The sequence below is a fragment of the Charadrius vociferus genome, unplaced genomic scaffold (genome assembly GCF_000708025.1).
Source record: "Charadrius vociferus isolate BGI_N301 unplaced genomic scaffold, ASM70802v2 scaffold161, whole genome shotgun sequence".
NCBI classification, from domain to species: domain Eukaryota; kingdom Metazoa; phylum Chordata; class Aves; order Charadriiformes; family Charadriidae; genus Charadrius; species Charadrius vociferus.
Genome location: NW_009646928.1, coordinates 6,133,788 through 6,277,966, shown reverse-complemented (window position 1 = coordinate 6,277,966; position 144,179 = coordinate 6,133,788).

Below are 144,179 nucleotides of genomic sequence, written 5' to 3'. Positions count from 1 at the left end.
TTGGGGTCTACTTGTTGAAGCAAAGAGGGATCTCAGCCATTCACTGGACGATTTTTATCATTGTTATTGTGGCTCTCAAGCCACACACATTGTGGAAGCCTTCAAACTTTAAAGATACGTTACTGTCAATATACTAAGATAATTTTTAAAAACTTCAGCTTTGCAACAGAGTCAGACTACTCGTTACCATTGATTGAGTAACAATGTTGAGTCCAGTTCCTCAAGCACTGCTGAATATCGTCTAAACTGCCACTGAAATCACTTTCTGCAAAAGTGTGAAACAACCTGTCATTACCTTGTGGATTTGAGAGGCAAATCTATATAGGAAATATTAATCGCAAAGGATCATAAGTATGTGTCAGACTTCCTTCTTACAGAAGATCAGTGAATCTGGCCAAATGTGTAGGTCACGCCTTTGTAATACTAAGCTCAAAGGACTGAGCATTGTAAGGAGTCCCCATGGCATATGCTTGAGTATATGTGGATACCAATGTATATCAAGGGTGTGTGGCAGGTGAGTACCTCTAAAGAGAAACCCATGTTTGTGCAGATAAAAGCATATTGGGGGAGAGCACCTGGAACAGGACTAAGAAGGGTCAGCTAGATCACAGAAACTCCCTTACGAAGCCTAAAGGACTAGAGAAGGAATTTGGATTCAGTGATCTGTTCTTGCGGTTTCCCTGGTGATTTCCCCCAAAGCACTGGCTTCATGTGACCCCTGTGCCAGAAATAATATATCAGGATGTGAGAGAACTCCTCTCCTGACAGTCCTCAGGATAAACTCTTTGAGAGAAGAGGGGGACAAACCCTCTTGTAACCGACAGCCCAAGCAAACAGTAGTGGATGACTTAGAAGAATCTAGCAAAAGAGCGACACCGGGCCCAGAGGCTGTCTAGTCCAGCAGATAAGCCTAGAAGCTAAAATTGCAGTACAGAATTGGTTAAGTGAGAGTAATCTGCTATCAACAAATAGTAGAAAGAAAACTTGTTTCAGCTAATTGCAATTTCTGCCAATCTTCCTTGTCCATTAGCAGCATACATAGTACACAGACTGATAGGAGCCATCATAAATATATATTCTCTCCCACTGGGAGGTTTAATAAATATTGGTAGCTCCTAAAAATGGCTATAATGTTTATTGATTTAAGCCTCTGAGATTCTACTAAGGAATAATTTGTGGGTTTCATAATGTAAATCATATGGATGTCTATACAGAGTTTAAAAACAAAAAGTCACTGCTGTAAATCCAGAAGCGTAATTTGTATGTATATCTATTTGAGGCAGAGATTGTTGCCTGCAGTTAGGACTGTGTGTTTTTTATGTAGTTCTTCTGTGGGGTGAAAATTCTGTTCACTTCTATGTTTAATTTCATCCAAGTTTGTTTATAATCCACTAGTTGCATTTAAAAAAATTAAGGAATCCCATGTTTGAAATTTAAGGTTATCTTTATAATATGACCTTTAACTGTTCAAAGTGGTGGTGTTGGTGGTTGTTTTTTGGTGTGGGTTTGGAAAATAAGCTTAGAAATGTGATTATTTGTTTTTGTCAGATTTCAACTCTTTTCTGAGGACTAAGGTCCCTGTGGAAATCTAGGAGAAACTCCTAAATTCTGCAGCCTAACTGGTATTTGAATAGTATACACTGAGTAACACACAGAACCAATGGTGGAACTAAAAAAAATGGTGAATAGCCATGAGTTGATTGGAGTACTTCCTACTGTAAAAACAGCAATCAGTTATAGAGTGTATCATAAAGAATAGTGCAAGAAGCCTGAATTAAGGTTACATTGGCAACAGTGGGTTTACCAATCTCTTCTTTGGGGGACTGAGCCTCACTACTTTTCAGTCTCAATATTCTTTACACATAGTGTTTGAATAAATTAATATCTGTGTAGTCATAAATCCACTGGTATTTTATATGTAAATCTATGGCAAGGTAAATATATAGTACAAATGTAACTATTATTACAATAAAATTGTTGGGATTTTTTAGTATTTAAAAGGGTGACACTTGAAAAATTTAGTTACAGTACCCATAGCTGCCAGGGAAAATTCAGTTCCAGCCTGAACAAATGAACCATGCTACTGTGTCACCTGATGCAGTGACACATACTGGGGAGCTGGTGAGAAGAGTGGTGGAGAGCTCTGCCCTCTGAGCTCTGTGCTCTCATGCCTCAGCAAATCCATACGAGGTAATCTTAGTCCTTTTCTGTTGTTCACATGACCTGCTTTTATCTTCAGCTACATCCAGGCAGCCCTTGCTAAAATCCATTATAGCTTGGCAGGTCTGTCTGAGAGCAGACTGTATGGGTTAAGAGCCCTAATTAGTCACCCAAGGTTGCGTTCTGTTTGTTACTCTACAAAACTGAAATCAATGGGGCACATATGTAGCCTCAAAATAGGAATAACATCAGTTTTTAGAATGAAGTAATGGTAATCCTAAAAGAGGGGAAAATAGAAGATGCAACAGGTTGCACAAAACCCCCTAAATTACCAGAATGGGAGAAATTCCTACAAGAGCTGCATCTGTGTGCGTGTGGCAACTCTAACCCAGGGGGTGGTGGCGTCTGTCCCTACTAGAACATTATAAACCTTTCAAATCCTTCTGTGCTTTTCTGTCTTACCAGTGTCATGCGGTGGCAGACAGCCAAGCCGTTCACCTCTGCTGTGCCACGTGTACCTCTGCTGAACTACAAACCTCCTACAAACTTGTGACGAGGAGAGTAAGTTTCTATAGATTTGGGCTGGTTTTTTTCTTTCTTTTCCTCATGAATGTTTAAATTATTTACAGAGTCCTTGTGCATCTATGCCCCTGTGCTGTAGCCCTGAGCAGGGATTTGGTTTTCTCTCTAAACTTGACAGAAAAGGGCAAATGGCAGCTCAGGCTGGCTGTGAGGGGGTAGACGCATAAAAGAACATTAAAGGTTATGAGGCAATGGCCGTTTTTGCTCTTCTCATGAACAGAATATGATATTACAACTAAATACTCTGGTCGGGTGAGAGTGATGCTAGAGTGGATTAAATGCCTATTTGAAGTAGAAATAGTTTGAGCTTTACTACTTCTTGACCTCTTCTCAATTGTGTTTCTCGTGCAAATGTTTGCTGTGCTTTGTTATAACTCTCTTCTCGGGACACTCACCCTTTCAAACAGAGAATTCTGGCCCTATTCTTACTTACAGATAATCAAGTGCCTGCCATTATACTGGGACTAGTTAGTGCTTAGACAAAATTAAATTAGTTTCACTTCCTGAGTTGATAAAACTTGCTATGCACTGTGTTTTAAAATGTTTAACCAGCACAACAAACTTGTTTCATCTTAATACTGCAATGATTGCAAAGATTGTATAGAATGTCTTGACAAATGAAACAGTAAATAGCAGAAACACTGTTGAATCTTAATCACCAGTAACTAATTGAAGTGTGTGTCTGATTATAGAACAATTGAATAATCACACCTCTTAGCCTTACCAAGAAGTTGCCATCTGGGGTAGGAATAGTGATGTGCTGGCAAGACCAGATGGTCTTCACATGCAGAAAGAACCTGCTTTTCATCAATAGCATGACTGCACTGTTAATTAGAGAAGAATGAACAAGGCGTAAGTCAAGGAGGAATTTCCAAATCTAGATTAGGTTTAAGAGCTCCATTAAAATCATTTCAGGGGCAGGGTTTGAAATCGTATTTGTTAATGCTGAAAACATGTGAGTACTTTTTTATGACTTGATAGTCTGAAAAGGACATAGGCCCTTAAAACAAGATACAAATGGACTTTAGGTGCCGAATTAAAAATTATTATGAGAAAACTTTTGACTCTTATTGTCTTTCTCCTCTGGAAAATCCCCAGATTCATGATGTTCATGTTCCTACACGTGTCTTGTATCCCCCCCACCCCCATTTCTGCCTAAACTCCATAGCTCACAAATCTAGAGATGGTGCCTGAAAAGGTAGTGAGTACCTCTCTGCAAGACAAACGTTAATACTCCCAGTGCACAATGAAGTGGATGCCTGCAGAGAGAGCGGGGTATGGATCACAAAATACAACCCTGTCTCACTTCCATTTCCTTCTGCCTCAAAGGGGACGCACGGAAAGAAACCCAACACCAAAACCCCCAAACAAGCAAACAAAAAAACACTATAGGAGAAAGATGAGATGAATTTACTTGGTAAATAGATATTAATGCCTAGTTCTACAAGTTTCCTACTGAGTGAAGGTATTTTGGTGGATTGTCTTCCTGGTGGATTGTCAGTCTCATTGGGTCCTCTTTCCAACAGAAGTTTTCTCCAGACAGAAAATAGAGGACTTGATCCATTTATTTGGTACTTCCAGAAATTTGGAGCACAAGGGCAAATAGCTGCTTCTATGTGTGGCCTTTGTTCGTGGCTTGTGCTCTGCATGGTCTGGATTTACTGTGATTGTATGTGTGTACCGTGTAGACTTGCCCTAGTAATGCAGGTGATTATGTCTCATAAGTCTTGAACAGAAACACGTAACTTCCTCCACTAACTCTAGATTTTGGGTTCTACTCTAGAAGGCAAGAAGTTGAAAGCAAAGATTTCGATACCTGATGAGCATATCTCTCTCCCTCCTCTGTTTTTCTCTTTTCTTTAAAAAAACCCCTTTATTATATGGTATTCAAGCCCTTCAAGATATTAGATAAGATCAAGAAAAAATAGCTATTTCCCAGGTTCTTTCTGTAATGTGCCTAAACTCATTGTCCTTAAAGTATTGACAATTCAGACAAGGCTATGAATCATGTAAGTTCTGCAAGAGATTGGATTTCTCAAAATGGAGACTTGTCATCCAGCTTAACTAATGTTCTTCAGATATATGTATCTTATCTTTTTACAGATATCTAGAAAAAAATGAAATAGCACTTTTTTAACTCTCTAAAACTGGCAGTTACTAGATAACACCAGTTAAACTTTCTCAGAAGGAAGTTATAATGTAGTTTGGTGCCAGTCACTGCCACAGGGTTAACTAGAAGCAACTCCTTTTTTTTTTTTTTCTTCCTGATATCAGGAACCAGTCTGTACTTTCAAAAAACAAGAGTTGTTGTCCTTTATGAGTCTTCCATTTTTCTAAGAATTGTTAACAATTCTTTACTTATTCCAGCACCTATCCATTCCTTGATTCTATAACTCCATAGCTTATGTGATTCCTTCGGAAATTAATTTCATGTATTGGTTTTTAAATAACATAGGTAATGTTCTAAATTTTATATGTACCAATATTCTACAACTTTAACAGCAATGTAAGTATTTAACAAAAGAAATCTAAGCCTCAGTGCCTTATTCTGTTATTCTTTAATGCAAATGTTATTGCTATTTAAAGTGTACTTTTCCTAAGCAGAATTGCAATGGTCAAACCTCATAAGCTCCAGAACACATTTACTGAGTCTCACTCTTACCCTTCTGGCCCTGGAATAGAAAGTAGACAGAGGAACAACCAAGGATAAAATACTAGAAGTGAAAGGTGGTCACAGCTAAGAAATGAGAAGCGAAATGTTGGCAAAAACTAGGGGTTTTCTTTTTATTCACTTTGTGTTATACAGAAGCTAATAGAATACAGATCCCTCTCAGATACTGGCAAATAGTTTGACTTGCAGAACTGACGCAGTACAGATGATCTGCACAGACCCTATAAAAGGAGCCTCTGATTTATTTAAAATTGTCAGTCTTATTCATATGCTTTGACACTAAGGTCTGATAGTGTAATGTATGATGGGCTAAGGATAATACTGACTAATGCTCCTAGAAATAAATTGTCTGTCTTTCAGTTTGTTGTGTCAGAGAGAAGATTGAGATGGGGAAATTATAATAAAATAAAAATTTACAATAAGTTTCTCTTTCCTTTTGCCATATTTCACTCAATAATGGAACAGCTTTGAAACTGGAGATGCTTTTAACCCATTGTCAAAGCTAATAGTAACGTTATTTATCAGCAGTATTTACTCAGCTGCTGTAAAGCTAGGGACTATATAGCCTGCTACACTGAGACATGAATTGATGTCTTTCTGCCTCCATCGTATTCTTGACCATACATCAAAAGAGGTAGCACAGGAAAGTAATCTCAGATGTTTTCCATCTTTATATTTTGCAAAGTGAGTGGCACAAATTTAATGGACTGTGAAGGGTTCTTGAATCAGAAACATGTATGGAAAGCTTCATCAGAGCTTAATTGGGTATATTTTTGGTTTCTGATGTTTCAAGTGGGGTTTCAAGGATGTTTGGCAGGGGGAGGGGGAAACTCCCACCTTTTAATCAGAAAGCTTAAAAATGATGGGGTTTGTTCTACTCCTTTTGAAGAAAAGAAAAAAATATTCTTAAGTGTGTGTGTACTTAATAGCATACGTGCATGGTCACTCACGTAAGTTTTATTCATAAGAATGCAAAGCTGATCTCTGGAAAAATCCTGTGCCATTCTGATGTGACCTCTTATTCCACGGGTTTCCTACGTCAGCCGGGCCACAGGCAGGACTGTACCTGTGAAGGCAGCTGCCAGGTGGCATTTTGTTTTCTGCCCCACTGTCCACCATGTGCTGACATTCTTTATGAATTCAAACCCTGCTCTGACCATTGGGTTATTCGGTACTTTTTAAATACTAGCTCCTAATCCCAGCCCCTTTCTTTTGGCTTATGTTTCATCCATGTGTTGTCTTCACCCAGTCTCACTCCTTGCTCAGACGTGCTTTTCAACCTTTTTTCTCTTTGCTGGCTCCTCAGTTAAATTCCCCTGGCAAACCTCCTGAGGCCTCAGGGACTCTGGTCCTTTCTCTGGTGCCATTTTTTTGCCCCAGTAACCCTCACTTCTTCCTTTGCACGCTAGTGTCTTATCAGATATATCACTTCTCATGCCTCCTGGTTTTTGCATTCTTGGTCTTTTTCTCCCTTTTTCCCAGGGCTAGACCCAGTCTGTGTGCTGCACATCAATCCCTGTTTTCCTTTTAATGGATTCTAATCCCATTTCCCTGTAGTCTCATCTTCTTTCCCCTTTCTCTTGTCTTTTCTGTATTTGAATATGGCAATGGCTTGCCAAGATCCATGGAGACACAGGGCAAGTGCTCTTAAATTCCTACATCTGGCCTTAGTGTTGCAGGAGACATCTTCCTTCAGCAACTTCTACTGAAACCTAAAAAATCTCTACTGAATAGAAGCAGAATTTATCAAGCCCTTTCCTTATGAAATTGCAAGTCATTGTTAAAAATGTTGGAGACACTAACATATTTCTGGGACAAGTACATCATGTTGGGGGATGGTAAGTTCACATTTTAAACAGACAAAAGAGTGTACCTCACTTTTTGAGGCAGTCAAATGGTTATGATATTTCTGCAGAATACCTTGGATGGAAAATTCCAGTCAAGACTACAAATAAGTTTTCAAAGTTATGAGCAACTAAAAAATTAAAAACGGGGTCTTAAAATAGGAACTGTTAAGCAATCTTACTAATAGCTGGTATTACCAGCCCCACCTATATAAAATATAAGCATTGCTGTTCTAATAGCCTAAATGCACTAAATACCACTAATGTAATCTTAGTAATTGCTACCAGAAAGATGTGGCTGCTGTTTTCTTGATTTTATTGATCTGCCAAAATTATAAAGTGGCAGTACTTTATGTGAGCTTTATTTAAAAGCATAACTGGAGAGTGATGACAGAACAATTTTATATACTAATGTGGTAAATATAGCTAGAACTCTGTTCAATATGCCAAGGAAGGAACAAGCCACTAAAAATGGTATTTATTCCTTACAATTAAAGGGAAGGCTGAGGATTTGGGTGGGATTTTGTTTTGGTTTTAACTTTTAAATGGTGTTCCTAAAAGAAGAAATCTATATATTATGTATAGAATCATGAACAAACTACTTTATTGACTGATTCAGATTAGCCTGTGGTGCAGCAAAAGTGGGCCAAGGACTAAGATTGCCTTTCATTTTCTGAGGGCTACAAGGATGTACTTAAACATCATCTAACTTTTAATAATTTGTTAACTCTTAGTAATTTCCTTTGTCTAAGCTTTGGTTAGCACCAAGACTCAAACGACTGTGTTAAAGCACTCAGACATAAGGCCGCAAAAGAAACATATTTGCTAGAGCAATTACCAGCTCAGTTGATCCTATTGTGTTGGTGAATTTCTTTGCAATAAAATTAATAACCTTGTCAAGGTGTATATTCATACTGTACCTCAGAGTTCATCTTTATATGAGAATCTCCTCCCCCCTCTCCATGTAGCACAGAGGTCTCGCTGCTATTATTAAATGAACAATGGAAAAAGAAAATTAGGTCACTGTTCTGTTGAAGTTCAACGCTTTGTGCCATTTAGTTGTTGCATTTGGTTTGTAGACAATGTTGTTCATAGTAGAGCAGATGCTTCATAGTAGCTGCATTTTTGCTCTCCTTTGCTTTGTAAATGATGTGTATTCTCTAAGCTTTTAAAAAATTACCACTGAATAGAGAAAGCTGTAAGACTTGAACCTGTGAGATATCATAGATAGTCTTAAACATGATGCTCTGTTCCTTGCTACCTAAATAAAAAATTAGAGTCTGCAAAAAGAGAGAATTTCAGTGGTGAGGATTTGATATAGGGCAAAACATTCTGGAGATGTTGGGGAACATCTGGAAAAAACGTTTTCTGGAACATCTGGCAAAACATTCTGGAGATGTTGCAAATGTGAATATGTTAAGCAACACCTTACTTTGTCACTTAAGGGCTAGCTTATGTCCATTTTCATTCTCCTGGAGTAAAAACGTGGCTCAGAGACTTGCAGGGTATTGGAGGCCCAGTGAAAGAAAACTGTATCGATTAGTGCAGTGAACACTTAATTTAATTAGCTATGGAGGGCAGTAAAGCTCCATTTACACTTGCACTGTTCGTTGACACCGATGGTTGGGCCAATGGGTGCAGAGCTGAGCTGTGTGCATTTTCATGCACAGCGCAGACATGCCAAGATGTTTTCTAGATATTGCCCACAAGCGTTTGACTCCTAGCCCGTACGTAATGAGTCTATAAAGAAGGTGTTAAGGACCATGATTCAAAGCACCAATGCCTTTTTTTTCCCCCCCCATTACAGTTATCTGTGTGGCTGCTACTGACTCCAGCAAGCCTGCTTTAGTTCTCCTGCTAGCACAACATTAATGAAGAATTTGCGTTTCAGAACGGAATCAGTATAACTTCTTGTGATTTAATTAAGGATTTTTTGTGTGAAATCAGCTCCTGTTAATGTCTTAATCAGTTGCCTTGTGGGTCTTCTGGTCAAAGTGGCACATGCAGATTTGACAAAACCAGGCTTTTCAGCCAATTAAACTGTCATGGGATAAGAAGGACGATCCTTTTGTGGATTAATTCCCAGTTAAAAGCTAGAAGATAGAGGGTGGGAATAAATGGTCTTTTTTTGCACAAAAGAGAGATTACGTATGTGATCCCATTGAGATTTGTGTTGCCTATTCAATGTTTTCATACACTTCTTTTTAAATATGAAAAAATAGGCAGAAGTCTAATAGGAGAGCCTAATACTTACTGTAAAGAATTGCAGAAAGTTCCTATAATTGGATGATAAGCTGGCGGGTGGAGATCAATTTTGATAAATGCAAAATAATACATTTGGAAAATAACATTTAGAAATGCATATAAATGAGGAGCTCTAACTTAATGTTACAGAAAAGATTTTTGTGTCATTGCGGATATTTCTTGGTAAACATTAGATCATTGCTCACAGCAGAAAAAAAAAAAAGACAAATTGAATGCTAAGAATTATTAGCAAAGGGATTGATAACAAAATAGAAAAGCACCATTATGCAACAGAATAAATCTATGGTGCTCCCAAATCTTGATAACTACAAACGATTCTGATCATTTTATCTGAAAAGGCTGCAGTAGAGCTGGATTTTAAAAAAAAAAAAAAACCAAAACAAGGTTGATAAAAGATGTGGAATGAAGCCTGTGTAAGGAGAGGCTTAATAAGCATTTCAGCTTTGAAAAGAGGTGATTGAAGGAGGATAGTGGTGTATAAAACTGTGAATGTCTTAGAGAAGATGAAGGGGTGTGTGTGGGGGAATGTTCACTTTTTCTTGTGAAGAAACAGAATAAAAATGCCAGGCAGCAACCTTACAATAAAATAAAGTACTTTTCATGTGAAATAGAATTAAATTGGAATACTGTTTGACAGGAGGTTGTGATAGCCAAAAATGTAAATGGGTTCAAAAAGAATTTGGGCAAACTAATGAAGGATAAATCTGTCAGTGGCTGTTAAAATTATGGTTTAAATGCGGTCCTTATGTTCAATGGACCAAAACCCTAATTTACTGTTTTTACACCCCTCCTTGGACATCTGCTACTGGCCAGGAGAAGCAATTAAATTTAGAGCTAGATGGACCTTAAGTCTGATATAGCTTGATCACTGTCATGAAGCTTACGGTCTTCCTCCAGGGATGGCAAATCTTGGGGGACACACTCCTTTGATGAAGACAGTTTGTAAAGACTTTGTGCATCGCTTTACTTTTGCTGTCCTTTGATAATTAAAGAGATAAAACAATATGCAAATCATTAGTTAATAAATAATTACTGTACATAATAACATAGAACAGAGTGAGAACAAAAGCAATTTTGAGATGTTTCCACTGTAGTTGAATGCGGATCTGTTTAATTAGTTTTTCATTCTAACAAGTACAGAAACATGCCATCCTCCCATTTCAATATTTGCTTCTAAAGAGAAAAGTACTGTGTCTGCATGGGAAGTGATCGCTCTTTTAGGTACAACCACTGTCTTTAGTTTGTTTATTTGCCTGGCATGACAGTCAAGAATCCTTAGGAGGCTATTTCAGGGTAGCACTCTGACAGCCTTATATTCTTGTTTCAATCTGCAGTGAGGAGAAATAGATATTTACTTTTCTTGTGTTCATGTATTATAGTGATAAATCTAGTCTTCTCCCCAAGGACCATCCACTGTGTGACACGTCTCTGAAGGTGCACCTAGCCATTGAGCAGGTGCTGGAAACACTTCAGCAGCTGTACGTTTTGAGGGAGGGGAGAGGAAACATTTGCACTAAGGAGTCCCTTGTGCTTGTCAAGAAGAGAAATATTTTCAGGCTTTATATTCCTATAATCTGTGATGTCTGGAATGTCTTTGAGCAGGTGTAGAGACAGTGCTATTGTAAATGTTAATGGTATGTTGGGCTTTTTGGCCCTCCTAAGTCCATACTCCAGTTGGAGGTAAGATATGTAATGTATGATCCTTCTCCTTCTGTTTGCTTGTGCTTTTTACTCAGCTGGAGAAAGTAATCCATGACTAATTAGACACTGAATTTCAACTTAGTAATTTATTTACATAACTGTGTAATTCATTGGTGTGAGCATTTCCATGACAAAATGTTGGTCAGGAAACATTTATGGAAAAACTCTTTAACCTTGTAGGAAGAGACATTATGAAGTATTTAAACACATAAGATACATACTGTAGCAGGCTTCACACAGTATGTGGGGAGAATCAGGATACGACAGTATAGTCTGGCCCAGACAGAACTCCCCTGCTGTGCTTGGTTTAGGAGAGGGCACTACCCTGTGCCTGAGCTATTGCCATATTGCTGCTGACAGATTACATTACCTCAAGCATAGCCCAAAACAGCTGCCTTGCAGTTAGCAAGGACAGGGAATTTCAGGTAACCTTCTGCCTATATGAAGGTATAGCCCATACCTAGAAGTGAAGCCTGAAAATCCTCACCATGGGAGGCAGCAAGTAGTAGTCAGTGCCAGCCAGTATAAAGCTTTGGCCATATGTAAAATATCTCAAATCCTCTGCTGCTCTCCAGCTGAGATATACCTTACCTCTACCAGGGCCAGAAGTATGAAGTATGATCTTTACCTACATTTCTGAAAAAAGCCCCTTAAAACTGCCTACCCAGGATACAATGTGAGAGTAGGGGCAGCACCAGCTTCTCTCAGTCCTTGAAGGCCCCAAAGGGGCACGGTTGCTCCTAGCCTATGCAGGAGCGCGTGGCTGAGCTCAGCGCAGCATTAACACTCATGAGCTGCACTCATGATGCCAAAGGGTAGGTCAAGCTTGTTAGGATGCTTAACTGAGTCTGAACAGCTTAATTGAAAAGCATAAATGCAGCAAATCTGACGCATCTGAATGCAATCTGAATGTTATGTAAAGCAGCCATGGGGATCCCACCTCTGGGGTTTGCAGATGGATATGGTCGATGTGGCAGCTCACAAGGGGTGGACTGAAGTTCTCATAGATTCAGGAAATCCCATGGCTGGATCTTTCTAAGACACTTTTCAGATGAAGAAGTGCCAATAACCTCAAGTATAAAATTAGAAGATTTTAATTCCTAGGCATTTAGAAAATTAATGCTTTATCAACAACACTTAAAATGTGGTTAACTTAGTAGAAGAGAAGCCTTTGGGATATCTATATTAAACACATTAACTCCCTTAATGAAGACCTCTGTCTAAGCCATTAAATGTAGCAACCCTTCCATCTGGGAAGCACTGGCCTCTGTTGGTTCATATTGAAAGAATACTCCTTGTATTTACACAAACCTTTTCATTGCAGGATCTTAATGCACTTTTATAAACTGCACCTATGCACTAGGAGGCAACTACTTTGCTACAGATAACTGCAGAGAATAATATAACAGCTACTTTGTGTAGTCCCTGTAGACATGAATGGAGACTACTTCAGAGCATCTTAGATCAGGATTCTACAGCTATGTCTGACTTTGACCACTGGGACCATGGTGCTCCTCAACTAGCACGAGCCACTGCTGTTGCATCAACTGAACTTGCAATTCCAGAGCTTAGGAGAAGATTTGGAGAGTTTTGGGATTGTGTAACTCGGGGGTCGGGCAAGGTTTAGGCTCCTAAGTTACAGGAAGGACTGTAGCTGAGCCCCAAAATCAGCATCGCCTTCCATTTTGGCACTTAAGGTTTGTTAAGTGCCTGTACGTGCTTACAAATGAGAGAGAGAGTAGCTAGGCCCTTTTCCAAATAGGGGTGAAACAGATGCTTCTAAGTGCTAAAAGCATCAGCCAAATTCCCCATGTATGCATGTGCCTACTAGTGTATTCAGCAGTAATCATGGGAGAGCGGAAGAGAATTTGCTTCCACCTTCTGGATGCATTCCTGTCCAACCTGCTCCAGGTGAACCTGTTTTGGCAGCGGGGGGCGGACTAGATGCTCTCCGAAGGTCTCTTCCAACCCCTACCATTCTGTGATTCTGTACCATAGTCCATTGTTCAGAGCTTGTGCTCAGAAAGCAGAAAGCCTGCCTTAAATTGCCTTGACCTCTAGACAATTAAGAATGAGGGAATCTGTATGTGGAAAAATAGTCCAAGTGTACCAGCGAGGAGAAAGAGAGGGAGTGAAATGAAGTGTATGCACACATGGCCTTAGAGCCTATTGCTTAAAGCATTCTTATTCATAGGCACAAAACTCTCTTTTCCAAAATCATTTTCTGTGTTTTATCTGATCAACGTTTAGTGCAAAATACATGTAAAATTTAATGTTTTCCAAGGACTGCAGATGTTCCTAGGATCAGAAATAATCACTTATCTGTGTGGGATGCAGCCCATCTGAAAGGCAGAAGAGGGAAAATAGGGACCTGCTGCCTTGGAACCAAAGCACAATCAAATCTGTAGGATTCATTGCACCAGAAGTTGAACTTTAAGAAAACGAATATCATTTATGTATTCTAGGCTAGAAGTTGGTTTACGGAAGACCCTAGAAGAAAGAGAGGACAAGTAAATTGCGCTCTGTAAATCACAAAAGAGATCTGTAGATTTCAACAAGAGTTGGTAGCAGACTTTCTGGCTAGCTCTAACCGATGCACATATTGTATGTGGGATCTGGGATAAACTGGGAAAAATGAGCATGTATTAACTAGGTTTATGACCCACACTGTATATGACTTTGGATGTGTTTAGAAAGGATTTGGAGCAGACAGAGAAGTACAGCCCAACGTGCAGTCTGGTGCCAACTCCACCCAGGCTGGAAAGGTATCTGTCATTCCTGCGTATTGTAGCCAATAATTTGCACCAAGTAGTCTGCTCAAATCACTGCAATGCAGTGGGATGGTTTCCAAGCTGAGCTGTGGCAGGCCTGTTTCAACTGGCTGCATTGCTAGGGGAATATCAAGTTTTGTGACACCTCTCGTGTAGATGCATTTTGTTTGCTCTGTTCTTCAAAAGATATGTGCCAGTAATTTTGAAAATGAAAACTGTGTATTTATGTGCCTCCTTATGTGGAAGTGCACTCAGCTCTAAGGACTGCCTGAGTCAGATTGCCAGGGCTTTCCACTTGACCGTAGCTTTAAGCATTTTCTTTCTTATGTACAACAAATTCTTGGAAAGCTGCTTCTGGGACCAGAGGTTTCTGGTTAGGTTGCAGCCAGAGCGTATGCTGAAGAACACCTTTCTACTGATCCTCGGGCTCCCCTATATCGGCATGTAAACTGTCATTACCATTGTCATCAGAATAATATTAGAGAATGGCTTAAAGCGTCTAAGCCAAAAATTCTGACTTGCAGTGGGTAAAAGGAGAGAAACATAACTAGTTATGAATGTTGGTATGTAAAAGAATATAGCTTGCATCCCAAACCAATAACTTCTTTAGAATATTTAACTGTCAGTTCCATGAGGCTCTGGTATTTGTTGTTGGTTTGTTGGTTGATATGGGGACTACTGTTCCCACTTGTAGTCTGTTATTTATTTGCTGATAAATCAAAAGAAATGGAACTGCACTCGTAATACATTAAAACTGAGTGGGAGTCATTTGCGTTTTGTTCTTAGATGGTAGCATCTGCATTCAAGAAAAAAGTCAACTTCCAGTGAAATCAAAGATATCAGTAAGGTCTATGCATAGGACAGTTTCAGTGGCAAAGATTTTCTTATTTTCCCCCAAATACAGAGTTAACTAATGATGACTCTTTAGCTATACATGTATTCATGCAAGCACAGTAAAAGCTGTGCTCTGGGAGAACTTGTGGGTTTTCTGAAAACCTAACTCTAGGATTAACTTCAAAGAAATATTGGCTAGTGTTCCCTTTCTACCTGCAGAATGACTGCTACACTATTCTTGCGGTCTTGGTATCTGCTACATACGAAACAGTCTATACAGATGAGAGAGATTCAGTTTTCCACAGCAATTCTGGGGGTGACCTGGGCAGCTTGGTGACACAAGGCAGTGTACCTGGCTCCCCTGCGATGCTGTTTCCCTGTATGCAGCTTTTGGTTATACCCACTTGCTGGTTTCCCAAATATTGCTTCCAACATAGTTCCACTTCTGAGGAGCGGAAGTAAAGCAAGAACAAACGCTAGAGCTGCTGTCTGAGGGTGGCTGTTTGTGTCTGGCTGCGTTTGCCCAAGGCTCCCCTCCGCTGGTGAGCAGCCAGCACGTTGTGCACATCACAGAGGGGGATCCCACTTGAGGGGCCTGAGCTTGTCCCCAGTTCTGCAGTGCACAAAACTGGAGTAGCAGGGGCTTGATGCTCAGCACACAGAGGGAAGCAGTCCCAGGACACCACGTGGAAATAAGAAACTGATAAATCGTCTTCAAGCTTTTCTGTTTACCCTGCTCACCCTGAAGGACTGAGATAACCTATGCCAATATTTTCAGCAAGGATACTTCTTAGAAGTCTTGGCAGTGACTGGGCTCAGTTTGAGTGGGGATTCACAGATCTCTTAATGGTTGGTTTAGAGGTAATCAAGAGTGAAAGCAGAGTGGGTTCCTGAAGAGGCAAGAGAAAGGATGTTGAGTGAAGAGGCAAACCCCAAGGGCTGAAGGAAAGAGGTCCCTCACAGAAAATACACAAATGGGGCAAGTAAAAAGGCATGAGAGCAGGTACCAGGAGAGAAGTGCTCAGCCACACCATGGAGTTCAGTGTTAACCCTATATTGGGCATAAATTACTAAGTGTGTAAAAGTACAAATAACCAGCTGGTAATTTGCTTCAGTAAATCTGTAGAAATAAAGTGGAAAAGCATGTAACTTTAGAGATCAGAGCAGAGAAGCCTTGAATTAGTTTTTCCCTCCTCAGGGCAACGTAGAGACCATATACTGCTGCCTGGAGTAGGTTAAAGCTTCCTTGAAAGGACAGACCTGCCTTCTGCCTTTTGGGATAAAATTCTGCCTTTAGTCTCTCCCTACCTCTATCAAACTTATGTAAAGAGGAAATCCTTTTCTATGAAAACCGGGAATTATTCTGGCCTAAAATGTGAAATTTCAGACTCCTCTTTTACACACGGTAAATAGCATCAATTATACATAATATTTAGTGATGATTATTATAAATTACTGCAGCTGAGAGCTGTGGATCCCATTACAAATGAAGTTTTGGAAAGAGCGGGCTGTCATGCAATGTGTATTAAATTTATAGCATGGCTGCTCAGTTCAATAAGGTACAGATTATGAATTAAATGTCAATAATGGGATTATAAGCATTCAGTTACAGGCTTCTTTTTCTAATTATCTGCAATCTGTCATCCAGAAAGTCTATGATAACTCACCTGAGCATAACAGTGATATATCTGCTGCTCAGCACAGAAAGCAAGCTGACCCTCCCCTTTCATTTTAATGTGTTATGACTTATGTGTTCCTGTCTCTTTTCCACTGACTGAAGGGGAAGCAAAAATCTCTTGAGATATATAGACCTGGTTTTACCTTTGGTATGAAAATAGCTCTCTTGGAGATACTGTACCTGAAAGGAGGCTGAAATAGGCTGTCCCTATTGCTTAGTTCAACTTCTTAGCCAAGGGGAAGGGAAATGAGATCTCCGTTATTTTCCCAGGTTTTCTGCCGACTATTTCTGTCTGACTCTTATTCTGTCTTTATGCATCTATAAAATGGGCACACTACTAGCTGGAAGGAACTGAACAATTTTAGTTATGGCTTTGAGAAACACCATGCTATTCAGTACTTCTGCTTAGTTCATCATGTGGAGTGACCATCTCTGGGGATCAAAGAAGAAGAAAAAGGCAAGGCCTGGAGATGGAAAAAAGGATGGTGGTCGTCTTACCTCCAGGGACATATTTTGGAGGTCTCAAGGAGCACTGAGGGATGAAGGCAAACAGCTGATAAAAATCATTTGTCAAAATAAACTCTCAGATAAAGCAGAAATGTCAGAGAGAGGATGAGAAGGGAAAGTTGAGTGTCAGTAATAATTTTTGTCACTGCATGTTGTGGTCTTACATGTTAGACATGGGCCAATTGCTAACCTTTTGGTTGGTAGTGGAAGAACCCAACTATTTTCCCAAGCTTTTTCTTAGGAAACAGACTGAGTGATGGTGACTGGGTTCAAAAGGTGGGATTCTTTTCTGGGAAGGGTTAGGGTCAGGGTTCTGGGAAGGTTTTTTATTGTGACCATTGGATTAGCTGGAATTTTGTGTGTAATTTTAAGTGATCTGTATATTTTCCCTAGATCTTTGGAGAGGCACATTTTAAAATCTAAAGGAAAAAAAAAAAAGAATAAATAATAGAATATATGTTAAGTTCTTCAACTGGAGGTTTTTTGAAAAGCCACCTAACCTATTTTGGTCTGGAAACAGTGATTAAAGGTTAAACTCTCTTATAATATTACTCCTGGGTTCGGTTGTATATTTTTAAGATACTCATTCCCATGGGATCTGTCTTATATCTCTCTTGTGGTGCCTATGTGGTCTGTGACTGAAATTTTTGGGTGATAGTTAATTTCTTATTGGCATTCCTATTTGTCCTGCCACTATTGGCTATTTACATACAGCTATTTGTCCACTTCAAAACATGTCATTTTGATCCCATTGATCCACTCCTTTGTGTTTATTTGTCCCCTGTGTCACCTCTGTGATATGGGCACATCCATCAGTTTCGTGTCATGTGGAACCCGTGACGTTGCTTCCTCATAGATAAGATTTTCCATGTTAGACTCCTGAATGTGATATCTAGGTACTCGGATGCCAAGGCTGCTTTCACAGCATCAGGGCTCAAATAGAACAAAGTAAACCTGTTTTTTGTGACAGTTACAAATGCTCATGAATTTTGTCTTTGATTTATTTTCCCCGCTGCTTCTCAAAGACTTTCAGGTGCTGTCAGTGGTATATTTTGCCCAGTTAAACACACATTTTATCTGAGTTCTGCCTAATTAACTTATGACAGTGTCATTGCCATGCTTCAGCACTGCTGCTGCAAACGCAAGCAGGCATCACGCCGAGCTTCACAAAATGAGGTTTTAACCAGAATACTGAGTATGAGCATCCTTAGTTGGGTGTCTGAGGTACCCTTGCTTAAGTTACCATGATATTGTGAATCTGCCTCTGAGAGAGAGTCATTTGGGTCAACAGTTTTAATGGTTGCCTGTGAGGACTTTGGGACAAATCTGAATCATTCATCTGGCTGAGACAGGGGTGGGTTGGGTGCTGTTCATTGCTGTCCATGCTGCATGTGTCTGTGTTTAAGCCTGTTACTAGGGAGGGAGAGCTGCAAACCCCACGTAAGCTTTTCCTGAATAAGCTGGCTCAGAAAGCTTTTGTGGGTTGTTGGGGTTTTTTTCTGTGTGTTTCATTGTGTTGTTTTTTTGGGTTTGTTTTTTTTTTTTTTCCCAAAGACTAATGCACATTTCCCCTTGTCTAAATCTGTCACATTACAAAATTTCAAGGGCAAACAACTGTATGTGCTTTCCTTCTATTTCTCTGTTCACTTTTGACAAACCAGTGTAATGTTTGTCATCTCAGTACTTATTTTTCTCTTCTCTTCTCTAAAGATTACCCTGTTTTCTAGAGACTCAGTGAAGACTAGCATAGCAACATTTGAGAGAGATGAAAGTTAGGAAGTAACATAACATCATCTGCCAACTAAGTAAAATCCACAAAAAAATCACAAATAGGCCCATTATGAAAGTTTGCTAAAAAGGTCAGATTTTTTAAAACATGGTCCTTTTTTTGCACCTGTAACTTACTGGCACAGCTGATGTCATTTAGGCTCCGATTCAGCAAAGCACTTAACCATGCTACTTAGTCCCGTTGACTTTAATGGGAAGTAATTACATGTTCCAACAAAGCACATGCAGAAGTGCTTGGCTGAATCAAGGTTTTAGACGACATAATGAGAACCTGATTGGGAGGGAGGGGGGGAAGCTGAATTGATGCCGTGCTCAAAATCAAGCCCATACTCTCCGAAAATATACAGTAGGAAGTCATTTGTGGCAGCACTCTCCCTGTGTTGTGGCACACATTAATCTCATTGCTATACAAAAATCAAGAAAATAAAATTCTAATGACTGTATCCATGCTATTGCACATAGAGTCCACATAGAGGTTGTCACACACTGTAACCCCTGCACAGTGATTTGACTCCGAATGATATTGGCTCTTTCTTCCTTTAGCATTGTTCCTCCATTTCAATATTCCACATCTTTTGCTTTATTTTTCATTTTCAAGTGAGGAGGGTATTTCTATCTTGTACTTGAATGGACTGCCATTTTGATTATGTTTGTCAGTGCTGCTGTTGATGTGAGCTGTATTAAAATAGCAATTTGAAGTAACACTGGCACCAGACAGTCACCACTCATTAACATCATCTCCAGCAAAATCTTACAACAGAGCTGTAAGACTACCTGCTCTATAGTCCTCGAACTGTATTATGGTACAGACTGTCCACATAGTGTCGCTGAGTCTAAAAATCACTCCTGGTACATTACACTGAGTCCGATTTCATCTCCTTGGGAGGGTTTTATTACTGAGCATGGAGCAAATCCTCCTCACTTTATATCCCTACTGACATTAATGGTCCTACTCACATAACATATTTGGCTCAAGGGATGTATTGGTAACAGTATTATTCTTTAAATTCTTATGGAAAGATGCTGCTCGAGATGTTGTGGCTGAATTTGCACAGCTTTTTTTTTTTTTTTTTTAATGCAACAGAATCTATTGGTGATAAATCCACAAGGAAAAATAATTTCTTTCTTTGGTGTGTGTCTGTGTGTGTAGATGATGCAGCATGCTGTGAGCTAATTCCAAGCGGACTAATTCTTCCATACTGGATTTAAACAGGCTATTGGGGTTAATGGGATTACTAAGGGTCTTGATTTCTGAGAATAACTGCCAAAAATCAATGGAAGAGTTCAGTCCAATCCCCATCCATCTGTTTATTGGCGAGGACCTGAGTGGGCAGATAAGTAGGGGTTGGTGCCTGCACTTACTTATGTGGTTTTGGAATTCCAAAATATTATTGAGGGGGTCAATCAGTGATCCTTTCTGGTAGACCATCCTTCAGAGATAGCCACAGTCTTCCTACAAGCCCTGCAAAAAAAAAATATCTGGGCTGCCTAAAGAGAAAACCAGGTCACAGCCTGTTCCCTGCCTTCCCAGCACTTCGGCGCAGAAACAATTTGTGTTGCCCGCCCCTGGCCGGCACCCAGCGAGAGCAGCCCTGCCCATCGCCGGTGGCTGCTGGCCCCGTGTCCCCACTGTCCCCGGGGGGGGAGCGGCGCGGGGGCTGCTCCCGCTGGCACTGCTGCTGGTGCACAGATGACGGGTACAACGCGGGAGCGGGAGGTGTGTGAAGCTGTCGTGCTCTCCTCAAAGGTGTGTTAGTTCAGACGGAGCCTGGCCCAGTAAAGGGACCTGCTTGCGCAGCGAGGCACCCCCAGCCCTGCGGCAGAGTCCGGCCCTTCCTTTGCCTCTCCTGTCAATCCACTGATGTTCTAACACTTTGCATCAAAAGATGCTAACTTGCATCTTTTGAAGCCTTCCAGTACTATTTTGTGGGGGGACTTATGGACCCATTTGCTATTTTTCACTTAAAAGAAAGCTTAAGGAGGGTCCTGACAGGTCTGGTAGCCCACATTATTTTTTTTTTCCAAAAGCTTGGGTGGGGGGACCCACCAACAATGCCTCTTCTGTCAGTGCAGCAAGGACATCTTCATCTTGCTGTGACCAGGATGATTACAATGCTGTGCTCATTTTTCTGAGGAAAAGTCCTTCTGGCTCAGGCACAGCAGGCCGCAGTGTCCTCATCTACTGAGCACTGAGGTGGAGCTCGACAGGTGCTTTCCTTGAGGAAAAAGTAGAGGAAAGTAAGACTGAAAATGTGGGATTCATTAATTTAATTGGTGGAATGGAAAAAACCCCAACCCACTCTACTTTTTATTTTTTTTTTTTTTTTAAGAATAAAACACCTTGGGAGAAAGTAATAAGTAATTTCAAAATGATGGTGTTAACAGTTCTCCACTGGTTTCCAGGGGATCTGGGGTTTGGCTGCCTTCCTTACACAGCCTCCAGGGCAGAGCTGTGTCCTGCTCTGCTCAGCCAGGCTGGAGACTGCCTGAAGATGGGGGAATCTCAGGAGAGATAAAGTGACAAAGAGATGTAATGGAGAAAGATAAATCCCAGTGACATTGAGAGAATGACTCTATCAGCATATTCAGACAATCACATAAGGCCATCTGTGCTGGGCTATACATCCTTAGGCAACGCATGCATGATGGGGAAACACAGGGAATGGGCACAGGGTGTTTGTGCCCTTGTGCAGTTATGGTCTGTTCGTTTTTATTCACTCTTCAACTTAAAGTTACTGAGCTCTTGTACCACTGCCAACAAGACAGTGAACTAACAGCTATGCAAGTTTCTTACTTCGTTCAACCAGAAAATATTTCCTTTAATGAAGGGTCCTGCATGCAGCTTCTGCGTGATGCTCAAGATAATGCCGATGCTGCTCGTTTGCTAAATGGGCAACGGTGTGTGTTGCCTCTTCTTCCCTAGCAGCTATGGCTGTGTGTACACTAACAGCATTGAGGGCTTACTGTAGACATAAGCTTCTAGAAACATGTTAGTCAAGGATGGTGACTCTTCATCATATTTTTAAAGCTGTTGAACTCGGTATATTCAGTTTAATTCAGTATATCCTAGATATTAAGTGTCACATGAAAATAAATGAAGTGACATGTTAGCAAGCATATGCAAAACATCATTCTTTTCCTGATTTCATCAAAGTCATGTTTACGACATTACTGTTGCTTTTTTATAATTGGTGTAAAGCTTGAATCCTAATCTTGATGGGCGTCTGCTGTGGTGTGTGAGCGCTTTGGGTTTTTCCTTTCTATCAGAGACTATTGCCTCTCTGCTGCAATAGATCAAAATGAGAGGACAGGCAGCTGGTGCCCTTCCCTGACTGCTCTGGCTGACATTCCTGAAAGTTGAATTAGGGACAGTGTTATTTACTCTGTCTTTTGCTGCACTGAGAATAAATTCCAGCATCCCTACCATGTGTGTCGTCTTCACACTTTGGAAAAAGAGGCTGTGTTCCTTCTGAGGCAGATTCTTTACCATTGATGGGAAATTAATGATGGCAAGTAAAATATTGCTTATCAGGATTAACTAAAATGATCAAAGCCTGAATGTTGTTTACTCCCATACTTCTAGTCTGCTGTGAGCCCTTGGATGGTCATAAGCAAGTAATTTCTTTTTACTTCAAGAGACCAGTTTGCAAGGGGAAACAGATATCAAACTCCTCTGCAATCTATTGATATAAAGTACCATTTCAGGACCAATTTTTTTCCTTACAAGTTTGTATTTGTAGAACCAATTAAGCTCCATGACTTGAAGAAATGAAAAGCAAGCTCTATCCTTGTACACCATTATTTTTCCAGTAATTTAGAACCAAAATCCTTTAAGGCCAAATGACAAAATCTGGCCCTTACTCTATTGTATCCTGTAGTGACACACAAAATTGCCAGTTAGTTAAAAGAATTAACGGAGCATATGAGGTATGATGTTGTTTAAAATGCTCATATAAGAACTGAGTCTGCTGCAGTACCCACCAGCAGGAACATGAACACAGCTACTAACAAGGCAAAAAACAAGCCACAGCTTAATATGTTGCAAAAAGGCTTTGGTCTCTACGCTCTCTTAAGCAGTCTATTTTAGAATGGCTGTTGGCATCGTCAGGAGGGTACAGCACCGGAGACTTATATGGTTAAATTTTATAGTAGTCTAATAATGAGAAAAGCATGTGTAAGGCCTCTTGGCAAACAGCCCGTAGTCGTGGCAGTATTCCTACGAGTAAAGCTGCAAGAGGGGGGAGAGAGAGAAAGAAATAATTAATGGGGACCTGCTTTATTTGCCAGGAGAGATTATTCTTCTGCTGGGAGCAAAGGGTATGTGCCTGAGAAAAATGTAGAGAAAAGAGAGTTGTTTTGTGGTGCCCTAAAATACAGTTTAATGAAAATGAGAAAATAATAGGAGGAAAGTCAGTTCTATAGTCTCTGGCCAGCTGCCCAAATATGAGTTGAGATGCACTGGCCCTGGGCTGTGCTTCCAACATAACTCACAGAAAGCTAATTGTTCTTACACACATTTGCTCTATTTTCAGACACATGCTATTTGAAACCGCGTTTTCTCTTTTGCTCTTTGCTCCCTCCTTGCTCCCAGCTGGTGAAGAATTTTCACCTCAGAATGTTATTCCTTGAAATATTTTCTCTTTGTGGAGCAGTATCTGTTGTTTTCCATTCTCGCTGGGGTGACAGTAGGAGTCTGACGAAGCTTGAAGGTACCTGGAGTTATCTCAGATTTCCTAATCCTCAGGCGAAGCTGTTTGTGGCTCAGGCAAGCCCTGCCAGAGATCCAGCTCTCAGCTGCACCTCAAGCAACCAAATCATGCCAAGCCTCATTTTATTTCTTCATGGCTTGAAAATGTTTGCATCGTCTATCCAGTGTGTTAAACTCAGGAACCACTGGTGACTACCTCTGCTGTTTTCTCACTCTTTTGTTTCTCCCTCCTGGACATTTGCACAAAGGTGGAGGAACAGACCCTGAGAAAAGGTAAATCAGCGGCACCAGTGGGACGGTATTTGTTTACCCCATTACCAGATCAATCCCATACATCCAGGTGAGGTTTTTGTTGGGGCTTTTTTTTTTTTTTTGGTAGTGCCATAATTAATATAATACTGTGCAAGTGAATGATGGAATAAATTAGTATATTTGGGGTATGTAAGGTAATAAAGAGAATACTTTCTCTCAAGTAAGGTAGAGTTCAGAAACAAGAGAGTGATTTCTCATCCAGAAATACAGTTATGTCCCTTCGGGTTTGCATTGGTGTCCCTGAGAGCAGAACAGGATCCCCCGAATTTCACATGTATGTGTGTCTTCAGTGAGGCTTCATATTTCTGTCAGTTGAAGTTTTCCTCTACCCTATCCTATACACTGTGGGCAGAGATATGATGTCAATGCTATTTTGAATGACGGGTCAATACTAAACCTAGAGGAAACCAGTGAAATAATTCCGACTAACATGTATGCAGTGTGGAAATCCAGATCCCGGGTATGGAACAAAACCAGGGCTGCCCCAGACTGGCAGCATGTGTGTACCTGGTGGGCTATGGTACACTTCTATGTGTCATACACTGCGACTGTTGTCATACATACAGTCATATGCTATGACTGTTGTCTGGAATCAAATTTATGTTATAAATTAATGTATTTTAGGGCATTAAAGTTCAAAATAGTGCAAAGCTCTTAGGTTTTCTCTGCTACATGGTTAACTGTACTTTAATATCAAGGTTTTAAAGAGATTTATTACTGAGACTTTGAATTCACTTAGTTTATAGCTTCTTTGCATGTATTGTTCGAGATAAAAATTATTCATCCTTTTGCTTTAGCAATACAGAAATCCCTCCTAATGTTATTACCTAAATGGTACTGCTTTAATTGTTATTGGTTCCAGAAGAAATAGCTGTGAAAATATTATGAAATGCCATTGATAAATGTAATAAGTAAAATTTTGCTTGGCATTTTTCTTGCTGGGGCTTCTATTCAAATCTCTCTTCATTTTTTACAGAATTTATAAAGAAAAGATGGATAATTTTGATGCAAATGCAAAAAAGGAAATAAAGCTGATGAAAAGTATAGCAAAGAATTGTGTCAAACACATCCAGTTAGTTATTTTCAGTTTGTGTGTGGTGAACTGTGCGATGTTTTCAAAGAAGTGAGCTCTTCAAACAGCAGAGTCACAGAAGGCGTGTCTGTGTTAGCTCATACTTCTTCTCCTTGATGCTCCCCCACGTGGAACTTCCATGATGGGCCAAGTATTAAATATGTTCTAAAGCAGTCTTAATGTACATAGCTAACTATTTTACACCATAAAAGCAGAGATGTGGAAGGCCTGTTCTGTCATCTAACCAATCCAACTACCACCGCAAGGTTGTTTGCCTGAGATTTGCTCTTGATTCTCCAGAAGGTTATCTGACACCGTTTCCTCTGGGATGTGGTCTCACTGTGAACTATTGAGGCAGCAACTTACTTAGGGCAGATGCAGAGTAGTAAATACCTGATTTTACAGAGTATATGTTTATACATGTAGGGATTTTCTAATTTTAATTTCTTCTGACTGAGATATATATGTTCCCATGTCTGTGAATCACATCTCAGATGAAGCTTTCTTTCCTGTTTCTTCATGTGCACTTATTTGTAAGACGTTTGTGTTAGTTCTCTAAAGGACCCAATAGACAGTGCTCTGGGTCCAGTCTGATCCCAAAAAAGGTATTCCAGGAAACATGATCAGAAGGCTAATGGAAGACATCCAAGAATCGTGTAATGTAGGCTGAGAAAGCCTTATTTAAGACAATTTATATGATATATATTAGGAACACAACTTAACCCAAAAGGGACTTTATCAAGATATCTGGGACTTTGACTTTAAAAACCGTTACAGCAGACTTCAGCTTAACTGTGGAGCCATTCTCACTTTATTCTATTTCTGTACATGTTAACAGAGATGTGGAAAGGTTGTTTGGTATCACCACTGTTTTGTTTAGGTTTTTTTCATGGTTTTCTGCTTTGTGCCATATCGACCTGCTGTTCAAAATTGTCAACTTAAGTTTTGATCTGATGTAGTTGTGCCAAAGTGCAATCTGCACAAGACCAAATTTTCTTTTTATATCTTCTAGCTGGGTCATTATGCCTGCTTGTTCTAGTTGTTCCTCTGAGGGTTTACAGTTTACCATACCTTATCTTTTTGTTTGTGTATTCAATATGATTGAAAAAGAATATATGGTCTAGAGAGATCTGGGTTAGATGCTTATGTGAAGCCATTCATTCTCTCTGAATGTCACTCTTTAATATAAACTTTAATTACAAGAGTTCCCTAACCTAAAAGTAAAACAAAATTCACAAGTATTTGTGGTCTGTACCAGCAGTAGGGTAACGACGGACATAAATGCTTCAGTGGATAGATGCAAATTGAACGAGAACATTTACTTCTGACTTGTTTTATATTTGTTTAATTAAAAGTCCGAAGGAACTTCAAAGTTGATGAGGCAGTAAGTGGCCCTCTTGCTGATTCTATTGTCAAAATCACTGGGATCCTTTCAGCCTGTCTGCTGAATAAACAGATACAGAGATTAAAATACTCTATCCTGAGAGCTTTTTTTTTTTTTTTTCCCCTGAATGTTGTGCCTCTCTACTGCATTCTGGTAGAATAAGAAATAAGACTTAGGTGAGTTGTAATAATTATAATCAATTGCTCTCTGCTTGTGCACGCATCAATGAAAAACATAGGAGCCTATTTTCTATGCTTTGATATTTGATAGTCACGGTACTGGACACTTTGGAGAGCTGATTTAATAAGGCACGTTAAGCAGTCACGTCCTAGAATATGAGTCACTTGAATTCCTACTGTACATCAGCTTGCTATCTTAGGTAAATGCTAGCCATATGTTTGGCAAACGTCATTAATTTTTGGAGATACTTGAATGACAAAGCGCATAATGAATTGTCTCTTTCTGAGTTAGCTGCTCACTTTTCTTTGGTATGTTCGCCTAATTTGGCTCATGTATTTTGCCAGACATTTTTGTTCCTGGTCACGCTAACATTGTCATAGCTACTACTGTTGTTATTTGAACTGGAGGCCACAGCTGAGATCATAACTGTACTTGGCGCTGTACTCATGACAGTAAATGTCACCCAGTCTTTAGTTCATTGAAGACAGAAGTTACACTGGAAAAGATGAACGGAAATAGTGTATGTTTTACTGATAGAGCTGAAACTGAAGCAAAGAGCATAAAATGATGCAGAAAGTCTGTATTTTCTGGGTTCCCTCACCTAATCAAAAAATGACCAGTCAGCAGGGGCCTTCATATTTAAGTGTATTTAATTGACGAGGTATTTTGAATAGATGACACAGATCCTCAGTCCTTGCATTCTAATGGATTTCCAAAGAAGGCTTTTCAAAAAAAAAAAAAGAAAAAACATCTGATACTTCCCTGGTTGGAACACAGATTTTCGTGGCTCGGTGTTCCTTTTGTTTTGGTCAAAACTATGAAATGGAGAGCAAGTTCAAAAGTGAAACAAACACATCAAACCTCATCAGGCTCTACTTTTGGTTTTGAATTTGGTTGTTTGCAGAAGAAATTAAAATCCAGTTGGAGCTCCAAACTGTTTCTACAGTCAATGCTGTACAGATACAGGATGTTGGTTTGAAATGAGGTCTAATTAAACCTTAACTGCTTTGCTGATACCTCATTTTTAGGTGCAATTCTACGACTTATGATACTTTTTTCCTCTGATACTTCTTTGTGTCTTTTTTGTGTGTGCGTGGTTATGCCAGGTGTAGTTTTCAAGCAAGCAGTAGAGATAACAAAGCCATTTGTAACTGTGAAAGGCTAAAGGATGCCACAACAGCTAACTCGCAGGGTGAAAGGCAGGTAAAGATAAATCTACCCTTCCGAAGAAAGAAAACTATTTAGAAAGACAACATACCAGGGAAATGGGTAAAAAAGCTGAAAATGAGACAGCAAAGCTCCGAGGGCAAAGATACTTGCATTTGGTGAAAGAAACTGCAAAAGTAAATAAAATAATGAGGCCAGGCAGGAAGTATAAATTCTGGAAATGGAGCAGAATACTAGGGGCAAGTGAGCTGAACCAAAATGATGGTTGAATTGGTAGATGTCAGGAGAGAGAAGACACATTTTCTTAAGTACCAAGTACTTGAAAGAATGATAAGATTTTAAGGGTGAAAGTGAGTGTTTCCAGGCCATGTGCTCATTGTATACCTTGGCTGAAATGAGGCAATAAAAAAAAAAGGTGTTTGTACATCTATATATAATAACATTATCTTCACAATGTTTTTCTGGACAGTAAGGCAGAGAATGAAGCTTGCCAGTTGGTTCTGATAAAGCTTTCTAAAGCTGAGAAAATAAGACATTCATTGCTAATTCCCTATTCTGGAAATACGACTTTCTTCCCTAGAGACTAGAAGTAGATAGGTATTATCTTTTATGTATTACCATAGCTGGGGAATAACAGTAGATAACGGTTAAACATATGTTGCTAGATAGCTTTAGTTCCACTGACTTCTAAAAAATTACTCGTATATTTATTTTAGAGTGAAAATCTAGTCTTAAGAGAGTGGCAGTATCAGTTTGACATCCTACTATGTAAAATACTTGCAAGATAACATAAAAACAGGAGGTTACTGAAGGTTTTCCAAGCTGCAGCACTAAGTTGTAACAACTGAAAGGGGAATGATTTATGAACAAACTCACAGTAAGAGTTTCTTTTAATAGTGTGATGATAACTAGAGGTATCCCAAGTACAACTGTTACTTAGACATAGTTCAGTATTAGGAGCCTTTATGTGGAAGTCTCCAGTGGCAATTCTCTTCTGTCACAATCCTGATTCTGCCCATGCTCTGATGGGAATAGGAGGGAACGAGAGAAGTGGTCCTTCTCACCTTCTGAATCCCCCTGAGTCTTCCTCCTGTACAGACTTCAATTTGTCACAGACCTCACCTGATACAGGACAAAACTCTTTTGACTTTGCCACGTAAAAGGAATTCTTCAAATCAGTGCATGCTCTCAATTAAGCTAATAGGTACAGTCTATAGTAGAATCAAACTTTGTAAAATAGTTGAGCTATTTCTTTTCTAAATGAGCAAAGGCCAAAAAAAGAAAAAAAATTTATAGGCAAATGTATTTTGGGAGGCACTTACATGTTGTCATGGTAAGAGTCATATCTATCCAGATTAACCTATCTATCCAGACATGTTAGAGACTGCAGAATGGATTAACCCTACCGAGGCACAGACGTTCCTTCACAGGGGCTATACAGCCCCTCTCAGGTCATCTTTGATCGGGTGTTTGCAGGGACAGCTCCCCTCCAGACCAGTACAGGCACGTTCACATGTGGTCCTCTTTTGAACTCCAAGCCCGTCTGCAGCCTAGATAGCAATGGAGGTCTCAGTCTGGCTCTGCAACAGTTCTCTTAGGTTTGGAAAATATAGCATTTATTCAAACTTCTTCATTTGCAGGAATAACTAGCTCCACCAGTTATAGAAGCTGTTAAGGTCACCGGTTTCTCTAGAGACCATTGGAACTGACTCTTCCAGTTTGCCTAATACATGTATTCCAGAGTGTAGCGCCTTGTCCCAAACAAGGTAACTCTGAAACCACAACGCTCAAGGCTGTGTTAGCAGGGATAACTAACCCAAAGGCAACATGCTGAAATGCAGCTTTTCTACTTTGGAGACTCATGCTGATGGCATGGTGCTGGTGCTATGCTACTCCACCTTCATGTACTAACCTATTCAGTGGGACTTCGTGTTATCCTCAGCACGCAGTCCATTTCTCAGTGTAGATATATCCCTCTGCCTAGTGTCAGAAGAGGCTAATTTCACAAGGATGCTAATTATTAATTTATTTGAAATTAAATATATGCGTTTGAGATTTCTTCCACAAATTGTGCGTTTACTTTCACCGTTATAAATTCCTGCACTTCTGGTGATTTAACTGATTATGTTCTTTCTTTTTTCTGAATTTGCTCTAGGAAAATTGGTATGGTTTAAGTGCATTCATTTTGTTAACTGGGGTGATCAAATACATAAATATGCAGCAGAGAGAGCAGGTACTTTGAAGACAGTTTATTTTAAGGAACTTCTTGACATTTTCATTATGGAAGAAGTATATTCTGAAACTGTTACCTAATTAGACATGGGGGTAAATGTAATTTTTTCAGTGCAGTGGTATTCAGTCAGAGTAGTGGGGATCTGTTTCTCCTTTAAAGACTTGAGAATTCTCAAAAGTTGTATGAATCCAAAAGCAGTCATTGTGCTGAGCAACGTATGTAAAACACAAGGGGAATTAGAGGGTAATTGAACATTTTTCTTTTCCAAATAAAAGGTAGCACGTGTAACCTGCACGAGAAGATGTTGTAATAAAATTAAACAGCTTAAAACCTAAATCTAAACCCATTGCTGTGGCCAAATGAACAAAGACCCTCCACTGTGCAAGAAAAGTAACCAGCATTTGTACAAAATAAAAGGATATTTAATGCCATCTAGTGGCACTAGCGAAAAGGCGACAGCAACTTTGAAAAAGCCCTGTTGTCCGTTCTTTGTAACTGCGAGTGTATGCTGTGCCTTTAATCCTTCAGACCGTCACTGGCGTGGATGTGGAAATCTAAATATAGCAGTATTGTTTAGGAAACCCCACAGCTTAGTTTCCTATAGGTCCTGACTGAACATACGTGGGTTTTTTTCCATACTTTTACCTTCTTGACCACTTTGCCCCTGACCTGCTACAAAAAGTAATACTTCTAAGGTCACAAACCACCATCCAAACTCGGCAAACTGGCATATTTCTAGGCTTAGGATTTACATAAAATATGTGACATCAGAAGGCGAAAGTGCAAAGCAATTTGAAAGTAGGGAATGACTTCTTTAATCCTAACCACATCTGCTGAAGGATTAAATTTATTACATTTAAACAAATTAAACTCATTAAGTATTAAACATATATAATTACCCTATTCAGGATAAAATATTAATATAATGGTCCTAAAAGGTGGCATTTCCAATAACATCTATGCGATATAATGATATAAGCCTATTGACAATTTATGTTCATAAATCGTGTGGGTTCCTTAGAAAAAGGATAACATCCCATTTTATAGTTTCTGGCACAAATTAAGCAGTAGGTTGTCCTGCAGCCAAGTGTGAAGGCACCATATGCAAACCACCAAACACTGCCAACTGACAAACCACACGTGTGTTTGTGTGTGGCAGGGGGACGGTGCTAAGGAATAGAGTGAGAATCAGGCTAAGAGTTATTACACTTTATTATGTGCTATTTTAGGGTCTTTTGTATGGAACTGTTTCTCTAAGGTGCCACAGCCCAGTTTCAGAAGAACGTTACTCCATTATTCCCCAGGAAATCAGCCTAAAGTGCTCCAGCTACAGCACTGTTGAAGCGACTGGTGCTAATTCGAGCAATGACTTTCAAGAGAGACTGCAGCCTCTTTCCTTGCTGAAACATGCCAAATTCCAATTAGTTCTAGTCTGACCAGCTAGAAGTCAAATTAAAAAAACCAACCAACCAACCAACCAAAACTGCATGAGGTTTTTTCACCACAGACTTCAGCTGTCAATTTTTAAAAACCCAGTGTCTGAGTAGCTCCTAGAGTGAGATGCAAATTAGGAAATCTTTCCTTGCTGGGGTTGATGGTCTTGGGTCTAACTTTCTGCTTTGCAGTTCTCTGTGTGAAAGTTTTAGCATAGAAAATGGCAGCAAATGAGTACCGAAGGAACATTTTGCTGAATGAGCTTTTTACAGACAGCGTGATGTGAACCTTCTTTGCAGTAGGAAAGGTATGAAGCAGCTGATAATGACACCTCCAGCTGGGCAGCTACAAATTATTGGATGATTTCCCAGGATGGGACAGGTATTGTGTGGAAATCCAGAAAGAAAGGAAAAATAAATACCCTGGCAAGTTGTAAACCCATGGAATTTAAGCGTCCAGAGCACAAGTGAAACTGTCAAAGGTCCCTGATTGGTGCAGTTTAGTGAGTGCTTCTGGAGCTTATCATCCTTGCTTGCAGAAACATGCAAGGTACTCGCCCAAGTTCAGGCTTTGTTGTCTTGGCTGTGTACCGGGGGCACCGACATAATTAAACAGCTCCCGGTCACTCTTTCCATGAGCATCTCTCCCATGGGATGGTTGGTCACAGGATGGGTAAACTGGTGAGTTTGCCCATTGCCACCTCCTTCTTTCTCCACTTTGGTACGAGATGTAGCTGTGATGTCTCCAATGTGCAGGAGAACCTCTCACCAACAAACACATGCCTATGCTTTAGGTGACCTCAAAAGGAGGTGGAGGAAAACCTGCTGGGGTGGGAGATCTGAATCTGTCTCCTGTGACAAGAGCAGACTACCTGATATTCATGTGACTGAGAGGTTTCTGGTTTGTTGTGCCCTTAAGTGCCTGTGTGTCTTGAACCATCAGAAATATCCCTGCCCTGAGGAAAAAAATACAAAAAAAAAAGTCCTAGAGGCAAAGTAGATACCAAACACTGTCGCTTATTCACAGGTAGAGAACTGAGTTAAAAAGAAATGAGTGACTGGTTAAAAACAGCATACAAAATCACTATCAAAACTGGGAACTGGCCCTAGAATTTGAGAGTACAGGCTGAGAACATCTACATTTCATCCAGTCATATAAGTATTTATAACATATTCATGAACATTTCCTCTAACAACTGTCTGCAGCAATTCACCACTACTCCTGCTCAACTGTAGTATTTAGCACCAGGATTTTACTCACTGGTGAAGTTTAGCACCACTTTACAGTTTGGGTAAATTGTGTATCTCAGTAAGAGTTCCAGTGAGTAGACGTGGACATGGAACGTATATGTAACCTAGAAATTGGAAGATGATTTTCACTGGAAGAGAAATGAAGTAAAAATGTGGTGTGTAGCTATGCATTAGCAGTAGTGGGAACAAAGAAGAAAATAGTTTCCAAATGAAGATCTGTAAACTTCCAGAGGTCATTACATGGTATGGTGGCCTCCAGTAGCAAGGACTTAATTTAATGACCAGGATATCCATCACTATGATACCCTAAATTACTAGTAAAAAAACCCAGATTATGATGTAATACAGTACAAAGATTTCATTACTTGTGTCAAGAGTGGCCCGTTACTTCTGAACGGCAAACCTGACTGTCAGCTCAAAGCCTCATAGAACAGTGCATTGTTTACTTTTGCTGCCCCATGTATTTTCAGGGAGAAGCTATTTTATCCTTTTTTTGAGATAGCGTAAGCTCATGTTCTCATTGCATTATGAAGCCAGTTGACTCAGAGGGAGAAAATGCTGCTGAAACTAAAAGGCCTTAGAAAAAATCATCCAAGCAGCTCCTTGCTCTCTCTCTCGAAGCAGCTCCTATAATAACATCTTACTGCTCATTGTTTTAGTGCTTTCAGTGCTTGGTTTTCTTTTTTTTTTCTATGGCACTAGAAATTCCCTGAGGTGCTGTTTCCCATTAATTGAAAGAGAAACTAAAGACAGCTCCATTCGGTGCCACTTACCTAGGATATGTCAGGCAATTTATTTGTTTTTGAGGCAGACAGCCCTCTTCCCCTGGATACATATCAGGGGAAACAAAACCTCTTTCTCACATACTGCAGATTGCAGGTCAGGTCTGTAGTGACAGCAAGTAAGAATAGTGGAAAAAGAAGTTCGAACACACACCAAAAAAAAAAAAAAAGAAAAAGCTGATACATGAGTGCAAAGGTAAATAGTGCTGATTAACATTGAGAGCAACCTGAGGGAAACTTTTATTGACTCCAAGAGGGCAACTAACCTGCCATGCTTTCCCTGGACCTGAATCTAAGTCAGTAGAAAGGAACTTACTGATTTACTAGGTTTTGAGTGTGGTTTGAGATTAATCATATGCCCCAAATTTGGTTGAATTACTAGGATTGGGTCAGCCATGGTTCATCTTACGTGGATATAAGAACATAACGTGTTTTCTTCATTTTCTGGTATAGATTTTTCCTGCTAATTTCTGAATAACTAATTCCTTTGCCTTTTATCTACCAGGTATGAAACCTCTCTTTATCTCCTATTTTTACTCCTGCAGCTGAATCACTGAAATCAACCTTTTTCTGCCAACCTCCAGATGCATCCTAACCTTCAGCCTTATTTTCTCCTATCCAAACGTACTTTTATTGCAGGAAAATTGGAGCGAGCCTAACTGAACATATGTCTGTTAGATCTAGCTGAGATGTGAGCCCTGGTAAACCATGCTACTTAACCACCCAGAGAGTTTCTTGTGGTGTGGCCTGCGGCTGGGAGAAACACTGAAGACATCTGAGTGCCCACAATGCAAAATACTTCTTCCTAAAATAAGAAACTGGAAAACTTCCCAGCTTCCACATCTGCCTCCAGTTTACACCTCTGAGCACTAGTGTGAGTAAGGGAAAAATGAGAAGGATTAATGGACTACTCTTCTCTCTGTGCGACTACAGTGGGAGATTACACCCCCAGTTGCAGAAGTCTGGCAGCGACTGGTTAGTTATAAGACAAGCAACTGAAGAGTACCCGGTTTTCGAGCTAGAGATTCCTTATGTCCACCCCTGATCCATCTGCAGGAGACACTACTCGTGCAGAAAAGGACCAAGAAGCAGATGCTTAGCACCTGCTTCTGAGCACAATTAGAAACAAAGAATCCTGAGCTGAATCTAAAGATCCCATTCGGAAACTTGAATAGAGGAGTAAGAGCTTAGTGGTGCCAAGTTTAATTCTCTTTTTATTTCAGTCCAGCTCTGAATAAATTGAGCACATATGTAACTCTAAGCAGGTTAGCATGACACTGAGACCAGGGTAAATGTTGGACAAAGTGACAATATCAGGCTTGGCAACAAGGTACAGACTCAATTAAGCTCAGGTCTAATAGGAAACCAGCTTCATGGGAATCCTGTAACTAGTGTGATTTACAGGTGCCTTTTCAGCACAATGCATGGCTACAAGCTATAGTATGACAAGTTATAACATGAGCTGTCATAAGATGGGAACTAGTCCCTGCAGTAGTAGTCACTGGAGCAAACATTTATTCCCAGACCTCCACCGAACTGCATGGTTCTGTGTCTGGTTTTGATAATACCCTGAGCCACATGTGAATTGCAGACACTTATCCTGGGAGGTGGTGGAGGATGGTGCAGCAATCAAGCCCGCTGGATCCATCCCAGTTCATCAGGGCAAGGAGTTTCCCATCTTTCTCTCTTGTAGAGCGGAAAACCTTGTTGCAAAGCACTGGCACTGCAGACTGAACAGGGATGCAAAACCACGTCTGCACAGAGCTGTGCACATGTAGGGCTGCGGGTTTTGTTCATGCTCTGAAAGAAGGGACGTATGAGCTAAAATAATGAGTAATTTCAACTAACATGCTGAGATTCCTTGCTGAAAATAGGGTGAGAAATGTGCATTTTCAGTCTTGGGCGCAGAGGTAGAAAAGTAGCAGACACAGCAAGCTAACAGCCAAAATTGTTCTTTCCCACATCCTCAAACGGGGCAGAAATTCTTTGCAGTAAGCATATGTGCTTCCGAACATTACAAGCCCAAATTAAAGCAAAATGCTTTAAAAAAAAAAAAAAAAGTTAAATGTCTTTGACACACAGATAATGTACAGGACCAACTGAGTGTACCCGTTCATGTGATGTTTAGTCAGCTATTTTAAATCCCACATATAGGACACACAGCTTATTCATCTATTTAAAAATAGTTAAACTGTTTGGGAAGCAGGATGCTGAGACTAACTCGAACAGTACGTGCTTGGAGCTAGGGTGTCTGTTGCCTCTCATTTTGGGTGGCTTGAAAGATTTTGCAGTTAAAGAGATTTTTCTTCGTTAGGTTTCTGTGGAATAACAATGACATCCAGTGGCCGGCTACTTTAATAATACATATGTATCTGCTGCAGGTATAATAGGCAATGATAAGATTTCTCTGGGGTCTTTTCTTTGTGGGTAGCTGCGAGTTCTTTCTACCAAATTTATCAGTGGGCATTTTGGGGTGGGGGGACCAGAGGGATGGAGGCTGGATGTGAAAAGTCCCCATGCTATAATGAGGCCCTACAGTAAGAAAGTCAATTCCACTTTACTGGTATCTAAATGCCAGTTTAGCTTCAGGGAAGAACAAGATATTGTAGTTTGCTCATTCTCCTCTCTTCTAAAGAAACTTAAACCCAAATTTCTTTCCTAATAACTGAAACCCACAGTGGCCTGGGCAGCGACTCTATCCCATTCCCCTTTCTCTCATTTGAAAGTGGTAATCTAAAATATACGTGTTTTGATTCTTAATATCGTACTATATTTCACTTGTTTTCAGTTGTTAAAATACTTTTTTACTGCCCCAACTATGTTCTTTAGGTTGCCCTGAGGCATCCTTAACTTACATACCAACTAAGTGTGGTTTTTTTTTTTAGGATGTTTTTATTCTACTTAATAAGAATAAGTTACCATAGCAACTACCACTCACATGGTACTTATTGCTGTGGGATTTAGTTACATTTCCTTTTAATAAGAAAACCTTAAAACAGTAGCACATCATGCACTTTTTTGCATTTTATTTTGTAGCGAAAAATTATATACCTTTATATTTTTCTTCTAGTGGCTGTTTGGTTTGTGCATTAAAATTTTTTTTCTCCTCTTCCTTTTAAATAAAGTCTTCCAAGAATCTCAACAGGGTAAAGACATGGGATGCAAAATAATTTCTCTGAGCAAAAAGCTTATGTGTGTAACGGACAAAAGAAAATTAGATGTCTGAGGAGTGGGAACGCATTTGAATAATGAACACAGGGTACTTGGGCATTGAGATAAGGTGTGCTCTCTCCACTCCCACTTACTCCCTTTGACTTCCATGGTGTAATGCCATGACTCCAGTAAGGCAGAAGCTAAAATATAATTTCTTTTTGATAGGCTGGATGGTCTTGTTTTTAAGAACAGTTCCAGAATCTGAATATGGGTGTAAGCTGAAAGGCGGCGTATTAATTTGTAAGCTATCTCCAATACATTACTTTGCTTACTAATTAGCGGAAGTAAAAAGAACCACAGTCTATGCAGCCTAATAAAGCATTTTCATACAAGTACATCAGATGAGGTCTACTTCAGAGGAAAAATGTTTTTGCCTATTATGAGTTCATTCCTTGTCTCATGGTCTTAGTATTGCTTGAGCATGGCCTTTAGAAAAAAAAACAACAACCTGGTATAAACCTGTGGCCAGAACCTTCAACTCTTGTTCATTTAACAAACATCACTCTTACTGCAGTCAGGAGAACTAATGACACAGCTTTTTGCTTGAACAGGTCTAGCTGATAAGTGAGATGTTATACAGCGATTGTGTTTTCTTTTGCACTATGAGTGCAATTCATTGCATGTAATATGACATGCAGGAACCACTAAAATGTAGTGGGCTGAAAATATTCACAGAAATCAAACAAAGTTGGTTTAAAGTAAACAGTAGATATTAGCTAATCTAATGCTCTGATTGAGATGAGCTAGAGTACTCGTGGATCATTGCTCACAGATAATTTTCTAATATTCTTATACACCTCCTGTAACTAGGATGCTAAAAACAGTTTGCTCATTTCTATGTAAGTATAATTCATTGTTTATTGCACAGTAACTAATAGATTTGCAAATTAAACCCATTAAGCCGTCATACCCATCTTAATAGTACTTTGTTTATCTGGAGAAGGCTGATACGTGCCCTTCTATCACACCTTGAGCAAACAAAGCTAATCCTTTCAGCCATTCCTCTAAACAACCTATTTGTATTGATTTCCTGTGGATTTTCGCTACTGCCCTTATGTTTTCCTTCAAGTGTAGTGTCCAAAACTGGGCACAGGATTCCAGCTGCAACCTCCCAGTGCTGAATAGATTTGAATAATTACCTCCTCTGTCTTGCTTCTAGCAGTCTGGCTAATCCTTCCCCAAATGACACTTTCTTTCCTGGTTTCTATTCAGTTCGTGGTCTGCTGCAGTCATCCCATTTATTTTTCTTCAGTGCAGCATTTTGCATCATTCTTTACTGAATTATCTTATGGGTTTCAAATAATTTTTCCAATTTATCAAGATGATTTTTAATTCTGGTCACACCCTCCAAAGTACTCGCAATCCCTCCTGTTGGTGCTTCCTGTAGTGGGTATTTTCTGAGTGTTATTTGCAAGGATGCCTTGCAGTGGTAGAGACAGGATAGACTGCAGTGATGATAATATTTTGATTGAAGCTTTTTCAACCAGCTGAGGATCCACGTAACAGTAATTTCATTGAGACAGTGTTTCCCTGGTTTGTTGGGGTGTATCGCAGAATGTTTTTCTGTTAGAGCATGCTGACTTGATTAAATCAGAAACTTGTGTCAGCTTAGTTTGAAGCCTTGTCAATTGTCCAGGCTCCACTTAGCCATTGTTGGGAGTTCTGATTCTTACAGTGGCTTTTTCCTTTTAGCCTGGCAACCAAGGAAACTTAGAAACCTAGAGTGCTGGGTCTGAATTTTAAAAAAAGTTTTTTAAAGTAAAAAAGTCTTCAAATAACTGGAATGGATTTTTTTTTTTTTAAGATAAGGAATGTAAGAATTTTTTAATTCCAAGTCTGAATTAACTAATTTTAAAGAAATGCAGAATTTCCCTGAGATGGGAATTTCAGCTCTTTACCATTTTATTAATCAGTATTAAATGAGAAGAAAGCCTAAAAATTCAGGTTTATGAAATCTGCTAGTCCAGTGAAGGAACGAGTCCCCTTGTTGAAAGGAAATGTTCTTCAGATCCTCCATTAAGGCTCAGTCTTTCATATCAGTTTCTGGCTTGTAGATGTCTGAAGAGTTCTTTTTTCATTTTGAAAAATAATTATGTATGTTTATTCTCTTTGTCTTTCTTCGCTGTCCTCACACACCCATGCTATATTTATCACTGACCTCTGAAGGGGAAGGCAGAAATAGTCGTTTAAGAGATGCCATAATATGGTAGAAATGCCAATGATGTACCTCATTTATTAAGTGTTTTTGGAGGGGATTTGTGATAGACATGCAATTTTGCAGTGATCCAAAGGATGTCTTTTGTTATTTTGTGGATCAGACAATGTAGAATAAATCTGGGGCTTAGAAGAATAATTTGGGTAGAAATTTGGAAGTTCCAAAATGAAAAGAAATGTAGAAAATGAGTAAAAATACAGCTAAGGCTTCATTAGAGTAGGAAGAACAAAAAATGTTGTTCATATTTGTCCTAGTAGTGAGATCACCATGAAGCATCCTTACTGCAACCTCGTTTGGTGGAATAATAAAATAATGAGACAGCTGGAAACCAAAGACCAGGAGATGTGGAGATTCTTACTCTTAGCAGAATAAAGTGTGTCCCAGTTCCATTGTTGCTTTGGAGATGCAGTGCTGGATGAAACTTTCAGACCAAAAGAATTTTTTCGCTACAATTTTTTTTTTTACCAGTGCTTAACATTATTTTAGGTATGTTTTGAAAAATTTATGTCTTATATTTTCATGATGAATCATATAGTCATAGAATATCTCAAGTTGGAAGGGACTCATAAGGTTCATCAGACCAACTCTCTGCTCCTAGCAGGACTACTTAAAACTAAACCATATAACTAAGAGTGTTGTCCACATGCTCCTTGAACATTGAGAGGCTTGGTGCTGTGACAACTTCCCTGGGGAACATTTTCCTAATGTCCAATCTGAAAGATCTTTACATAGAAGTTCAAAACTTTTGTCAATAGTTTTCTTTTTAAATCAAGATTAATTTTCACAGACAGAACAAAGCATTTGTACAGAACATTTCTGCAGTCATTTAGAACCATTTGGAAATATTCCACTTAAATTTGAAAAATTGAAAGGAGTTAACTTAGCATGCAGATATAATCAGAAACAGAAGTATTTCTCAGCTACAACATGATTATCTTCTTTAAGCAGAATAAAAATATCTTTATTTTTATCCTAAAACCAAAAAGGAACTGGGGACAGTTTCCATATTCAACTACACTAGTAAAAATACAGGATAAATTAATAGACCATTGAACAATATATTCTTGAGATAATATCCAAGTACAGGAGTCCTGTTAGCTTAAGGAAACCCTCAAGGCCATTCAGCTGGTGCTTGTAGGAGCATTATTTTACAGTTACATGAGCGAGGATCTCCCAGTTACATATCCTGATCCGTGGGGTTGAGGGTCACACCATCTTTCATATTTCCAAAAAGGCTGTTTCATTTGGGAACCTTTGGGGTGTTCTCTCCTTTGGCTTTTGCTGTGCCAGGAATTACATGTTTGCTACAGTGGGGCATTATACAGCATTATGCAGAGCAGATAGAAAGAGAAAGGAGCAATGTGGCATCTGTATGTGAGATTTTGTCAGATAATTTGCTGTGTGTTTTTTTTCTGCTTGTGGCTTTCTTATTTACTGGATTAAACAATGTTTAATACAGAAGTTTCAGTGATGATGACAACATTCATTTACTATTACAAATTTGGTACTGTGTTCTTGCTCTCGCTCTCTTCCGACTTTCCATGATTTTTTTTTAATCCCATTACATGGTTACCATAGCAATTGTTCCTGCTCCCTTCAGCTTTCCCAGATGTGTTTGAGAGCATTTATTTTACAGAATGCATTCTAGTTCTCTTTAACTCTCTGGAGAGACCTAAACTAAGTTAAAATGTTGATGATTAATTTACCTTCTGATATTTCATACAATTTATATCACAATAATCTCTGAGGTGTATACATGATAGCATGAAAAATCGACTTAAATGTAGAGACATAAAGCCTCCTATAGATGTCACCGTACTCCATGCATTTAACTGAGAGCAAATGTGACTTACTGTAAAGTGTGAAATTAGTTGGGTTTTTTTCAACTGGCAAACTATTACACAAAAGAAGGCAGTGAGAGGTTGACTCTCTTACTCGTCAAGATGACTAGAACGTCTTCCAAAGCAAACTGTCTTGCTGAAATCAGGATTTCACCCTTGAGCAAACTGATCCTCATCATGAATGACGGTACCTGAACTAGGCATCTAGTAGTAGGCACATTGTTACTATTAAAATAGCCCAAAAATTATGAATATAGATGATAATCTTTAGGCACATTTTGTTAGTCTTTGGCTTTGCTTTTATAGACCAAAACTCCTGAGAATTTCAGTAGGGTTTTTGCTTGATTTACGAAACACAGAATTGAATCCTTTATTAATATTTCGCATTGTTCCTTTGACCTCCAATCTAAAATCCTGTAAGAATAGACTGTTCATTAGAGGAGGAAGTGTCTTCGGTAAATAGCATCTTTTCATCTTTGAAAAATGCAGTTTAGAGGAATGAAATTTTTTTCACATCTCTTACTTAAGTTCCACAAATATATTTCAGCATAAACACGAGGACTTCATGCTGAAATTTTCAGAATGCTTCATTGAATCTTTTATCTTTCAAATAGTTTTTATCGTTCAAGAGATACCTGTTTTTAAAAGCTTAGGAAGGGTAAAGAAGCAACACTTAAACCCCAAGCTTTTCACATCAGGTCCACATTAACATTGTAAGTCAATCTGAGTTGCATTTTTTATTTTGCTGTTAGGAATAACAATTCTCTATCTTCATTCAACCCAAAGAGGTTTTTTTTTAGTTGCTCAGGTTGGCCACCAGCTTTTAAATGCTATTGGTTCCACACTTCTGCTGCCTTAAAAGCATACCTTTGAATCGCCTATTTTGGCTGAAACAGTCTTTTTAATTTTTTTTTATTATTATTTTTATTTAAATTCAGGTTGTTTCCTCCATCCAAACACTGAAATCTTAATCATCTGGAGTCAGATTATGAACAGCTTAAGACGTTATCGTGTAGAAAGTTTCCAAAATATGGTCTTGTCTCCTCTTCAGGCTCTTCATAGAAACTACCACAGATCAAGCCAAGAATAACTTTTCCATTTGGTTAGGGATCACCTGAATCCATTTGCAGAATGAAATAAGCTATACTGTACCATACTTCCTGGGAAGCCAAGTCAGTCAGAGCAGCCTTCAATTTTTCAGTGTCGACATGCCCACTTTCATTTGCAAAACTTACACCTAGGCTGAGCTATGCATGCAAATTAGGTATTTTCTAAGGAAAAAGAGCACTGAGGCTTAAGAACAAGAGTTTTCTGTGACTTGCACCATACTAAATCTCTGACTAGTTCTGGTCGGCTGCAAACAGAGTCGCTTGATCTGCATATGCCAGTCTGCAACTGTGTGTATTAATTAGACTCTTACCTTGCAAACATGCTTATTAGCTTGACTAAATTTGAACCTTAATGTTTTTGGAGCTTAGAGAAGGAAAAAGGAGCGCAATGGTATCTGAGTGGAAGGGACCATTTTTATTAATTATGTAGATATTTATGTCAACATTCTCCTCATCTATAGTAAGGTGATCAGAATTAAGGATGCAAAGCTTTTTCCTTTGCTTAAATAGCACCTGAAAATGACTGTGATCTGCTATCGCAGCTTGGACGGAGCTGCTGTACTGATTTTCCATCTCCGCTGTGAAAAGAGAGCCGTTTTCCTCACGAGCCGGTAATGCGCCGCCGTTGCATATGCCCATAACCTTTCCCTGAACCCAAGCCCTCTGCAGCAGGTTGTGGAGGCCCAGAGCGGCCAGGTGACATACAGTGCCATCTGCACTGCTATACTGGTCATCTGGCCAGAGCTCTGACCTTTCTGAACATGATACAGCGAAATCTAACTCCTGAAAGCTGCTCGGAGGCAAAATCTGTTCTTCACCGTCAGTTGCACTACTCAGTCACTTAATTGTCCACTGCAACTGATAAAGTAACCATTAGACTCAGGTCATGAACTACAGTTTATCATTCACACGCAATAATACACCCTTGAACCACACTGGTTTCTAAATTATAGCAACACAGACTTATTCAATAAAAGAGATTTAAAGTACCTGGAACTTTACTTAGTCCTGCACTGCGAAACAAGGGCTGAAAATAGATTGTTTTGAGAAGCTCCTGTGATCGATGCACTCCACGGTTTGCACTGTGTGCCAGATAAAGACTGATAACACTAAACAAAACACGAAAAAATCTTTTAGACTGACAACAAGGCCTGCTTTTGCTCGCAGTCTCACTGCTGTCGTTCAGGGTAGCTCTGCAGCAGAGGCTGAGCTGCAGGGGCAGAGGGGTGATGGTGGGAGCAGACTGGGAACCGGGCTTTGGAGAAGGGACATGCTTCTGCCAAAATGCATTTTTCTGTTTAGTTGTGAATGGGAAACAAAGTTATTGCAGGATCAACTTCTGACCTCTACTTTTAGACCCGGTATCATAGAAACACAAGCTTGTCTCACTCTGTGAGTTATACAAATCCCTTCTCATTTTGAAAAGCCTTTCATGTGGAGACTGTAGTTAGCTTCGTAAACACTAATTCATTAGTTAAGACTTGAGTGAGGTCAAGGCTACTGTCCCCATCATATAGACAGTCAGTCTGAGCTGTAGAGCAGTACAAACCACCCTGGATTCCTCCTGTGTGTACTCTCTGTCCCTCTGCTCTCCTTCCCCCTTTCTTCCAGCCTCATCCTGCCTGGTCCTTCCAGCACAGGAGCCACCAGTGGCGTTCATCCTTCGCAGCCGCGGGGCTGGGAACACCAAAGCAGCTGCTGTTCGGTTAATAGGCAGGCTGGGACCTTTTAAAGGGTCTAATAGTGGCTACTTAGCCACAGTGGGGAGAATCCTGTCCCCATTAAAGTTGATCAGAGCTTTCCACTCATTTCTGTGAAAGCAAGGTCTCACCTACTGCTTTCGGAACATCTCTGGGAGCAGGGTGTCCTCATATTGCCCTGACGTAGGCTAGGGCTTAAAAGATGAAGTATATACTTTATTATTATGACAAGTGTCACACAGTCTGTGGAAAGCCACAACTGTGTTTATTTGTCCCCAAATTCAGTCTCATACTTTGTAACACTGGAGTTCCTCCTTCTTTGCAGATATGTAGAGAAAAGGAATTACATTCACAGGAAATATTGGCACTTCCATTATAAATTCTTCCCTGTGTAAGAAGCTTACCATAAGAAATAGAATTTCAGTTAAAATAAAGAGCAATATAAAAATACAGGTAAAGAGGGATTATTTAGAGCAATAGAAAAGTCTCAAGAATGACTTCATGAAAAGAGACTGAATAAATAATTTCCTGTTGAAGTGACAGAAAAAATGGCAATAACAGGAAAAGAAAAATCTATTTCTAGTGAATAAAAAAAGTTCTCATGAAATACGAGTAACTAAGCTTCAAAAAACTTCCAAGGCACCAGAAAATCAGACCAAACAGTTCTGAAGGTGGCTCATTCCTCAGTTTCTGCTATCCAAGGGAGAGTTCTCATCTCTGGTATCCACTGTGATGAGCAATAGAAACCTTTAGAAATAAAGGTCTTAAATGTAAGTTCTTTTGAAGGTGTTCATGAAGTCTTCCTCTTTATGATGCCTTTGGCAAATTCTTTTGTGTGTGTGTATCTATATCTAAACATATATATATATGTGGTTGCTCGGAGAAAGCACAGCAGACTAAGCCTTCAAAGAAATTAATTATATATGAGTGAAAACTCATATATAATTTGTGTTCCCCATGAATTGATCAGTTATTAAAACACACTCAGATTTCTTCTATTTTAATCTGGAATGTCTGTCACTAATCTGGTATCTCCTTTGAAAATTATATTTCTAAGAGTTATTGTTGTACTGCTACCAAAATCTAAGAAAAGCAGGAGTGAGTTTTGACTCTGTCAGTGTGTGTTAGCTGCCCAGGAGTTATCTTGTACTGATCCCCTTCTGTAAAGCCTGTACTTTGTAAATGCAACAGATCATACAACCCCACAAGCCTGCATTTAACTTCACAAATTGTTGCTTTGCAACATTGGACACTGGCTGGAAGCGTATTGTACAATCAGTGAAATATGAGATTTCTGAGGGCATCTTCAGTGATCTTTTGCATCCGCTTCAGCTGAAACTTTTTGTAACCATTTTTCAAATGCATATATGGCTATGTCAGATTTCTGTATGTAAATCAATTCTAGATATTTTTTTTTCCTGAGCATTTCTGGGTTTTCCTGATTGTTCTGTTAATCGTATTACTCTATATGATCATGGGGAACTTAAATTTCTTTCAGAGATCTTTCTGAATAGGATGGTTTGAGCTCCCACAACAAACTTCTTTTTTAAAACAAACAAATAAAAACCAAACAAAAAAACCTTAAACAATCAATCTCAAACACGGATAACTTACATAAAAGTGAACATGTCTTCCAAAATGGTGCTAAATCACTAATAATTTCTTTTATAAATAGAATTGATCAAGATGGGACAGTTTTCATTATGAAGTTTCAAGAGACCACAATAATAAGTTGCTGTCTGGTAATCCAGAACTGTCACCAAATATCTTGCATCTTTGCTTTGTCCTACACAGAATTCAACTAAATTCAGCAAGAAATGTAACTGGGAATAAAGTCTAGGTACTCTCACATTATTAAGACAGCAGATGAGAAGGTGTTGGAAAGGTGGCAGGGAAGCAAAAGTAGGTTCAGGCAGAGAAACCCCACAAAAGACACAGCAACCAGAAATTTAAATTTGTATTTGTCTTCACATCAAAGTGGTAACAAAGTTTAAAATGTTTCATTTTGCTACGAAATCAGGTAAGTGGATTGATTTCTCTCCATGTGTTTTTTTGGCAGTGCTTGAGGTACAGCGTGTGATTGATTGTATTTCATCTATGTGCTCTAAAAGGCATTGCTTTATGTCTATGTATTCATCAATATAGCACAAATAATGCAGGAACCTCATCTTCTCCATGTGAGATGTAGTTAGAAAACAAGACGGCATGCAGAAACAAATAGCCAAATCTACATTCATGCAAGAGTGATTTATTTGTAGTCTTTCTGCAAATAATTCTTTAAAATACTTAACTACTTAAACTTCTGACCTTGGGCATTTTATTCACTGTATAGAAGTCCGTATTGGCCCAGAAGATTATTTTTTGTTCAACAGCCTCTCTGGAAGTTGCTCAATTTGGCTTCCGTGTCAGGCATCTCTGGGTAAAATCATTACCCTTCATTGTGCAAATTAAGCTGTGACTCACACAGACAGAGCTTCCAACGTGATGGGGCTGTGCCCAGGCCGGGTAATTCATAGAGAGGGTTAAAAAAACAGAATCAAATGCTGGCTGTGAGTTAAAGAGAATAGGGGATAAGAGCTCAGGCTTAACCTATAGGGGGACCTAAGGAATAAAGCGAACCAGAGTCCAGTGTGGGGAAGAAAGGAGAAAAAGCAAAAAGGCTAAAAGAGATCAGGCCTAATGAGCCTTTCGAGGAAAATGGGAGACTGGAGCCTCAGAACGAAAGAGTGGCCCAGCAAAGCAAGGATAAAATGGATCAGCCACAATGTCACCAAATTGATCCAGAGTTCAAAAACCATCAAATCACCGTATACAATAAAATAAATTAAAAAAAAAGTTCAAACAGTGTCAGGCTCCTTAAAGCTCGCTTGCTGACATCAAACATAATAAGAAAAAGACCTGTTTGTAACATAATGTGACTCTTTTCTAAACAGAGCCTTTGAAATGTATGTGCTGGTCTGTCATTTTCTGTTGCACAGTTCTCGCATCATATACCTATAGGTCTGGCAGAATTTTTATACTATATGAAAAAGAGAAATAATCACGGAAGAATTAGAGAGATATATTTAGACTAGAGGGTTTATATCCTGCTGTGTTAAGGAGCCATGCTACTGTCTAGACTGATGGCTTGAGAAATGAGCCGGAGAGGGGAACAGAGGGAAATTCTGGAGTGCAAATTAAACCAAACAAATTCCGTGTGTAAAAATACAGTAAATAGCTATAACAAATGCATGCTAAGGGAGCAGAAGGTATTAATTCCTATGAAGAGCATTTCTAATGTACCTATTACTCTAATGTGTAAGTGACAAACAAGACAAAGAAAATACCCCGTGTGTCAAAGCCCATATATCTCTTCATGACGTAAAGAGGTGGTGCTACCCATATTTAGCAGGTTTTATTTAGCCACCTACGCACCTCTGACTTGGTAGACTTATTTTTGATAAGTGGTGCTTAAAAGTGTTGGTATGAAGCGTAAGTAGCTAATGCAAATATGTTACCGACCCCTACCAGAGCTAGCAATTATGTAAATTTTCAAAGCCTTCATCTTTTATAATTAGATGTGGCTGGCTTAGAGTGAAGGACTTCCATTGCTGGCCAGCTCAGTCCTTATTCCAGTATTTCACCAGAAATTATATATTTGAAATCAGAGGAATGTTATATTCTTTAAAGCGATTTAAGGTATAGCTTGAAATATTTGAAAGACCTTTAGTAATTAATTTCTTGTTTGCCATGCTTGAAAGATGAATAAAAGCAGAGAAACACTTGGTGAATAACATCTTGTAACTCATTATAATTAAGTGTACTTTCAGTTCCTCCTAAGTGTACGAAATGCTAATTATTTTTCACAAAATCCAAAATGCAAGTTTTCTTAGCTTAGCTAAAAGAGAAAAGCACAGGTTTACGTACAAAGCTAGAGATCTGCCTATACATAAATCCTAACAATCTTCCCTATTAAAAAGATGATTCCCCTATAGGTTAATTATTGCTGGACAGCTTCAGGGCTGGTCCGAAACCCACTGAAGCAAACAGAGGGCTTACAATGATTTCAGTCTGGTTTGGATCAGGCCCTAAAGGGCTCCTCAGGCACAGGGGTGAAAGTGCTGTGTATATCACCCTAATACACATTTTATTGTTATACAAGTGATGACTTTTCTTAAAACTTTGTCGCTAATGATCGTGTTAGGGTATGGCTGTGTCCTTGTGTACATGTGTCTTTGCATATTTGGGATTTGCTGCAAGAAACGGGGGCTCCAGTGGATCTGATGTGTTTTTTTTCCCAGTGGTACTAAAGTAGCTTGAAATAAGTATCGATGCCGGCCCTGGTACAGGGGCTGTTTGCCAAACTCTAGGTAACACTGTAGCGTTGGAGTACCCAACACCCTCTGGATACACTCAGACTTGGGGGTGTGCCTGGGTTTGGGGCTGCCCCCCTCAGGGCTGCCCTCTCTCCCTCTGCTTGGCTGCCCACCCATGGGGTTAGGATGTATTTTGGGAGGCCAGAGCAATTCCTCTGAATTGGGCGCTTGAATGACAGGAACAGAAGGGGGGAAAACCCCCTCTGTGATACTTCCACTGGTTTGCCCTTTTATCTAGTCGTTATTGCCTCTGCAGAGAGTGGTATCCTGCCATTCAGGCTCAGTAGTGATTTACACCCATTTTGTAGTGGCTTAAATAACTCCCGCAGGTGCAAGACAGTGAAGAATCGGGCCGCTGGGATGCACTAGCCACAAGGGTGTACTTACTGCCTCATATGGCAATGGGATTGTGAAGAACACTGTAATGACTCTTTATATTCAATCCCAGCCACACTTAAGTGTGTACGTGTACGAAACAGCTGTAGAAGAAGTGTATAGCAAAGAGCCTGGAGAGCTAAGGAATAATTCAGGAAACTTCTCTAGGTTAATACGCTGAAACTTGCTAGAGATATCCTCACAAAATGAAAACACTTATTAGAAAATCTAAGTGAAATGCAGGGTGGATGTGGTATAAAGTCATTCACCTCAGATACTACACTTAAGGTGAACCAGTACATGCTTGTAGTCACAGCAAAGCGTGCAGGTGTTGGCTCTGCACAGGGACCCAGGTGCATTCTCTCCCTGAGAGCTGATGAAGGAAGTAAACTGGGGGGAAAAAAAATATAAAATAAGGCTGAACACCCACCTTTTTCCCTAGAATTAGGGGAGGATGCAATATATTAAATCCTGGGCACGGGTAGCTATGACCTGCATAATTTTTGTTATATTCCAAGGTACCAGGCTTATTTTCACAGTATTATTTGACTCTGGGTTTCTATACCAAAGACACTTATGTCTGAATAGGTTCCTTCTCTGGTTTGCAGTAGCCTAACTACAGGTAAGGCAGTCTAAGGACTCATTTATCCCATTGAGGCACGTATTGCACTTGTTCTTTTGATAAAGTGAGGACTTTAGTTTCCTGCACTATCAATCTAACATCTTACATGAATGACAAATGTGATTAAAAATAAAGCAATATAACAAAATTAGAGGTGAGCCACAGCTACATGCTCAAAAAGGGAAAAAATAGGATTAATAACTGATGCAGTGAGAGAGATGAAGCATGCTTGCAGGGAGTAGAAGTAGCAAATATTATAGATGGTACTATATACTATGAACGAACATCAAAAGCCTCGGAGGCTGGGTTCAGAAGCTTATCAGAAGTTACCTCGGCCTATTTGATTGAGAATTCATGCTGGTAATTTCCAAAGATTGGATTTCCTTGTGAGATCTTTAGTAGTTTCTCGTCTAGGTCAGATTAAAGGACAAGAAGAACAGCTCTGCTGGCACTACAGCATTTCTGCTTGCTAGCCTAGTTAAAACTAGGAAGTATACAGATATTAGAAACATATAGAAATAAAATACTCAAATAAAGTCAGATTTTTTTTTCATGCTATAGAACAGTGCTGTGTACAGCATAATCACTTCAAGTACACAAAGAAAATACGGACACACTCTTTTATCTTTTCACTGGTTCCTAAATGGGTCAGGCAGAAGCTTCTTTTCATGGAAAGCTCCATGCCTTAAAAAGCATGTGGCCAAAATTAGGTACCTAAATTTGTAATACCCAAATAAGGTCCCTGGGATTTTTATATATATATATAAATATATATATTTTTTTTTTTGGTATCAAGGAACTCAGAATACTCCAAGTAAACGCTCAGCACCTTTGAAAACAGGGAAATTAGATGACTGGCTTTTAAATACATCAAATTTCAAGTGATTGGCAGGTATGTGCCATTGATCTTTTTTCTGCTGTACATTTTTGTTACAGAAAAGACATATATTGCTTGGCTGTCATCCGTATTAAATAGTGGTGAGCTCTCAAATCTTGCCCTTTAAACAGCCTCAAAAGACAACGATAAGAATTCAACCGACCAGTGACATGTTGAAAAGAATTCTACAAATTCAGGCTTGTGATATCACCAAACTAATTTAGGCTAAAAGAATACTCACATTATCTGTTGTTTCACTTAAAGTGAAAAAAAAAAAAAAGTCTTTTGGGAACCCTTGAATTTAGTGATGACGCTTCCAGGGCAGTGGCAGCAGAGATGCGCTGGGATGCACATGTGCAGCAATTAGTCGGTGTTGACTATAGAAGGGACGGGGGTATGATTTTTTTTCCTGAGGCAGAGAAACGCGTCTGCAGCGCAGCCAGTGCTCTGCCATCGGCCCCCCTCACCAGTGGGGATGAATCCGCTCTCGACACAAGATGGCACCAGGGACCAGCCTCTCAGGGAAGCCTCCCAAACCTTTCGCCTCATGGCCCATAGCGAGCACAGGTGTTACAAATCTGTTGTTTTCTTTGAGCTACCAAAAATAGTTAGAGACACATATTTTCAGATGAACAAAAATTCTGTATCGGTAATATTGCTGGTGCTGGTCACACTTTCAAGCACATGCTGCTGAAAAGGGTTCCTTGTGTCGTGACATGGTTTTCAAGAAATGCAGTCAGAGGAAGTCCTGCACGTTACAGCCTCTTTGAGCTCCAACGTGACCGTCTTTCCCTTTGCTCTAAAATGAAAATAATTAAGATACTATTCCCTTTCATTAACTGTCATGGAATTCCTAGTGAAAGAAACATCATTTAACTTTTTGTGCATAAAACTGGAGTTAGGACATCTCATTTCCAATGCAGAGTTTGCAGCTAAACATCTAGGATGGCTGGAAATGTATTCTGCTTAAATGTGTACTGTAATGAAATGATTGTAATGCTGACAAACGTGAGAATGCACAAGAGTGTATAATAAGATCTTCTTATAAAAATTATTTCCCTTTCTGTTCCTGGCCTTTCAGAAATTAAATGAACTTAAAATTGGAATTTGGACATCCTAAAATTGAAATTTGGACGTCCTAGCATGAAAGGTAAACATATTTTTTAGAAGCCCTGTTCATAGTTGTTCCTCTCTGTGGGAAAAAAGTGTGCACTGGGAAAAAAAATGAGCGTGATTCAACTTCTTACCTGTTAAAATCCATTTCAGAAATGGTATTAAAAATCGATAGTTTCCCTAATTCTTTTCTTCCATGTGAATAACTGTTGGAGTTGCCACACTGACAAGTGAATGTAAAAGAGAAGGAAAGCAGTTTAAAAATGATGGCTTCGTTAGTACTTGGCTTTCAGTGTGGGGGTATTTGGGGATCCCCGCTCAGCTCGCTGGCAGTATAACCTCTGTGAGGCAGGTTGCACACCCGGCAGTGAGCGTGCTGCAGGGCTGTGCGTTCTACAGCAATCACACAATTAAGTAGCAATGACTGGCAACACTATTGCTCAATTAGTCTCATACAGTATGTCAAGCTAGAAGATATTTCACAAATAGATCTTCCAGAGATACTTGCCTCAGTAAATTCACTTTAGGACGAGGCAACATAAAGACTTCTTTTTAACTGAAATGCATTATCCCATAGCATCCTAATATTTTTTTTTTTCTTGCTGCTAAAAGTACTGGGTCAAATTCTGTGAGTTACACCGATAAAGACCATAGAAGTCAGTACGTTTGGACAGATAAGACTGTGAGAAGCATTGAGCCCCGTCTCACAGTCAGTGTTTATAATAATCTGCAGACGTGGACCATGCAAAAAGGACTATCACCCTACTAGCAGCTTGTCATGAATTGTCATTTGAAATGATAACATAATTGTGCGCATGTACCGTCATGAGGTGGCCTGAAGCCAGAGCCTGAAGCAGCCAGATGAGCTGTTAAAGGGAGGTGATGTCTTCCAAGTCTGAGCAGGTGGAAACAAGATACGCATCTCCCTCTCCCTAGCCCATAAACATGCTACCGCTTCTCTAGGTGCCCTTTAGGGGTCAACACTTGGGATGAAAAAAGGCTTGGCTGTTCTGTCCTGAGTGTCAGACTGCTGTGAGATTACAGGTTGCCACAATCTGAGCATCCACAAGGCAAATGGATAAGCGCAAGGCACTTGTGCAGCTCTGCTGTTATTCCAAAGACGTCCTGTAGCAGCGACACAGAGCTCGGTTGGTGCAGTGACCCTTCAACTGGGACCAGGCTCCTCTGTGCTGTACTGTGAGGGCATACAGACCACCACAGCTTCTCTCTGTAGCTGTTTATTTCAATATCTTTGATATCTTTTTAATTTATGCTCAAAATTTGGAGAGGTGGTGAGAGCAGATTGGGAAACCAGCACAACTTTTTTAGCTAAAAAAGGTGTGAGAGCTGATATTCCCAATTTTCTGAGAAGGTTTGGGAAGTACTTTTAGGACACTGTTTTCTAGGAAAAAGTCAGGAACCATTGCTCAGCCCTATCACTCACCTTCCTACTAGGATGTTACAACTTTGCCATAATAGTTTACTGCTCTGGGCATGATCCACTCTGGTAGACTCAAACACGTGGCCTCCTGCCACCTGCTGACTATTGCCTTTCATCCCCCCGACCTTGCTCCGATTACAACTGTATTTGTCCCATTTCCAAGGGCTGAAAGTGGGTTCCTCTCTGTGAATGTCTCATCTAACCTGTGTGACTGGGAAGCAACACGTGCTCTGTGCCATGGTCTGTGGCCTGATGACCAGCTGGGCAAGTTTTGATGGGCAAGCCCATCCTTGGCTGTGTGCTTGGCTTTATGTGTAGGTAAGCCTGTCAGGGTCACTTATGTGCAGTGAAACTAGTGCTATGTGTAGCATTTTGCTGGATTTTGGACTTTTCCATTCTAGAGGAGAGCTGGCCAGGACTGGATGCTCCTTTTTAAGAAAAACTAGACTTTGGAGAGTTGTGATGAGCACGCAGAGACAGATAGTAGGAAGTCTGCAGTTGAGAGAAGGCCGTGCCAGAATATCATGCAAGTAGAGAAAAGAAAGACTTATCACAGAAAAAGGGGAAAAAGAAGGTAGAAATTAGCAGTTGAGAAGACACATCCAAGAAGAAAGAATACAGTGTTTATTACAGAGAGAGGGAAAATTTAATCAGAATGGATTACTTAATGAGAGAACTTTAGATAAATATGGCATTTGGGAAAACTAATTAGATATTAAATTAAGAGATTGTATAATAGCAAATCAGGGCAAATATTCGCATTATCAGGATTTCTGTTGAATAATTTCCTAATAGAGACTTTAAATCTTCTCTCAGCATATACATCTTCCAGCACATAATTTCTACAATATACAGTCAAATGACATTTATTTCTGTAACGTCTGTAAATTATGCCTTCATGCTTTGGAAGACCCTTCAGTAATGTAACAGGGCTGAGTTTAATCTGCAATAGGAGTCTGAACTCCAATTTGCTAACTTTGGTGAGACCAGCATTTCAGCTGTAACATGTTATTAACCCGCTTTCATACATATAATGTAAAAAACATTCTATACTCAGGAAAAGAGAGGTGGTATAACTTATTCATTGAACCCAGCTAAATCCTCCTCATTCATTCCTCACCCATTTTGCATGATCTGTGCTCTGTATAGTTACAGGACAAATATAAAATCTGCACATACATGAAAGAGAAGAATACCTAAGTAGAACCATTTAAAGTAGGGAGCCAGTGCTATTTAAAATGCATTAATGCTGATCTTGTGTGTTCTCCAAATGACAGCAAAGAATGGTTCAGAGTGCCTCATATACAAATTTCCTTACTTTTACAGTCTGGCCTAATGCTCTTTTTCAAAACAAAGCAATTGAATATGGTCTCCGGTAAAAAAAAAACTCCTCTGGACTCATGGAATGGTAGTTAACATACCAATTATTGTTTGTCCATTAGGCTTGGCAGTCTTTGCCAATGTTATCTCATGCCATTGGGTAGGAGCTAAAAATGGCCTGTGGCATATTAATAATGCTATACACTCTAATATTACACCTCAGATCCACAATAAATTAAATATATACGGGAGCCAGTGAAGTGATGGAAATATGCCAAAGTTCACTTGTGGTTTTCTTCTGAGTGGGGGCTTAAATCTACTCACAAGCCCAAAACAGACTACATAACTCAGCCAAAGAGAGGGATCTACAGGTTTACTGACTCAGTAGCCAAATAAGGGATAGTGGGTTCCTGTCATGTGTGTTTTTACACAAACGATTGAGCTCTGAGGACCTGATTAATCACTTTGACTTATAAACTGGACCCAAGAGAAAGCCACATGGGTTGGAGATAAATGTTAGAGATACTCCCCCAAGACAGCATGCAACAGCCCTGCCTAGCAGAGAAGCTGTCCCAAAGGAGGCCAGAGTCCCTTAAAAAGCCCTTAGGAATGTCTAAAAATACAGTGCCCAAGAACACTCTTTTTGCACTAAAAAAATAGAGAATGACTTCTAGGTACAAGAGGAGTAGTAGAAACCTGCAACTCTGTTGCTGTAATATGTGTGTTTCCACAATTATGGCTGTGAGGAGATACATCTGACTGTGATAGAAATTATTCATAGCTTATCTGCGTAAATGTTTTTTTCACCTTCAGCTTTGCTCCCCACACTGCCTGACCACAGCGTTTGATCAGAGATTTAAAGATAAATTAATACTACCAACAGCCATTCCACTGCCAGCGTTGCTGTCATTAAGTGGTGGCTATTTGTCAAGAGTTCAGGAGCAGCGACAGCAGCATGATGGGAGAGAGGGAAAAATAAAGCAAATTCAGTGTTATCCCTCTAAAGCTAAACATCTGAGGTTCTAATGTGGCGATAAGATGTGGGGAGTGTAAAACAGTGCGTGGCATTGGTCTTTGTTAGAGAGATCTTTACATCAGACTTTTGAAGGATTTGCCCGAAGAGGTTCTTATAATTCATCTGAGCTTCCTCTTTGCCTTGCCTCTCATTGGCTGTGTGAAGAAGCCTGGGTGACACAGAGGTGGAACAGACCCATGGAAGACTGTGCAATGCTGAATCCTACCAGAATATGGATGTTCCTTACCGTACTTTCTCAATACTATGTCCAGACTCAGAAAGTAATTATCTCAAAATTATCTTCAGTCACCAAAAGCAGGTCGTCTCCTTCTTTTGATATTTACCCAGTTTGTCTGGTTACCAGTTTGTCTTGGTTACTTTAACCAACCAGCCCACATCAACCAACCTGTTTCACACACACCAGATATGACCGAAGCCCCTCTAGGTTCAGACAGGAAGACCTAAAATGTTTTTAATCTTCACTTAAATCAGAAGAAAGCTTGAGCTCGGCTCCTAACATCTCCTCCTTTCACCGCACCAGAACAATGCCTGAAAAGTTTGAGTTATTTCATGTAACTTAGAAATGTGAATGTGTTACGAGTCAGCTTTGAATATGGCCTCGATTCCAAAAGGTGTTATCATCAAATCAAAATTATTCACACATGTCAAGTTAACATTTTATTTTTATTCCTTACTCAATTTTTGGCAAGCTTACAGGAGCTGTCAGTGTTTCAGTATTTTGAGAAGAATATTTTAATAAAACAGTGATGTGCTGAAAGGGGTTCACAAGAACTCACTAGAGGCCCTTGTTAAAATTCTGCCACCCTTCAAAAAATTATTCCCTTGCCTCTCAAGGAGTTCACCCCCTCTCTGGATACTGCTAAATCATTTCTGCCAGGGATGAGTTTCATCCCTTGGGGCTCATAAAGATACTTCTGAAGAGCAAATTGTTTGCCTTTGAAATAGACCAGATTGCATGAAATAGCAGACACTTTAAAAATAAATTCCTGGGGTAGCAACACTTCCCCGCTCCCCCCGCCCAAGCATCCGATCCGATCTCCACCACCCGTACCTCTCATTGTGTTATACTATCAAGTACTCAATCTATTTCTCGGGAACAAAGTATAAACAGTTCCAGCAAGTGCACTTAATATAACTTTTTTGCCAAGTGGCATTGCCTCCCTGCTAGGCTGTGGTTATAGGAAAGCATTTATATTTAAAGGTAAAAAAACAAAAAAGCCAGGTTCTCCCCGTGAGCACACAGGGCTTGAGTTATTTCAGTTTAAAAGAGGAAATTTTTTTAGGACTCTGGTGTTAAAGTATTTCAGCATATGACTGTAATAAAATAAAAGACACATTAGATACAATGAAAAAATGCAATACTTGAAATAAAAATAGGAATTCTTGCCCAAACTGGTTAATTCTTTATTTCTGTTACTTATTTTGATGTGTTTGAAGGTCTAAATTATAACTGTGTGGTCCTAGATGAGGTCAGCCTGAAAGAGCTGATATGCCAGTACCCAGATATGCCCAAATTCCTTTTTAAATTCTGAATCAAGAGAAAATATCTGTCTTGAAGTCTTCTTTCTCCTAAGTGTGATCTTACTGATTACCAAAAAGCAGGGTTCTGTCTGTATAGGGTGTGCATGGTCCACATTTTATTATCACAAAAATTTGTTCTAAGATGATGGTCTTCATGTTAAAACAGAAGTAAAACTTGCCTATGTGATCCAAGTGTAAATTAATTCTGTTGGATTTTAGTAGCCAAAAGAAAACTGGGAAACTCAGAATGGCCCTTTTTCCTCATTGGCTTGTTAATCCTGGAACTCAAAAATGCCTGTTTAAATGGGAATATTCTTAAAGCCTTTCACAGCAAAATTTAAATGGCCCATCTGACACATCGTCTAGCTTCGCTTGGATTGCTTCTCTCAATTCAATGTCTGTGGCAACTGGAAGGAGAATATAGACCACCATTTAAAATAAGTGGATCTTAATATAACAGCTAACAAGTAGAGCAGCTATTCCACTGTTGTATTATTTGCTTTCATATCTAAAATATTCATTCAAAATCCCTCTTTTTTTTTTTTTTTCAAGTGCTGCGAATGTAAGCTTGCTGTTGACCTAAAAAGCTAAAATCCTGTTTAGTGGAATCTTGCTCCTGAGTAAGATTTAGGTTCACCAACTACTCATGTTCAGTAGTTCGCTGATGTTTGGCTTCTACTGCCAGGGTTGGAAAATAGCACCAACATACACTAATGTGTTTGATCACTAATGTGATCTGTTGTCACCTAAGAAAAATGAACCCACCAAGCAACATTTTATTAGGGACTATGATTTGAAACCTCCCTCAAGAAAGTGCTGGTTGCCTCTGAAGCCATGAAGTCATTATAGTTTTACTGGTTTCTTTGCAGAGAGTAAGGCATGACTGTCAACATGTAGCATTAATGGCACAGAGCATCAAGAAGCCTTGGCTGTACTGCTACTCATCCACTGAAAGACTTTGGGGAAACTACTCAGCCTCCTTATATCTTGATTTCTCTGTCTCTTAAATAGAATAAGATATTTACCTCCTTTATGAGCTGTTCTCAAATGAGTTTTGATGAAAAGTGTTATAGGAAAGATAGTACTAATAATATTTCAATGGACTAGCAGGATGAAAAGTGGCTGAATATCCAGGAAGATGAACGTATTCCTTAGTAGTTCACAGTCACAGTAGCTTTTGCTGACTGGCAAATGGCGACAGCCTGGAATTTCTGGCTTATTCTAAAGATTTGAAATGTGTAATTACTCGCTTAGAAGAGTTAGAGTTGAAGGGAAATGTATAATGTATAAACACATATCAGAAGATGCAGCTTCATATGCAGTTTAGAGTAAGAGGAAAAAACTTTTCCTAAGGAAAATAATTGAATGTGCTGATACCCATAAACCCATAGGTCATGTAATTCTGTGGACCAAAACATTAAAAGATAATCTCTGGGGATTTTGTACAAACCTTTCTGGTTTTGTTGTTGTTAAGATCATCTTCAAAGCTTTAGCTGAAAGCCTGTATCTAGCACTTCTTGTATATCCAAGTCTGCAGTTGTATCCAAAGCAGGATTCAAAGGTGTGTGCACTGCTTTGCTAGGAAAAAAAAAGGACATTTTTGTTATCCATTTTGATGGCTTATTCGGTGTGTGATTATTGCAAACAAATTTTTCAAGTACTACTTGTGAGCTTCAATTAATCAACAGTTGCACTGATTTTGCAATGGTAGCAGTGAACTTGAAGTGAGAAAATTCTTAGTGCGGCATCCAAGCAGACACCCAAAATCCTAGAAAAGCCCTGAAGTGCTGATTTCCTTGAATTTAAGTAGCTGGAAATATTTGCAATGGTGTAATAGTCTGACACAGAATCACTGAAAACAAGCGCAGCATGTCACCCTGGTGAGCAACCCATCCTTTTGGGAAAGAAGTGTAAAAGTAGAAGTCGGTAAGAAGAGAACTTGCAGATGTTGCAGACAGTCCCAGTATGAGAATCAAGGCAAGTCCTGACTGAGGATGTCTAAACATTCATTTAAACAGAATACTTAGTTATTCAAGCCAGAAGAAACTGCTGAGAAAAAGAACTGCCTGTGCTGAGGATCTCTATGGACCATTCAGTTTGGTGGCAGTTACAGATAGAGATCCTTTTTTTGTTGTTTTGACAATACTGCTATTGAATTAGTTTTATCCTGACTTTGTATGCTTCCTGGGACAAATGAAACACAGCTGGTAAGAATGTTAGATCTGTCCTCTGAGTCAGCAGAGTTTTTAAGGAAAATTGAAATATATCATTAATTTGGATTGCTTTGGAATCTATTGTGCAAAATCCCTAAAATATAAAAAAGAATATAAAAAATGTCAACATAAAAAATCAGTAATTAAACTTTCCCATTGAGAATGTCACAGACCAACTGTCCAGGATACAGCATTTATTTTGAAAGAACAGTTTGTTGCCAATACTAGCTGATTCAAAGTGTGTATTTCTTCAAAATATAGCTGTGTGAGCATTGAATTCTGCATAAATATTATCTTCTTTTTTTTTTTTTTTTTTTACATTTGTGATCTGCATTTAAAATCCCTTGCAGAAATGTTGGGATGGGTTAAAGTTGGTAAAAAAATACAGATGCTGCTGAGTGCACAGTGGCAATGATTTATGTTGGTATGTAGTATAAGTGCTACGGAGATATGCATTACAATGTTAGATGAAGACTGTTACACTGATGATGCAGAGCATACATTTACCAACTTTTCACATGATGGAAAGACAGAGTGTATTACCAGGAATCTAATAAAGAATTTATGTTCCTTTGATATTACATGTAACATAGCAGCCTATGCACAGTCTCAGTCTGAAGACAGATATGAGAGTTGTTACATGTATTTCACTACTGTTTAGATGATGTGTTCATGAAGCATCATTGTATACTAGCAAATTGAAGGAATTCCTTCTGGTAAAGAAAAAAGAGACTGTGACTAGCTTTCTCTTTATATTTTAATTGTCACTGTCCTGCATAAGGCTCTGTTGTTAGCATCCATTAGCACAGTGCCTTTACACCTCGGTGAGGGATTTATTGACTTCAGTTTGACTCTGCAGTCACAGTGGTTTAGGTGTGAAGTAGCTGTAGGAAATTCAGAGTCTTATACAACAATTTGTACTGCCAAAAAAAAGGAGTTACTCCAGTAGCCTTTAGCAGAGGCTAGTAAAATAGTTCCTTCTTGAAGCAGAGAGAAAAACTGTCAGGAAAATGTCAAATCACAGCTAATTACTGTTTGTAAAGTATAGCCATCCAGGATTGCATAATGGAGTAATTTAGATATAAACATATACTTTATAATTGGAAGGGCATATAGGAATCTCAGACTGATAAGGCTTTAACCACAGTGCAAGTAGAGCAAGGGACTTCTCATACTGCGAGGAGAAAAGACCGAGATACCACACTACACTGAGTCACAGCTAAAATGCCCGTCTTACTCTGCTGCATGGGGAAGGTCCTTAGGCAAAGATCATGTTTTCTTATCCGTGCTATGTGATGCTTTACTCTCTTCTGCTTTCTTTTTATGCTTTGAAATGCTTTCCTTTACAGGTTTAAAGTAATTGATTTCTTGTAACTGCACCCTCTCTTTTAAAACCAGTGTTTTGTGAAATATGCTGTAAATTCTCAAAACAAAAACCAAAAAGAAAAAAAGACAGATCTTGTGGTGCTGTGGATTATGTTACTACCCATGGCCCAGCATTTCCAGTCATGCTTTATTCCAAGAAGAAACAAAGAGTTTTCCTACCTCCATGTTTTGGCTATGCTAACTGAACGAGGGGCCAGGCGTGGGCTCAAGCGCAGTGCTGCTGGTTTCACTGCATCACTCCCAGCCCAGTTATGGCCCATGCTCATTTAACTTCCAAAGACTGTGTCTGAGCAAGGTTTGAGGGACTCCATGTGTCAGCAATAATTCCCAATAGGGAGTGTGGGGAAGACTCATCAGATTTGTCTCCCTGCTGTGTACGCCGTCCTCCAGCCAAACGCGCTAGACAGAGACAAGGAAATCAAGTTACCTTTCCATTAGCAACAGCTTGGTCAAGGAAAAGTCTTTTAAACACTGGTGATACATACTCCTGAACAACCATAATTAAGTATGGTTGAAGCAAGAAATGACTAATAGTCAGCAGGTAAAGAGATATTGCAAATTTAGCTGCAACTGACTGAGAGGCTGTGTTGATGGGAGTATTTAGGAGTCAGGAACTGGAATCAGCACTATTCAGTATATTCATTAGTGACCTTGAGGATAAAATTAATTCCATACTGATTAAAATTTTTAGACAACAGACCAGAGAGAAAGAGCAAATGGAGAAGATGGTAAATTAAAAATCCAAAGGGGTCTGAATGCTTTGAGGCACTGGGTGGGTCAAAAAGAGATTAAGTTTATGTAAAGAAAAGCAAAGCGATACATCAGAAGAAGAATTTGAAGTTCTTCATTGTTATAAGCAACTGTGAGTTTCAGTGGATTTTTGTACTATCAGTTCTTACATTTTTTGTCACAAGACCGTTCTTGTCCTTGAGTTCTCACTAATTGCACATATAGATCAACAGCACAATATGGTGCAATGGCATCATTAAAAGGTGAGAGTACTCTAGATACCTTTGTTATATATGGACTTTTAGTGCCACACCCATCCCATCTAACTCCAAGAACTTAACTGAAGTACCTAGATTAGACGTACAGTTAGGAAAGTTAGATAGGATGAATCCAAGCCTCACAGGTGTTAGAAAAGCACAGACAAGATGACTTTCATCCTCATCTTCTCTCTGAGCAGCACCCTGGCCCCACCAGCCGTCTTGGTGGAAAATGTTTTATTAGCAGGGAAAATAAAAAAGGAAGGAGTCACGGGTCTGCAGAGAAAACTGCGAGGAGTTGGAGCACCGTTCCCATTTCATAATAACTAATAGAGGCAATAGCGCCAATTTCTCTTGTGATCCAAATGTCCAAATGAATTGAATCATCAAAGGTTATACTGAATAAGTGTTAAGCAGAATATGGTTTGAAAGAAATTAGTGTCTTGTAATAACTGTAAGGATAAAAGAGTCTAAAATATCCAACTATATATAATATCTATGAAATTAAGTTGCATAATGTAATGACATGTTATGCTACCATTAACACATTATAACTATGTAATTTGGAAGGCTAATTTTTTTTTGTAAAACCACTTAACTACATAAAATTGAAAATAATGATTATTGTAACTACTTCCATTTTTTGTCTTTAGAAGTTCAAAATTAAATATGCCATATACAGTTATTTTATGGTGATGTGTAATTTTATGAAATGGTCGTATAACATGTACAGTAATTATTGACATAAAAATCCTAAATACATAAATCATCGTGTATAAAATCTGTTATAACACATTAACTTTACCAGCAGCCAAGGTAAGTCACTCAGCATCTCATTGACTTAACACCCAGAGTTGACCAAGGAATCCAGATAAGATGACAGGAAATTGCAAATCTCAGCTAAGATACAAAATAATCATATCAAGGCAACCTTGGATCTGAAACTTCTCCATTCTGTTTTCTTTTGACTTTCTAGTACCTACTTATTTCAAATCTTTGAAGACCAACATGGAAAATGGTAAAACCTGGCAGGTAACCCAAATGGCCCTTTTAGTCTAGTTGTAAATGTCTCTTGTGTTTGGGTTCCCACCAGTCCTTTGGAGACTATTCAACTGCCTAATTCAGCTCATTTTCAGGAATTTTTTTTTCTGAGATTCAATCTAATTTTTTCTCTATCGCTCTTGCTAATATGCTTTAAAAATTTAGACTGTTATCATTCTCCCCATATGTCTTACTTATGACTGTATGAAATTATATGTATACATGTCTTCCAGCCTCATAACCATTTCTATTAGTCTTCTCGGAACTCCCTGTAAATTGTTGCTATCAATTAGAGAGGTCTTCTGCTCTGAGTCATAAATCCATATATATTTCGGCTACTTTGGGGAAACCAACCTTTCGTGCTAATGAATCAAAGTTATTAAAAGGAATATTTATTTCATGTCAGGATTACATGAGAGGGAAAACTCAGTTGTCAAACCACCAGCAAAAGTGTGAGCTCATGATAAATTAAAGCTGATAAAAAAATGTCAGTTCTCACATTTTAAAATTTGCTTTCATTTTGAAGAAGTAAGAATTCTTTTGAAAAATCTTCCATGTAGTTAAAAAATTACAGAGACAAAAGAAATATTTTGAAAGGCAATCTGTGCTAATAACGTACTCTGTTCTTTTTTTGTAATGTTATTGTATTTTTATATTTCAGGAAATCAAACAAGAAAAAAGATTTGCAAAAGTATAATTATAGATTTTTGTAGTTTATCAACACACTTTGAAGTTTTCCATTTGAAATTCTGACAAACCTGTGCATTCACAGGGAAAAATGTACCACAGCAATTTTTGATCAACTAATTTTTCAGGAGATAGAGCTAAAAAAGCTACATTCTCTCACATATCTCCTTCATTGTACAAACTGAAAGATGATCGGCAGTTTCAGAGCACCTCTAATTCTATTATACTGTATCCTCAGAGAATAGGGCTGATGCACTAATGGGCACAGAAGATTTCACACAAAAATACAGAAAGAGTTTATGTGACTCATCTCATGTGCAAGCTAGGTTTTGCAGTCTCACAAGAGGGCTAAATTTTACATGGTTTTTGTAACGTAATGTTTCTAGGAAATGTAATGTGTTGTGTTAGATATGGGCAACTTTGTTCATCTGGGAGTATGGAAGAACAGAGTAGGAAAGAAGAAGACAGGAGGAGTAGGAATGTCTCTTCCTTCTCTGGAGCTTCTCCTGAAGGTGTGTGTTGCCAGAATCTATCTTCTCCTGCTGCCTTAAAATGCCAGAAACCCTCCAAAGTAGACATCTCACAGGATGGGGAAGAGGTGAACAACGTAGCCCATACTTCTTGGTTGAATAGATGGTGATAAAATTATTACAGGCCTCCTGCAGGTATCCTATAGTGGGAATTGCCTGGAAGGATGGAGAATGACGGGATTTGTGCACCCGATTTCCTGTGTGTACCCTATTTCTTTCCACTCACTTATTCTGGTTTGTAAGCTGTATCCAACCACAAAGCAGAGCTGCCTCAGCCTCATCCACTTTGCATTGCTGAATGATACAACAGTGTTAAAGAGCTCCCCAACAAATGTGAGTGATGGCACAAAATCATCATAACCAGCTCAGCATAACAAGGTCACTGTTTCCACTGATCTCAGAGGAGTTTGCAGTATGGTGGAAATGTGAAGGACGAGAGTGCCATGCTGCAAAGATTTCTTTAGCATCCAGAGAGCGTTTACAGAAGCACTGGTGAGCCCAGCATTCCCCCCTAGCAGCTGGTTATTTGCTGCGCAGGAGCCTGCATCAGTGGATTTTTCTTCCATAAATCTGGTCACTCTCTCCAGCATATTTAGAAGATCCTTAGATTGCTTTACCAGGTACCATTTAGGTACTTACTGAGGCCAAGTATCAAGAGAACAGTGAAGTATTTATATGAGATCTTTCATTAAATGCAGTGCAGGTATTCAGAAAAATCTGGCCCAAGCAGTTTTACTAGCAGTCTCAAACTTTTATACACCTGAATAATTTATTTCATCATGCACGAACTTTACTCCCAACATTTGTTTTCTCAAGATTGTATATCCAACATGCCCCAGTAAATTCAGCAGAAATTATAGAAATCAGGCAAGTTTTTAAACTGTTGCGTACTCTTTTCAACAAAGAAGTAGCAAGTATTTAATAATCTACCAAGAACAGAAAGCCAAGGTGTTTGCTAAAAAAAAAAATAAATATTGTTAAAATGTTGACAGAAGCAGAAGTTCTTGAATTGAAAATTAATGCTGCCACTCAGAATGACTAGCCTACAAGTGTGGAGGTGACACCGTGCTAATAATATTCACTGGTATTTTAATGCTAGATTTTGTAAGTATTAGTCCTGGACATCAATGGTTTGTTTTCTTTTCCCTATGCTGTGTGCACACACAAGTCCCATTAATGTCAGTGAGAATTAGTATCAAGAGGAGAGTATAGATCCCTAAGATATTTTTTCATAATGTTGAAGACTTAGTTGAAGAAACTATGGGAGATCAATAATGCACTGAGGACACATTTTCTTCCTAGCTGTGACATACTGCATGTTTTTTAATGTCAAAACTCAGGTAGGAAACAGAGGCAACGAGAAGTGGAAACAGCAAATTGGCTGGCTGGCTTATTTGAACTGAATACTTTTTCCAATGACAATGTGGAGCATAATACAAGTAATTATTACTGATTTCTGTTACTACATTTTTATGTTTCTTTCAGAGTAAATGTGACATCCTACTGCTAACTGGCAATGTTATATAGTGTCTGTTCTGCAAGCCTGTCTCTTTGGCGAACAAAATATTAACTGGCAGGGTAACCTCAAGAAAAGCCCAAAGGGAGCTGGGTATCGTCATGATGCGTTATGTGAACAGCTTGGAGTTGAAAGGTATCCTGCAGTAACTATTCCATTTATACAGAATTTCTGCAAACAGAGTTAAGTAAATGTTTTATACCAGTATCCTGCTGGCTTTTGACTGTAGATAAAGATGTCGAGTGTGGCACCTTTGAAATATGGGCTCTAATTTATGCAATTTGCACTATTTTTAGTATCAGACAGCTGTTATATCTTTTTTTCTTTCTCTTCAAATAAAGGACGTTTGGGGGGGTTAGAAGTTATTAATATTGGTTTACCATTTTTTGTAAATGCTTAGGATACATGACTACATTTAAGGAGGAACAGGCTTGAAATTCTGGAGAGCTATAGAGTTCTATAATGGTACTGTTTTCCTTAAATCAAATTATATTATAATTAGGAGGGGAAAACCTGTCTTTGAAACTTGCTACTTTCTTCCAAAGAGAGTGATAGTTGCTATTGAGCGCAAGGTCAATAAAAAAAAATATGGAGGGGAGTGGGGGGAGGGGGGAAGAAAACCAAAATAAAAATGTGAAGAAAATCAATAAATACCTAAATTATTTAAGGACAAAATACAACGGGGTGTCTTACTGTCATGCACCATACCCTGCATCGGAGAGCAGACAGGTGGATTGTCTATAGCCGGTGCTGGGTTGGACACTCTCTCCAGCATGCTCATTAGTAGCTCCGCGCCTGGGCTCCCTGTTAGTAGAAGCTCTATCTCAGCAAAGCTTTGCAAAGCCTTTTCTGGCAGCTCATTAGTAGGTGCACTGATGCATAAGAGAAAGTCATTAGAAGTGTTTTTCAACATTGGCTTTTGATCAGGTGACTAGTAGCTTCGTAGAGACATTTACTTACATTGTTTTCTATAAGAGATTCTGTTGCTATATTGAGAATGACATACATATAAAATGTGGAAAACTAGCTTGACCTTTCTACGACAAAAGAAAAAAAGCTCCATTAGTTCCCTGAATCTTGTCTTTATATTGTCAACTATGACGTAATAGAAGCACAGAGTACTCACTCTTTTAGCTTTAATAATCTATGCCAAGTTCAACTATATCGTTTGATTTAAGGTTATGACAAGAAGGACAGCAGTGCATAGGAATACAGCTGGCATGCCTTAAGCTTTATGAGTTACTTTTAATGATAAGCATTAGCTACTTTCTTTCTCCGTGCAGACTGGCATTTTTAGCGTTTTAAGACTAAATATCTCTATAGGGCAAAGTGAAACACACAGTAAAATTTTATTGGATCAGATAGGGTGGACTGCTTAAGTGCCCTCAGTAGTATCTCCACTGGAAGGATTCCTTGTTGCATGGGCATATTTTCTAATCCTTGAGAAAACTATGCAAGTTTAATTGGAAATAGTTCTAACACAAACTATACCTAACATCATCTTTTTTTTTAAACCTGCAGAAATAGGCTGTATAAAATGAACTTGTGCACACAAGCCGAAGAAGTACAGTGTAGAAGTTATGCTTCGATAATGAACAGGCTTCTTTTGTTATTGGCTTTTTCCAGGCACTTGATTTTTATGTAATATTTCACATGCCAGTGTGACAATACTTCTCCAACCCAAAATGCCTGTGATGACCATCTAATGCCTTTGCTCCCCAGAAAAATGTCATGTTAAGCACATGCGATGACGTGCAACCAAAACAAGAGGAGGTAAAGCCGCTTTTGTAAAAGTTTACTGAAACAAAATTCATCAGCTTAATCAGGCCTGCTTCTGGCTATGTACGAACATGACATGCCAATTACATAAAGTTCCAGCTCAGCTAAGACTCCTGCTGACTAATTCAGTGTTGATTGTTTTCCGCTACATGGCTTTGAGTGCTTGTTAAGGCTAAAAAAAAAAAGGGAGAGGGGCAACAATTGTAGGAATTCTTTGCTTCCATCAAACTGTCTTATGATTGCCAGCAATTAGTTAAGCTCCTTGGCAGTAAAATGACAAGATGGGACTTGACCAAATACAATGTGTGGAGCACATAGGCATCTGCCCCAGCTGAAAGACATTACAATGTTTGTTAACCTTAAGGGTCATTCCTGATTCACTTCTGCAGACAGAAAACAAGATTTATATAACACAGATCAATACAGCCCTAAGACTTTCGCCATTGAGGATGCTAGATTGAGGCACTTCTCTTTATCAGTTTACCATGACACTAATGTATTTTGCCTGTTTTGCCTGGGCAGTGATGAATCTGTTGGCAAGAGAAAACAAATAAGTTCTGTTGTTGAGAGACATGTTGTCTATGATTTGTCTCAGCAGACATGCCAACTTGCTGGCCAATTCATTTCCTATTTAATTTAAGTGGCATATCTGTCTTCCCCTTTCTGGTATGTCTTTTGTCTGCTGCGCACCCATACTGGCACGGCGAGAGGCGCCTGCAGTAGATCTTTTCAGGTAAGAGTGATACGACCAAGGCTAAAGCAAAGTAAAGAATCAGAAACCCTGATTTTTAACATGGGATTTTTCATAAATAGTTCTTTTCTCTCTATTTACAGTCTGAGGCAATCACTTTAATCATCTATTTCAGACAGATCGTAGTGATTTGTTTTGCATACTCATAACCCAATGCCCTTTGAAAATATGCCCTGTAATGTGCTCTACTGATGTGTGGTTTACGATGCAGCAAAAGTTAACAATATTTTTTCTGTTTGTGAGAGCAACTTTTTAAAAATTTTACTTGCTTGGAAGGTAAAATGTGTGTTTAGGGGCCAGTCTAGCCTTTTCTGGCTGGAGAGAAGCCGGGTGCTTAAGGACTGCAAAATGAGGCCTGTTAGTAGTGAGAACAAATGTTATTTACGTTGAAAAGTCCTTTCTCTTGCTTCAGAATGAAAAATTCAATTCTGAGGCTGTTATTTCCTGTCTGTCCCAGGTTTGTCATTCCTTCATTATAGCAATTAGATACACAGGCAGCTCATAGTTTCTGGAAATAAGGCAATATATAAATTCTGTTTAAAAAGAACGTGTTGTCTTATGAAACCTACTAAGGTGAATGTACATTGAATGAGCATTTCCCCAAAGAGGCCCTACATCTGGAGTGGTGGGAGCTTGTATCAGAGGGAACCTTCTCAGCTGAATCCCCTTCAGCCCTGGAATTTTCTTACCCAGTTTGTTAACCTCTAGGGCAGGGTGCAGAGCCCATGTGCTCATTCAGGGCCAGATCCTGCCACTCTTATTTATTTTGAGTGGTAGCACACTCCAAAAGCAGTTAGATCAGCTCCAATGGGACCATATGGTTCTACTCAATGCAAGGAATGGTGGCAGAATCAGGGCCTTGGGCTTTTTCCAAAAATGTATTAGATGTAACAGATAGGCATTTTGTTTTGAGAACAATAATCTTCTTATAACTCCGTCCTTGTTATTGCTGTGATAATAGATTTTAGTATTCTGCATTCCATTGGCAACGTGACCTTTCTTGATTCAGGAGACTATGGCTGTGGGCATAAGTTATCATAAATTGAATTATAAAATAAATAGAATATTTGAAGTGCTAAAAGAGAGAGGGCGAGGAAAGGTAATATTCAAATGGTTCAAGCCTGAAAACTTTTGCTATCAGGTTTAATACACACTACCAAGTACAGCGTTACCTACATCAGCGCGTCCATCTACCACTGCGCTACTGCAAGTTTCTAGTTTCTGTAGGACTGTACCCTAAATTGTGAAAATGCTTACTGAAGACTGGGAAGCACCATAACGTAAACCCATCAAACAGTACCACTGTTTAGCGAGGACAGAATTCAAGCAGTGGAATAGTTAACATAAACCACACTTCTCAAATGTGCCAGCTAAATCTCTGTGGCAGAACACATTAATTATAGCAGTCAGTTTACCTTTATCCTTCACAACATTTCTGATTAAAATTTCACACATTACAATGATATGTGTCTTTTCTACAAGCTATGAAATTTACTCAACGTCAATAAGTTCTTATTTTGTTATTGAAGGAGTTGATGTATGTAAAAAAAAATTCAACTTTTGATCTCTGACAGTGAAATCAAAAACTTAACTTCTGTTTTGGATATAGTCATGCTACCTGCATGTATTATGTGCCTGTTGAAAGCAGTCATTAGCAGCGCTGGATAAAAAAGAATAAAAAAAAATCCCTAACTTTGCTGCCAATAGAGGGTATGTGGTTTCAAATTTTATATTTGCTAAGCTTAATTAAGCCATAGATTATGTTTTGAAAGGTATGTTCAATTAACTGAATCCCTCATGAGGAATTATATACAGGAAGAGATAATCACAACATTTATCTGGTTTACAAATGTATATGCTTAGGTTAAAAATGTTCTGGATTTTTATTCCATAGAGATATAAAGATTGATAGAAAAATAATGTAAACCAATAATTGCAAATACTTACACATTAATGTGTATAAAAATTTCCAATTATATTCATTATTAAGCATATAAAACTACTTTTATTGGTAGATAATTACTGATGAAAATCTCGTATTCAAAATGTTATTTGCATCTTATTCAGGAATTCATATTTTAAATAAAGTTGGATGTTTACAACAAGGAGATCCAGTGAGGCATGTAAAGTATCTAAATCACCCTGCAGAAATGTACCCCTGTGGAAAGACAATGCGCAGAGTGTAGGCCCAGAGTAAACCTTTATAATTAAAGCATAAGCAGGGTTTGAATTTTGTTCATGTGTATTCTCCAAGCCAGCTGGATAAACCTAAAAATACATTAAGCCAATCTAAAGGCAAATACGTGCTGCAGTATACTGGTAATCTGCATCATCATGTACTCATTGAAAATGAGTGTGTAATTCCATGAATAATAAGGCAAGTGAAAATAGGAAGTTTGACAAGGGAACAAAATCGTGTACTATCAAAACAATTGTCTGGACTTTGCCTAGCCATATATATTTTGTTAATATCCTTACTTCCAAAGTGACACTTATTTGGTAGGGCAGCATCACTCTTCCCAGACAATGCATTGACTATTTTGATTTCACTGAGAACAGTTTTGACTGCAAACATTTTCTTTTACTTAGAACATTGTTCATTGACATAAATGGGATTTGATAGCCAAGGCGGGCTCACAGCTTGGCAACAGGCCACTGGCTTGATTGTTGGAAGGATATAACAAAATGTTACAGAAGAGAGAAATTCCTCCTCTGTCAAGGGCACCCTGCGAGGAGTGACTCCGAGTGCCCACATCGGGCACGTCCCTCCCTTACTGGCTGTTTGGGGAGCGGTGGGAACTGTTGCGCTCGGGCTGTGCTCCTCTCTGGAGGACACGTCTGGAGAAGTGATAGCTCTTCTGACACAGGGCTCAGGACCCAGCACCAGCACTGCTGCAGCGGAGGATGGTACCTACCATCCAAAGCTTAAAAACGCAGTGATTGAGGAACCCTCCTCTTACATGGAAGTTTGAGGTTTTACAGCCTTATTGGGATGAGAGTGTCTAAGACCACATATGCACATATTTCAGGGTGAATATCTAAACTACTTCATTATAGGCAAGGCTGAACCTGGACAACTGTCTAGCCTAGTGCTGTGCCTGGGCCACTATATAATACAGAATTTAAGACAAAAGAAGTAACACAGAACAAGATCGAGCTCCTAACGTTGTGTAAAGGCAGCTTGGGGATGCAAAAGGATTGTGTTCTGCTCAGGGACTGATGATTACATTTTCCATTGAGTTTCATGGTCTGCAGAGTGAGGAAATAAAGGCTGAACCTTTTCCAGAACAGCTGGAGGATGCCCTGATCTAGTAATTACCAATACAGTGACTCCATTTCAGTCTCATGGGCAGCCAGAGTGTTATTCCAGCTGATAAATAAGCAATGTAACTCTTAGTCTTGCTGAAAGGTAAATGTTGTCCTCTGTTCTACTGTTGTCTGCACTCACTGATTGCTTCCAAGAAAATGCACAGGTTTTTGAAAGTGCTTTAAGATTTTTTCGTTTATAATGAGCTGAAGGAGGCCAATGGGATGAACTTTCTTGTTCAAAGGATTCTTACATGAAAATAGTTTAGACACAGCCCTTCGTTCAGGTCTTCTGGGAAAAATGTGTCCAAAGTAAATACCCAAAAGGCCTCCCTTCTACTAAGTTCACAGTCTGTATTATCCTCCCTCCATAAAGTACTGATTTTCTAAATACTTAGGAGTTTCAGATTACAAATTTCATACTGCAAATTAATAAAGAGTTTAGCTATAGGGCAATCTCTGTCTCCCCATCTAATCAACCTCAACCAGCTGAATAAGTTGCTTTTAAGTTCTAGTTTGCATGTTAAAACCTGTGCTTATATAAACCTATAAATAACAGTACTAGAGAAAGACTAAATGAAACTTGGGCGTACCAGCCCGCAAAACCAAAATGAACACTTTTTTTTTGTCTCTTCACAATAGGAGAGGATTTTCTAACAGGTAAATGAAGTCACAGCATCACAAATCAGCCCGGTGAATGTTATCATAATATCACAGAATCATAGAGTACCAGGTTGGAAGGGACCTCAAGGATTATCTGGTCCAACCTTGGTTGGCAAAAGCATGATCTAGACAAGATGGCCCAGCACCCTGTCCAGCTGAATGTTAAAAGTGTCCAATGATGGGGAATCCACCGCTTCCCTGGGGAGGTCATTCCAATGGCTGATTGTTCTCATTGTCAAAATTTTTCTTCTCGTGTCCAATTGGAATCTCTCCAGGAGTAACGTGTACCCATTGCCCCTCGTCTTTTCCATGTGACTCCATGTGAAGAGGTAGTCTCCATCTTCTTTGTAGCCACCCTTAAATACTGGAACATGGTGATAAGGCCTCTCCTAAGCCTTCTTTTCTCAAGGCTGAACAAACCCAGTTCTGTTAGCCTTTCCCCATATGGCAGGCTTCTCAGTCCTTTGATCATCTTTGTGGCCCTTCTCTGGACCCTCTACAGCCTGTCCACACTTTTTTTGTATAGTGGGGACCAAAACTGAACACAGTATTACAAGTGTGGCCTGACAAGCACTGAGTAGAGTGGGGTAATAACTTCTGTAAGAGTGTGCTCCATAAAGAGATCAAAATTTCATACAAAAAGATCAGTATTTTATTATGATAATACTTTTTCCGCAGTAAGTGTCTCCGTCCATTTCTGACACTGACCCTGTAAGTCTTGCATAAGTTGAGGACAGGCTGAACTACTTTGAAAGAGGAATATAAAATTTCATTTCCCAGCAAGTACTACTCTTCCCAAATTGCTCGAGTACATAATATAACACATTGCAAAAATGGTTGTAAGCATTAACTGCTATTCTGCACAGCATGGCACCATATTTATACTGAGCAACAATCTATACATTTTGAAGTTACAAAACATGTTGGTTAGGTTTTTTAAAATATTCATAGTCTTTATGAATGTATGAAGCGCTGAGTGAAAATCTGGAGCCCCAACATAATGTGTCGTTTTCGGGGCTTCCCCTCTTGCCTCCCTTTCTGAGACCCCTGGCACTGCCGGAGCCTCCGCCATGTATCAGGGAACCAGAGGAGAACTCAAATGTGGACCCACTATGTTCATGTTTCAAATACCATTTATATTTACCTCATCTCGGAATGCATGTGTTTGTTTTTACAAGTAGAAAAGATGATCATGAAATAGAGGTGTGAAAATTTAGAAAGCAGCTAATTAGTTTTAGTAAGACTGTTACAGAGTATAATGGATTTTCAGCTTTCTCTATTCTTTATCCTCATACTTAAGGCAATTATTTAACAGTGCTGGTGGAACAAGTTATTGTTCATAATTTCACAACATAGACTGTACGCTTAAGCCCCCACCAATTAATTGAATTTATATGAAAATGTTTATTCAATTTCAATTGGATTGAGCTATATTGTGGCCAGTATTGAATTAACTGAACTAGTGGCTTATTAGTTTCATTGTTTTATTACAAACAGGTTATGTGTTGCTGTATATTTCCCCCACTTCTTACAAAAAAAGAAAAACACACCTCTTGCTCCAGATAGCTTCTAATCAACTTGCAAGGCCAGATTGATTTGGTTTAATGTGGGTGATGCTGGAGGGAAATGTGCAAGTAATATTCAGTATCCTCCACACTGGGTTAAGCTAGAGAGTGGAGGAACAGCCCCTGAAATCTCCATCCCACTGAAAAACAACTCCAGCTCAGTGGCTACAGCTGCAGAAATGCCCCTTTTCTTATTTATGCTGATCGGTGGATCCACATAAAGCTTTCTCCCGGAGGGCCTCCTTGTGTCGGTCCCACCTTCTGCCTCCCAGCATATGGTTTCTCTGGCAATGGTACCTAAAGTGTACCTGCAGCAACTGCCCGCATGTTATAAGGAAAGTGTTATCCTAATCTGGGAAAACCCTGCTCAGGAAGGAAGTATCTGCAGATCCAATATGCAGGTTTTTTGGCATTAGGTACCAGGGTGTATGGTGGCATGGTGAATAACACGAGTCCAATTTGAAAGCCATTATCTCCAAAGAGTAAAATTCCTTAACACAGTTGTCTGTTCTGCAAAACAGTTTTTTACTCCCTATTTGAATTTGGAATATTGCAGTATTCTTCAGCTAGTAAAAAAAACAAGATTCACCTTTCCTAAGTCTTGCTCAAATCTCTCACTTTTATGGGAAAGAGATCTATTGCAATCTGTTATGCTGATTAGATTTACTGTCAAGGCTACTAAAAGGCACAATTGTTTATTTGTTTGTTCTTTTAGTGTAAACATTGACTGGGTTGTTAGCTCTGTTTCTTATTAAGGTTTCCCAGCAAGTCCCTTTCTAAAACTCTGTTTCCCAAGTGTTTGCCAAATTTGAACCATCTGAGGTGCATTTTGCTATGACAACATCTCAGAAGATTCAGATGTTCCAAGAATATGGTTAGTTTTAAAAAATAATAATAAAAAAAAAAGAACAAAAATACTGGTGAAATCGGGCAAATTCCTTTCCTAGCATATCCAGTGGCCTTCAATTTTAGAAAAGCAACTTGAAATTTGGCAGGGAAGCAGCCTTTCCTATCCCCGTGAAAATCTGGCCGTGCTATAAGCTTTGCAGAGTTGCAGTTGCACGTGATGAGAGACTTCTTCCATTTTAGCTGCTAAAAGTCCCGGAGGGTCCCATCACATCATGCACGCTTTTTGTACGTGACCAGATCCTGCCCGTACGGTCGGTGCCGCCTGCCCAGCCGAGGGCTCTCGGAGCGGAGCTGGATCCTCCTCGGGAAGGCAGTTCCCAGTGTGGGGAGTCGGGCTGGGGGCACAGGAGCTGACAGCAACCAGCCTGTCAACGCTGTGTTCACACACCATGACGTGCATTGCTGAGTGGCACCCGGGCAGCATGGAGGAAGCTATCTAATTAAAATTCAAAGGTAACAAAGCCAAACCAGAGAATAAAACGAAGTATGAGACTGGGATGGGGAATCTGGTGAAACTGGGAGTGACTGGGCAAGGAAATTATGTTCGCTGTTGGTGATTTAGATTTAATTAGCTGATTCCCCCCCCTCCAATTCCAATTCCCAGCACCTCCTGTCAGTTATAAAAACAAGTCCATTTGGTTCATTAAAAATGTGTGTTTCTGTACATTTGAGGCATTTGGGAGTTCTTAGAATAAAAGAGCACGGAGAATATTCTGAATTTTTAATAATGGGATCCCTTTCAACATGAACAGTGATGGACTGAAATTGTTCTAAAGTTGAAATTAAATGAGAAGGCAGGGGGGCTATGATTTGTGTCTTACTTAGCTACTGTTGCACTTCTGGTTGGATATTACTTCACTCGAGAAACATCTTTCAGTTACTACAGTGCTTCAGAAATTTTGAATTTTATTTACCAATTTAGTGCATAAATTGTTTTTATCTCTGAGAGGAGTTTCTCTTTCTTCTATCAACACAGAGTTTCTTGCCTTTGAGTAATATAAAAAACAGTCTTTAATTTTCCATGGGTAGCTCTACAAAACTCCTGGGTTTTGCTTCTCAAACAGAAAGAAAGAAAGCGCCTTAAATGCCACATATTTTAGTCTGTTTAAAATCATGCTACAGCATGTCATTCAGATTCACTAACTTCAGCCTGATTTAACAGTGCTTGAATAACGTGAATTTCACTTCAACTTAATTAAACAGAGGCCTAAGCATTTCAAGAATGATTTTGATGCATTCTGGACACTTGAAGCCTCATTGTAATCTTACACACAAATGAGCATGCAAAATGTCACTTGAAAGGCAGAGATTTAGATACCTAAGTTGTAGAGGCAATTATCCATTTGTGTACATCAGTGTTGTGTTTAAGAACACAAAATATTTGTGTGTATCCAATGGAGACTCATTGGGAGAGAAGGGCTCTTCAAAGTCATTTTCAAGCCTTTATTTAAAATACAGAACAATGAATTTAAAACCCAGAAATATGAAATGTTGATAGCAGAAGACCGAAAACTTATATTTCTGTTAGCTAAATAGAATAGGAATCTGAAAATCAGAGGCCAGCTTTGTGTGTATGTGTACGTGATTTTTAAATTTATTTATTCAGTTTGAAATCAAAAGGAAAAATGACAATCAGATAATACACAGAATGTCATTGTAAAGAAGTTTTCATCATATGATTTTCTCAGCTCATGATGGCTCGTTGGATTCATATCTACCCCTGCCATTAACGCAGCTAGCAAGATAAAAATGGAAAGTGTTTCCATTATACAGCGTACGATGGAGCTATTTTGGGGAATGCAGCCCCTCCAGCCACACTTTCAGCCCCACCTGAGGAAGATGCGACATGATAGGACCGGGCCAGTGACAAACTCAGTTATGTTAAAGACACTTGAAAATTACACCCGCTTTTCCCACGTTATTACCGTGTAGCACTGCCTCTGTTATCTGGACCAGAAATATTTCATTTCACTAGATCCCAATCTCGTAAGACAGTCCTGTCATTTTAATTTGTCACTCTTTGTGTACTGCATCGCGCGGGAGTCTTGTCTCCCCAGCCAAGTGCCATAGGCTACTGCTCAGAAGAGAAATCTGTCACAGGGGATAGCAAAGGTAAACACCACAAAACAGAAAAGTTTATGGCTGAAATCACCACCCAGGGCTCCTTTCCCGCAGGCTTATCAGGTGGTATAATCACCCACAGCCGAATTGGAAAGATGCATAATTTCAGCTGTGATAGGTACCCACACACATCTCCTGCCGTTCCCTGCCTCCGCCACGGTCCCCGTGCAGCAATGTCATTCACAGGAGGTAGAAGGAGGGGACAAGGGATGAAATGAAAGAATCTGTGGTAGGAAGAAAAGTTGTGATTGACGTGAGGCTGGAGGCTGAAAACAGCTCCGGGAACTCGTAGTAGAGTTGACAGCAAAAGAAAAAGTCGGGGGAAAAAAAAAGTAAGACTAGGGACGATCAAACATCACCGAAACAACCCAGTGATCCCAGATCGCTGGTGCCAGCAGTTCCAAGCCTTTCTCCAAAGAAGGCACTGGTTACACAAGGCAAACAACACCACGGGTCTGTCAGGGTGTTTTGCATTACTCTTAACAGTATGACAAATCTTCCTTGCAAAGTGTGAGGGAGTCGAAGGGAGTGAAGACAGCAAAGCTGCATAACTTGTTTATTTCTTAAGCACAGAGATGGCATAGCACAGTTCTGCCTTCCCCGACATGGATTTTTGGCTTCCTCTTTGGTCCACCCCCACCGAAGCAATTAATCAAAATAAATGAGGCAGCAAACATCTGATACTAGCTGACTTCAGACCGCAGTACATTAACTGTCTTTGGGAATTTCATTTACCACACTGTGCAGAACACACTGTGAGCTGTACTCCAATAGCTTCGCTCCTGAACACTATTGGAAGTATGTGTTATTGGTAAACTACTGAATAAGGAGATCTTTGGGTTTATTGGTTATGATTTGTGGAATCTCTATATATTTATGCAGCTGTAAAGAAACCAAGGGTGGTGTTATCAATTATCAACTGTACCGAGCCTTTCTTTACATTTTTGTGATAAGAGAGGAGGCACTAAAACAACTGAGAGTTAGCCCTCCTGCAGACAGACGTAAATCAAAGAATCAGAGAGAAAACATCTCAAACCTAAGGATTAGTAAGTCCTTTATGGTAAAAATTGGAAATTTACAGTGAACCACAAGAGAGACAAAATATCTTGCATCAGGGATGCAAAACCAGACATATTCCAACAGATAAAACAAAGCCATTTATTAAAGGCAATAGGTAACGCACTTTTGGAAAGATAAAACTTAGAGGAAAAATGATCTATTTAGTAGATGTACCAAAAAAATAGTGATAGGCTTCCCTGTAAATAACGTAGGCATGACCATGTCATTCAGGAGTTACTGGTTTTGATTTGACTGAAACTTTTAATCCTTAAAGTGTGCAGGGGGAGTTGCTGCCCACCTGTCATCCTATCACTTTTTTTTATAAGTCAGGTGGCGTTGTCAGAGCAACATAAGCAGATGATACTACGAAGTGTCCACACCTACAATGTCTTCAGCAGAGAGCTGATATTGGCCTCTCAAGAAAGCCTAGGAAATGAGCACAGGCTATTTTCTCTTGCCCATTCCCTTGTGGTTTGGCTTTATTGGAAGCCCACCCCAGAAAAGAAAAGGGAAAAAAAGAAAGGAAAAGAAAGACCTCAAATAAACAAGAGTCTTTGTTTCTTCTCCAAAACTGATCCCTGGATTTTTGCTATAAGCTTTGTCATCCAGAAGACCCTTCAATTCCCTAGAGCAGCTCATAAGACCTACCTGCTAATAAGACTTAAAAGTAATTAAAGAACACTTCTGTGCAAGGTTTAAGTGCCTGGCATAAGAATGACTCAACTGTATCCTTATGCAGATTCCTAGGATCACTGTCCTTTTACAGCAAATTATAATTGAAAAGTTTCTTAGATTGTCTGAGTGTTTAGGAGTTTTCAGTATCAATTTAAAGGGGTAATTTGGCAAATTTTGCAAGGATGTTATTCTAAGCATAAGGAAAGGCATGAAAATGAAGTCAAGAACAGGCAAGAGACAAGTTTGGAAAGGGCATAAGCAGATGGGGAAGCGAGAACTGCAGCTCCTATTGTACAAATGGGGGAAGAGAAGCAAATAGTTTCAGTGATTTCATCAAGGTGACAAACGAAGCCACTGGCAGAATGAAGATTTGTAGGTGAAGTGTTATGAGCTGGAAAGATCCACACAGCCAGGGGGAATTTGTCATGAAATTTCATTTCATTTCAATAGGATTTGGCTAATTAATTACCCCTTAATGCCTTTGAAAATGTCCCTCCAGTTCTTGAAGGATCAGGCTATGCCTTCCTCTGATTTAGTTTGCTTTTTTATCCCGAGAGCGAGATCTAAAAGAAAGAAACAAACCACCACCTCCTCTCAAAAAGGGCTGCTGAATCCCAGCTCCCTTTCCAAAAGATCTGTGCCCTTCGCCACGCCGCCATGGCCAGAGCTGTGCTGTGCTCCCGGCACCCGGCTCCTGGCAGCAGCCTGGGCAGGGCTGGCTGCATCTGACCCATCCCTATCAGGTCAGGTTCCTTCAGACTCTGGGTAGAAATATCCCTACCAGAGATATAACAATTTCTCCACCAGAAAGAACGCAAAAGAAATGCCCCATTTTTCAGGTCTATTCTCCCCACTCAGTGCCCATTTGGAAAGCAGACCGAGAGTTGTCCTGAGCACCTTGTGGGTTTCCATCCATGTTTGCCTCTCCTACACTTCATGCTCTGAAATTATTCTGGCAGGGTTGCTGCTTTTTCGCAACTGAGAACCATATTGTATAAATATAATATGCATGGTAAAATATTAAATGCTTAACTGTTTGTTTGTACACCTATGAAACACTCTGTAACAGGATTAGGCTGGATCCCTAAAGAGTCATTAACTTGCATTATATTGAAGTATTTATTATTGTGGCATATGTAATGGATAATATTTGTTTACATTTTTAATTACTCACATTTTCAGCCAAGAAAATCTCCAAGGATAATGTCTCATTTACAAGTGTCCTGGCAAAAGACAACATAATGTAATCACACATTACCAACAATTCCATGACAACCATGCAATGGTTTAAATATGAATTTCAAGTAAAGACATAATTATGGTAAACTATAAAAAAAAAAAAATTACACATGATACTGTGTATCTGTATAAAAAATCTGCAAAACTGAAATGAAGGAAACTTTTCTGTAGCTGCTGTTTTGAGCTTGTTCCACAGCCCAGCAAAGTCAAGAGAAAAAATCCCATTTTCATCAACAGTCCCTAAGCTGACACCACAAATAATGCAGCAAGTAAGTGGCAATTTGTACCTTCAGACTTTCCCAATATATCAAGTCCTATGATTAGGACACGGAAATCTTTTTTTCTTCCAGAAAATGAATAAATAAATGAAACTTAAATTTAAGTCATTGAAAAGCTTTGCTTTTGCAAGGTTTCTGCAACAGAAGAGCTTGCAGTAGACTCTGCTCGTGTGATAACCTCTCCCTATCAGAATCAGCCAAGGAATGAGCTATATTGGCCCACAGACTTAGCTCAACCATGATGCGTTTTTGGCAAGTTTCTCAGAAATATTCTTCATAGAGCTTAATGTCAGCTAGAGAATTGATCCGGCATTAATCAATAGGCCATTGTCTCAATCTTTGTTCACTGTAATTCCAATTTGTCTAATTTCAATAGTCTGTAAACAGACTTCTGGTAATAATATGTGGAAAAAAAAATTTGGGGTATTATACAGAAAATGATTATTTGTAGCTTTCATGGAGACCCACAAATGGTGTGACAGAGAGTTTCATCCTAAAAACAATAAGAATATATGTATTTTAGTAGAAGCATCACGAGGAATAGAATCTTGGAAAACATCCTGAAAGCGAGCTGAGCAACACAGAGACTTTTGTGAACAGTATCAAATCTCCCATTCCTTAATTTGCAAGAGTATATTTCTTGGGCTTGTTGTGGATACCTTTCCTTCTCCCTTTCTCACCTGTCTTCTTCACTCCTTCTTGGTACTTCTTTCTAAACTTTATGGGAGATTCGACCACATTGGTACTATTTTGCCTGAGGGGTGTTACCAGACAAAATGAGCATATACACCACAATGTCATGATAGCAGACAGCATGGCCTGGATCCAAAGCCCACTGCAGTGTAGCAGGGAGTAAACATGGGTTGGAGGTGAAGCTTGAGAGTCCTGAATGACATGACTAAGGCAAAAAAAATTAAACGATAGCACAAAAGAAATTATTTTCAAAACAGTTCTGGGAACATTGTAGAAATCAATTCTCTTTGGACTGTATTTTCATTTCACTCTGTTGCTTGTGTTACCATAAAATAAAAACACAAATCTTCCATCTGGAGGGGCAGATAAAATAGCGCCTTTTCTTTTCAGGTAGATAATGTTTTTTCTCCCTGTGGCATAGTGTACCTTGATATTAATCTGGACTACCAAAATCAGTTATTTAGTATTTTTATAATGTATTTTTGATCTTTACATAGAGAAGTGGACCTAACCAACTGAAATATATTTGCAGGAAACCCTCTCTTCTTTAGCTGATTGCATTTGCTGAAAGAAAACAGCCCAGCAGAACAAAACACAAAGCGCTCCTATCACAGTTTGAATTAAAAGATCCATGAACTAAGTTCAGACCGTAGTTGTTGCAGTGGAAGGAGTGTATACCATGCCACTTAATATCTTTGAAATCATACCCATGTCTTAAAAAGAGTGTGTAATTCTTTTAGTAATTAATTGTAACAGAGTTTAGTTTGCCCACTGAGAGTAGCATAAACCTTTTAATTGTTATATTTTAGAAGCCTCCGAGTCCCCAGCCAGTGGTAACCATTTGATGTGTATCATGTCAAACGCAATGCTTCAAAATTAGGTTGATTAAAAATACGTAAAGTTAATGAATTGTAAAAAAACCCAGTGTTCTCTAGAAGGCACAGTTTTAAAAAATGTCTATTTTAATCTTTGTAATATAACCGTCTCTGGTATTTCTGTCATTTGGTAACGCTTCCAGACACATTCATGGTGGTCATCTTTGATCATATAAATTCAAGAGATTCCAAGGCTTTTTCTATTTGCATAAAAAACAAAGAAAGTATTGTCAGAAATCCCCAAATATGCATTTTGAATCAAGTTTCACCTAAATGCTATACAAAGACTCAGTGTCTCGATGCTAATTTATTGAAAATGCCTTGGCCTTTAGGAATTTCCCATTGGCACTTAGTAGAGCTGAACTCAAAGTGGCAATGGCAAAAAGCAGCCATCGAAACTGTGTTCACGCTGACATCTAAGCCCTAGTGCTCAAATTATGAGTGCCCTGAAACTAAATACTGTAGAAGGAAAAACAAAACATAAAAAATGCTTTAGGTGCCAAGATTTTGCTTGAAAGGGGTGGAGGGGAAAATAAGTTTGGGGGTTTTTTTAGTGAAATCTAACATGTTAAAGACAGCACAGAGAAAGGATTTAACAAAAGAAGTAAAAGGTTTGATGTTTAATGCACAGCTCTGAAGTCAATGTTTTATATCTATAATTTCTGCATATCCATAACCATATTTAGATTTCGACATATGGTCTGTAAATAACATATTTATTTTATGAGCAGAGACGTGAAAAGTTCATTCATGTCAAAATGTGTTGCTAAGTATAAACATGCTGCTTCACTTTAGGCAGGATCAGGAAAGACCCTGGGTGTGTAATCTGTGAATTGACTCTATGCTGATGTTGCCCAGGTTTTGTATTACTAAACTATGGCTCACAACAACAACAAAAATTTAACCTTTAAATAGAGGCACCAAAATAATTTAAAACAGATTGGAGGGTTTAAAGGGCTCCAAGAATAAGCAGCTCATATTTCAGTTCCTCCCCTCTAGGGCCTACCTATTTGGTGTTCAGAGTTCATCTCATATTGCAGCTGCTTATGTTCACATTTTCTGCAGTGCGTGGATGAAATGTCCAAGGAAAAGAAGAAAACAACCACACACACAAAAAAAAGTAAAATATACAACATTAAAAATATCTTCCCTAAAACAATGGTTTGGCTGTTATTGGGCAGGGAATAGGACAAATCACCCAGAGGCTTTTAAGTAAGAGCAGGGGAAAGAAAAAAACAAAGAACGGGGAGAAAGTGAGGAGATTTTAAAGGGCCTTTCAGTTTCAGGGGACATTTTTTATTCAAAGTTCTTTCAGGTTATGGAGCCCATTATTTTTTTTTTTTGTTCTTTTATTAAAAATTTCTTTGTAATTCATTTGGACTTCCTTGCCACTGGGCACAGACAGATAGCAACAAAACCAAACAATTATACTCTGTATTTATCACTTTATTCTGTTTTACAGTGTATCTCTGATTATGGAAACAATACATTTTTTGCACCTTTCTTTGGTTAGTATTTGTCAAGAGTAGCCTTTATAAACAATATATTTTCCCATTTTAATAAAAGGCTAGAGCTGCACTAAGTGCGTAGGATGGGATTTGAAACAAAAACCCATCAGACTGCTCGACTAAGGCTACAAGTCCTTCGTTTACACAACACCATCTTGTGAGTTAGAAAGCCTTCCATCCATTGCATTTTTTAGTCCTACTATTCAAATGTAACAACCATATATCTCTTTAATTAATGAACTAATTTCACTCCTTTCACCAGAATATCTTGCCACGTGGTCCTGCAACCAAAGCAATTGCTGTTGCAAACAGCCCACTCGCACCAAAATAAATATAAAGGCTCTGAGGACATTTTCTTCCTTACATATAATCTATTCCATTTTTCTCTAGCCTGTACTTATGCATATGTAAAGGTATTATTACGAAGGACCCAATGTCCTTTGATGACTGAGGAAAATCTGGCCCCTTTGAAGTCTATCTGAATTTTGCTTTCAGCTGCAGCGGGGCGAATTTCACCCCATCTGCCTAAGTGTCCCCAAGTAATTCACATTACTTGGGTCGAATAATAGGTGAATACTGTGTTTGCCAGTAAATGGCAACCTCAATGGTTACTGTAAATAGATCCAAATGTAAAACCTGAAATGTGATAGCAGATATGGTAGATACCTTCTTGTATGGTCCTTTCCTCCAGCCTGCCTACAGCTCTCTGTATTTGCCTTCTGTCGCACCTCCCTACACTCTTCTTCTCACTGTAAAGGAGAATTCGCATTTTTTGGGGCAGCAATCCTTTTGACTCCTTTCAAGGCTAGCCCAGCCAGCCGTGGCTGTCATTCCTGAGGTGCTCAGAACCAGTCCTGTGGATTTGACAGAGGTAATATTGAGGATTTGATTCCTTTGCAACTCTCCTACTCATTTCTTCAGAAATCTCTTCCTTCCGACTTGCATTAATAGGGTGGAACATATAGGCCAGGGCAACTAATCTACTGTAGTCATATTTTAATTCATAATTAGATATAGCTTGTTCTTTCAAGATGAAAATATTTCCATTAGGACTTTATTTTAGAAAAAGGCTAAAATATCATGAATTGTGTTCTGAACCGTCACTCAAGGGAGTAACAAAAATCAGGTGTTTAACAGAGTAAATCTTCCAACAAAGCAAAAATATACCCATACAGCATTTCAGTGGAACTGGGGTACAAAATCCCACAAACCACAGTAAAGCCAGGATTCCACCTCAGCTGTTACAGCTCCTGCACCAGGGCCAGGTATCTCCAAACAAAACCAGCTTCCTTGTGTATTCCTCTGAAACTTGTATGGAGGATGATCCTCTTCTGTGTAGATGACGAAGATAAGGAATTTGTTATTGTTTCCAAAATAAAAAAAAAAAAAGAAAAAGAAAAGTGTTACCAAAACTGAGTTTCCCTCTGTTGCAGATTGATTTCTTACATGGCTGGTCATATGGAATTGTATGTAGTGTGTTTTATTATTTCTTTCCCAGATCATATCTGTGGTATTTCAGCTATTACCAGTTGACTACAAGTAGAGTTGCCACCTTATAAAACTGGGCTTTGCATCTGACTTTAAATTCAGTACTAGTTTGGGAAGACTATCATATGAGAGACAGCTAATCTCATTTCACTTTCATGGTGTTTCTAGATGTCTGGCTGAAGATTAAAACACGCATGAAAGCAGCTATAGAAGTTAGCAATCAAGATACCACTAAACAAGTTTATTCCTGATCTGCAATATCATTAGAAAATTTGGGGGATTAGTGTATGTTACATATGGTATACATTTGTCTTTATTTTCTACATATTTATCTGAAAGGTTAATGAAAATGCAGATGCAATGGTTCCTTTATATGGGTTTACCTTCCACGAGTGCCAGTTTTCAGGCTAATTGATTATGTCAGAAGCTCTATAAATATCAATAGCATATGGAAAGGTTAAGCCGAGGTCTCCACATAACTGGATTCATACTCTTTATTGATGGTACAACCATTATCCAACCATAATGGAAGTGCTTTGAGTGTGAAATAGAGTAGAACGTTAGCTAATTTTCACCAACAACTGACTGGAGGACTCCGACTCAATGACTGACTTCTGCAAACTAATGAACAAACGTATAATGTGTAAACTAAAATTAGAATTTAAAAAAAGTCAAGGATAATGTATGATAAAGTGTATATCATCATTATTTTTCCAGTTGTAGTTTAGTGTTATTTAGGATGTTCTTTAATTACCTCTGAGAGTAGCAGGCTGTGTTAGAACTATGTCTTACAAATAAAAGAAGGTAGTCGACAACATGCTACTCTGCTTTCACTAGCTGATATAAAGATACTTTCTTCCTTAGAAGAATATTAGGAGTCAGTTCTTGTAAAATATAATTTGACTGTGCTAACTTTTCTGAGCGTGCTAACAGCAATTTTAAGAATGGCTTTATTTTTCTCTTTTATTTTTTTCTCCTTTATTACCTCGTTTTTGGTAGGATACAGAGAAGTCGATCCAAGCCCTAAGTGTCATTTCCCTGGTAGTGCTGGGTACCAAAGAGAGAAGTTTTTTCTGTGTGCGAGCGGCGTGGCAATCCCACCGTCACTACTCCCTGGTATATCTGGTGGTGGTGCAGGAGGAGGGTGGCAGCTTTGCCAATTGCTACAAAGCAAGGTCACTATGTTAAAAGTTTGAGCAGTTATCGATGTGTGTTCCCCACACTGTGGAATGACTGGGGAGGCATATTCAGGCTGCCACATGGAGTCATAACCCTATTTTCACACTCACGGCTGGACTGCACTTGCTGCGGTTCGCCCACCACTCCGTGCTTTCCTCTTTCTAAAACGAACTGTATGTCTGACAGGTTTTGCAGGAAGAGCGAGCCCTGTGCTTCACTGCAGTTAATAAGTTAAAAAGTAGAGTAGTGCTTTGAAAATAAAATCCCTGAAAAGGTACCAAAGATTTCTAGCCAGCTGGCAACCGTAGCTAAAAATCCCGCACATTTCCAACTCAGGAGTGAATATAGTGCTTATTTCAGCAAGTGCTATGGGACAGTGGTTTGGCTGTTTGGACTAGAAATGTAAAGAAATGCTATTGTCTCAGTAGTCAGTGTATTTTCTTTGCACAGAGAAAATGGATAGGAAGCAATTGCAATTCATTACACTACGTTTTGCTCTGATAATGAGTATGCTTAGGACTCAGAATGTATCTGTGCTTTGCCATATAAATTTCCCTTAAATGTAGTATATAACAGCAATTAGAAAATACTGCCTTCTTTTGGTTTAGAAAGATTACTAGGGATAATTTAGGGGAAAACCAGATATAATCAATTCCATCTTTAACATCTGTTTCTAACTGCGTGAAGCTTCATGTGAGAGTAAAATTCCCCTACCAGTGAAATCAACGGCAAAATTCCTATTGAGTTTATCCCAATTGATCAGGCTATTCCTTTAGGGCCAGACTTCTCCACCCTCACTCACACACTCCACATGATCTCACGCAAATCAGCGTGCAGGAAGATATACTTCTCTGTGACCCCCCGTTCTCAAAAACCTACTGTGTCATCCAATTGATACAGAGCTTATATCTATCTTGGAGAGATTGGTTTCTCCTACAGTTGAGAAGTCATGAGTGACTTTATGCCAGATTTACTTTTATTATTTGCTAAGCATTGTCTGCAGCAGCCTTTGAACTTCAGCAGCTAACCACAAATGAGGTGACCCTGGTTAGACCATTTGCATGAAAAGGATAAACTGCCGCAAGCCGTGACATGTGCAGCCTGTTCCCCAGCCTGGACCGGAGGTGACCCACATCGTCCTACCCGTGAACAGCTTTGGTCACACTGTTGAGTGGAAACAGTGGCTGCTGGGCCAGTTCCAATAGTGTAAATGCAGGAAAAATCTTGATTAAATGTATGGCTACAGACACTTCCACATTCCTTCTGTCCAAATTTTCATGAACCCTTTACAACTGAAAAGTGGAGAATTTACAGTGGACACATAGGGAAAAAAAAGACCTGTCTTTCCTTCTAGTAAGAGGTGGGGGAAAAAAATCTTTTAGCTTTTGACATGAATATAATATGATACGCTTGATGATTGTCATCCAGACCAGTTGAAAATGAAAGGTCAAATCCAACTCATTTTAGTCATGTAAAGAACCCTACAAAGTCAGTTTGACTAATGTTCTTCAGGGAGAGAAATTTAGCTTTGAGCATTATCTGGAGAGAAAGAAAGTGTAAAGCCATTGCTTTCTCGGAATTGCAGTTAAGGACACTAAAAAAAGATTTACAAATGGCTTTGAATTCCTCCAGTTAAAAAAAGTGCCATAGTTTGACTGAAGTAGCTGAAGAGTACATTAAGACCCAGATTTTCCCGAGGTCCAGTGAAACCTTAGTCCCAGTAGGGACCAGGCACTCTCAAAATGGTATAATCCCTTGTAGACTGGTGCTTCATCCACCCTCTAAATGGAAGAAAGTTGCTGGAAAGTACATCTAAGATACCAGACTACACAAATTATCTCTAAAAATAGTGACATTAATAAAATGCCATTTTATTAAATGCACTGCTGTTTTCCATTGAGAGATGAGAAGGTCATGAGAAAAGCCACTGTTTTTTCAAATTTTGAAAACAACATAAAGAGATTGCTATGACGTGAATCCCGTGATTTCTGAAAGCATCCCCAAATCCTCGTAAATAGATAATACAATGCCTGTGTTATTGTGAGAATGCCCCTGCTTATGAACTGTGCTTAAATAACCTTGTACTACCCCAATTAGATTCACAACATACCTGTATTGCAAAGGGCCGTTTTCTCTCTCAATTAGTTGAAAAGGATTAGACACACTGATAGATAGTACTAAATGCTAATGGGCCAGATCCTAAAGCCGTTACACTGTTTTCATGCTGTCATTCTGCAGGCATTGATTTCACCGGAGTGCTGAAGAAAACCCGAATATGAACATCAGTATGCAGCTCAATATTTTATGGGTTTTCTTGTCTTGGCTTTTAAAAATATTCTCCCTCTGCTATTCTTTAGCCAGAAGAGCAAAAAAAACTAGTTCCAGCCCTGACTTCAAAAAAAGGCTGAGTGACAGTACAGAGGCTTGAGGAAATACAAGTTTATATGTGGGCTTTTTTATCATCTCTAATGGCAAAATTAAAATTAGTTCCCAATTAAAAGAGAAAAGCACAAGTACAATCTGAGAACAGCAGATAAAGGGTGGCATGAAGGGAAGATTATTAAGCAGCATAGTATAACAGGACCCCAGGTGCAGAAGGGCCTCATTATACTCACATTCTTGTGCTGCAACATACGGACGTACAGTAAACCAAAAAAAAAAATATTCCAAAGGACAGTTTTACACAGTGGCTACACTTGAGATGAGTACATGTTTTTTGAAGACAGACCATAACAACTTGGTTTTTACTTCCAAAATACAGTGGCACATTAATTGCTTGATCAGCCAAATGAAACTAAATGTAATTAAGACCAGTGTGGGGTTAATTTGGTCCATAATTATGTTATATAAAGTAAATGAAAATTGTTTCTTTCCTAAATTGCAATTCATTAAAATTACAGATATTAAAATAAGATACTATAAAATTACATGAAGCATGTACACATTAATAGCCATTAGTAATAGCTTGATATTTCTATCTAAGCAACAGTTTATTAGAATGCCAAAAGGTTATATTTGACAACTCACATGACTGATTTTTTTCCTCATCCTTTCTGCTCCTCTAAGAAATTCAGTCTTACTACACACATAACATATGCCACGTCATATTTAAGCATGTTAGGCATATTGGTTTTACTTTTAGATTTGCTTTAACAATAATATTTACTGTTCATTACAATACTTAAGGTTGATGGCTGTATCTCTGGTATGAACCACACCAACCTCAGAGCTTCGAGAAGAAGCTGGTGCCGCCTCTTCCAGCAAAATACAGTGCTTTGTTTTGGACAGAAGACGTTCTTGGTAGTAGGCAAAGGCAGACTTAGATCCTCTTGCCTTCAATTTAACTTAAGCATAAATTTAAGGCTAAGCCCAAGCTTTAGGGTTTTGCTATGCTTTGGTAGCTTTTTACAAGGACTTGAGTATTTTGTAGAATTGGAGCCACTGGCTCTGTACGCTGAAATCAACGGCAATGGTCATGGTGTGCAGGGTCTGACCTGTACCTCTTATGAGATGAAATATCCCTAGGTATTTCTACAAAGACTTGCAAACTTCAGGGTATCACATTTTGACCACTCTTATGGATTGATTTCCCACTGTTTCTTTATCTGAAATTTTTCCTTTTGGGGACAGAAAATATCCAGCAACAACATCTTAATATCAGACGTAAAGAGTGACAAATCAGCACTTTAGAAATCATAGCATCTGTGTGATTTTTGAGCTGGTGATATATGATGTACACGAGAAATATATGTGGTATTTTCGGTTCCTGTGTACATCAGATAACAAGCTACAGGCACAATACTCATTTTTCATGCACCCAGGATACTCGCTGAAATCGGTGAAGGAATAGAAAATGCAGGATGAGTCTTGTTATAAGGGTCCTGTTTCTTCAACTCCAATATGACCAAATTTAGTGTCAAAGACATGAAACCCCTAGCTGCATTGCACAGCTGGGTATCATATTTAACCACAAGGATTAGGATGTAATCCTGTGATTTCTGAGCATCCTGAATTTCATAAGTACTCAGTACTTGCAGGCTCAGGGTCTTGTTATGTTCCTTGAAAAGCTGTGAGCAAATAAGTTTTATTCAAATGTTCTGCAATTGTTGGTTTTTTTACTTGAAATAGGAAGACATCCTTTGTTAAAGGGAGAAGCCACTATTATTGCAGTGTCTTGATACATGTTTTTAAAATAATTTTGTACGTACTGCTCCTAGATTTGCAAACTTAAAGTGATTTTTTTTTTAAAAATAAACTCACTATCTCTCTTATGTTCATTGTAACTCAGACTCAGGTTGTTTAGTTGCTAGAATCATGTTATTGCCAGCGACAGTAAATATATTTGTGTCTTAATCATTAATTCTGGTAATTGAGCATTTCATAAAAGTGGTTTATAAACTGATGATAAAAGATCAGCACCCTACAGTGTTGGTTATACCTGTACAAAATATTAATACGTTCTCATTTAATAAGCTGACCAATAATAACATTAGGTAGAATATCTTAATGATGATATCTTACTTTCAACAAACTAAGAGATATGTTTTGCAATATTTAATTGAGCAAATGTCCCAGTGGCTTCAGTGAAAGTTGTGCTTGATTAAGGACTACAGAATTTCGCCTTAATAATATTTTATCATTTATGCATGGAAATGTAGGGTGATAACAGTTATTAGCATTCCAGGTAAAGTAGCTCATGCAAATTATTCTGCTATTAAATAGTGAGTCACATTGTATTTAATACCCACAAATAGTTATGTATATTTAACAGGGAAATGACAATAGAAAAAAATGGATTTAGTTCAGATGTTGAGCTGCTATGTAAACCAATTATCTATCCTGAGGGAAACAGCTCTGTCTACAACTACTTAGGCTCTAGGGCCTATTACAAATCCTGGAGTGGGCTGTTGTTCCAGTTCTCAAGGGACTCTGCCACGTCACACTGAAAATAGTTGACAATAATTAGAAAGCCTGCTTCTGCCAGTACTGCACATATTTTTAATACCTTTCTAAGTGTTATGGGAGATAATATATAAGGTTTTTAGAATTCCAGTCAGGCTAAGGTGAACCACGGAAAGGACAACTACACAATAGCCCCAAACTGGACTCTGACAGGCTAATTATTGTGGCTTCATTATAAAACCTCTTTTTGCATAGGTCACCTGGGAAGTGTAATTAAAAATGCATTATTGGTGTATATTTTTATTGAAGCAATTAAATTAAAAAGCCAAAAAAATAATTATTTGACGAGCAAATAATAATGTTGGTCAACAGCGTTTATCTAAGAAAGAGAGAACATGTTAGTGGTTCATTAGCAGTAAATGTGTTAACTGGAATGCCGTTTGAAAAATGAGCCATAGAACAGCTTTTAAATACTCAGATTAAAGGATTTATAATGTCAAGTTTAACACAGAAATTATAGATAGTATTACATTGCCATGAGTAATAGCACCTTTAATCTGACTTAGTAAAATGATTTACTACACATGGTGTGCTTTTCACAATTAGGCAGCTATATATCTATCTAATATCGAACATCTGTATCAGCCATAGAGAGGGATATCAACACACACATATGCACACCTAGGTGGACATGCACACGTACATGTAGGAATATGTGTATTGTCTAAAACTCTCCAGCATCTGCTGCAGAACAGCCTTTTACCTATGCCCACCTTGGCCATGCAGATGCAGGGAGTCCTCTTTAGCTGCTGTTTAGATCTTCCTGCCATGGAGCCACAGGGATGCTCTAGAAGCTGAGAAGATGTGAATGGATACCCCTGGGAAGGTGGTAGGATCACCTTGCTCACTGTGTAGGTTTCCTGGACAGCAGTGTGTAGATATCCACTGACTGGCAAAGCGTGCTGTGCTTACACAAATCACCTGTACAACACATACACGGTAAAGACAACTCTTTCCAGAAATGCTTGGTTGATAGAGCACACCCTTGACAGTTATTTCTCATGGGATGAGATACGTCCTGAGCACATTGTGTTGGCTGTGCTGTTCAGACTCTCTATAGGACATATGCAGTAGGATGGATACTTTTACATTAGGTTCCATTTGCAGACTGTGAAGTTATCAGCAGATGCACAAAGGACATATTTGAGCCTCTCAAAGGCATATTCAGTCTTTCTCATACAGAAATGATTTGGTGTTCCTCAGCATTGCTCACCGCAACTGCACACACGTCTCAGGTTATGGATGTACCAGGGACTTACACACAAGCACAATGACATTTTCTGTCTTTGATTTTTCTTCTGATAATTCCTAACTTTGCCTTTGCTTTTTGGTTGTCAATAGTATTGTACTGGCATTGTCCAAGGACTCACGGTCCTCTAAGATCTCTCTCCTGAGAGGAGAACCTCTCCTCCTGTAGATATTCTTAAGGCTGTTTTCCTCCAAATTTTACCCTTCATTTCATCTCCTATGGTTGAGTAACTCATAAGACCTTTCCGTAACATTGTATACATAGATTTAAGTCTGAATAATTCTCATCACCTGTAAACTTTGCTAACTCACTACTTAACATTTTCCACATAGTTTATGAATATATTGAACAGCAGAATTCCAGCAATCTCCAGAGGATTCTGTCAGTAATCATCCTTCTCTGTGAAAATTGACCACTTACTGTTCCCCATTGTTTCCCTTCTTTTTACCAGTTGCTAATCCTGAGGAGTACCTTCCCTTTAGCCCATGACTAATCTTCAAGTTTTTGTTTCTCTAAGAGTCTTTGGTGAGGGATTTTGTTGGAAGTCTGTTGAAAATCCAGTCACACTGTATCAACTGTCTGTGTTATCCATACACACATCGATGTGATCTAACATCTATAAAATATTTCAGGGCATGACTGCTGTACAGAAGTTAATCCTGACCCTCTTCCCATATGGCTACTGATGTTTTGTTACAGTCTCTACTTATTTACCCGATGCAGAAATAAACTCCCAGGCCTGCAGTAACTAGGGTCATTTGCAAGGTCTTCAGTGGAGATTCATGTCACATTAGTCACATTTTGTTTCTCTGCCTCTGTGGCTGCTTTAAACCAAAGCACCATTACTGGTTTATTTCACATATGAGTTCTCAGACAACTTGGGTGAATACCGTCCCATCCTGGCAATGTCTTCTTATCCCTGTCTAAATGTCCTAAAATTTTGTCTGTTGTACTGATACCACAATTTGCCACAATTCCCCAATTCCTTGCCTGTCCAGACTGGCACTAGTGTAAGAGCCCTCTGACATGTTTTTAGAGAGTAAAAATCCAAATATTGTTAAGGGTGGGTTTTTTTGTGGGTTTGTCTTTGCGTTTTCTTTTTACATTATCTTTGCCCTTCCCCCCCTGCCCCCAATTAAACTTTCAGATTTGGTACAATACCAGCTTTCCCTTGGCCTGGTAAAACTTTGAGAACTTAGGGGTTACTGTAGTTTTTGGAATGAATTCATGTTTCATATTACTGATTGCAGGCACAGACTTAAGCAGGCCAAGTTTCTTACCAAAAAAAAAAAAAAAATCCTTCCTTATGAACATGTTAATCTCTTTCTTCAGGTATATTTTATCCCACCCTAAATATTGTCGCATTTTCACAACAGAAAATTTACAGACAAGCAAACATCTACAAAAAAGGCAGTTCTGTGCTCAGTGCTGTAAATGCGAATGTATTATGCGGTGACCTTCAAAACAGCAAGGCCCGCTCCTCCTCTCAGTGAAGCCGAGGGAGTTGGCTGCTGCCTCTCCTCCTCACAATAGGGCCCTGTTACAGCCGAGCGCTGAAGCATTCTCATCAATAAACAAGAAGTGACTCTTTTGTTACTGCATTTGATTTGAAGACTTTTTCAACAATAACCAAGTATGTCTAATGGTTATATCCTTTCTAAAAATAATCTCTTCCAGACATTTCTCCCCCTCTTTCGTGCTCCACGTTATATATGTATGTATGCACGGATGCACAACTGTGTTGAAACCAAAGATAAGTTTCTGCCCTTTTTTATAATTTTCATTCCTAACACGAGAGCAGAACTTATGCCCCAATTTGAAAAAAATGCCTAAACCTAAAAATGAATTAAACACACATAAAGTTCTGTTACTGGTCAGACCAAAACCCTGAGGGTTGCATTCTGTATTCAATTACACAAGTGTTACTCCCGTTGGAGTCAGGACTGGAGGGCAGAATTCAGCCTGAAATTGTAAACAAGAAAAATCTGAACTGAGCCTGTGCTTTCCTTAATATGCACTAGTATGTACCAAGATACCGTTGAATATAAGGTCTCTTATTTGGGAAAAAGGGCAAGACGAAAAGAATCAGTGAGCAATTGGGGAAAGATTTCTCCAGGATAGAATTTGCTATCTAGATGCTTTGGCACAAGAGGCTTTGTTGAAGTGAGGAAACCTGTGTTTTGAGACTCCCAAATTGAGGTTGTTTTGACTTATTCCTCTCCACTGTGTCTTTCTCAGCCATGCATCTTTGCAGCTGCACATCCTGCACTGGGATGCAGTTTCTTCACCCTTTTCTGACACCAAATCAAGACCTGCTCCTTCCTTGACACCCACAAGAAGCAGGACAGCAAATGACAGCAATTTTCTTGCACTTGTTTCAAGGTTTGAAGGTTGCTTGTGCTTTCCTCGAGGAAGTTGTGGCTTTTTCTTTTTGAAGTGCTTGTCTTTCTCAGATGACATCCTCTTTGTGCCCTGACCCAAGCTTGCAATCTCAGGGACTGGGTTTTTTTTCCTTTTTTGGTGAAAGTCTTATCACATTTTTGAGTACTGCAGAAATTTTGAGCAGAAGGCTCACACAAAATACAGGTGTGCTGGGAAGGTTTGCATTTTCACAGTGCACCAAGTGGTAAGTCTCCTCTCTGCATGTCTCCACAGCTTGGGGAGCTTCTGTGGTTAAACAGACACTTTAGTCAGGCAAGTCTATATGAGGCATCAACTGCTCTTCCCACTTAAGCAGCTTAATATGTAAGTCATGGCTTGGTGTTAGAAAGAGGGTCCGAAACTGGAGGCAGAAGAATGTTATGTTTCAAAGAGTTGTATGTATAGCTAAGGTACAATTTAAAATAAAGCAGAAATTATATGAAAAACAGCCTGAGACAAGGCTGACATTCATTTAGTTGCCACAGAGGATGCTGTACAGACAGTTGCCATTTTAGTGTATGAGTGGTCTTCCTGTCTCGTAGAATGGAGCCATTGTTGGCAGCGTCCATCCCTCGCAGCCGGACAAAGGGCAGCATCGGGGTGCGAGCCACCAAAAGGCAGTGCTGAGAAGAAGGAGGGCTTGCTGGAGAAGGCTGTGCAAAGCACCTACTCCGTGCTGCTGCTGAAGAGTCAGTGCTTCAGAGGAAGTTTCTTGTGACATGTGGCATAATATATTTTTCCATCTTTTGTTGTCACACAGGTGAACAGACATAGCTGATATATGATTTTCAAAAAAGAATATTATCTGAAGCTTAGTAGGGATGTTAACAATGCCTGAGTGTGTTCATGAAAATTATTACTTCAGTTGGTCTGCATACACATCCGGAGCCACATTAAAATTTAATGTTGCTGTTTTTAAAAGCCAGCTCTGGTAGAACTGAGATGTCTGACGGTCACCGCTTTCTCCCATGAGAGAAGCTTGGGAGACTTTGCAGAATGATATGCTGCCCAGTTTACTTGGGCTTAGGACCCCTCACAGAAAACACCATACTCTCTCCCAGTGAAACTGTGACCTACTGGCCCAAATACCCAGTCTGATCTTAGCTGCTATGATATCTTAGAAATAAATAGGACTTGGGCTAGCCATGCAGTGATCCTAATCTTTGAAGCCTTTATACATCCAGCTTCATTCTGACATTAGAGAGGGTCTGGTAACCATGCAAAAAATGTTAGCTCTCTCTAATATGTGATAAAACTGTAATAAATGTAGAAATTGATGAAATGAGGAGCCAATGATTATGGGCACTGTTAGGCAATGCACAGGTTCAGGGAAGATGAACTTTTCTTTTTCAAAAGTTCTAAAACTATCCCGAAAAGTTTAACTGGCAGCAAGTGTGAGCAGGCTCTTGTTCCGAGCTTTTCTTCCTGGAAATAACTGGAAGAAAATGTGCTTCAAATAAGAGGTAACTATTAAACTGCAAGTCAAGGGTTAATATTTCTTTTCTTAGAGAAGCAGTAAAGGCTGACTTTTCCCATTCTGCATTATATGTGGCATTATACGTGGCAGCTGCAACCTATTTCTAATCCTAAATTCTGATAGTTTATTGCTATTGTGGGAGATGAAGGATTTGGTCCTTGGTCTAGAATTCCAGGTGTCTGAGAGATTTGCAAGAGCTATGAAAAAAAGGAAAAATGATGCAAAGAATATGACATTTCTGGAAATATCATTTAGATTTTGGTCATCAGGGAAGAGGAATGAGTGGTTCAGGTCATCTGCTGAACTGGCGTTTCAGTGCTTGGGCAAGCAGAGAATCGAGCAGACAGACTTGTCAGAGTCGTGGGTTAAGTTATTGCTTTGAAGTGTGGCACCACCACATAACTTACAGGTCTAAGTAGATGCTTAGTGCTCTCCAGTCTACCTAAGCTTGCAGTTTTCATTCTTGGTTATTTTGTGTCATATTGCTGACCCTGGAGACAACATACACCTTTTTCCTGTTTTAAACTTTGTGCAGTTGCTTAGGGAAGTGCAGGGGATCCACAGTGAAAGCTGAGCTGGAGGTACAACCATCCAGCTCCTGAAGAAATCAACTGGTCATACTGGTGAAAGTGCTCAATATAATGGGTAGATTCCCAGCTGCACAAAAGAGAGAGAAGTGCATACACAGAACAGAATTTCTTGCTGTGTCTACTTAATTGAACTATCTTCTCCACAAATCTTTTGCTTTTTCTCTCTTTTCTTTTCAAACTCACAAGTATGCAGACTTGAAGGCAAAATGGAATACTATGATTATCTATTCTAATCTCCTCCTTTTCCACATAACATAAGCCAAAGAACTTCCTTGAATTAATTTCTGCTTAGTCTTACATAGTCTTACAGCTATGGTTGAACTGAACATGTCTTTTAGAGAAATACCCAATCTTAACATTTTCTGGTGATGAAAACTCCATTGCAGTCCTGACTTGCCAGTTCACAATGCCTAATTACCCGCATTGTTAAAAATACAAGCCTTATGTCTAGTCTGAATTGTTCTCACTTCTGTTTCCAGGTGTTGGATCTTATCATATCTTTCTGCTAGACTGAAGAACTGTGCATTTTTCAAAGTACTCTTCCCCATGTAGATAACTACAGATTTGAGAAAATCTGCTCTTTTGACCTTCTCTCTGATAAGTTCAAAGTCTTACCTCTGCTGCCTTGGTACCAATGCCCAGATTCAGATTTGAGCGAGTAACTCAATCCAAGTTGGTGGTTCTGTACTATAGGCCCTTCCTTGCCTCTGACTCTCATCACTTAACTCCGTACTCCATTGTGGCAGAGGCAAACAGATCCTTGCCAGCTATCCAGCTGGCCTTTCTCACACCAGGGATGTTTGCACAGAGACAGAGCTTGTGTATAGATGTGCTTCTGAGGGCAACGGGGAAAATATCTATGTTGTTCATTCCTGAACACGTGCATAAAATACAGTAACTTCCAGGCTTTAAATATGGAGATTAATTTGTTAGCCAAAATGACATTTTGAAACTTTTTATCTGCATCTACGTCGTGGGCTTACTCTTTTCCTAGCTTTGCTGCAGGAATGTCATGAGGGGACAAATTGCATGTCAATAGTGGTGAAGCTCAAGAACATTAGATCTTCTAAACCACCCCAAGAAGTTTTCACATTAGAATTAGATTCATCCCAAACTAGACACAGAGACTGAGTCAACAGAAATATGGCACAGATGATCAAGACTCTTGACTCAGGTCTGAACTGATGAAGTTAATAACATAACTTTACCACCAGCATTTTTAATATTTACATTCATGTTTTGCAGCTTTTCAGTCTTTCTCCTACCTCTTTTCTGAACCCTCTCTGATTTTTTTAAATGTCTTCCTTAAAGTGTGGACAGCAGTGTTGGATTCCAACAGCAGATGTTCCAATGTCAGGGCAATCTAACCTTCAACTATTTTCTTTTTTGTTTCACTAAATCATATCCCTGCTTATAGTAGCTACAATGGCTACTCAGAAACAACACATATGCAGCTGTCTGCCATGAACATTATTTCTTCTTTTTTTTTTTTTTTAAATACTGCCTTAAAAGCTTACAATCCAGAATTCCCTCCTTCTAAATATAATAAGTATTTTCTTCTAGATGAACAGTCTTTCATTGCTGGCATTGAAGCATTTATTTGACTGTGCCAGCTCTCTATACAATGCAGATCCTTCTATATCAGTGATCTGCTTTTATCTTTATTTATCACTTCTCAGTCTTTCCTTTATGTGAAAACTTTATCAGAAGTGATGCGACTAGATGTTTTCTACAGGTTATTTAGAAAAATATGACAACGTGGGAAAAAATTCCAGTAAGATCCTACTAGAAAGAGACCTGCTCAGTGATAATTTCCCACTTACAAGCAGACTTCAAGAGCCATCAGCTGACGGTTAACTTACATAATATGTAAAACAGTTATTTTATATGGTTCTAGATCCCCAATTCAAATCTTCAAAAAAGCACATCAAATGCTTCATAGATCTTATTACATCAACAATATTGTCTTTGTCAAGCAAATTTTTATTTCCATCAGATAGTTTGATAAGATCTTTCTTCCATTAACTGCAGTTGATCAACATTCATTAAATTATCTTGTTTAGTTCTTCAAAACAAGAGGAGATTCACCCCATTACTGCTTGATATAAGCAGGTCTGTAGCTTGTAGTATTTTTGCATATGACTTTTCATCATAGTAAAGTCAAGCTTTATTAGCACTTATCGGAGTCTAAGCTAGGAATTATTGAGATCTGCAAGCAAGCTGAGAAGAAGCTTCTATATGGTCTGATTTCTTGTTAAATACTTTTTAATAACCTGACATGGAGAGGACTTTGAGGTTTGTATGCCTCCTTCCAATATAGCAAAAGTGGTGTATCTTTTAAATACAATTGCTTCACTCCTTATCCTTTGCTGAGATTTTCTTAGTGGCTTGAAGGTTGAGGTCTTAAGGTTGAAGTCCTGCAGTATTTGCTTAGAAACCATGGGTGATGTTCGGAGTTTCTATGCATTTAATTGTGCATCTCTTTGCTAAGCAAATCAAACTACGGCCTTTGTTTCCTTTGAGTAATAGCATGATAATAAGTTAATGAAAAGCAGGATGGAGAAGGGTGAGGGAATATTAATAATAGCTATGTATTTGCATGTACAGAATATTTATGTTGTGCAAAACTACTTGAAATAATGAATATTACTGGAATGCATATTACTTACCATATGGATCTGTAACATAAGCATACACATATGGAGAGAGTGTGTACATATTTATGAGTAAGACCAAGCCAGAGAGCAGTGGGTGTAAGCCAAAATAGAAGGCAAAGCAAAGTGAGATCCTCAGTCAGGATGGGGGAGCTAGGCCACTCTTCACCAGTAAGACCACGTCTCTAGGACATGCTGGTCTCTCTGGCATAGAGGAGTAGGGTACGTGGTATCTTGGATTCAAACAGCTGGAGCTTACAAAACTTTGTGGTCTTCCAGGAGAGAACTATCATAAATAGCATGTGCACGGTGTCCTTCTTTGCTAAGGAGCTGGAAAGGTGGTAGCTCCCACGTGAGGGTCTCAAGCCAGGCAGGGGAAAGGCAAGTGATGAGAAGGCATCTCTGACCATGCATCCTCATCTTCTGAATTCTTTGCTACCTGTGAATGCCTGACCTGAGCAGCTGAGAAATATTGAGATAATGGCTTAGGGGTGACAATGTGTCACTATTTCCCATTTCCCTCCTATTGCTAGCTCTTGCTGTGCATTTTCAAGGGAGGGATGCCATCCAGAGGGACCTGAACAGACTTGAGAGGTGGGCCTGTGCAAACTTCATGAAGTACAAGGCCAAGTGCAAGGTCCTGCACATGGGTTGGGGCAATCCCAAGCACAAATACAGGCTTGGCGGAGAATGGATTGAGAGCAGCCGTGAGGAGAAGGACTTGGGGGTTTGGTGGGTGAGAAGCTCTACATGACCTGGCAATGTGCGCTCGCATCCCAGAAGCCCAACCATATCCTGGGCTGCATCAAAAGAAATACGGCCAGCAGGTCAAGGGAGGTGATTCTGCCCCTCTGCTCCGCTCTAGTGAGACACCACCTGGAATATTGCATCCTGCCCTGGAGCCCCCAGCATAAGAAGGACATGGACCTGTTGGAGCGAGTCCAGGGGAGGGGTGTGTAGATGTTCAGAGGGCTGGAATGCCTCTGCTATGAAGACAGACTGAGAGAGTTGGAGTTGTTCAGCCTGGAAGAGAGGAGAGGAGAGGAGAGGAGAGGAGAGGAGAGGAGAGGAGAGGAGAGGAGAAACCTTATAGCAGCCTTCCAGTGTCTGAAATATGCCTACAAGAAGGCTGGAGAGGGACTTTTTACAAGGACATGTAGTGATAGGACAAGGGGGAATGGCTTTAAACTGGAAAAGGGTAGATTTAGGATAGATATTAGGAAAAAAAAGTTCACTCTGAGGGTGGTGAGGCACTGGAACAGGTTGCCCAGGAAGTTGTGGATGCCCTATCCCAGGAAGTATTCAAGGCCAGGTTGGATGAGGCTTTGAGCAACCTGGTCTAGTGGGACGTGTCTCTACCCATGGCAGGGGGGTTGGAACTAGATGGTCCGTAAGGTCCCTTCCAACCCAAACCATTTTATGCTTCTATGTTTCTACTTTTTAGCAGTCTGCTGCTGACTGGTTTGCCCAGTCCTGAATTTCTTCAGCCACCTGTGGTGGTTTGGCCAGGGATATTGTAGGACAGAAGCTGTACCATACTTGGCAAATCAAACTCCACCACCAAAGCTAAACTACCAGAACCAAGATGAAGCAAATAATGACTATGCTTGCATTTACTTATTTTTCTCATTACATGTACATTTCATATCTAGTCCCTGAGTCAAATCTGACACAGGTTGTGAGAAGTCGATTATGTCATTAATATCTGATGCATCGCCATGTGCAACTGATAGGTTCATGGAGCTGTGGCTAGAGGGGTCTATGGCATATCGTTAGCTCTGACATTTTGCCATAGGTCAGTATAATCCAACATACTACAGGTACATCAGAAGCCACTAAATTCCGCACAGGTACCTCCATAGTAAACCCAGTAACTTCTGCTTGATTATAGTATAACCTCCTTGAAAGTATACAGTTTTGATCTGAAGATACTAAGAGCTGGTATTGCTTGGAGGACAGCTATGTTTTTTGTTTGAGACAGTTTCTTGCTCAGTTGAATTTGTCCAACTTCCACTTGCAGTCACAGCTTCTTGTTCAGTCTGTCTACACTACATTGAAGAGCTCTTTAGTGTCTGGTTTTCTCCCTGTAATCAAATTTGTCACCTCAAACTATTGCGTCCAGAACAAAATCCCTCAATCGAGGTAGGAAATGATCAACACCTTTGCCTCCACTCTCATCAGAGAACAAAAGATAAAATGAACACGGAGATTCAAATAATAAAATCTGTTGAGCATGTAGAGTTCTGCACTGAGATGAGGGCTGATGTCCTGCTCTTGGAAAGCTTGAATCAACATTATCATGCTGAAAATTACTGGTACCGAAACAAAGTGATTCACTTTCAAGAGCAGGCGGCCTCGTAACACTTACATGCACAGAAGTGCCATATATATATATACACATAGTGTAAAATAATTCATCTCTATCTCATATGGCTGATATAATTTTAATTGCATGGTAAAACATGAGAGTATTTCTAGAAGCAAAAGATAGTTGGGAACACCTGTCTCCTTATGTTCAGTGTATATATTTGTTCATTTTCAATATGAACAGCTTATTGAGGAATCTTAGCTAACAAGTCCTGGCATTGGCTTTACAATCTGATGAACCTATGGAGTTAATTCACTTTAATTTTTATTTTTTTTTGAGAGAGAGAGTTCTGCTAACTCCTAGCAAAAATCATTAAAAAGTACCATCTCATAGTTTTGGAAGGGAAACTGGTTTCAAAACCTCTCCAAAAGGGTGCAAACTCAACCAGGTTGGACACAGCACTTTAGAATATACTGTAGAAAAAATCCTGTATGTTCATGAGGAAGAGCAGAGAATATAGCTGAGCTCTTGCTTTTACGGTTTTTCAATATCACCCCGAGGTCACACAGGTCTATGGAATGTCTTTCATATTGTAAATCAGAAAAAGAGCAAAAAAGCAACAAAAATGTAATTTCTCAGATACTTCTTTATAATGAAGCACTGGCTATCACCCATAAATACGCAGTGCTGGAAACTCCCGACAGCTTCTGCTGTCCCTGAGACAGGGCTGGACCCTCAGCAGTGGTCGCCTCGGTAACCAGTCGGGCCTCTCTGCCAACAAAAAACAGCCGCAATTCCCACTTTTCCAGGATTCCTGCATCATTCAAATGCTGCCACTGTACCCTGCCTCAAACTGACCTGGGCAGGAGCCCAGAACCTGTCAGGGAATATGACTGCAGTGCCAGATGTGCTGGAGAATGAGGGGTTAATCTGATCAGGGGCTTCAGATGTTAGGATTTTTGCTTGTCCCAGCTTGGCCAGGGTGACTGTAAGAACCACCACCACAAATACACAATAAAAAAAAAATATGTACACACACATATATATTCACTAATATGTGTGCAACTTGGTCTTACAATATATGCAACGCAAGTTGTTAAATGCACTAAGACTATCTAGAATACAGAAAACTGCATTTTTTAGCTTTTTATTGAGTCACTGCAACTGTTTGGAAGATGAGCAGTTGCTTCTTTCCCCTTGGTTACAGAACTTTTCACAATCAAATCTGCATCTCCACATAGTGCAGACATTCATTTTCTCAGTCTGACTGCTCCATACAGAAGACACAACCCCAGAAACTCCTAAGTCACTTTTGGTCTTTGTTGAACAATACGAGCCCGTTAAAAATGAAAATTGTCCTGCTGAGAAATGCAGAGCAAAATGCACATAAGTAATGCACCATGGCTCACTGAGGGCTGGTCTGGGGCTGGGCTGTGTGCAGCAAGTGGCTCGAACGTGGAAGGAGGAGCGCTCCTTCCCACGGGAGCAAGTCCTGGCTCAGAACCCTTCCTGCGCCGCAGAAGGAATTTACTCCTGGTAGGAGTGCACGCAGTGTTGATTACATCTCCCCGTCTTCCCCAGCTGCTTCACCCTGTCAGCTCCATGGGGAGGGACGGTTTCTCCCTGTGTTCTACTTGGTGGGGCTCTATACACAGGCGCAAGCGTAAAACTTGCCTACACGTTAGGTGGCATCTCAGCTGGTCTCAGCTGAGCTCAGTCTCTCAAATGTCGAAACAGACATCACAGATAGGCAGAGAAATCAATGGAGGACTGCAAGCTGCAGAAAGGAAGAACCCACATTGCCAGCAGAAATAAATGATTATGTATTTCCATTCACCACTGGATTTAATTTTCCTTTTCTTATTAAAAAACCATCCTACGGCTGGAAGCTTTCAAGTCTAACTACATATAGCCTGAAAAGTGATCCAAGGAAGTATCAAATTCTTCCTTTCTATCAATCCCTGGGTGGGTTTCTACTTGCTGCGTGCAGCCAAGTGCTTGCTCTCTCTGTAGTACAGCTCCTTTGGCAGTAGAGGGCACTTAGAATATGGACAAAACATGAAGAAATGCCTTCTGAAACTTCCCTCAGAAAGCTTTTGTTTAGCTATGTGAAAGCTTCAGTGCTGTCAAATGTTCTCTAGTTTAAAATAAGGAGATTTTTAACAGTGTTTGACTTTGTCGGTTATTTAATATCTCTGCTTTAAACAAAATTAAAAAGTTAATTTTGCTTTCCGTTTGAGTCGGGTTTTAGCATTGCAAATAGTCTTATTTAGGTTTATGGTTTTTGTCTGGTGTGCTATCAGCAAAGCAACAATATTTTATTATTTTGCTGACACTAGGAGTAAAGGAAATAATTTTTCCTTAGAAAATGGTGAAAATAATTTTAGTAATATTTTAGGTTATTCTGGGGTCAAGTGAACCCATTCCAAAATAGGGAAACTCAATTATACAAGTGGTATAGAAGAAAGATACTGCAATGAAAACCTAAGAAGTGGAAAACTGTGCCCCATTACTACATTTTGATTCTTCTAGGACAAATATGAAGCTTTCATGAGAGCTCATAGAAGGACTAGTTCTTCAGACTGCTAAGCTCCCTTATCTTCCCTGAAGCACCTAGAAAGATTTGGACCCTCAGGGGACATGAGATGTCATCAATATTTGAATGTGACTGTTACAGCTCTGCTCATAGTCAAATGATACTTTTCAACTACTCACAGTAATAAATTTTACTGTTGAAGCAGACTGTACTTCACACCTGTACAACCTTAGTGATAATCCTATGAACCTAACCTCAAGTGAATTGTCCTTTAAAGTGAGTGGCATTTACTCATGTGAGGTGCTTATTTCAGGATCAGGTTTGCATGGCATATTTTTTACCGCTCATGGAATCTGGTAGTTGTAACAGTAATTGATGAGAAAATTATGTCATATCTCGTACTGTTATATGAGAAAACATAGGGACCAGATACTGTAAAACAGGACAAAATAGACAGAAATATCCTCCTCCTGCAGCTATTTGAAGGTGTTGGATCAGGTCCATAAGTGGTATAAACTGATGCAGCTCCAGTGACTGAAATGCAAGTCTGCGGATTTAGAGCAACTGAGGAACTGGTAAATTGTCTGTCAAAACACAGGAGTCAAACAGTGTGGGTGGGTTCTGGTTATATTAAATTACTGTCAGTATTCACAGAGCTTTGAGAACAGGACAAGGAGAGGACCTTCTTTTCTAAACCCTCTTTTATATATAGCAACACAACATTTAAATGGCTCATTATTTTTGTTTGGCCTAATTTGTGTTATCACTTGCAGTACGTCAACTTGTAGAAAACCAACAGATTAATATTTTTGCAAGCATAAACTGGTATAGATGCACTGATTTACATCAAACAATTACATCAGCAGAGAACTTGATTTAGCAAGGCCAGACATCAGATAACTTTTCTCACCTAGCTTATTAAATTCTTCTAATGAGGCATCTTTAGTGAGTTTTGTCAGGGCTGGTGTCTCTGCTTACTAAAATCCCATCTTCCTTGTCCTCTGGCTGAGCTAGCCATAGGCTTTCTGCAGAAACAGCGGTTAGCAGATCTTCGTCAGTTCAGCCACAGCACAGCTACAATTAACGTATCCATCCTATAAGAGGATATGACCAATATCATTTACCGGGAGGCAGGATTTGTGGCTCCTACTGATGTAGCTATCAAGAAAACAGACTAAGAGGAGAACTATGGTCAATCACCAGCAGGAGAAGGATCTGTCAAGAAGACAAAAGTCTTGTTTGATCTTTATCCTATTTAGGTGGGGTGAGTAAGAGGTGGTGGAAAGTCTGCTACATCTGTTGTTGCAAAAGCTGCTGCTGTTACCTGTTTGCACACGGTGTTTGCAATTCCTGCCCACAGCGCTCTTGTACCTCCTGTAATGGCAGCCCCTTCCTTCTCGCATGTTGTTTCTACCAAAAAGGTAGCATCAGCTTTCTTCCCTCTTCTGTACATCCTGTGAATCAAAGGCACTGGCTGAAGCAGAAGTAATTACCATGCATACAGCAGGAACCAAGCACTTATTTCCATCTCTGTTTCCAAAGGCTGAAGGAACATGTTAATTAACTAAGAACTTTCCATTTGAAAACTTCAACAACAGGAGAAAGCAACCACTGGAAAGGAAGAACCCGGCTTTTGTCAACCAGCTATCAAACTGGTACAGTGGTTCGCAAAGGTTCCCCCAGATGCTTATTCCTACTCCCTTTTGCTCAGTCTGAATGCTGCTTATCACATGGTTAAGATTCAACTCATAAAAACACGTCTCAGCAATTGGAATTTACCCTTTGACCTTCGTCCCCCCCTCCTTTTGTCCCCCTGCTGTGATGCACAAGCTTTGTCTTCACCAAACATCACTGTTACGCTGGTGAAAACTGCTTTTTGCACAAGTTCAAAAACTCAGCAGTCAGCAGGGATGAAAGTATATATAGATACAAAAATATATATGCTATTGTTTTTTCATCTCCTTACTGTACTCAGAGAAACATCAGAATTTTCTGTTTTTTGCCATTTTACGTGCAAATATTTTTGTGCAATGATGCACCCAGTGAAAACAGACCTAGGAGTGGTGAATTATTCAATACGCTGAAATATTTCTTTTCGTTTAAACACTTTCTTGCACTGTGCATCGGCATGTGCATGTCCATGCGGGGCCAGGAATAGGTATCGCCCTGCTCCTGGTCTCTAAACTTCTATGTGGGGTCACTGTGGAGGAACAGCATATCTGCTTATGCTGGTTATTTGATGACATATGGTAATAGCTGCAGTGTTAGAGCTGAATGTGACACACCACAGCAAGTTAAGCAAAATAAACCTGCTAGCCTTTCTCCCCACCCCTATGTTAAAAAAAAAAAGTGTTTTTCTTTTGTACAGTGAAAAGCCATTATTAGTCGTGGAAAAAAAGATACAGTTGAGTGTTTCAAGTACTTGGCTGCTGTACATCTATGTGCATGTGTATAAAAACTAACCAGACAGGCATTGGTAAATAGGGCACTTCATACACACGAAAACACATACGTGTACACACATGTGTTCGACAACATTCAACCAGCTTTTAAGTAAAAATAATACCCTCAGACTAGAAGCTGAGCCTAGTGTTAATCTATCAGGCATGCAAGTACAGTCTGTGGTGCAATCTGAGGATAGCTGTACTGCACAATTATGAGATTATATCCTCTTTAGAGGGTATAATTATGCCTCCTCTATATATCTTATTTAGAAGGCATAATGCCTCTCCCCTGAAAGTGAAAAAACTAGTACATAGAGATGCAGTGATTTTTTGCTTCCAGAACACAAAAGACAGTAGACATCCAGAAACCTTTCATATGCAGGATGTTTGGGCTGCAAAGAAGAGGTCTGGACTCCTAATACATACTTAAAAAAAAAAACCAAACCAACCCACAAATAAAAAAGCTACAACCTTTGTGGCTTTTGGTGAGAGGAAGCTACCTCTTGTAAGAGTGTCTCCAAATTCATTTTCACAGATGTCTTAGTAATGACTGTTTGACAGCTTAAATTAAACATGCCAGTCAGTAGCATCGGGATTTTTCCTAACCATAATAAAATCAAAGAGATCTTTTAAAGCAAACTCTACTTTGTGTTTAGCACCATTAGCTCCCAGTATAAATGGGTGCTGGTGTTACAGTTTCAGGGGGTATAGAAGAGGTGGTAATAAGGCAGTGGCCCATTTTACCCAGAAGGTGATTGATAATTTGATTTTTTCTTTCCTGTTTCATTGCACTGTTTAATCTTTCCAAGCTCAGATCAAGCAATTGCTCTTTTTGGATGATAAAGCTTATTGCTAGTGTCCGGTATGTGTGATGACCGCTTAATAATATGCACCATCGTAAGGCAGTAGCTCTTTTTAGTTTGTTTTCAAAGGTGGTAAGGAGTCTCATCGCTATACTCTTTTTCATAGAGCTGAGGTTGCTACAAACCTAAAGATAAATCTGCAAATCTATGTGGCTATTCTTTATCATTGTCACTAGCTTAGTGGTGGTCTGCCATTTTTCTTGAAAGCCGGGCACCAACTGCTGGCCAGAAGTATTTTTCACTGAATTCTTTGTACTTTAAATAAACTACTGCTTCAAGAACTGCCAAGTGTTCCTCATTCATCTTCAGGACACAGAGCTTCATGTATATCTTTGCAAGCCTTGACTCTGTGAAATGTTTGTCTCATCTCTCTGCCATCTATAGCAGTCTTTGAACTCACTTCAGGTTTATTGATGGCCTTGACTAAATTAATGCAGATGTAATTTTTTTTAAAAGGTTTACTCTATGACTAATCGTATGCAAAATAAATCCTCATTTAAAGAAACTCATCGTATATTCTCCTCCTCTTGTTCCAAAAGGTCTTTCTGGATTCATACAGTAAATGTTGCTGAAAGTGTAGGGAGGGGGAGATTGTTGTTGTTTCCTTTGGCATTTCTCATCTTAAAGTGGTAGAAGAATATGCATCTGCTTTTCCCTGTGGAGGGGGAGATAATATGATAACCTCCTGATTATATACATAAGCGGGAACTGATCAGCTTCTCTTGTGGTTCGTTTTTAAGGGCAAGTTCCAGTTGGATTGTGCTAATGCACATATTCATGAATCTCTCCAAACAGGATTCACTGCTCTCCAGGGAACTGTTGAAGTATGCATCATTGTTTCAATGAAGTATCTTCATTATAAAACATAGGGACTATAAAAGGTGAATACCATTTGCCTCGGCCTAATATAATCTCTAGTTTGACTTTCTCCCGCTATAGTGATTTTTTTAACAGAATCAGAGAGAATAAAATGAGACAATTCCAAATGAAATATTACACGAAATTAGGTACATGTGCCTTGATGACCAGAGAATTTTATTTTCCATTGTTTTATTGAAATGGGGAAAATTAATATCAGTGGAATAAAAAAGATCTTTAGGATCACATAGCTGATTCAAAGCAGCTCAGTGGGGATTTTTGGTCTCTAGAGGTACATCGTTTCCTACTTTAGTGCATTAAAACAAGTGAGTATAATAGGCTGCAATGCTGAGTAAAGTAAACACGTTTAAGATTTGGGAAAGAAGACAGGTGCTGGAATTTTTACTGAAAGCAATCACAACAGGGATTTTTCTCACTGCAAAGAATGGGGTGGCATACATGTCTCTATAGATATTTCATGGTTTTTTACTCTACAATTATTTTAAATAAACTTTATTTATTATAATGCACATTACAAATAGCAGCATTGCATTTAAATATGGTGAAGGAAAGAAGAACGTTGCAGTATTACCTGAATAGGCTTCTTAAGGCAGGGAGCATTATGGTGAAGAAACACAATCACTTTCCTGTAAACAAATATGTATATATGTTTACATATTTATATATTGTTTACATATAAAAATAGATAAATGCAGGGGTTTTCAGAGTGCAATGCATCTCTCACTGAAGAAAAGTTTTTATGTAGCTTGCAGCACTCTAGGCAATATATAAACAAGGAGATAGGCATGATCCTTGCTCAAGGAGCTTGTGATCTGAGAAGGGTATAGACAACTCTGTTCAGATAGATATAATATAGTATGTAGGTTGAAGGTCCAATGTTAAAAGTATTAAAATAATATTGGACTGTTTTATTGTTTTGCTTTGTATTCTAGAAAAAATAACATGGTATTCAAGGTAAAATACTTGCGAAGATATCTAGCTCTGGATGGCCTTGTGACTTCAGATAGCTTCGTGTTACATTAGAAAATGCTTTATATTTTAGTTTGTTTTCACAGTGTAAAATTCATGCCTGCGTATAGGAGCAAAACATGGCCTATGGCCCACTTAAATTTCACTCAAGCTGTATTTGGAAAGCTTAAGTGGGGCTTATATAGTGAATAGGACTTTTCCTGGCACTTTGATCTGTGATGGATTTCTCTTGTTGTAGCAGTGGTGACACAAGTCATGTGTTCTACAATGACACCAGATTTATGAAAACCTGTCATGGTCAAAAGCAGTCACATGAACACCAAAAAAAAAAAAAAATCTGGTGCTACATCATCAGCAATGTTAGAAGAATTGCACATATTTCACAGTTTGGTTCAACGTCACCAGGTCTCTGACAACAGATAGCTGACATTCGTAGTATGACTGGGAGGTTCCAGCCATCCCCCTCCTCCTCCTCCTCCAAATTCTGTTTAATTGGGTATGCTGGCAACCAGACCTTGAAATATGCTTTGCTGTCAATTACTTCCTTTTCAAAGGCAAAGCATCAATATGAGTTTCTATACCACTTTGTTCCACAATTAGTGTCTTTGGTGGCAAACTGGTGCCTGCAGAATGTACCCAAGCTAGCATGATATAGTAATATCCTATAAATCCTGCCCAGGAGATACAGTGAATCATTCATTAGTGTATGTGGGAACATATTACATAAATGAATACACTATATACATAAATATAATTATATAGAATATTTTTATATAGTTTATATAACACATTCTGTAATATATATATAAATCAATATTTATATTATATATATTATTGGTAAAGAATAGAAAACATATAAGTGAATTAATATATGGTATATCACATTATAGTATAATGTATAATTATAACATATAGTAATGTAATGTTTATGTACACAGTATTAATATTTGAAAATGAATACATTATAAAATATTTGAATTTTTTGTTTCCAAGACCAATTCTAAGTTTTCCAGAAGTATTTCAATTTGACTATTTAAATTTTAAGTTGCATTCTTTCTCATAGAATCATAGAATGCTTTGGGTTGGAAGGGACCTTAAAGATCATCTAGTTCCAACACATCCCACCAGACCAGGTTGCTCAAAGCCGCATCCAGCCTGGCCTTGAACATTTCCAGGGATGGAGCATCCACAGCTTCCCTGGGCAACCTGTGCCAGTGCCTCACCACCCTCAGAGTGAAAAATTTCTTCCTAATATCTATCCTAAATCTGCCCTTTTCCAGTTTGAAGACATTCCCCCTTGTCCTATCACTACACGTCCTTGTAAAAAGTCCCTCTCCAGCTTTCTTGTAGGCCCCCTTCAGATACTGGGAGCCTGGTATAAGGTCTCCCCAGAGCCTTGTCTTCTCCAGGCTGAACAACCCCAACTCTCTCCGCCTGTCCTTATAGGAGAGGTGCTCCAGCCCTCAGATCATCTTCGTGGCTCTTCTGATCATCCTAGCAGAAATAGTCAGATGGCATTTCTTTCTGTTTCTGGCTAGGTAAGAATAAGTCATATGTGAAGAAACCTCTGTGGTTTTGCCTGTGACAAAAAAGGGAATGGCTTTGGAGAAAGCATCATGCCTGCAAATATGCCCGCTTATGCCATGCTTGGAGCATCATGTCAGTATAAAACTCCATGACAAGGTCATATGTAGCATATGATACTGCTTTTGTCTTCTATAATTTTAATTGTGTTGCGTGTTATTCCATGATTCTTTGGAATTTCTTTCCATACACTTCCTAGTATTCTGTCCTATGCCATCCTCAGTATCTGGAGTAGGTACATAGGTGTAGGTATATAAAGTTTGTTTTCAAGTTGTCTCCTAAGAAAATAAAATTTCTTCAATGACGGAAGAAGAGAAAATCAGAATAGGCAAAATATATTTGTAGCAGTGGCCTGGCACTATTGTTATATATAGTTGACATACAGTGAGGCGGCTGCACATCAGTGTTTCACCTCCATTGCTACTGAACAGAGAGAGGTCTAGTTCCTCAGTATTTTGGGGAAAGAATCCAACTTAATTGGATCAAAAGATAGGTAGAAAACTACCCCTGAAGAGAAAAAAGGAAGAAGTTACAAAGGCAGCTGATTCATCTACCACAGAAAATGACTGGTTGTGGAAATGCCATTTGAAGCAACTGTTCGGGAGGAAACCAAATGACTAGTTACTCAGAAGCAGTTAGGGAAATCCAAGGATAAGCTTCAGTGAATACCATAAATGTTATTTGCCCCTATGTCTGTAACATAACTGCCTAATATTGTTTTTACTTTTATTTCCTGATACGTTGTATTCCTCATGTTCAGTGAAAAATAACTTACCCGTAAGTAAAGGCTTTCATTACCAAAGGAATGACAGAACAATGTAATTATCATGTCAGGCGACACAGCATTTTGTAGTAACCCAGTAAATAATGTATGTCACCGTTGTACATTTTTAAATAAAAACTACTATTTTTAAATGCACATTAGTGTCATGAAGACATCATAGTAACTTGCAAGATACATTTTCCATAATGGGCATATGATGGGCACCACAGAAGGATTCACATATCTTCAGACATAGCTGGGACCCAAATGCTGTTGGTTGGGTTTGCTTGGTGAAATCCCACTTCCATTGAAAGCAATCCTCCCTTTGACTTCAGTAAGGTGTGATTTTCACCCATTGTTTTCACGTTGGGCCATAGGACATTGCTAACGTAAGACATCAAAAAATGACTTCTGGTCAATCAGGGTTTTAGTACAGATCTGATGGTCTGAGAGATAAAGTAAATCAGCGTGGATCAAACCTGTTCTGAAGGGATCTTAAAGGTCAAGTTGATGGTTAAGACATCGTGATTGCTTAACTCTTCAACTCTGTGTAGAGACTTATAGTGCTGGGTTTGGAGAAGTGAGTAGGACTGGACTGAGCCTGCCAGATTAATCCACAGAAGTAGACTCCTCCGTGCTCAGATATTAACTTCTTCTCAGGACAATCTGAACTCTATGGAAGAGTCCTCATACCTCAGTCTTAAACCCGGTCTGTGATCTGTTAGAAAGCTTTATTGGAAAATTACAGATAGAACCAATTGCGGTGATATATTAAATGCATTTACAATATCAAGTATGAAAATCTTCCCTTACAATTCATTCAGCTCATTACCATGAGACTCTAGTAACATCCCACATTGAAATACAGAAATCAAAAATAGGAAATCAAAATCCAAAAATTAAAATCAAATGGAAAAATCTTTGTTTCTTTGTTCTAACTTCTTCATATTCTGAAGGACAAAGGAAAGGCCCCAACCTGCAGTCTCATGCAAGTGGGGCAGGAAGTCTCCAACACTAGAGGAGCGCAGGGATGTGATGTGATGGAAAGGGGGCTGTACAGACGCAGGGAAGGAATGTGTAGTATTGCTTGTTCTTTGTAAACACGAGAGCATTTGGCATACAGAATTTTCATCTGTCTCAATAACAAAAAATACATCGTAGGCCACAAACAGATTTTTTTCTTCTTTTAGGACAACACGTGTGAATAACAAAAAGAGAAGAGGAAATTACACATAAGCTTGTGCAGCTTTCAGAGAAGCAACGTCTTTTTTCATACAGTAGTCCTGATATATTCATATGCTAAAAGAAACTGAGTTGAGTATTATTTTGGATTATCTGTCCTCACTTAGCAGGAAAGACAGAGACTACCACTATTAAAAAAAAAAATAGAAAAAAGGGAGGGAGAGAAGAGATATTTAGGAAAAAAAACCCCACAAATCCAAACAGTTTAAATAAGACTTTATTTTTCCTTTATATATATTCTCTCTCTCTCCCCGTCTCTCTAGAAGGCCAAAGCAAGTCATAGCCGTAGGGCTTTTTCATAAGTCATTCTTCATACAAAAAAGTGACACATATTGGTTATTTATCAAACTCCTTCTTACTTTTTGTCTCTTTCTTACTACAGGCAGGATACAATACAGTATATACGAACATGTATATAAAAAGAGTTTGAGATAGACACAGGCAAACTTACACTACATATTCCTGCAAAAAAAGACAGAAAAGAAACATGCTAGCATAGCAATGTAATCAAGTATAATTAATAAGTAATATGCGCACAGATAAATAGAAATGCTCTGGAATTTTTCATAGCACAGGAGGATGAAGTAACCATTCATACCACCTTCTGCTCCAGTAGGAAGCATCAAGCAAATCCCTTCCAGCTGGAGATGGTATTATACTTTGCTGTTTGCATATCATCTATTTGTGCTGTTAGGTCAAATAATAAGGCATGAGCTTCTAATGGCTCTCTTTTTTCTCCGGGAGCAGATCTTTCTTCTTACCTTGTCCTATTAAAAGTTGCATTGATGACAAATAAGTCACAGATATCAAAAATAAATACAGTTTGTTGATTGAAAGCTCCATCTGGTTTATTTGGCACCAGCTCTGTTTGATGATTATGACACAAGCTTCAGTAACATCAAAGTCATGTCTCTTCTTTAAACTCCCTGAAAAAGAAAGCAGTATCTATGTATTATATATGCAGCCCTATAATGTCTAGGTTTTTTCCACGTGAGTAAATCCATTTCAATAACAAATCGAACTGTGATAACTACAAAGTCAAAAAAAGCATCGAGTAAGGAGTTCATTGGACACTGTTTGCAGGTATCAACTCCCATGGAGAGAGCTCTGAAGCTTTGCGTCATTTTTTAGGTTTTCAGAAGCATCATTTAATCTGCAGAAATGGCTGAGAATTGGTCAAGAAAACCCTGTCTTACAGTGTCCTTTTAGATGTGGTGACTCACCTGGACTGTGGAAGTCCAGAGCATTAAGAAAATTATAGGGGGTAAATAATAAACTATACATTTCAAAATCACAGGCAAGGTTAATTTCAAGTTTTGTTTTCATTACAGAAAATTTACATATGAAGAAGAAAGCCTCTTTCTTCTCCTTTTCTTTTTCTGTTTATCCCATCTGCTGTCTTCATCCTGTATAAAGGGGATTTCATCAAGTGGTAGGTCAGGTTCATCTACCTGCAAGTAAACAGATGAGAGAAAAGGAGTCTTTGGCAGACCTTTTACCTTCTTCCATTGCTCTATACTTTTCTAGGGGCGGGGCTGGGACATAAAAGAAAGTGAAAGCAAGTTAACGGGCAACTTTTTATCCAGAGGAAGAGATATGGGTGAGAAGCTCTGCTTATCCTCATGCTTCCAGTCTCCACGTAGCAGAGTGTTTCTTGCAGCCTCAGCTGGAGAAGCTGCTTTCTGCTGTGCATTGCCACAGTTCAAAGAGATGCAGCTTTCCAGTTTGTAAAGCACACTGAGGATGAAAATGGTCAGAAAAAAGATTCCCACCCTGACATAGGTCACTATTTTAGTGATTCCTAGAGCCACTTCAAAACATGCTGGACTCCTGTATATTTCTGTCCCACTATATCATCATGAATACCTGTAAGAACTGAGCAGTGACATTATTACTGCAAAAGGAGGAGAGGAATCCTACACTGCTGCCTTCACTTTTCAGAAACAGGCTGGATAGGGATTTTGTTATTCAACCAAATCACAACTATTACCTCAGTGAGCCTGGCAAGTGCTTCAAAACAGGGAGTCCAAGGTAAACTGTGTCGCTTGTCTCCACTTGCCCTTGCTCTCTGCCTTTGCTTTCTCCTGGAATCCTTGTGAGAAGGAGGAATTTTGTCTGCATTAGACAGAAGCTGCACAAAATAGGGAGAACTTAGCCCTCACCGCAGGGAGTGTGACACACTGCAGAATAAGCACGGCCAGTGCAGAAATTCAGCTTTCGTAGAATCCCTTGTAGTCTGAATCTGAATGTAAAGCTACTTCCCACAGGATAAAGCCAAAGAGAAGAGAAACGGCTGACAGCGGGATCGTACGCTTACTTCAGTGCGGTTCCCACTGCAAGTCCTCGTATGCAGACTACTCCCTCACATGCACCCTTTGACAGAAGCTTGGCATCTCGACTGAAGGCTTCATAATTACAAAAACCCTGTGCTGAAATTTGAAAGCTTTGCAGACTTGGTTTCATTTTGTTAACAGGATGGTTATTAACAAGGATATGAAGCTCTTTGTTACAGATGAAAGGCTGGGAATGGTACAAAACTGTCTTTATCAAGTTTTCCAGATTGAATGATTTTAGACTGGATGCACGTTCTGAATATTTTTCTAGATTCCTGCTTTCTGTTCTGAGCTAAACTATCAAGAGGTGAAGCTCATTACATTAAAGATGAGAAACCAAAACAACCTGTTCTAGATGTGTTTTAGCCTTACCTCAGGTTCCTCTTCGGTCTGGTTAGAGGAGTGGAGGAAGGTTCAAACCAGCTCTTGCTTCATTCATGCTAGCTGGCCCATCTCTAATCATAATGCAACAAACTATCGCGGCAGCTCCCACAACCGAGCTATCAACATGACCTTGTCATTTCAATTTTTCACACATATTCTTTGCTCCCCCCCGCCCCCACGCCTGCTTACCATATCGCACTAAAATCTCATCTCTCCAGCCTTCTGCCATGGGGTACTAATCTGTAATACAGCTCACTCTGAGAAATGTCAGGTAGGATGAAAAAGGTAAAACTCACGGAAGAGAAACTTCAGTTGGCCATCACCTCTCCCACGGAACTCCCTCTCACCTGCTCTTCACTTTGCTCCACGCTGCAGTCCAGCCCAGGGGCAGCAGGGTTTGGCTTTGCCCCTTACCGGAGTGACTTATGGAGAATAATGGACCATTACATGGGTTCTAAACATGAGAGAAATAAACGTACTGCAATCAAAAAAACTCCATCTTTTTCTGCCATGAAAAACAAGAGCAGTTCACAGGTATACTTTTCTAAATTCCCCTAATCCTCATTTTCTCTTCCTTGTCCCATTGCCTGAAAATACCAAAGCCCCACAGATGTCCCCATCTTCTTATCTTCACAGTGACAGCAATGCTCATGGAAGCAGGGACAAAAATTTAATACAAATACTTCAGCAAATTATTCCTGATCGCTCCATTCTAAGGTAATAAAAAAATCACTAAGAATATGTGGAGTAAGTTCAAACAATTAGTGAATTAATGGAACTAAGTATTTGCTTACAGGTATTTTATATGCAGGAAATAAATAAGAAACCAAATTTATCTGAAAAATCACCTTGAATTACTTGCTCAGTTTCAGCTATATGTACTCCAAGTCAGTGGTTAGAGCAATCTATCAGGCTTCCAGCTCTGCCCGATCCAGCTTCTCCAAACAAAATCTGCCAGAAAAGTGATGACACGTGTAGTAAGTATTTTTTCTAAAGCTCACACTGAGATCCATTTAGAGAACTGGGGCTCTGGCTTATGCCCAGAGCCTCCAGTTTTCTCACCTATCTCATTTCAATGGATACTAAGTATTTAGGGGTGATAACTCTGCATAAAAGCATGTTTTATACACAGAATAAACTTTATCAGCGACTTTCTACATCGCAGAAAGGGACTTGTGTTTTACTTCTGTCTATTATCCTGAAAGGCCAGAAATCTTCATCTCCTGTGGGTGTAAGAAAATACAGCTTGCCGAAGCGTCAGATCAGACGTGGGTTTTCATCTCTGTCCATTTTCTCTCACATGAAAGACTTCTGGAGCAAGCAAAGCATGCTTTTGTTGACCAGCAAAGATCAAAAAGGCAGCTTATTTTTGTCCTTCAGCCACTAAACTGATACTCTCAGTTCTGTTAACATTCTGCCCCCATTTGAACTGGACACTTTGGAAGTATCAATAATGCAAGTTGGAGGGCTGCACTATCACTCATCCTGTATTTGCCTCTTCTTCTACAAAATTAAATCAAGTTGAAATCAAAGGAGACGCAATCTCAGTCATATAGGCAGAAAATCTCCTGTAGCTTTGCAGCAATTCTCAGTGAAATATTTGAAAATATTTATGTTGGCAGCAGTGACTGATCCACATTGAGAGCGCGGAGTTAACAAAATGCTTCCATGCCGTGGAGGCATAAACAAAGTGTTGGAAGCCACTCATCATGCCCTCCACCTTCTCCCCGCTTCCTTGACAGGTGCATCTCCTGAAACAGAATGTTGTTTTACAGGAACATCAGAAAGTGCAAAAGTAACTAATAAAACAGTGACAATCCCACTGTAACCACAAGGACTAGGACCAGTAAACGGTGCACCCCTATTATTTATGAGTGAAGAGAATATATGTAGCTATCAGAGCCCTTTCTTAACATCGCAGATTGGGTCAAGAATAGATTCTGTAGGAGAGCTCAGACTATTTCTCTGTCTCAGACTATTTCCATGATGAATGTTCTTACAGGATTCAGATGACTCAGTGGATCAAGAACAGAAATGTCAGCTGTGACCGGCTGTGTCAAAAATTGTTGTTCTCTACCTCAGCTCACTGCTGTACACTCAGAGTTCAACTACAGCACTCCTGCTAGCTTTGTAATTGGCAGAAGAATTATCCTCAATGCATCTGTTGTTGAGTGTTCCCTTACTTAAAATATGTGTGTAGGAATATTCGCAGGTGAGATGTACATACACATAAAAGGACTGTGTTGAAAACACAGTAAGAAGCAGTAAGTATTTAGCCACAGCTGAGTTCTCTTTAATTTGCTCCAAACCAGAGAAGAGTAACAGCATCTTCCCATGCTGGAATACGTTTGATTACAGGATTTCTAAACTGGTAAGCAGCCACATTATACAACAGACACCGCACTGACTCGCAGCCACTGCCCTACCTTGACATCCCAAGCAGCTGTCTGTAATGAGGGAAGCTTTCTTCCCCAGCAAACCTGGACCGGTCCGCAAGGTCCTGTCGATTGGTGGGTCAGCACAGCTGCGGGGACCTGTTTCCCCAGGGTAACCCCTCACAGAGCTAAGACCACAGTCCCCGGGCTCCCTCAGGACAGACTGCAACTGGATCTGATTGTCAAACGCAAAACACGGGAGGAGGAGGTCTCATCTGCCGCATTCCTCTCTCCTGCAAAGGCTGACAATAGTCAAAATTTCAGAAGCCTCTTTGGCCCTGTTGTAGAGGCATAATTCCTGGTCACTGTAGAAAAAAGATATAAGGGATTTTCAACATACTTGAGCAAAACTTTTGCCTGATTTGAGTCAAAACTGTGAAATGGGAACTTTTAAAGCCTGAAATTTGACTCAGTTTCCATTTTTAATACACCTTTTAAAGAACGATTAACTTGCTGTTTTTTTTTTTTTTTTTTTTCCTCAGGTTTGTTTCTTTCTTGCAATAAGAATGGATCTAAGAATGATGAGACATTTGGTGATAGTTTTATCCCCATAATAACACCTTGCCTCAATCTTTCACAGTTCTCAAGTGATGCTCACATGGATTTCAGTGTCTTTTCATCTGCGGTTAGTTTCAGATTTCCCTCTTTGGCTAGATCATGCGCAGTCTTTCTTTCCAAACATTTTTTGTAATATTCAATGGCACTGCATACCGGCATTTGTTTGCTTTCTTTTCTATAGCAGTGGATGGTTCTCCACAGTGAAGATTTTATAGACCAGCAAAGTAAAACACACCTCTTTTCTCCTTGCCTCTCTTCACTCTAATGAGTGAATAGCTCAAATGTACTTTAAGTATTTGAAGGAATAATATAATTTAACCAATGTACACTGCTCAGTGACCTAAAGCACCTGCTTTCATAGACAGTTGACATTATTTACATTCTGGCTTTTTTGTAGAGAGGCATTTTGAATGACCCTTCAGAATGAATATGCGCAATAGGAACACTCTACCCATTCTATCTGCACCTACCACTTACGGTATCCCTCTGGTTACCCTGTGTTTTTCAACCAGGTGTCTACAGCTCTGAAGAAAAAAAGATGTCTTCTTTTTTGTTTTGGTTTTTTTTTGTTTGTTTGTTTGTTTTGTCAGTGAAATCACTGACTTTTAGACCATGCTCCGTACACAAACGGAACTTGATTCCTTTCACTGATGAAACACATCTAGCGCACCCTAAACCTGACTGTCAGCATCTGTACAGGGAGCCAGGCCTTGACAAGGGTGAAGCCAACCCTGGGTAATTTCAAGACAGACAAGAATAAGCCGCCTTTTTGTTGTGGTATCTGTTGTGGCTGCAGACATAAAACATTCAGAGACTTAGTTGGTATTTTTTCAGAGAAAAATATTTTAAAATGAAGCTATAGTTCAGACAGCTGAGTTGACAACAGCTTACAGAAAGTGAACACAGTAAACAATTGCAGAAGTCTCCAGACACTGCAAGACAAGATGAGCAAATATTTTTTTCCTCTGAAATGCAACTTTTTTTACTAATTTTTATTTGACTGTATCCCATTGGTATCAGATAACACAGGGAAAAAAATACTGTAAGACTATGGAGTGGTGTCACTATGGATTTAAATGAGAAATACCATTATAACATCATGACTTTCAAAATTATTATGATTTTAATGGTCTTTTCATTGAGTCTTACAAATGTATAGTTTATTTGAGTATTGTTAGATTATTTTGTCTTGCCTGTATACAGTTGTGAATAATATTCTATGTCATTGGATATACTATGATATAAAATATATATCATCTGAGCACCATTATTTCCCAGTTCAACCCTGCTACACATCCCTTGTCTCCAAGTGTTGACTCTGTGGTGCCCCAAACAGTTAAATGTGAGGAACTTACCTAATAATAATCCTTCAATGAACCAAACCAGAGCTAAGATGATAAGAAGCCCTGAAATGAAAGCAGCTTGCAGGCACTGAGTGCCAGAGGTATGACCCTTTTGGGGCACCTCCACCTCTGAATGCCAATCTCAAATCTGACTAGTTTTAACCACCAGAAGCACCAAGAAAGAGCTGTCTAACCATGGACAACTGACGACTTTGGAGCTGATGACCTTGAACTACCCATAAGGATATGCAACCCACTGTAGGCACCCAGATCATGTGATGTGTCATCTTCAGTCTCTTCTACCTTTCTCTTTATGATACATTACTCGACCATGGCAGGTATTGCATGATTTCTTTTTAGTACTCAAAGTATTAACTGCAGGACTTATTTAGCATTTTATGGCATATCACTTTGTTACAATCTGGAAGGGAGAATCATTGTCTTTGTGATTACCATTTGCGACTGGCAAAATAAGAGCCTATAGTTATGGTAGCTTGAATTAGAATGTTTCTAGTCCAAATGCAGGTAACACAGAAAATTTCAAATCTAATTGACTTACCTGCAGAAACCTCATGCTGACTCCTGCCCAAGGGGAGCAAAGCTCCCATGAAGAGGAAGGTTAGAATTGTGGGGTGGGGAAAGAATGTTTATGGTCCTTAAATGTGCCTTAAGCAAAGATTTGCAAAACTCAACCTGATGCTGTCTGTCTTCTTAAGAGATACATCTCCCAAGAAACCTGGACTTGCAGTTTACAGATCTCAGAAGAATGTGAGAATATGATAGCCTGCATCTCTGTGGGGACCAATTATTGCTAGATGTGGTTTTTGCACAAGTAGAAATAGCTCAGTTTCAGCAGGTGGAAAACCTGGGAAGCTAATCTGTGTGGTGCACCGATTCTGCTCTCAAACACAAGAACACACACAGTTTCTGTATGTATTCTGTAATGACCTCCAGTATGATGCAGAAATGTAGGGGTGGCTTTTACAAGATATCCAGCAATGCAAGGCTGCTACATATCGGATAAGATCCAAGCCCTTGCTGTGTAACCTCCACAGCCTTAATGATATTCTTAATGGATATGTGGGCTGAAATTTATAGTTTCAACATGAGAGCTGAGTGTTATAGTGTTTTTTTCTTTTTTTTTTTTAATTAAACAAAGAAAGAAATAATATGCCAGACTGATTCCAGAGACAGCAGATACAGCTTTTTTTTTCATTTTTACAACACTCAGGTAGTCTACCACGTTTTCTCTTACAGCATCCCATTAAAGCTGTAAGCCAAACTCTGAGTCCCAGGTAAACTAGCTTTGTTTCAGAAGTGTAGGGGATGAAAGAGACTAAGGAAATTGTATATAGCTTGCCTTGAACTTCAGAGACCCATCTGGAAAATGAGGATAATGTTCCTTTACTGTACAAGTCTTAATGTGCTACTTACAAATAGCTTTCAGGACAGGCCTGAGTTGTATTGTCTTTTTAATAGGCATATTTAAATGTATGTATTAACCTCTCTCACTTTACAGTTGCTGCATACATATAATAAACTGTTGGATTTAATCTGAGAATGAAGCTGAAGAGAAAGATTAAACCAACGTTTTAAGATTAGTCTAGTTTATAAATGATCCTTGACTCATCCTGCTTGGCACACACTGTGAAGAAAAGCGTATGTAAAATGTATTTCCTTCCCACTTTAGCAAGTCTGTATTATTAAGGGTAAATTATTATCAGATAAAACAAACAAAATGAAAATATTGTTAAAATTATCTAATCACAAATTAAAGCTATTAACAAATAAAAATAACTCCCTGAATCCTTTTGGAAAAACAGTGGTTCAAATTTTTTAAAGTTCATGATGACATCTATTTGTCACTGCTTTGGGAATTACATGTTTCATGCCAGAAAACAAACCAGAGCAGAGAACATGGCCACGCAAAAGGAAACCTTTTCATTGACAGCATTCGAAATGTCTTGCAAGAGCTTCATCGGGTGTCAGGTTACACCGTAGTTCATTAGTTTCAGGTGTTTTAATTTTTTCAACTTCCACTTTAACAAGTATTTTACATCATTCCACTCTAATAATAGGGTTTCATTTTAACTACTGGATATATCAATTTCCCCACATTTTTTCTTCTTTTTATTTTAACAACTTGAGGACTCATAACTCGAATGTCTCTTTGTTCTCTCGGCCTGATTTAAAGCAAATTGCCCTATGTACTACAGTAGTTTTGAATGTATAAAAAGTTTTTAAAATTGTGAATTATATGAAATATTCTAACACTTTAAGTTTAAATGATGCAATTAGCCAGTTACAACTGGAACTACCAGGCCTTATTTAAAATAATGAGGTCTGACAGTTATGGAGCCTGAATTATTCATTGATAACTAGCTTTTCCTCTTTTGCAAACCATGGCTAACATTAATAACAGAGGTGTAAGTGTGATAACAAAAGAGTTTGACATTGGAAATACAAATACAAAAGTGCTAAATTCTTGCTTAATTAAAATTACTATACCAGTAATATTTTCCAAAGGAAAATCATTAGGACTAATATTTTCTCATACATTTCAGCATTTGTTTCTGCAGCGAGTCACTGATTAAAGTAACACTGCTTGATGATTCATCATCCAATAGAATACTTTTAAAATACAGTTAAATTTTGTAAGTCATTATTTTAAGGATGTTATTTTAAAAATAAAATGCAGCATGTTCTATTGTGATTCCTGCAGTTAGCACACTTCTGAAAATACACGCTAACGGCATGGAGCCCTCCCTGTGCTCACCAGTGCTCTGTTTCCTAGTGCTCTTCATCTCTCACTGGCCCATCCTGCTTCCTCCACGATTGCTCCATCAGCCTCAAAGATAGTTGCTCTCTCTAGCACACCTGAACACAAATAAAATGTTACTCTTTTAACATGAATACTAAGATTTGTACCTAGCAGTTAATATTTTTACAAAAGCCTGAATACTCATGAGCTAATTGCTTGCTGTATGCCTAGAGGTTTTTCATTAGAATTGCTAAAACCAAACCAGAATCTCTACATAAAACAATCTAACAATCATGAACATATCTGTGTCCTAATTACTCAAATGTTCGGATGCATCTGGATGTCTTTTATGAAAGAAAACAGAGTCTATACGATTGAAGTAGCAACTGGTATACGTCCTCATTCTCTCTCAAAGCAAAGCAAAAAAAAAAAAAAAGTAGGACATGCTAAAATAGTGACTCATCTGCAAGTAGGAGTGACTGATCTTTGTCTAGAACTCTTGGTTACCATACCAGATAGCATTAAATTATCTACGATATCAAAAATAGGGATTTTAAACAAGCAGAAATGTATACTCAGTTTGGGATGACCCGTTGGGTTACTGCAATTACACAACACATCAACAGCGCTGTTTAGAAGATAATTATACAACTGACTTTCAGACTGACATGTATAGTTGGCATTTTATGTGAAACCTAAAGAGGCTGAACCTCCAAATGGATGCAACGCTTCCTGTGCACCTAACTTTGGAGCTTCTGAAGACTGCAGCCTAAATGTGTATTTTAATAAAGTATGCTTCTCTTATATTGTATTGCTGTACAGTTCTCCAGTGCAGGGAGATCAGAGAGGCGAAGGTCAAAATAAATGCTATATAGATATTGAAGTCTGTTCAGTGAGACTTTGAAAAGGAGGATTTGAAAGATGACTATTTTTATTAGTGCAGATGCATACAATATAACCTGATTTTTTTTTGTGCAAATGTCAATTACAGTATACATATTGTTCACTGAAGATTATGTCATTGGTCAAGAGGGAGGAGAGTCCCCAAATGAATGATTAATAATCAATGTGTCTGGGTTCTTATTTTATTCCTCCGAAAGGAAGAATGAATTACCGGTGTCTCTCCCAAAAATGGAAAAAAATCTCCCAGAAATAGGTCACACCACCTACATCTGTACACGGAGGGGGCCCCTCTGTAAGTGGATTTCCCTGGTTTGGGCATGGAGCCTCAGCCTTCCCTATTATATCATTGCTTCACCTTCCTACACTCTGATGCAATTAGGGAGAAAAGGCAATACGGCTCAGAGTCCTATTAATTTTTCATACAATCATGAAAAGCTCAGAGAAAGGGTGGAGAAATACCTAGGGAAAAGGGTTTTGAAGGAGGCCCAAGATAATGCCTGGGCGTGTGGTCTCTCTACAGGTGACCCAAAGTCTTCCACTGAGTGTGGGCCAACAGCAGACCTGTGTCCCAGGACCAAGGCAAAGCAGACTGTGACCCTAGGGGAGTAAGTGAGACAGTGAGCAGCTTCTGGAGAAATCTGTATTCTCTGACATCCAGTGATAAGCTCTCTCCAAGTAGGTGCAACATGCATTAAGTGTCTGCATGTGTCTTTATGTATTTATGTACGTTACCATGGGGCACCGTTCCTTTTGGAAAAGTAACATCACTTTGCATTGATAAACATTAGGTGGAATCAGTAGAAATATTTTTCAGGACCATATGGTAGTTTATTTGAGTTTTTTTCCCCCCGAAGGGAGAAGTCACGTGGTAGAAAAAATGGTTTTGTAATTATTCAATCTCTGTTAGTAGCAGAGGAGGGAATTACTTTAGCTTACTCCCATGTTATGTTCTAGGTGCCAGTTAGATATGCCTCCAGGCAAGCTTAACTTGTGCACCCTCCTTTTTGTCTTTTCTTAAGGAAACCTGCTAATTTTAACAGCTGTGTTGCTTTCCCTCTTTTTTTCTCTCACGGTCTGTCTCTCCCTTCTTCTTTATTCCTCTACTACTGTTGCTGCTTCCTAGATGCAATCACAAAACCCCAAACCTGAGACATTGAAGTGCTGGTATTCAAAAGCGCTGATTATTTTATGCTAATGAATGAACCATCTAGTAATACAATATTTCACTTGTTGTGCCCTCCTGGTGGTAGCACAAGATAAATCCAACGGTGTCTTTAATTAACTAAAGAAAGCAGAAACAAATCTCTGTGGGTTAATAATATTTATGGCCTAAAATTCAACAAACTAAAGAAAGGGAGAAAATAATGTAGTACAATTCAGAGAAAAATGTAATTAAAATAAAATTCTCATGTATTCTGGAAAGTGCATCCATAAAGACATGTGCAAGCAAGGCACATATCTGTGTGAGACGAAGCACCAGAATTAAGGTCATCACCGAGGAGCTGGAAAAAATATTTTTCTATTTCTAAAAAGAACGAAGTTAAACTTTTCAGGAAGAAATGTTAGATCTTGTTGTCTACACAGGAATTAGGTCTTTTTTTAATCCATAAAATACACAGTATCATATGGTGCCTGAACCTTAATTCAAGTAGCTCAACAACATGAATAAGAAAATGCCAGGTCCATTTAACTGTGTCCTTTGTCAAATGCCAGTAGAGATGGTGACTTTTTATAAATATCCAGTAGTTAAAAATATAAAACACTGTAAGTAGATAAGGCCGCATGGGTTGTATTAACGTGAGGTCATTTCACCCTTTTATGATTCTTGTTCTTTGGCTGAAGACACATATTTTGTCCTATCCCTTAAAATAGCCTGTGGGTCTGGAGAGTTCTTAGAAAGAAGTCAGCAGAGACCTACATGAAAGAAGAGCCCAGAAAAAGCATCACAGCTCCGTATCACTGCGCTAGCTCCAAGGGTGCCTCGGAAATTTAACTCTATGGGATGTAGAGATGCACTCTCAATAGCATAGCCAAGTCGGGGACTGTTTTATGACTTTCCCACTGAAACATGTTCATTTTGGGGCACACCTGAGCAAAGAATCCATGTACAGCTTTAACACTCAGCCATGCACCATCGAGTGGAAAACACTTCTCCAGCAATAAATAGCTGAGGCTGTTGTCACTGAAACCTTTACTTGCGCCTGTGAGACTTGTTCTTTCATCAAATTACTTTAGTTTAATTGAGAAATCTATATTCACACAGGGGGCATTAGCATGCTGGGATTAAAATGATGAGCATTTCCACAGGCCTATCTATTTGTATGATGGACTGAAGATTGAATTTTCTCGCAGTTGTGCAACTAAATATAGAAGGATGACAATACAGCGTATTTGAAATTCGCCTTGACCACACATGCACACCCTGTGAAGTGCTAAGCAGTTCTGACTCTTTGTAGCCTGTCCCCTTCCTGCTCTTGAATTTTTTATGCCACCTTTAGATTGCTGGGTCTTGATATTACTGCAACGTTGTCTGATTTAGGATTTACAACATTTATTGACAGCACGAAAACACACTCCCCCTCATATCTCTATAACTCTTCAGATCCTAATGCTGACCATGATCTCATTACCTATTGCTCAATGTCTAAACCTTGCTGTTTAAGTCAAATAGACATTTCAGGATGATATGTAAAAAGATTTGTTAACGTTATGAGATCGATTCACTGCAATGAATTTAAAACAGAGAATGCTTACTGACGTGTGTCACTACATCGCACACACACTGTTGTTTATAAAACCTATGAGGTTTTACAAGGTCCATGATAAGATAACCTCTAAACAGAAAAGCAATGAATTGTGCCTATGCAGAAAAAAAGGATTCATGAAAACACACACAGAATTATGAGAAGTCAGTCATCAGTCCAGCTTTAATTTTTCTGACACATCTCATTAGTGTGCCCATTGCCTTAAATTCTGATTACCAGCCTCAGGTGTGAAAGGCATGGCATTGTCTGAGGGCACGTCTCTGCCCGAGGGGTGGGAGCGGGAGTTTCCCCTTTGCAGACGGCATGCAGAGGCTGAGCGGGACCTGTCTGGAGGGGCAGAAAGGCACAGAGATGTCTCTGGAACACAAGTGCTGTGGGCAGTATCTTGGCAGCTCCCTCTGTCCCTGCTGCAATGGGCTTGGCGGGACTATCCCAGAACTGTACTGTCCTCACACCACCATCATCTCTTCCTGCGTGGAGAACCCCTCTGGCATCTCCAGCTTGACAACCAATTGATGATGTGCTTGGAGGATGTTTTTTTTTTTTATTTTTGAAAGCCACTGCTGTGACCTGCTGGAAGGTCCCCCACCAATTCCGTGATCCATGTTTGTCCCTCCTTCCTGTGCTGTGCCCATCAAGAGGGACAGACCTGCATAGAGAAGGGGGCAGATAAATGGGGGAAAATTTACAAAAATGGGCAGGCCAAACTCTATGCATATTGGTAGTCTACCAATCCTCATTGCCCCCTGACCCTGAAGACATAATGGCCCAGAAACATCAGATTCTCTCTATTTTTATAATGCAACTCGTGGTTTGTTTGGGTTAAAAAAATTAACTTCAGTTAAGCATCATCATTTATCTACATGCATGACACGGATGAGACAGCACACTAGTTTTGCTCACATTACTGTCTATGTACCTGGAAAAGGGACAAATGCACATATATAGAAGTGATAAATGTAGAAGCTCCTCTACTTTAAATGCCTCTGACTTTTCCACCGCTCATGCAAAATTATTTCTGTCAATATTTTAATTTCATTCAGGAAGGGTGGAATCAAAGAAAGAGTGACACACAGAAAAATTCTTGTCAGCAAACTGGTGACTACATACCATAATTAAGAAATAATGTAAAGAATGAAGAAGCTTGATATAAATGCTGTTTTATTTTTGTGAGTTTAGTGCTAAAGAATCAAGGATGAGAAGACATATTAAGAGATAAATATTGCAATATTCATCACTGTATACTATTGTAAGATGCATTATATACGTAAATGATCATTTCTGTAATCATAAGAATATTAATGCAACAGCTAATAAATAAAATAAGCACCAAAGGACAAGAATATGACCTTAAAATCCTTACTCAGCTGCCCTATTAACTTTCTGAACACCACTGAAAGTGTGTGTCAGCTGCTTAAATTAAAGGGAGAGTAATTAAAATTACACAAATAATAGGTGACTGGGGTCAGTCTCCATCACCCTATCTCCTATATTTCAGAGTATTTTACATTTTTTTCCATCAATATGCAATCTTAATTTTCCTTACACATCTCTCAGGTACTCTTGGTTTAAAAACAACTTACCACAAGGAGCAGAGCTGTTGACTGATGGTCAGAGCACAGGTTTTGGGGCCATACTCTTAAATCCCTTCCCATAGTGTATCAGGCAAGTCAATTTCTCAGTACCTTTGAGTATCACTGTACTTGGTCATCTTTCTTTTTAAACAAGCACTTATAGTAGGAAAAAAGGAAAAGAAGAAAGAAAAATCAGATCTATATTTCAGATCTATACCTAAGATCCCCTTTTCCATGAAGATAGCTCACATACAGCAAATGAGCAAAAAAAGTTATATACTCTTCTCTGGGACATTAAAAGTCACGCGTAGAATAGAGAGTGCCTCGATAATAATTCAGACTTTTGTAATTTTACTGTAATAAGAGTAATAATAGTAATGATCACCATAATAAAAGACTTGACAAAAGTAAGACTGGGAATTGAACCAGACAAGACAAGAGAAACCCAAATGGCAGCAATATCTCCCCATAGGGTCCTGACCAGAAATAGTTCTTTCCTCAGAAAACATTGAGAGGCTTCTCTTAATGCCAAAGCATTTTACAGTCTTTGCTGGAAGTCATTGCACAGGTACAAATTATTTAATAATAACCATGCTGACAATTTATAGGCATTCAAGTATTGTCCATAAAAAAGGATTTTGAGGGCACCGTCTAAGCACAGCATCTAATGCATGTCTTCAGCGACTCTTGGAATGCAAGAAATAATTGGAGCTATTTCGTGCTGTTAGTACTATGTATTGATAAGGTAAAGGGGGAAAGGACTAACGTAGGCATCTGCCTCCTTGATGGGAGCATTCTGCGGCCTGCAGAGGCAGGAGGAAGAGAGGGGAAGGGGCTTGCAGCTTCTGGGAGCCCAGTGCACAGATGGGTTTCACAGGTGCTCACACCAGTTCTGTGCCCTTTGCAATGCAAGGGCAGTACTGCCCAAAGCATCGGGCACGGCTCCAATACCCTGCAATGACTGCATGGGTTCACAGAAAACATAAGGAGGGAATGAACAAACACTGGGATATGAAGATATTATTCTTGTTTCTGGTGTAAATAGGTATTTAAAGCCTTTGCAGTCTCATATATTGACTTGCTAGAGGTAACAATGGATATTTGCCTAATTTTACTGACCTCAGTCCTACTAAACCTGCTTCATAGCCCCCTCTGCGTGATGAAGTCCCTTAATGTTTTATAAAATTCACTCTTCATTAAATAATCATAATTATTTTTCCAAATGATTTAGCAGAATTGAAAGTATTAGGTTTTTTCCTCTGTAGTCCTACCTGTGCAGGCTCTAGGTCAACATTTTTTTTGTTGAGCGGGTGCTGGGCTCTGGCTCAGATTTGTCTGTGCTCGTTAAGGCTCTGATTTCAGTGGGAACTCCAGAGACTTGTAGTGAAGTCCTGCTGTTACGGCTATTAGTGTTGTAGCTCTGGAGAGCCATACAGGACATTTGCTGTATTAGGCCTGAGGGTAAGCCCGACTCTCTCATCTGGAAGAGGTATTCTGATCAATGGATGAATATGAATGATTCATAAAATGAGCCCTGAATAAGCAGAAAAGGAATCATTCCATAATACTGGCATAGAAGTCAGAGAAATATGTGTGAACGCAAGTAGGGTTTGTCAGAATGGGCTTTAGCAGCCTCATATCTGCTCTCACGGACTACAGCTCTTGTCTTGTCTTTCTTCCTTGAGTTGTATCAGGCACAAGCTCACCCAAGCTGGAAGTTTTGTCTCAGTAAATTATTAGTAAATCAGAGCATACTAAAAAAAAACCAAAACCAACCCACAAAACCATACCAAACAAAAAAGGCAAGATGCCCCACTATATAACGACTTTATCCCTCACAGCTACTAAGTGGTCATAAATATCTCTAGCTTTGGTAATACACAAGGGAGCATGGTGTATATATATACTTAACATACCAGTATTATTTACTATGTTTCCAAGGCTTTGGGCTATGGAAAAATCTACTGAGACTGAATATCTACAACAGAGAGCAGTGATGCATTTGGCACAAAATAAGATTGGATTAAACCAAACCAAATAGATTAAGCCATTCTGCAGCTCTTTCCCCTCCTTTCTGGCTCTGAAATTCTTCTTTACAAGTAGCTCCATAGAAATCTTACTCTGCATGACACTGAATTCAGATAGGATGCAGCTATGCCACTTAACCAGCTATTAGAGATGACGGGGAGTCGCTCTCTTTTTGAGAAAATTCAGAAATGTACAATTCTGCCTCATGACAGTCGAGCACAGCGGTGGCTACACACTCCTCTTACCAGAGCAAAATAAACCTCCCTCCAAATCATGCCTTCACCTCAGGAAAGAAGTAAGAATCTAAAATACGCTCCCTCCCCATACCTCATACCTTGCACGATGAGAGCAATTCAGTATAGACCTGCTGCTGTGTAGGGTGACTTCTTTTGAGTTGGGCCTTGGATGTGCATGTCTGGAGGTCACGTAGGGCCATCAGCATCCGGCTACCTTCTGCATAGCTGGATGCTTGGGGAAAGCCAGCAGCTCGATGGTAGGGCATTAACTGACAGAAGACCTTTGGTTAGATTTTCCTCTACAGGTAAACTTTGGAGGCTTTCCTGAGTATTTAATTTCTTTCTTCAGGTGGTTAGGGAGATGTAGTCACTTTATTCCTCAAATATTACAAATGAAGACTAAGTGAGCCAATCCAAAAGAAGAAATTTCTTTCTCTCTCTTTCTCTCTCCCCTCCCCTCGCCCCCTCCGACCTTTTCTTTATCCATCCATTTTCCTTGTATTTTTGTCATTTCTCAGTAAAATTGAAGACAGATGGGAAATGTAGTTTCTTACAAAGTCATTGCTGGTTAGAATGTCACTGAACTTGAAAAGACTTTATTGCGGTCCTCCTAGAAATTGTCTCTCTTCAATATTTTCCTAACCACCACCTTTTGTGATGGCTGAATTTAGGAAGGAAATTCTCATTTTAAACAGTCTATTTTTACAGCAACTTATCAAACAGTGGCCTTTAGCTGTTGTTCTGTGACAGCCACTCTATTAAAATCCTGATGTAAACAAGTGGAGAAGGTGAACTGGAAGTGCAGATATTTGCACAGCATTACTGTCAGGTAAAATTTTAAAGATAGGTTTTATGAACCCATTATTTGCAGTCAAGGCTTTTGACTACAGCATCTGAAATCATTTAAGTAGACAAAGTGTTTTGTCAAAACATACTGCTGGGAGTCAGTATGTAGCTTCTTTTTATGTAATTCAATTTGGTTCTGTTGTTTGCATGAAAGTGGGATATCTAGCTGGGCAGCAATAGTGGTGCTGTGCATGATCACAATATGGTGACTTTCCAGTGTAATTAACGTTAAATGCCTTTTGTTTTCATTTAGTGCTTAATGCATGCATAATTGCAGTGTACATACAGATCTACCAAGGAAGATGCTTGAGGGCTTTTAAATACAAACAACAAACCCCAAAGATTATATAGTTGCCTTCTTAGGAGAAGGAGATGCACAAGAAAGTATGCCCACTTTAAAAGCATGAATCTCTGTGTCCTGTCAAGTTTTGCTTGACATACTATTTGAAAGAGATGGGCGCTTTAAAGAGGCAGAGCTATTGCTGCTCTTTCAGCCCCGAGCCACCCGGCTGACATGATGCTGAACAGGACTGCCCTGTGACAGGCTGGCTCGCCTCGGCCCTCCGAGCAGTTGTATAAAGGCAGCGTTGTTAGAGCACGGTTTGTGCTAGCAAACCTTCCTCCACCCCAGAACACCAGCCTGAGTGGGCTGAGATTGCCTGCGCGTGAGGCACCTTTTGAAGAACGTAGCCTAAACGTTCACCAAATATTTGCCCACCCACTTAGGAGGCTTTCTGGTCTGCATGTTTCCAGCTCCTCTACTTCACCTGGAGCAGCAGCAGGCACAGAATGTGGACCAGGGAGTTCATAGGAAGTTCAGTAAGCCTGAGCCTGTTTGTTGGCTGGGGTCTTCCTGAGGTACGGAGCAGTACCACAGACTTTATGTGGACTGGCACCTTTTCACATAAGATCAGCATTTTGGCCAAACCACACCTCAGAGTATTTTTCATCTTCATTTTGAATTCCCAAATATACTTTGAGAAAGTTGGGAAAAGATGGAACTGTAAGAGTTCCAAATGTAATTTCCAAATACACTTAACTTAGCCACTACTGTCAAAAGAAACAGTGATGACGGGAGGAGGAGAAGGCATTTAGCTCCTCACACAGCTCTTCTCCATTAGCATATTGGCAGAACAGTAGTAGATAGATGCAGAAATCTGAGGAGATATGAGAAAAAGAAAGCATTTACCAGACAGTAGCAATGGTAAGTGTAAGGGGAGAAAGATAAGTCATGCAAAAGTTGTCAGATAAAAGGACAATAACTTGGTGCAATAAGATTATAAGTCTTTTAGTAGATCCTTTCCATCCAGCTCTTCCTTTTAGAACTTCATTTTGATCTGCTACACATCAAAGCCAGATGAATAGTGTAAAATGCGCAGGCATCTTTTGCCCAGACATAATCCTACATCTCTGCACATAAATCAGATCATTTAATTAGTTATTACACAGGGTAGGGATTGAGAAAGCTAACAAAAGGAAGAAAGCCACAATAACTAATATATGTTACTAAGAGCTAGTCTACACAACCATGTAATACCACTGTAGCTGCATCAGTTCAGAATGTGATTGGAACACTCTTCCATGGTGTATGCAGTTTATTTGAAGATAATTCCTACCTTAGTGTAGCATTTCCCTGCAAAACTGGTGTTTTTATAGCAGTACACCCCAGACTGATATTGTGATAGGCCTCCAAGACCTCTTCTGTGCATCACTTGAGCCACACAGCTATAATTTTCATATATTTTTTAGTACCACATTTCAGTGTTGTGCTCTCTTCCTCTCAAAATTAGTCCTGGTTGTACCATTTAAACTACACTGTTTTCTAAGCCAATTACTTGGAGCAGTAGTACACCAGCCTCAAGTCCTGTTCTGCCACAGCTGCAGAAGGGGCACTGAAATGGCATGATACCAGCTCTGTTTGGCCCAGATCCAGCAAAGCACTTAAACACCTGTTCAACTTAAAGTATATGAGTAATCCCATAGAGGACAAGACGATAAATTCTTTGAACCAGTACCTGCTTAGATTCATAGACTGTGAAAACAGAAGGGAACATCTAAACATCTTGTCTGACCTCCTGTGTACCATGGGCTTTCTTTGAATTCAGTCTTGCTCAGTCTTTCTATCATGAAAAAAAAAATAATCTAGCTCTAATGTTTACATTTTCAGTGATGGAGAAACTACCACAGTTCTACATAAATTGTTTCCATGATTAACAATCCTCACCAGGACAAATTTGCACCTTTTTTCAATCAAGACCTTACAAGGTCCTTTGGATTCACTGAATATTGTTGTGTTTTTTATTAATTTGTCTAAAAAGGCATGTATTATCACATTTCTTTTTCTTACACACGCTTATAGACTGCAATTAAATCAGCCCTTAATTTTTACTTTGACAAATTGATAGGCAGTGCTCTCGGAGTTTCTCAATACACAGCAGATTATGTGGCCTTTAATCATACTCCTGTCTCTTCTCAGACTCCTCTTGTATTGTTCTACTTCTCTACAAGTCTGGTTTCTGGAAGAAGACACAGTATTTCAGGAGAGGTCATTGCTCACCATAGAGGCAATAGAGATTCCTTCTTATAGTCCCTTTTTTCCTCACCAGGGGTAAGACAGGACCTTTTGGCTTTGTGGTCACACTGAAATTTTACACAGAATCATTCTTCACCTGCCAGTCCTTTCAGTGTAATTGTTTTCTTGGACAAGTGCAATCTCCTTCAAGTGCCCACACACATTCTTTGTTGTTCCTCAGTATATGATCTTGCCTTCACCAAAATGCATAGTTTGATTGTACCCAACTTAATTGTGCCCAAAGTATCCTACAACAGTTTTCATTATTCCTTCATCTCTTATTTATATGCTCTATTCACAGTCTTAGTGTTTTCTGCAACTTATTGTGACTCTTTTCTTCCACATCATTAATTAATATACCAAATATACTAAGATTAACAACACACCAGAAACGTCCATACTCAGCAGATGATCCAGCACCTCCAACTACATTTGCAGACCAACGTCATGTTTAACCCATTTAATATGTACCATATTATTTTGTAATATTCAGGTTTTGTAATAAAATGTTGGGTGATATCAAATCAAGGTACTTCACACAGAAATTATCATTTCTTCCTATATATGTATAACATCCTAAAGTTTTCATCAAAAGATACCAAGTTATTCTGATGAGATCTAGGTTTCATTAACCCTTACTGATTGTCTTAAATTATGTCACTCTCCTTGCCTAATGTTGCAATCTCAATTTCACCCTATTATTTGCTTGTAATTTCTGTACTTCTTTAAATTATTATCATTATTATTTACACAGTTTGGGGCAGCAGTTCGCACAACAAAGAAGGGGATCCACTGTTGTGAAGAGAGAGCCCATGGGCTGAAGATCCACCTTGAGAAGTTTAACTTCTGAGAGGTAATCAAAGCTTGACAAAAAAAAAAACATCAGAGGAAAATAAGTTGTTTCTAAGGCAGGAAAGAAAGGTTTAAAAAGGCCATTTTAATGAAGAAGGAAAAAGCAAGAAAGAGAAAAAAAATCAGCTATCAAGAAATGTTTGGAAATACTATAGCACAAAGCACAGGGGAGTTGCTAGGGATGACAGAAGTACATTCAAGGTCCTCCTAATGCTAAATAAAAGATTCCAGGTTGAAGAATGAGTGACAGAAAGCAGCAGACGAGAACAAGGCACTAGCCTTGTGTAACCACTGCTTCTGTGTAACTAAACAGTCACCATAGTTAATCATGGGTTTATACAGGAAGAGCAGAAGCCTTAGCACATACAGAGCCTGATCTCATGAAATCTATCCATGTACATAAGTAATTTCATCTAGCATTTCAGCTTCCTTTCATGCACCCTACTCAGAGTCAAACAGGAACCAATGCCACAACTGACTGGTGCCATTGACAAACACAGGAAAATACTGGAAGTTGGCATGGTGAGGATGTATTCAGCTAAACCTGGTTTCTCTTTTCCCAAAGAAGAGTACTTAAAAAAGAAGAAAAATTAAAAGTAGTCTTTGGAGAAGGACAGTTTTAACAAAATCTTTTCTGTTTGCTCCATCCCCCTGTGAGGGTACAGAGCACTGGAATTTCTGCAGGCCTCTGTTTGAAAATAAGGGGCTAATGAAAAGGTATGTGCATGGCTTGCTACCCCAAACTAGTCCTCCTAGAATATCCTGGGATTTGCCAAAGCACTAAATGACGTTGGCATAGAACACTTTAAGGGAAAAGTCACCTTTTATTCTTTGCTTTTCAGTATTTAGAAATGTAGCTTCAGTTTCCTTTGTGTTTTTTGTATAAAGGAAATTCATTTTGAATAGAGATGGGTCCATTTCTTTAGGTTTGATCTCAATGGATACTGAAGCTGGACTGCTGCGCCTTCCAACTCTTGCAATTTCTGGGGGAAGAGAGGGCAGCTGGGTTTAGATGAAGAGGACAGAGGAATAGTGAAAAAAAGAAATATTTAACATGGAGAATCTCAATTGCTGAGAAAAGCAGAGATAATGTAAGGCCTAACTATTTCTATGAGGAATAGGTACAATTAGAACTTTTCCTAACATGCTACACTGCCTAATTTATTTTCAAGTCAACCAAATTCCATACTGTAGTGAAACTTCCTCATGGCCATTTTAACCCATGAATCTATTGTGTGCTCCATGAAGGTCAACCTGTTCAGATATCCAGATGTAGGCGGGACACTGCAGACACGCGTTTCCAGGGAATCCATGCTGCTCAGTGGAGAACCGGGTCCTCAGAGATCACAGGCAAGCTTTATTTTGCATACATCAGCTCTGCCTTTGGATTTTTTTTTAGTCATAATGGTTTTTCAAATACATGGTAGAAGCACAAAAAGCCACTGCTGTTCAGGGAAGTTCTGCATGTGCTCAGACACCTTTTCTTTCTCTGCTTTGGATCTATTCCTTCCCCAGTGGTAAAGCATCGTAGGGAATCCTATGATGATAGAAGCAGTCGATACCTTTGTAAGAACAGAGAGCTGTCTTTAGCACATTTATGCCTTTAGTTCAATAAACAACCTAGGTCTGCACCTAATTTTCCACTGAAGGATCTAAGCAGCAGAGAACATTTGCAGCATGGTACAATGCTAGTCTTTTTAGCTAGACATGTCCTCGACTGCAGTGAGACTCTTTCTTCCTTCTAGGATGGAAGGGGGGATTCTATCATCTGTGATTTAAACTGATACATTTTTTATAAGGCAAATAACTTTCTACTAGGCTCTACTAGGCTCGAATATACCTAAATAGGGAAGGGAAGGGAAGGGAAGGGAAGGGAAGGGAAGGGAAGGGAAGGGAAGGGAAGGGAAGAAAGACAGACTTTAGGGATCAGATTCCTGGCATTAGTAAAACAGTAGAATCATTTTGGGTGCCACAGCTGGCAGGAATAGGGTAATTTTTTCTGGATACCCTCAGTCTAGTAGGTAACTTGCTGAGAAATTGCAACACAAATTCTGATGTTGTCCCAAGTGTCCCTGAGAAATTAAGATATGCTCAACAATTTTTAAAATGGGCAGTCTGTTTCTGGCTTTGTCTGTGCAATTTTACAAGTTTGGGAGAGAGCTGTTCTTTTGTACCTAATGTTGAAATTCATCCTAAATGTCTTGTATCTTTATTACCTATTGACTGTAGTGAAGGAAAAGACATTTTAAGAAAATATGTTTCAATGACAGAGCAAAATAAACAGTGGAACATATAACTGGTAACTCATTAAATAAGAAGTCCATGCTTTTATCTGGCTCTTCAAACACATTTTAGGCACTTCAACAAGATTAGAAAAACACTTTTATGCCAAAAAAGAAACTCCTTTAATCACTTCTCTTCTAAGAAGATACCTGCATGAAAAGAGGAGAATTAACCTCTCTGCTGCCACTAGTCCTTTTACTGCAAAAAAGCATTTGTAACATTTCTAATCCATTTGGTTCTGTCAGATGGAAACAGCTATGTTTTCAGAAGCATTAATCATACGGTAAGATATTTTCAAGCATGTATCTTGCTGGGAAATTATTAGTATACACTAGACCATCATTAGTCTACTCTAATGGAACAGCAAGAGCCCCAGTTTTCCCAAGTGCCAGAGACAAGGCCAGTCGATCACGTTCGTTACAGTCCAAGACTACTTTTGGTTTTGTAGTTTTATTTACCCTATTGCATTACAGAGAAGGGAAAAAAACATTCAAAAACTTCTAGTTGTAGCAATTTAGTGAGTAAATGAAAGCCAACATGGAAAGAAAGGGTGAACAAATAAGAGTCACCATCAGATGTGTGCATCCCACTGAACTAGGTACAAAATAACCACTGCAGTGTAAAATGACAAAATAATTAAATGATGTGGTCAAAACCAGAAGCAAAACTATATATAGAAAAACATATTTCAGCATTGGACACAACCTCTAAGGCTGGATTGTCCCCACCAGTGCTTCTACAAATCCATCCAACAGTGTAACAAAGGAATGAGATCATACAGCTCTTGGGTGGTTTTACTGGGACTCTCTTTGGGATCAGCCTGAATGTCAGGCAGGGGGAAAACCTGTTCACAGACCAGATCTCTCTGTCCCACTCCCCAGCCTTGAGCCTGGCCAAGGCCAACCTCCTGCAGATGGAAAATTCAGCTGTTGTGCCGCCTCTTTTCAGTCCTCAGTGGAAAAAGGCGAGGTGCTGATGGGGGAAGGTGACATCCTATTTCAGCAAAGAGCAGTCTGTTACCACCTCTGCTGCTCCCAGCAGGTGGTCTTAATGTGGTCTCAGAAGATAAAGTACCTGCATCTCTCCTTTTTTAATTTTTTAGGTCCTGTTTGTGGAAACTGGTATAGGTAAAATAAATAATGACCTCAGGACTATACCACAACTTTTCTGAAAGGCAAAAGCTCTTTTAAATTTTTCTTACCCTTTTGAAACTACTCTTGCTTTTCTTGCTCCCAAAATGCAGTGAAGTAAGACTACGTTTTAGTCTGCTCAGCCCCATCAGCACTGCCTTCACATCCCAGCAGGTATCCTGCTCATTTTTGGGTTTCTCCAGACAGTAGGTAAACTTCTGGATATTTCTCTGACTTACAAGAGATGTGCTTTTGATGTTTGCCTATAGGAACCTTAAACTTGGGGTCCTCCTATTATTTTGTCCAACAAGGCAAGGCATTGCAGTCAAGGGAGATGTTATTGTGGAAATGACAGACTATGTTCACGGGCAGTGAATAAGTTCCCTTTCAATAAAAGCACACATTATGTCCAAGAACAGTCAAAAGGGTTAAAATACAATCTTTCCAGATAAGTTTCTAGCCATATCAGGCTCAAAAAGTCAAAAGATTTGAAAGCTATTAGTACTTCTGTAGATCATCCTCTTCCAGACGCTCTTTTTTCTTTTTTTTTTCCCCTTTAACTGACAGGTTGCAGTTAAAAATTAAAGTAAAAAGAGGCCCTCTTTTTGCTACATACTTTTAATGGAACTGAAGCCAAAATAAGTCAGACTAAATTATGGGAGTAAATGACCTCCTGGGAAGTATAATACCAAATTCCAAAGAACTGTAAAGAGTTTCCTTTGATCTTTTTAGCTTCACAGCCTGAAATTCAAAATCTGTATTTAATTTTAGATTGCATATGCCAGCTTTTAAGTTTCCTTTCTAACATGATATATCATTTTAAATGATAGGACACCTTTAACTTGTATTTCTTGAAAATGCTGACTATCCTTTCTTTATTCTTTTACACTATAAAAACAGATATAAATATTACTAATTGCAAAAATAATTTGGGGTTGGGTGCTGTAATGGATAAACCATTGACCTTCACTTAAGAGACTGTGCCTTCAAGTTCAACCTGAGTTTCTAAGTGAAATGACTTTGATCTGAGACACAAGTAACTTCAGTTCAATGCCCTAGAGGATATAGATCTAGAAAAAAGGACAAGCTGAGCACTTCACTATATATTCCTGTTACAATTTAGGAGGTAGACAAAGGATGCTATTTTTCAAATGTGTTATAAAGAGCCTATTTCTTTCTATGGCCACAGAGTCACATTGCAAGAACTGTGTTCCTAAACCAGAAATCTCAGAAGGCACAACAAGCTGTATTAGCTCTTGGCTGGAGAATTCTCTGACCTATGCACTTGAGCACAGACTTTAGATATGGGCAGCTGGAATAATCTCCCTCTTGAGTCCAGAAGTGAGCCACAAAACTCTTTATGCCTTATGCATTATGAAAGACACCACCTTTCTTGAGCAGAAGTAGGTTGTAGCCGGTTGGCTGGAAGCACAACACACCAGAGCAGCTGCTAAACATTAAACTTATACTGGAAAAGCCCTAGGAAAGGTGCTTACACACAATGTGTTGTTATGTGTCCGTCTGATGATCAGCCAAACAAAGGTATAAATACAGTCCAGAATTTTGCGATAGCATTCTGAACTGGATCCTGGGGGAATAATTTGTAATGCATAATTTATCTGCTGAATTTAGTTTCTTCTTCTACTAACAAAATACCCATAAACTGGTCATGATTGCCTCACACATGTTATTTTTTTAAACGGAGGGACTAATTGATAAAAATTCTCTCAGATTATTTGGAGTTATTTAAGCTATATAGAGATAGTTCCAACTAACTGGTTAAATTACATGGGTTTGTTTCACTTTCCTGATTATGAAAACCAACCAGTCAAGCAAGCCACCCCTGCCCCGCAGCATTTCCTATATGCGAACACCTGGCATGAATGTAGCATTTTCTTTTCCATGAATACACAAACACGATAAGGTGCTCTGCATTTTCTGCGGTTCTGAAAGGGTGGAGCCTTTTTTGACTGTGTAGAAGAAATGGCCTTGAAGCAAGAGGCTGAACTTTCTGGGGTCAATCACTACAGATTTTAATCCAACTCTTACTTCTTATCACAGCCCACCCTGGACAGCAGTTACTGTTACCTTCCTTCTTCCTACTGAATTGCTGACAAGTCATCCAGCTGGTCTCTGAAAAATAGAAGAGATCAAATATATACAAAATAATTTTGAAATTGTATAACCTCAGAGAAAAATAGCAATGGCAACATTTGAGCAGAACAATGAACTTAGTCAATGTAAAATTGGGTTGTGCCTAAGCCCTTTCACTCACTGACAAGGCAAAACAGATTGACGTGCTTTGAGGCTGTGGTTGCTGATAAGAAATGCCATTTGTAAGCCTTTTTACTCCCAGCCAAAGTGGAAGCAATTAAAATATTTAGAAGTAGCCGCCTTCTCCTCATCCAAGCAAGAAGCCCATCTGGGCTTCCTTAGCAGTAATCCTATCTGCCATACTTCTGGAAAGAGAAACAGACCAAAACCAGCACAACTCTGGAAAACCTCAGTGACAGGAGTTTGTACAAGTTGGAGAAAGTACAGTTAATAGGTATACTATCCTGTGTGCTATGACTGGCTGCCCAATAGGTTCAAAAAAGAATACTGTTGCCTTTGGTTTACCTATTTGTATACATTTGACAGTTTTTCTGCTCATTTCTGCTAACTACAGTACTTTTTCCCCAAAAAGTTCTAACAATAGAACCAAGATATATGGAATAATTAATTTACGAAGACATGTGAAAACAAAATTATCAATTCAAAGCTAACAGTTTTCAAAAGATTGAGGTTGTCTTGTGCCAATAATGTCTTGAATCTTTCTAGGCCATCAACAAAGTTCTAAACTTTCTCAAAGTTCAGGATATTCAGGTCTCAGTTTTACCTTAACTCTGTAATGGATACTAAAATTTGTTGATTCCAGCTTTCTTATTTCTAATATTACAATAGTAGTCAGCATTTACATAAAGCTTAATATTTGCACCAGCAGAAGCCAATTTATGTTTGTTAGTATTCTATCTATGATTTTAAATGCTCCTGAATGAAAAGAAAAAAAAACCCAAAGAAACAAACCAACCCAACCCTCTGATTTTTATTAGAGAACTATGAAAAAGAAACTCCAGACTCGACATTGGTTAAGTGGTCAGTTAATTATGAAATATATACATTTTTTGTCTATTAATCCTGCACATGAAAGTTTCATTCCCATGTAAAACTGGGTGCAAATTCATTTCAAACGCAAAGGCACATCTGTCTAACATTCCTGCACATAAGCGTTTTCACAAGCTTGATGGGTAGTTTTATGACTAGCTGAGAGAAGGAAACTGAGCCGGGGATCAGAACAGACTCTCAGTGAAAGTGCTGGTAGTCATTTAAACTTGAGCAGACAAAGCATTCCAGAACACATTGTGGTTTTTAAGTGAAAGTAGAAGAGAGAGAGAGAGAGAGAAAACCACATTTAAATTGTCTGAACAAGCCCCCTGCTGAGAGAAAGGCGGAGGGATACTACATATATAAAAATATATATATTAGCAGATCAACAGATTTGACACTATCATGCGTCAGTTCCCCATTGCATACACAATTGTCTTACATCTGGTACTCAGGTGGTGCCTCACACTGAGACTGCACTGTTTTCTCCCAGAGCCATCAGGCTCCAAGCCTGATGGAGAGATCATGATTTTTCATACTTTGTATTTACATTCTTAAATAAATAGCTACTGTGTTTTTAACAATACAAAACCAACAGCAATAATGTTCTGCCCTATAGGTGAACCCATGTATTATCTAAAATACTTACGTTATGATTTTTACACATATTTGTTTTTTGAACCATTGCAAAAGATTTTTGATAAATTGGTAGATGACGACTCCACAGTGCTAAGCAACGTCAGGATCTTATTGGCAGCGAATGAGTCTTTTGCTTTGTATCGCAGAGGCATCAAACACTGTGGAGCTGTAAAGAAACACGAAAGCATATTAACCACTATTTTCACCCTCAACTATTTCTCTCACATCTCTCAATTATTTTAAATTAAAGATTGGTAAATTCCTTTACTGTGAAGCATGTAGAATTTTACAGTTACATAATCTGATGCAGTGTCAGTCCATGACACTTTCATTATTCTATTTTTTTCTGACCTTGTTCTTGGTTCCATGTATGTAAATGAGGAGAAAGAACCGTCTCGTCTCTGATCATTTCAGAGTTCTTTTGATCCTCCTCAGGGTGTGAGTGCATGTGTTTGTACACACACCGGTGTGACAGAGTTCCCTGCTCAGCCACGGGAGCTTTTAGGTGCTGAGATAATGCAAATAATAAAAAAATCAGAGTTGATTTATGTCCTTGCATGTGCAGATGTCTAATTAGTATTCAAAAGGCATTATTTTCAATTGGATGCAGGAATATATATTGTGTGCCAAATACGTGATTCATACTGACTAATACAATATAAGTAATAGACTTGTTTATTTGTTTGCATTTAATTTAAAAGAAAAAGGTTTCTGACCATCCCTCTTCAAGATTGCATCAAGCCATCGTCCCAGAAAAAAACCCATATAAGTGTTTATTGAAATGGGTTTCAAGATAGGGTTTGATACGTTGGAAGGCCATTCTCTCCTTGTGGAGCTAATGTATCTCCCATTACCATTAAATGGTGTTATATGTGCGTATTAAGGGAAGAATATTAGTGATTAATAACAACCCACATTTTCCAGTGTGCTGAACTCTTTCAGGAACCAGTGAAGGTCCTGAGAGCTGCCTAGTTTAGCTAAACTGTACCTTAAATGAACATATGTTTTACAGCAGATCTTTAAATAAACCCAGTGGATTCGGTGATCATTTCAAGGTCAGTCCAGTGTTAACTTTTGACATACAGCGATGTAGCTAAGTGTGCTTAAGAGTAAGAAATGGTATTTATTTCAATGCTGGCAAATAGTGGTGGTTGGTCTGTCTGCAGCTCCCAAATTAGGCTGGTTTAGCACTCAAAAGCACTGTGGATTTTTTTTCCCTTACTGGTTAATGATATTAACTAGTCATTTGTTCCTGAGAAAAGAAGGAAAAAGATGTGTGTTAGGCTCATAGTAACTTCAATTAGTTGTTAGCAAAAGGTTTTATCCTGGTAGCAAAACCAGAAAAAAAAAAAATCTTTTAAATTAATTTGAAGATGCCTACATTTAGAGAATGGCATTGCTTTAACAGGGCTATGCAAATGAGTCCAATTTAGCATCTTGTATTCAGCTGGAAACCATTGCTAAATGATCGGGATAGCCAGTCACAGATATTAAAATGAATTATATCTAATCTGAATTTTAGTCACGCTACATTAACTAATAGAAAGTTATTAACATTTCAAGAGAAAAAAAGCTTTTGCCTGCAAAATTAACAGTGGCTGAGATGTGACCTGTGAGCCATGCAGCCTGATCACTGTAATGACAGTGTAATGGCATATTTACATTAAAATCTCTGCAGCTAATATGTGATTCAGAATTGGACGTTAAGTCGAGGATTATTTAGTCTGGCCTGTTGGCCTTTCTCTAAGTAGTTTTTTTTTACTTCAATACAAATCTGAAACTTTTCATTTCATGACTATTTATGTGACTAGTTTCTATGGCTATGTCTCTCCATCTTTACATCAGCTGCTTTATATGGCCAGCTTACTCTTTCATTTTTCCTTTCCTTTTTCCAATATATTTATCATTTTTTGCGGGCATGTACAACTTCAAGAAACCCACACGAGTTGCAAGCCAGTCAGGAAAAGGGAAATGTTTTTCTACTTCATTTTTACTGCTAATTTGCTTCAAAAGGCAGTATGTTTTCATGTTTTCCTTCTTACACTTCTTAAATATACAGCACCCTGGAAAAAATGGATAATTCAAAGCCGTCTTTATCTGGATAGAAGAAAATGTGTAATTATAAAGCTATTCTTATCCTTAGCAGGCAATGACAACCTGCTACAGTTTCTCCTGCTACCAGTTCATTTCTACCAAAGCAAAGGCTTTAAAGTTATGGACCTGATAACGTGGCAATTGTATAAACTACAGCACTTGTTAAATACGTGGAATACTTGCATATATTAATTTGTTTGGTTCATTATTTAAAAGACACAGCAACATCATAAAAAAAAAATAGAGAAAATGCAATGAAATTAAGAAGCTAACTGGATAGAATTATAACTTTCGTTTGATAATCAGAGAATGATTCAGAGAAGTCCAGTTTAAAGATGAGCTTGATTGAGCTTGCGTTGGTTATTTGTACAGAACATTTTCGTAAAGGCTCAGACTCCAGCTGGACCTTCAGTGCTGAGAAAAACACCGGATACATTTTATTAATGCACCTTTTATTGTAACTGTGGTATTTAATTTTTGCATTAAATATGTGTTTCCTTGCCATTTTCTATGAATCTATAGGCAGATATTATTTTACTGTGGGAGATACTTTTTTATTTTTAATGAAAACTTAAATAAAATGATAAAGCTAAAAGCAGTAATTAATGACCCAAAGCATATATACTTTATACATTGCAGACCTGGGTATGTATTTACATACACCACCAGACAAATATATAAGTGCATAAATTTTATCCAAAATAAGGAATAGAATTGTCCCATAATTAGGTCTTCAACACAACCAGTATTCCTATGAATTTTGCCCTTGCTGTTCTTTAAACTTTAAAAGAAGAAGCAGAGCCTCATGTGACTCAACTTTTTCACTGGTTTGTTTTCTGTTTACAAAGGATGTGTGCTGTGCTTCTGCTTCAGCCTAGACATATGTCAATCACATAATAGTCATGATATAAATGCCATCTCACCTCCATTTCCCAATTAGAAAAAGAGAATTAATATAGGGACATCTGTTTGACTGACAAATATCTATGCAGATAGAGGTCTGTGCACAGATTTGTAATAAACACAGGTGCTTCGTTTACTGCAAATGTACAGCTTCATCGTATTTCTGAAATCTTTATTACGATGCAGTCATACAATAAATGCTGATTGAAGAAATAACTAGAAATTTGATCTGATATAACATGGTAATAAGCTTAACTTCATTTGATATTTCTGAAATCATCTCCTAACATCTGAATTTTCTGTTCAAAATGCACAGATAATACTGAGCTCAGAGCAAAAGACACCTTCCCTCATGGTCCCAGGTGGACCACAGCTGCTTCGGGCCCCACAGCCAGTAGATTCTGATGGCAGTGGGACCAAAGCAGCTTCCCTGATACTATGGGGCTGCTACTGAGATTCTTCAAAGGCATCTATTTTTTTCGTCTTATCATACTTTGGACATAGTCAAGTACCTGTTAACGCCATACCTATCGTGCAGCACGTTTTGCTGCCCTTTAGAGACAGATACCATTGCTGAAAATTAGACCAGCCCTCTAAAAATAATACCAGAGAATTAATCTTGGCTATAGTTATAGGACTGACTTGTCCCTTTTGCCCACAACCCTGTGTGAACACCACCACGCCCATGCCCTCCCCCTCCAACTAGGGATGCAACATGCTCTCTCAGTATTGTATTTGGCTTTAAAAATGCTACGTCCCCACTTTATTTAGGGTTCTTTTTTGCTTGTAGTTTGCCTGTAACAATTACTGTCGTTAATATCACCAATCTGAACATTTGCTGTTCAAGGGCCAGGACCAATTTTTACACTACTAGTGCAGCACACTTTTATTTCTATAACTGCCTCAGTGGTACTGTTACATTTAAATTTAAAAGCCAGTTTAATTAG